Below are 143,684 nucleotides of genomic sequence, written 5' to 3'. Positions count from 1 at the left end.
TCCTCCCTCTCCGAGCTCCACCTGGACAGCAACAAGATCACCAAGGTGCAGGCGGACAACCTGAAGGGCCTCAAGAACCTGGCTAAGTAAAGATGTTTCAACACTTCTACTCAATGTTTCAAAAACTTTTTTGCTCTTGACGAGGACAAAGCATGCTTACAGTATTCTTCTTCACTGTATTTGATGAGTGGGTCAACACTTCATAAGTAGTCCTGTAGTGGGATATTGGGTCATCTCTAGACAACAGTGCCCTGCACACACACACACACACACACACACACACACACACACACACACACACACACACACACACACACACACACACACACACACACACACACACACACACACACACACCCTAGTATGTATTTCAAACCTCAGCAACAATCCTGGGTTAGTCACCAATTCAGTTATATAAGGAGTATTTGAATTGATGCGGTACTTCTTGGCGTTAATGCCACTAGTGTTTTTTGTACCACATCATCACATTCACTGGGGAGGTTAGACTGGAGCAGCATGTCCTAAACTCCCTGTCTGCCCTGTACTCTGCTGCTAGTACTGTCTCTCTCTCTCTCTCCGTGTCTCTCTCTGTGTCTCTCTGTGTGTCTCTGTCTCTCTCTCTCTCCGTGTCTCTCTCTGTGTCTCTCTGTGTGTCTCTGTCTCTCTCTCTGTCTCTCTCTCTCTCTGTGTGTCTCTGTCTCTCTCTGTGTCTCTCTCTGTGTCTCTCTCTGTGTCTCTCTGTGCCTCTCTGTTTGTCTCTGTCTCTCTCTATCTCTCTCTCTCTCTCTCTCTCTCTCTCTCTCTCTCTCTCTCTCTCTCTCTCTCTCTCTCTCTCTCTCTGCCTTCGTCATCACTCACTAGTCCACTCTGCTCAACTCTGAGTGAGTTCTGCAATTGTAGTCCACTGCTGTATTTGTGGAAAGTAGCCAGGGCTTGAGAAAGAGCTATACATCATTACCAGATCTAAACCAACCAGACAGACTCACTCAGAGAACCCAACTCCTGGTTCTCTCTCACTCCCTGTGGCTGTGCCTGTCAGAGCTCTCTCATTCTGTCACTCTCTCTCTGTCTCTCTCTCTCTGACTCTCATTGAGACATTGGGGGTGTTGATTTATCAAGGCATTATGTGTTTGAGAGTTTTAACAAAATGCATATGAAAGCAATGTTTCTGAAAATGAACAGCTGGGTTTATAAGATCACTGCTTCGAGGGTAGGAAAAGACTCATGCCAAAGTAGGGAGACTAATCAACAGAAATATACTCTCATGCAGTACAAGGCAGTTTATTTTGGAAGAGCTGCAGGATTCACTGAAAATATTATTTTAAATTTTCTGGATCGGCAACACGTTCGCTAGTGAGTATTTCATTTTGTCAACGAAATTGGTCCCTTGGCAAAAGTAGAACCTCTTTCTCATTTGCTAGTCTACATTCTGCCCATGGTTTTCATTGGCAGAAAACCAGTTTGTGTCTTTCCCATTGGATGTTTTCTTTCCTCTTTCTCTCATTTGTTTTTATACATTCTGTACGTTGACTTGTAGGGACAGCTCAGGGCTTCATGCCCTCTTATATCGCTCTTCTTCTGTACCTCTGTCTCATTGGCTCTTTTACACATCGTGTCTCTGTCCCATTGGCTCTGACACATTCTGTGTCTCTCCCCATTGGCTGGTTTGTCTCCTAGGCTGGGTCTAAGCTACAATGAGATCAGCCAGGTGGAGAACGGTTCTCTGGCCATGGTTCCTCACCTCAGAGAGCTTCACCTGGACAACAATGCCCTCACCACCGTGCCTGCAGGCCTGCCTGACCACAAGTACATCCAGGTGGGTTCCACCGGACACACAGGTGTCCCGTCACACCTGGGAGTATGGGTAGAGGCTTCATGTCCATGAATGTTCCACCTCACACAGGGTTTTCTCAGGAGGGTGTAACCATTACAGATCAATCTCATGATGATGATGAAATAAAATATAAATAAGTTGATTAACACAGAAATGACCTTTCTATATACGCAATGTTCATTTCCAGACATCCCTCCCTCTAACCACTCATTGTGGTTGATATGTTCCCAGGTGATCTACCTCCACAGCAACAAGATAGGGGTGGTGGGCACCCAGGACTTCTGCCCACCAGGCTACAATACCAAGAAGGCCATGTACTCTGGCATCAGCCTGTTCTCCAACCCCGTCCCTTACTGGGAGGTGCAGCCCATCACCTTCCGCTGTGTGTTCGACCGCTCCGCCATCCAGCTGGGCAACTACAGGAAGAAGTAGAGAAAAAGTAGTCCACCCCCAGAGAGAAAGAGAGAGAGAGAGAGAGAGAGAGTGTGTGTGTGTGTGTGTGTGTGTGTGTGTGTGTGTGTGTGTGTGTGTGTGTGTGTGTGTGTGTGTGTGTGTGTGTGTGTGTGTGTGTGTGTGTGTGTGTGTGTGTGTGTGTGTGTGTGTGTGTGTGTGTGTGTGTGTGTGAACCGCAGCCCCCCATCCACCCCACAACACTGATCGGCAACTTTATCCCCATTTTAAAACCATAGCGAACATCCAATACAGTTTTAACAGTTACAGTACTTAATGTTCTCATGAGCAAAGACAGAACAGTTACAAAACTCAGTACCAAACCTTCCATAGGTGGCTTAGTAATAACTCAAACCAGCTCTGTATGCAAACAGTTGATTTATAATAGTCCATGTGCCATTTGTACATTTCATATTCTACAACAGTAATCACTGGCATTATCCTGTAACAGGTCTTCCATACACAATAAACCGTCAGCTCATTAAATACTGTAACACTACCTCATGGTAGTTATCTGTCAAAAAGATCAACTTAAAGGGGATGTCACCCACTTTTCAACCTAATTTTCATTATCTCCATTACAATACCATCGTCACATGAAAACGTCACATTTCTATGTTTTGTAGAAAACAAATATGAAGTTAAAAAGATATACCCAATGACATCATCAAGAAAATACCATCATCCCTCTGGCTAGAAACTACCATCATCCCTCTGGCTAGAAACTACCATCATCCCTCTGGCTAGAAACTACCATCATCCCTCTGGCTAGAAACTACCATCATCCCTCTGGCTAGAAACTACCATCATCCCTCTGGCTAGAAACTACCATCATCCCTCTGGCTAGAAACTACCATCATCCCTCTGGCTAGAAACTACCATCATCCCTCTGGCTAGAAACTACCACCATCCCTCTGGCTAGAAACTACCACCATCCCTCTGGCTAGAAACTACCATCATCCCTCTGGCTAGAAACTACCATCATCCCTCTGGCTAGAAACTACCACCATCCCTCTGGCTAGAAACTACCATCATCCCTCTGGCTAGAAACTACCATCATCCCTCTGGCTAGAAACTACCATCATCCCTCTGGCTAGAAACTACCATCATCCCTCTGGCTAGAAACTACCATCATCCCTCTGGCTAGAAACTACCATCATCCCTCTGGCTAGAAACTACCATCATCCCTCTGGCTAGAAACTACCATCATCCCTCTGGCTAGAAACTACCACCATCCCTCTGGCTAGAAACTACCATCATCCCTCTGGCTAGAAACTACCATCATCCCTCTGGCTAGAAACTACCATCATCCCTCTGGCTAGAAACTACCATCATCCCTCTGGCTAGAAACTACCATCATCCCTCTGGCTAGAAACTCGTTGCAGGTTTTGAAAAGCACCGTTTTTTTTTGTTTTTTTTTACTTTTAAGCCTACCCTGTGATGTCACAGAGAAGCATTTTATTAGGACCTTTCTTCTTATCTTTTTAACCACAGATCATAGACAAAACAACGTGTCGTTTTCACACATGTAGACACTGATATGGTGCTGGAGATAATGAATATGAGGTTGAAAAGTGGCGGAATTGTCCTTTAACAGAAGTCTGTGCATTGGTTTCGAAGTGTGTGCCCTCAGATTGCATGACTGAAATGTTATTTTGTGTTTGAAAGAAACATTATGAAACACTACAAAATATTTTCAACAACAAAAAATATCTATGACCACTTTGAAAATATGTACACGATTAACCCTTTAATACCTCACACGTCAGCAGGTTGAGATTGGCCGAAAAATCTGAATTTGACCGGTGTAGATCTTTTGTGTGCAACAAGCCTTTACGTGCATAAATCTGTGACAATTACAGTAGGTAAGCTGACCTGCGGAGCGGGCAGCAAAGGGTTAACTCGTGTCTTAATACCATTAACACCAGCTAGGATACTAGAATGTACTAGAGTATATTACCTGTGTAGTAGCTAGCGTTCAAAGTGTACCTTTACAATATGTCGTACTATTTGAAAGAATTCCGATTTTCTTTCTTTCACATTGTAGTCGATTGCCATGTCTCCTGCTTGCTTCACTGTTGATTTAAAGTTTTGTAGTTTTTACTAAACGTTCTGACAGTTTAAAGATTTAAGATTTTACCGTAAAGCATTTATTTCTTCTTCTTCACATTCCATTCCCCCATCTGTCATGTAACATCAGCTCATACAACCAAGATGAAAATAGCTCTTAAAGATGTAGAATAAACAATATATACGTTCTGAAACAGAAGCCATGCCCAAAGATCTATACGCATGCTTTTCTTCTTTTGACTTGAAGCACGGTGGTGGTTTCTGGGATGCCATGCTAATGCCTGTTTTCTTTCTCTTCGTTTTACTTTGCCTTTCTTTTGTTCTTTTTTTTTAAGTCTGAAGAGAATTGGAGGCTGCAGGCGGACTGTCATGCCTTCAGTGCCCATGTTAGTGTGAATGTTTGTATGTATAGACGCTGTATATAAATGCTGTATAAAAAAAACTCTCATTGCTTAAAAGCACAAGCACTTACAGTAGTTCAGACTTAATATATCAACAATAAAGATGTTCCTCTCTTTTTTCTGAGCAGGGGCTCCGCCTAAGGTGTCCTGAACCAAATAAAAATACCAATTAAAAAGCAGCATTTTTCTGGGGGTGTCGCCAGCAGAGGTCATAACCCTTGGTATGTCCACGTTGTGTGTGTCGTTGTCATAGAGTTGGAAAGAGGGCCCACCTCCTATCTTTGACATTATTGCTTCTGTGATAGCATAGGTTTTGTGGCAAGTGTGCCCTCTTACCAACTCTATGTTCGGTGTGTGGAGGGCTCTACTTGCCCTGTCACTAGATGGAGCTGTAATATCTATGGAACAGTCAAACGACTATAGACTTCACAGTGATGGATGGAGTTTCCAGGTGAACAAGGTTGTGAGGAGGAACAGGTGAGACACCGGAGAAAGCAGGTGAGAAAGTATTCACACTGTAATATTCTACGGTCACACACCAAACACAGAGTACTGGAGAGACTCTTAGAACACTCTTAAAAGTTGAAAGGCCCTCATAACAAGTAAGCATAAGTGATTTTATGCAAAACAACAACTGTATCCATAAGGTGAAATATCAAGGCTTTAGGGGATTAATGGGCTATCAAGCCTGACTTGAATGGTGTATTTATAAGGGGCAATGTTTTCTGTAGTTGCCAGAACTATTGTTGTGCTGGCTCTCTGTTGTGGGGTTTTCAGAGAAGTTCAGGGAGGGGACTGGACATCTGAAACAAACAGGATCCAAGGTAAACAGTAAGAGTGAAGTAATGTATAATATTATATCAACAACAAGCTGAAGGCAACAGTAGTGTTAAAACTCACATCGCTTCAGTGAATATGAGCTACATTTCTGGATTTTATATTAAATATTTAAATGCGACAACCAATCAAGTAAAATGTAAATTGCCTATGGTTGTGGTTGAATAGTCTTGGGTATCAAGATACATCGTAAGTACTGTATATTGTTTAATAGCTGACAGATTTTGTAAGGACTGGGTGTCGGAGTGCGAAGTCAAGTGCAGGAAACAGCAAGTGCAATAACAAATGTTCTTTAATGAACACTGAGAAACTAGGCCACCCTTCTATACACTGGATGTTCTCATAAAACAACCCCAGACACGGGGGGGAACGAAAACAGTCCAGTTACAACGTAGATCGAAAACAAACACCACTCTTACCAACTAACAATCCCGCACAAAGAAACGGGCGGGCCGGCTGACTGATAAGCCCAACTAATTACAAACCTAATACAAAACAGGTGTAACCAATAAACACATAAGGAGGGGGAGAAAAGGATCAGTGGCAGCTAATAGGCCGGTGACGACGACCGCCGAGCGCCACCCGAACGGGAAGGAGAGCCTGCCTCGGTCGGAGTCGTGACAGATTTGATACGAGGCCAGTGACACCCAGATAACTGTGGTAAAAACATGTCTGCTCTATAGGGGATATCTTCAGTCTTTTTCATGAATCATACTCCCGCAACAGGCAGCATGCCCTGGACCTATGAACTATTGGAAGGTTGTGTTAACAACAAAGATAGGCACTTTAAAACAAGTTTGCTCCAATTGACTTTTTTTTTTTTAAACGTACGAAACCCGATATAGTATATTTACTGTAATAGTATTGATATCATCACGGTGTAAGATATGTCTGTAAAGCCTCCATGATTCCTTGCAGATTTGGGTCACTTACACACACTGAGATACCAGACAATACACATATTGCATATTGACAGGGAGATATTTATACAGCAGTGTTTCCCAAACCTCTCTGTGAGTACTCCCAACTGGTCAATTTATTTTCAAACCTAGATTAAAATCAGGTGTGCTCAGCCTGGCCTCAGAGCCATACGAAACATACTATACATATAGGCGAGTTGGTTGTTTAGCAACAAAACCAACGCGTGCGCAACTATGGGGCAAAATTTGATTGTTGACAACATGTCAATTATATTTAGTCTCCAAATGTTTATTGAAAACAAGTAAATTTGCACAATGAGCACTTGTTGTCTCTTAAATACATTGTTACAGTTGTTGGTTAGCTAGCTAGTGAATTTTAGCCATATTAGCATTGACATGAAATCAGTCAAAACACCTCAAAACAAGACGTGGTATCAAGAACAAGATGAAACTAGGTGAAATGAGCCACCTATGATTCCCCACATGGCATCTGTCATTTTTGCTAGCTTTCTGATCGTTCAGAATCATAACAAAGCACGACTTCCGACCACATCGATGTGTGTGCATCATTTTCGTGACATTGTCAGCCAACACGTCTATTTCTGAGCACCTCTAAGACATATGATATGTACTAATGGTCTAGTTACTTCAGACAGAAAGTATGGAGGTTGGTCGGGGAGGAAGGGTGGGCTTAAACCGCGACCGTCTAGCAAAAGGTTGCATGTTCAAGTCACGTCGGGGACAACTGTAGCATTTTAGCAGGATTGGGTATGTTACTTTCTAAATGTAATCCGTTAGTTACTAATTACTAGTCCAAAATTGTGAACAGGAATGTAACTTTTGGATTACCCAAACTCAGTCAAATAATCTGACTACTTTCAGTTTCTTTTGGATTACTTTTCCCTTAAGAAGCATTAGAAGAAGACAAAAAGGATCCATCAAATGCATTTGGTGTGTCATCATAGTAGTCTCTGACTTTCAAAGTATCTGGAATCCTATTACTGATTAGAATATTTTTGCTGGTAACGTAACTGATTACAGTTTGTCTGTAATCAAATGTCATGTAACTGACTACGTAATCAGTTACTCCCAAATGTTGCATTTTAGTTTAACCCTTCCCCTAACCCTTTTTCTAACCTTAACCCAATTCATCTCACCTGGAATATATCAGATGAGGGAATGGTACAGTATTCTGGTGCACCTCTTGTCACAATGGGGCATGTTATTTAGTGTGTAATATACAGTAATACTAAATGCTCTACAGAATGTTCTTCTTTAACAGAAGAAAAGGTAGGTGCCAAATGAGCCTATTCTACCAGAACACAAATTGCACTGTTCATCTAAAAACTGTCATTTCTAGAGAGATTTATGATTTTTATGACTTGCTGTATAATCAAACAAGGTCTTCAATTAAATAACTGTCCATAACATAAGGATTACCAGAGATTTGACTGGGCTGGAGTCCCAACCAGTAAGGTGATTGGTGGACGTTATAAGGAAGGTGGAGCATGTAGATCCATGACAGGAATGCATCAGTGTTGGAGCCTCTGGCAACGGCACACACACATCTGTTAGTCACACCACAGGGCCATGGGTCTCCTGCCCCTCTCTGTCGCCCCCATGTGGTGGGTATTGGCTTCTCTCCATCGCTCTTTCTTTCGACCCCCTCTGCACACACACACACGTGTGTGTGTGTGTGTGTGTGTGTGTGTGTGTGTGTGTGTGTGTGTGTGTGTGTGTGTGTGTGTGTGTGTGTGTGTGTGTGTGTGTGTGTGAGAGAGAGAGAGCGAGTGTGTGTGCATGTGTGTGTATACATAATGCACACCCGGGTTGGCAGGTACATGCATGTGTGTGTGTATGAGGGAGAGACAGGCAGGAGAAGGTGCATGCATGACAGTGTGAATGTCTATATCCATGTGCCCACGTGTCAGAGTGAAACCGTGTCAGAGTGAAACTACAGTATGTGTGAGTGAGACTACACTAGGTGTGAGTGAGACTACACTAGGTGTGAGTGAGACTACACTAGGTGTGAGTGAAACTACAGTATGTGTGAGTGAGACTACACTAGGTGTGAGTGAGACTACACTAGGTGTGAGTGAGACTACACTAGGTGTGACTGAGACTACACTAGGTGTGAGTGAAACTACACTAGGTGTGAGTGAGACTACACTAGGTGTGACTGAGACTACACTAGGTGTGAGTGAGACGACACTAGGTGTGACTGAGACTACACTAGATGTGACTGAGACTACACTAGGTGTAACTGAGACTACACTAGGTGTGACTGAGACTACAGTATGTGTGAGTGAGACTGTAGTATGTGTGAGTGAGACTACACTAGGTGTGAGAGAGACTGCAGTATGTATGTGAGTGAGCTTACAGTATGTGTGTGAATGAGACTACAGTATGTTTGAATGAGACAACAGTATGTGTGTGAGTGAGACTACTGTATGTGTGAGAGAGACTACACTAGGTGTGAGTGAGACTACAGTATGTGTGTGAGTGAGACTACATTATGTGTGAGTGAGTCTACACTAAGTGTGAGAGAGAGACTATAGTATGTGTGAGTGAGACTACACTAGGTGTGAGAGAGACTGCAGTATATGTGTGAGATAGACTGCAGTATGTGTGTGAGTGAGACTACAGTAGGTGTGTGAGTGAGACTACACTAGGTGTAAGAGAGACTGCAGTATGTGTGTGTGACTGAGACTACACTAGGTGTGACTGAGACTACAGTATGTGTGTGAGTGACGCTACAGTATGTGTGAGTGAGCCTACACTAGGTGTGACTGAGACTACAGTATGTGTGTGAGTGAGACTACAGTATGTGTGAGTGAGACTACAGTATGTGTGTCAGTGAGACTACAGTATGTATGTGAGTGAGACTACAGTATGTGTGTGAGTGAGACTACAGTATGTATGTGAGTGAGACTACAGTATGTGTGTGAGTGAGACTGCAGTATGTGTGTGAGTGAGACTACAGTATGTGTGTGAGTGAGACTACAGTATGTGTGTGAGTGAGACTATAGTATGTGTGTGAGTTAGACTGCAGTATGTGTGTGAGTGAGACTACAGTATGTGTGTGAGTGAGACTGCAGTATGTGTGTGAGTGAGCCTACAGTATGTGTGTGAGTGAGACTACAGTATGTGTGTGAGTGAGACTACAGTATGTGGGTGAGTGAGATTGCAGTATGTGTGAGTGAGACTACAGTATGTGTGTGAGTGAGACTACAGTATGTGTGTGAGTGAGATATGCCTTCCTGCCCTTGAGCAAAGCAGTAACCAGCAACAACAACTCCTCCCCGGGCTGCGATGACGTGGATTAAGGCAGCCCCCCCTGCACCTCCCTGATTCAGAGGGGTTGGGTTAAATGCAGAAGACACATATTGGTTGAATACGTTCAGTTGTATCTTTACTGACAATTTGAGCAACATTAACCTGATACCAGCACTCAATATTCATTAGCCTGTACAAACAGTATAGGTTTAAATGCATGTGTGCATGTTCTGTAGCTCCTATTAGAGTAGGGTTCAAACCAACCCTATCTTTGACTCTATGGTATAATATATATACTGTATATATATAGCATGGCTGTGTCAAATATATACAGTATATTCATGCTTAATACCCACCTGTGCTGGGCCAATCAAACAAAAAAACATCACAAATGGAGGGTGACATTATTGTCAAGCAAAAGAGCACAGATCTGTGCAGAAAATACCATAAAACAATCTCTGCATCATGATTATTTAAAGTAAGTTAACTGCATGTGATCCACTTGCGAGTGGCAGTATTTGGAACACACACTGAATAATGTGCCTTCCTGTCTATTTGAAATGTTATGGTATTTTGATCAGAACAGTGGTCTTTGCATGACAAACATGTTGCCTGGAATGAGCACAATATACAAAGCCATCAAACAGGCAGTGTCAATACAGGGCTAAAATCGAGTCATACTACACCGGCTCGGACGCTCGACAGATGTGGCAGGGCTTGCAAACTATCACGGATTACAAAAGGGAAACCCAGCCGTGAGATGCCCAGCAACGCGATCCTACCAGAGCTAAATGTTTTCAATGCTCGCAATCAACACTGAACCATGCATGAGAGCACCAGCTGTTCCAGAAGACTGTGTGATCTCGCTCTCCATAGCCGATGTGAGTAATACCTTTAAACAGGTTAACATTCACAAGGCCACTGGGCCAGATGGAATACCAGGATGCATACTCAGAGCATGCTCTGACCAGCTGGCAAGTGTCTTCACTGACATTTTCAATTTTCAAGTTTTAATGTCACGTGCACAAGTACAGTGAAATGCTTTTCTTGCAAGCTCTAAACCCAACAATCCAGTAAAAAGAACAAAAAATAAGAAATCACCTATCCTTGTCCCGGTCTGTAATATCAACTTGTTTCAAGCAGACTACCACAGACCACTATAGTCCCCGTGCCCAAGAACGCCAAAGTAACCTGCCTAAATTACTATCGCCCCGTAGTACTCATATCTATAGCCATGAAATGCTTTGAAAGTTTTTTTGTTTTTTTAGGTGGGTAAACAGCGTTTACTTGCGTTTACCCTCCACTAGGCCTACACCCCTGCCGGTAGCCTACCATCTCAGCCAAGGCAATTTTAAACACACAAACACACGCAGAATAGGTAGTCTACATTGAATATAATACATGAGTTCAATTAAAACATGTTTTACACCCTAGTTCATGAGTTGTCCATATTTAATGGGTTAAATGCTTGGAGTTTTCACAATCGTGTGACATAAAACACAACCTTTCTTTTTTTACATTAATGCCATTTATGACAGTGTTATTTGTCATTACTATCAAGAATCAAGGTAAGACCCAAGTGCAGACTGTGTGAAGTAACAATGTTTATTGTCACCCCCGGGGCAGGCAAACGACAGGTCAAGGCAGGCAGGGGTTGACAATCCAGAGTAGGAGCAAAGGTACAGGACGGCAGGCAGGTACAGGGTCAGGACAGGCAAGGGTCAAAAACCAGGAGGACGAGAAAAAGAGAGGCTGGGAAAAGACAGGAGCTGACAGGACGACCGCTGGTAAGCTTGACAAACAAGACCAACTGGTGACAGACAAACAGAAAACACAGGTATAAGTACACAGGGGATAATGGGGAAGATGGGCGACACCTGGAGGGGGGTGGAGACAATCACAAAGACAGGTGAAACAGATCAGGGCGTGACAATTACTAAGCATTTACCAATTGAATTAGAAAATGTAACTTAAACCCTGTACGAATCATGGATCTTGGAGATCTCGTAAAATGCACTGTAAGTCTAACTATGCCTACGTAACATTTAATGATGTTTCTCTGTGAAAACAGTTCTCATGGGCACACAAATCCACAATAATGTAGGACTATGCCATTGCAAAATGTAATGCTTCTAACCCAAAGAGTCAACTATAGGCCTACTGTCATTTACATATACTTGTTGGATGGATTGGATGCGCATTGGTGTCTAGCTGTAGGATAGTTGTCTAGTGGTATTGTCAATCATCATCAGCTGATCCAGGAAAGAAAACAAATATTGATAGAAAGTAATTAAAGCTGTATAAATGGTCTGGTACTTCTGGCCCCGGACGGCACGGAGAAGACCAGTACCCACGCGCGCCTGAAAAACAAAACAATGAGCGCTCTAAACAACTGACTGACAAAAACAAACAATGATAAATCAACAGATAAAACTAATGCACTGGAATAAAGGCTATTTTTAATCAGGGACGCATGGCAAATAAATGGCGAAAATTAGGAAGTACAAAGGAAAATCTATGCATGAAGAGTACTGCCACATATAAATAAATGGTTTAAACCATGACAGAGAGGTAGGGGTGTTCGTTTGAGTTGAAGATTTTCATATTTACCACTAAATTATTTAGAGAACCCCCCCCCAAAGTTCAAATGTTGTTGCATTTAGGGGAGCTAACATCTCATTCAGGGGAGCGGAGCCCCCCCTGGCCGCCCATAATTCACACGTTACTGGTACTCTCCGTATACAGCCATGTATTTTTACTAGTTGTTGTTATTCATTATTCACTGTATTTATTCCCTGTGTTACTATTTATATTTTATCTCATTTATCTTTATCTTTAACTCTGCATTTCATGTTAGTCGACACCTGAAGCTTGACAAATAAAATGTGATTTTGATTTGAAATCCAAGAAACCAAATGCTCTGTGCGTGTGTGTCTGTGTTTGTGCGGATACTCAAGTGTGTGTGTTGTATAAATGGGCTTAACTAGCTTAGTCTATCTTACATTAAGTGGATCTATTGGTTGCCCTTTTAATGCTTCGGTCAGCGCTGGTCAATGGTCCTGCTGCACATGTAGTACCTCATGCAGCGTGTGAGTGCCAAGATGAGGGGATGGGCTGATCTGGCCAGGGATGAGACAGTCTGTTATAAGACAAATTAAACACAGAGTGCGAACAAAAAGTGTGTGTGTGCGTGTGTGTGTGTGTGTGTGTGTGTGTGTGTGTGTGTGTGTGTGTGTGTGTGTGTGTGTGTGTGTGTGTGTGTGTGTGTGTGTGTGTGTGTGTGTGTGTGCGTGCGTGCGTGCGTGGGCCTGCATGACATCCCATTTTCTCCCTGTAGACATAAGGGGTGTGTGTACAGCTTGGGATGGCTCAAGAGGCGTGTGTGTGTGTTTGTGTCATCCAATGATAGCCATCCAATGATAGAATGGTTTAGCATGAGATCGTTATAAAAATCATGACCTGGTTAACAAGCTGTTGGTTTCCCAGGAACGTACCAGTGTATTTCCTGTAGTGGACATATCATTTTGTGTGTGTGTCTGTGTGTGTCTGTGCACGTGTGCGAGAGTGTGCGTGTGTGCTACATTCACATATGGAAGTGTTAAATCTGAAACGTCTGGAAAATTTGAGCATTCTAATAAACAGAACAGAATGGAAGTGTTACATATGGAATGTCTGGAGAATTTGAGCATTCTAATAAACAGAACAGAATGGAAGTGTTACATATGGAATGTCTGGAGAATTTGAGCATTCTAATAAACAGAACAGAATGGAAGTGTTACATATGGAATGTTTGGAGAATTTGAGCATTCTAATAAACAGAACAGAATGGAAGTGTTACATATGGAATGTTTGGAGAATTTGAGCATTCTAATAAACAGAACAGAATGGAAGTGTTACATATGGAATGTCTGGAGAATTTGAGCATTCTAATAAACAGAACAGAATGGAAGTGTTACATATGGAATGTTTGGAGAATTTGAGCATTCTAATAAACAGAACAGAATGGAGTTTGTTATTTCTGGATTGGCTGTATAAAGTTGTGATGCATTGTTTAACTGAGCTGACATAATGTTCTGTATACATGTTTAAATGGTTAATTGAAACCATATGCTGTACCTAATGGCTAGACATCAATAAACCTACAGAAATAGAGGGATTTAGCTCATTAGCTAAATAAGCTGGCTTAATACCAAATGGTATAAATACCTATTTCATTGTGTTGGAGCAGAGTCTTGCAGTTCATCTAAATGTATATATGTAATTAAGTAGTTGCTGAGAAAGCAAAAAGATACTTCCAACTTTTCCATCAATGAAACAGCCATCGTTTGACTTGTTTACATATATTGTAATAGTTCATTGGGAAGAACTGTGGGTTACTGGTTTGGGAAGAAAATGGGACTGAAACAGAGGTTGTATTCTGTACCGAAACAGCAGACATAACGTTCCAGTGCCATCCGTTAGAGACTTAGAACTTGGACAGTATTAACACCAGAAAAGGAAAAACCATGTTACTGAAATATAAATGGGGAAAATAGTCCTGAGAGCCAAGACCCATCATTTTCAAACCATTGGCTCAGTTCTGAGACGTGGGGAGGATGTGAGAGCATCAGGGTTGACGTCATCAAAGCGAACAGAGGAAGCAAGGTGACTGGGAAGAATATCTGTTTTCCAAACTTTTGAGGGTTTGAATAGGGGTGGGAGTCTTTCCAAAGGAACGTGCAGCAATAACAGGACTGAAACGTGAACACATCATCTTCAAGACATAAACACTCTGTACAGGGTGATGATGAGGTGGTAAACCAACCCACAAGGACAGGACAGGACAATGGAAAGCACTAAGAAACATCCCACTGGGCAAAAATGTCAATTCAATGTTGGTTCAACGTAATTTCATTGAAATGACCTGGAAACAACGTTAATTCAACCAGTGGGATTGCACTGTTTTCTGGGGGATTCATAACAGTATATTTCCACCTTTTGTCAATGTTTTGCCCTTCGAGAGAGGATTGAAACAATAAATTGTTGTGTACAATGCCAGAATGCCCCCTTTGAATGTTGTCAGCTAAGGGAACGTATTTGGATAAACGTAACACATTTAACCACTCAGCCCCAAAGTAGATCAGTATATGTAATGACTGTGTTTACTGACCGTTAACAGGTAATACATTCTTGACCCCTAATTAATCATGCTAATAGCATAGTGAGAATAAACAGCACCACCTCTTTAGGGGGTCTGTCTCCGGTTACTAAAATAGCAGTAGCAAGATGCAGAGAGGAGGTGGTAGAGGTGACTGTCTAATTAGGAGACCAGATCAACATGTAAATGTCATGTGTAAAGGCCACCACTAGTGCAGGGTGGAGAACATGGATTCAGATGTCTGAACTGGTATTCATGTCTACTACAGAATGTATCAAAGCTGCCTAACTGGATGCTCATTCCAAAATAAACATTCTGCATTACTTAGACCTGCAACAGGCGTGCATTCAATGAGTAATTAGCTCTTTCCATTGGTTTAATCCTAACCGTCCAGCTAACCGTGTAACTTTCCCTTCCTTCTAAGGTCAGCACGCCCCAAGTCCACTACAGTATCATCAAATCAAATCAAATCAAAAGTTATTGATCACATACACATGGTTAGCAGATGTTAATGCGAGTGTAGCGAAATGATTGTGCTTCTAGTTCCGACAGTGCAGTAATATCTATCAAGTAATCTAACAAATTCACAACAACTACCTTAAACAAACAAATGTGAAGAGATGGAATAAGAACATGTACATATAAATATATGGATGAACGATGGCCGTACGGCATAGGCAAGATGCAATAGATGGTATAAAATACACTATATACATATGAGATGAGTAACGTAGGATATGTAAAGATTATTAAAGGGGCATTACTTAAAGTGACTAGTGATACCTTTATTAAATCCATTTATTAAAGTGGTCAGTGATTTGAGTCTGTATGTTGGCAGCAGCCTCTCTATGTTAGTGATGGCTGTTTAACAGTCTGATGGCCTTGAGATAGAAGCTGTTTTTCAGTCTCTCGGTCCCAGCTTTGATGAACCTGTACTAACCTCGCCTTCTGTATGATAGCAGGGTGAACAGGCAGTGGCTTGGGTGGTTGTTGTCCTTGATGATCTTTTTGGCCTTCCTGTGACATTGGGTGCTGTAGGTGTCCTGATGGGCAGGGAGTTTGCCCGCGGTGATGCGTTGTGCAGACCACACTACCCTCTGGAGAGCCTTGCGGTTGAGGGCGGTGCAGTTGTCGTACCAGGCGGTGATACAGCCCGACAGGATGCTCTCAATTACGCATCTGTAAAAGTTTGTGAGGAATTTAGATGACAGGCCAAATTTCTTCAGCCTCCTGAGGTTGAAGAAATTTCTTCACCACGCTGTCTGTGTGGGTGGATCATTTCAGTTTGTCTGTGATGTGTACAGAACTTAAAACTTTCCACCTTCTCCACTACTGTCCAGTCGATGTGGATAGGGGGGTGCTCCCTCTGCTGTTTCCTGAAGTCCACGATCATCTCCTTTGTTTTGTTGACGTTGAGTGAGAGGTTATTTTCCTGACACCACCCTCCAAGGGCCCTCACCTCCTCCCTGTAGGCCGTCTCATCGTTGTTGGTAATCAAGCCTACCACTGTAGTGTCGTCTGCAAACTTGATGATTGAGTTGGAGGTGTGCATGGCCACGCAGTCATGAGTGAACAGGGAGTACAAGAGAGGACTGAGAACGCACCCTTGTAGGGCCCCAGTGTTGAGGATCAGCGGAATGGAGATGTTGTTTCCTACCTTCACCACCTGGGGGCGGCCCGTCAGAAAGTCCAGGGCCCAGTTGCACAGGGCGGGGTCAAGACCCAGGGTCTCAAACTTAATGTCGAGTTTGAAGGGTACTATGGTGTTGAATGCTGAGATGTAGTCAATGAACAGCATTCTTACATAGGTATTCCTCTTGTCCTGATGGGTTAAGGCAGTGTGCAGTGTGATGGCAATTGCATCGTCTGTGGACCTACTGGGGCGGTAAGAAAATTGGAGGGGATCTAGGGTAACAGGTAGGATGGTGGTGATAAGATCCTTGACTAGTCTCTCAAAGTACTTCATAGGGCCCATAATGCAATTCTTCAGGAAATGGGCGTGGCTTCACATCGTTTTCAGATTTGAAGAAAATGGCGGAAAATATGCAGCCGAAGTACAACGAGAGCTGATACAAATTCATTGCTTTCACTAATTATGACAAATGTTAAGAAAAGTTTGAGCAATGTAATAAAGTAATGACTTTTCAAATAAGTTACCTTACACGTTAAGTTGACTGACAATTTGTTAGCTACGCTGTCCTTACGAACCACATAGCATATCATTACAGCAGCCAGTATATTAACTATAGGCTATCTAACTACCCAGCATTTATTGACTTGATTATTCCAGTCATTCTTAGCTTTGCTAAATGGTATAGTCGTTGTGCGTTCTCAATGGACGTTCGGGTGCTTTCGTAAATTCGGTCTGGCTATCTACTCCGATTTCAGAGCACTCTCGTCTGAGTGTACTAGAGTGCAGAATAATGAATTTACGAGCACTCAACACCCCTTTGAAAATGGCCGGTGTCAGTAAACGTTGGCAAAACACCCATTGAAAATGGCCGGTGTCAAGTAAACGTCGGCAAAAAAAGCGTAATTAATTTGTTTCCAGATTGTGAAACGCTCTGAATTTACAAACGGACAATCTGACAACGCTCTGAATTTACAAGCACACTCTGGCACTCCACATTGAATTTAAGAACACACCTGAAGTTGTAAAATGTCTAACTAGTCATTTGTTATGCTAACTAGCTAGCAAGAGGTTACATAGCAACAGCATCAACTTCCGGTAGACAGGCGAAGAGCTCGTACGCTCAAATGAAAGCATACTGTTAGTTTATAGTATACTAAAATGAACTAATAGTATATAGTGTGTAGTATATACTCATGAAGTATGTAGTATACAGTATGTTAGTATGGAAATTCGAACACCGCTATGGTTTCCACTAGTAACCACAGCCACAAAGTCAAAATTGGCTATATCGTAGAAATATTTGAAAATAAAAATTACTTATTTGGTCTAATTTAAGGTTAGGGTTAGGTATAAGGTTATCAGTGTGGTTAAGGTTAGGTTTAAAATCACATTTTAAGAAGATATTTTTTGGAAATGGGTGGTGTTTATGATTTTGTGGCTGTGGTAACTAGTGGCGACTGAAAGACATGTGCGTGGAGACACACATGGGACTGTGACCAATTGGTATCCAGACAACAGACCTGCAGTGACGCAAGAGTTGAACATAAACAAAGAAAGGTGAAATTGGGAAACCATTACAGTGTCAGTCTTCTTCAGCAATTTCAACAAAATCTTCATGAAGAGCCATTGTCTTGAAACGTGTACTGTAGATGCAGTGCAGTCTGCAGATGGATAGTTGGATATGGAAGGAGATGAAGAGCACCTTGAAGTGTGTGAAGATAAATGGAGGGAGGAGGAGAAGGAGGGGGTCTGCGGGCACTTGAGTGATTTACAGTGGGGACCAGAGGAGGTTAGCGGGAGGAGCTATAGGAGGACTGGCTCATTGTAATGGCTGGAATGGAATGAATTGAACAGAGTCAAACATGTGGTTTCCATATATTTGATGTGTTTGATACGGGTTCAATGAGCCCGTCCTCCCATATCTCCTCCCACCAGCCTCCTCTGCTGGGGACACATGGAATTCATTGGACTCACATCTGCCTCACCTTACTTTCCTCTATTATGGTACCATGTGTTTACCATGAAGAGGCAGATTAGGTTAGGGATTAGGGGCTAGGCACTCTACACGGGCTCGGAAGAAAGCGGATGTTTACGGTTTTCAGGAATACGGTATTTTCAACCTAACTTCCGTTTCCCCTGAAAAAACGGATGTGGGGACTCAGGAGTCTTCGTTAGGTTAGGGGCTAGGGGTCAATTTGGGATTCAGTATACGCTGTTTTATAATCCTTTTCTGGTCCACTAAGACCTCGTCACTTTTTCCGAGACCCTATTTAAGGTTTCATGCTGCAGCATAATAATTGGCAGCTGGCTCTGGCTGCAGACAGATTTTTTCCACACACTTTCTTTACCATTCCAGGAACCTTTTGTTTTAACTTGTATCCACTTCGCTTTTTTGTTAGTAGGGGAAAGGAAGAAAGGGAGGTGGTTGTTTGGTGGAGAGGGAGGAAAAATGACAGATATATATGATGCCATGTGTCCTTTGTGAGGCTTCGCATCCTCATTCACGCACGAGGCGGACCTCGTATCCCAGACCGCACTGGTGCACCTGTGACTGGTTAGGCAGAGACCATAATTCTCAGATTCCATGCCTTAAAAACTCATGTAGATGCCATCGTCTTTGTATACTACAGTGTGACTTCAGTTTGGGCAGCTGCCTTCTGTCAATCTGGGACCACAGTCATCTGAAGAAGCAGAAGCTTTCCCACCCCTTTCCCTCGCTCTCTCTTTCTCTCACTCTCTTTATCTCCCCCTCCCTCTCCCTTTCTCCCTCGTTCTCCTCCCTCTCTCCAGAGACATCTGGCTTTTGAGCAACCACAGTCTTCTTACCTGCTGACCTTCCATCCCACACGCAGAGGGAGAGAGAGAGAGAGAGGAGAGAAAGGTAAGAGGAATGGACTCTTGTCATTTCCTGAAGGGTTCCTGCTCGGTTGTCCCTAGGTATTTGGTCTTTCCATGCTGGGATTGATAGCTATCCCAGTCCCAGCTAAACTCTGGGGGAGGATTGTGTGTGGTACAGGGTTAACTAGTTGTCACTTGACAAGGGAAAGGAGTGGAGAGATTTTTGTAAATTATCTGATGCTTTTCATGTTGCGTTGGACAATGTGTTGTTCTTATATTGCACCATGGCATGAATGCATTTATAAAATGAATACACTGTATTGATGCACAGTATTGTTAGTCAACGTCTTGTTAGTCAAAGGCATTAATGTGTTTGCATTTGCAGTACGGTATTATCATGTGATTACATGCCATACTTTAAATCAACACATTGAGTTAAATCATCTTAAAAGTGTCAATATGTTATGATGATATTTATTGCCTTTATTTGTTGACATTATAAAGTGTGTGTTCACTGAAAAACCTGCATTGTTGGTTCATAGATAGTTCTAAATATTTACAGTAGGGATCTGCCTCTTTTTTTAAAGAGATTTGCAGTTCACTGGTATTACCAGATTGCTGCATTAGGGTGATTCATGAATAGTTTTGGTCAATTGAGCTTTTTCAATAGATGTTTTTTCTCTCTCAGGGAACCCTAGTAGCCTGAGATGAATGTTTCTAACTTGGAATCTGTAACAAGTCTATTCTTAACCAGTTTATGTCGTCTATCATCCAATCGAAATATCATGTATTTAACTGTTCAAATAGAGTTTGTTCTCTGTAGATTTTAAAATCAAAGTACCACTCAGGATAATAGTAGGTAAGACTATGTATGAAATGTTCAAGATGTGGTAGACTTTTGCTAACTTTCTCCCCGTTTCACTTTATGTTTTTTTCTTTGTCTCCCTTTCTCCCTCTGTCTGTTTTCCTCTCCCCAGTACAGTTATGTTTCCCCTCCGTGTCCCCATCTTTGCCGTGCTGGTCAGCCTGACCGTGGGTCAGTACGATGACTACGACTACCAGCCGGCTTCCCAGTACGGCCCGTCCAGCGCCAACTGTGCCCAGGAATGCGAGTGCCCCATCAACTTCCCTACTGCCATGTACTGTGACTCCCGCAACCTTAAGTTTGTGCCCATTGTGCCCTCAGGCATCAAGTACCTGTACCTGCAGAACAACCTGATCGAGGAGATCAAGGCTGGGGTCTTCGACAACGTCACGGCTGAACTCCGTTGGCTGGTCTTGGACCATAACCAGATCACCAATGACAAGGTCGCCAAGGGAACCATCGACAAGCTGACCGGACTTCATAAGATCTTGTTCAGCTTCAACAAACTGACCGAAGCTGTGATCCCTCCCTCCAAGTCCTTGGACGAGCTGAAGATGATGAACAACCAGCTGTCCAAGTTCCCCGCAGGGAGTCTGGCCGGCATGCAGAACCTGACCTCGGTCCACCTCGAGAACAACGAGCTGACATCTAAAGCTCTTAACGGGGTCTTCAAGGGCCTCAACAAGCTGGTGGCCATAGACTTGACCAACAACAAGCTGAAGAAGCTTCCCTCAGGCATGCCCAGTTCGCTGGAGACCTTCTATGGCGATCACAATGACATCAGCAGCATCGCAGCCGGGGACCTCAAAGAGCTGCCCAAGCTGGCGTACCTGAGGTTGGCCTACAATCAGATGACGGATGCAGGGATTCCGGCGGGCGTGTTCAATGTGACGAGCCTGATCGAGCTGGATCTGTCCTACAACAAGCTGCAGTCCATCCCTGAGATCAACGAACAGCTGGAGCATCTCTATCTGCAGGTCAACGAAATCAACAGTGAGTGATTTTCTTTGTATTTCCTCTTTTTTTTTCATTCTCTTTCTCTTCTCTCTTTTTCTCTATTGTCTTTTCTCTCTTTCAACATTCTATTTCCGTTCTCTTTCTCTATTTCGACATTGCAATTACAAATAAATCTAAATCAGTCATATCCATCCTCAAGTCTTTACTGCCTCCAGCAAGTGTCAGGCAATCGGTGTAGGATGTGTACATACAGTAGGAAATGTTGAATCATGTATGAGTCAGTTCACCAAACCCCTTCCCTCCCTTCCAGAGTTCAACCTGGAGAATATTTGCAAGTTCTCTGGCCCTCTGAACTACTCCAGACTGAAGCACCTGCGTCTGGATGGGAACAACATCACACATGCCGACCTACCCCATGACTCCTCCAACTGCCTGCGCCAGGCCTCCGACATCATCTTCGACTAAGGACCCTCCCCTCATCCGCAAGTCTCCCTCTGTGACCCTCCCCCGGCACCACGACCCACCCTAAACTAATCCTTCAAACCCCAAGAGGCACAATGTGGTTATATTCCAATATCTACAATAGCATACTACTCAGAGTATATGCCCAATATGTTTCTTTATTCTAAGTGGAATGCTAGTGTGGATAATGAACCCGAAGCGACAGTGTTTGCAACAACCCTAAATATGTATCCTTCCCCCTACCGGCGAAATCGAGGTCACCTCTGTCAACTCATCGGTAGTCCTTTCTGTAAACACAGACTATGAAATAACAAACCAACAAAGGTTAGAAACCCCGGAGAGAACTTTTATTTTGCAGTGCATCATGGTATTCTCATGACAACCATAGGGTATTTCGTCCGTAACAAATGGCTGGCCCTGTACCAATAGTTTTATCCGAATTTGCTGCAAATCAAACAATCGGCCACAATATAATGTAATGGTGCCTCGTAAAAAGCACTTGAACTGTACTTGTTTCAAACAACAGGTGCCTTTTCTTGTGCAAAAGAGACAATATAGGAACATAGTGATTCCTGAATGAAGTGCTTTTAATGAAAAAGCAGCTCACACACTTCAAACATTCCAAAAGTAGTACTTGTTTTCAGACAAGTATATTGAGGAATATGGGAATAAATCTCACTTGCAAATAAATGCATTGCCCATTCCTCTATTGTATGTTTGTCATGATGTTTTTGAAAGGTTTCTTGTATTTAGTCAGTACACTCCCAGAATCATATTGCTGTGCAAAAGATCTGCAGGTAAGGAATAAAAGTATCTAAGAGAGCTGTGTTGTGTACTCTGGTGTAATGTCTACTGGGGAAATATTGAATAGTGGAACTCTTTTGGAACCAAATTAAAACTCATATGTCATGCCAAAAGCTGTGGCATATTACCCATCTTTCTGTATGAATGTTGGGGGGAAAGTTATTAATAATCCTAAGGCTTGACACTGAATAGCTCTGCTGAAGTAATTTACTGGTTTTTTTATTAGTTATTATGCAGTTAAATAAGAGTCAATCGCCCATTCATTGCAGATCACCGTTGTTATGCCGACATTTATAGAACATTTGCATTGCTTGCATGCATCTCATGGTAACTCTGTATGATAATAAAAGCTAGCATTTTAACTTTTTGTCTATTCATGGTTACCTTGTTTGCCATGTTTGATGTGTGCTTTTGCCCGCATAGCTTTATCAGAATAACAACAATTTGTTGTGATGCTAACTTTATCTTGCTCTGTTGTGGCAACGTTGGTGGAATGTCATGTGCTATTTGGGCAGAGTATATCCAAATTTATTTTCATTATGGCTTTTGACTCAGTAATCGCTGGTGAATTTACTGTGAGGACATAAAATACATTTGAATAAACTACATTTCCAATACTCATGTGTGGTAAATGTTTGTTTTAAACCTATAATACTCAGTCGTAAATTCAGCAGAATATTTTTTTAAATGACTACATTTACCATATACTGTTTCCTGAGGAAACAGACAGTAAATGTGTCTGCAGTATGACAACATTCACAAAACACGTGACACAAGAAGAATGGGATCTATCTAGTCTCTTACCCCCCAGGCCCTACACTGACACATGTATGTTGCTTCTTACTTTAAGCTTTCCTGAGTGGTTTGTGTTTTAGGGGTTAATGTGTTGTGTTTGGGCCTGCACCACGATGGTTGGCAACTCTCTTCCTGCAGGAAAGGGGTTTTCTCCCAGTGTCATGCTGTGTCTCTGCACATGAATATCAAGTTGAACATTCTGATCTGTTCCATATTCTCCTTGGATGGGTGGGAGGGGGGGTGGGTGGGTGGCTTTGGTGGATGGGTGGGAGGGGGGGTGGGTGGGTGGGTTTGGTGGATGGGTGGGTGGGAGGGGGGGTGGGTGGGTGGATGTAGTGCCAGTGCAGGCATGTAGGTATGTAGATCCTATGGTCCTGGAGGGCTGCAGGGATTGCAGGGTTTGACTGGAAACCAGAGCTGAAATGCTCAGTTGAGGTAGCTGTAACTATCCACACGGTTAGTTTTGATGTAATGAGGTGTGGTTAACAGGTTTTTAGTGTTCCTTACATGGTGATTTGACAGAAGGATGCCTGTAACTTAATCAACAGTAAGTAACGCCAAACAGGTCAAGCAGCCACTTGGGTGATGTTTGGCGGCCATTTTGTGCCAGAACACTCAGAGTCATTTGTGCAGTGTGCACCACCTCCAACACAGGATCATAACTAAAGTATGGCCCAGTGGTGATTTTCCATCAGAATGACATAAACACGTAAGCCAGTGCCTACGTGTTTCAACAGGTGTACACGTAGGCACTGGTTGTTTTTACAGATGGTTTTGCAGATGTTGACAACCTCTCTGAAGTGTCCAGGGTGGGTGGGACTGGGGGAGTCCATTTGGGATAGGGAGAGGGGATTTCAGGGAAGAGTTGATGAATGAGCAGAACCAGTGGACTAATGCGTTTCTCACATTGTACTAAGCTGTAATCCCATACACTCCTCATCTTTTTCAAAGACCAGACATGGCACATTCCTGGCACAGACAGTCCACAGAAAAATATACCGTCCAGAGTGAGGAACGTTGGACTCATTTGGTGAAGCAATTCTTCCAGTTCAAACGCTGAGGCTGAGAAATCCCGAAAGTGCCGGTGTTGCGGGAGGGATACTTTTAAATATTTACTCCCTCACGTGGAAATATGCATCTGTTGGTTTTCTTGTGTGGTTTTATAAGGAAGACATTTCTGTTTTAATGTGTAGTAGGAGTGAACTGTTAGCATGCTGCCTATGTAAAGTCGTATTTGGGATGGGATCTGTGCTGGGATCAGTGGTGTCGGCTAACTCGTGCATGCCTAATTAGAGCAGACACATTCTACAGGCTCCAGGTCAGCTAATTAGCTAAACGTCTTTAGCGAGTATCACTGAACGGGTTGCCAGACGCTCCATTTTTCCAGCCTGTTACTCGTAATAAGATCCTGCTGTTATAGTCAATCACACCTTGCAATTGCTCCTCTTGCACAAATAATATCGTTGAGAGGGCTATATTATATTTGACACAGTGGTTTTCTTTCACTGTAGGCTGAGTGCTACTCTGCCGGTGCTTCTATATGTCTAGTCACTCTAGAATATTCCTGGATATTCTTTGACCTAAACAAGAGACCTACCTCAAATGACGTCCTACAGAAATTTGAACCAATTGAAGCATGGGCTGCAGGATTTATAAAACCCCTAAATTATCTAGATGACACGCATCGTATTAGTCTTTACAATATTGCTCACGTCTTATTGTGTTTTTGCACAACCATTCTTACTGATCCCAAATCCAATATAATTTCCTCCTCTTCCTCCTCGCCATTCCTCCGTTGGAGAATAGCTTGGAGCTCTTGCTGCCGTGTCTAGACAATAAAGCCCTTCATAAAGTCATGGCCCGCACTTCCTCTTCCCTGCCTTTGGAAATGTTTCATGAAAGTTTAATCAGCTGCCTGGCCAGGACGTTCGGCTCAAAGGCCCATCCTAGGCACCTTCTCCAGCTGTTCTCACTCTGCTCTTTCTTTCCTCCTCTGGTAAATGTTTTTGTCTCCCCTCTCTCCCACCCTCCTTTCTCTATTTTCTCTGTCTGAATAGTCAATTCCTGGGATCATCAACTAGATTCAGCCATGGGACGATTTTTTTCTTGAGCGGATGGTCGAGGGGCTGGAATATAATTACAAATCATTTGTAGACTGCAAATTGATTGCAAGAAGCCCAAACAGATATAATATTTGACTAAAACGAAATCATTTTAAATCTTGCTTACATTTGTATACAATCCGTGTGTCTCTGTACTATGCATGAGAATACTTGGGAAGAGATTTCCTAAATTAAAATCACTGATTTCCTGGTGTTTTTATATTCTTATATCCAACAATGACAATAATTTTTGCTCAGAAAACTTTGGGGGCAAGTTTTCTCCCTACTCTCTTTCCCATATCCCTCTATTCTCTCGCCCCCTCAATTCTCCATCTCCCCGTTTCGTTCTCCCTCTCTCTCTCTCCACAGACAGCAGGATCCAGATGTTGGGTCCAGATGTCCCTGCTCTGCCCCTGTCCTCCCTGGGCCTGCCCTGTTTATCACACACACACACAGAGAGAGAGAGAGAGAGAGAGAGAGAGAGAGAGAGAGAGAGAGAGAGAGAGAGAGAGAGAGAGAGAGAGAGAGAGAGAGAGAGAGAGAGAGAGAGAGAGAGAGAGAGAGAGAGAGAGAGAGAGAGAGAGAGAGAGAGAGAGAGAGAGAGAGAGAGAGAGAGAGAGAGAGAGAGAGAGAGAGAGAGAGAGAGAGAGAGAGAGAGAGAGAGAGAGAGAGAGAGGGGAGAGAGAGAGAGAGAGAGAGAGAGAGAGAGAGAGAGAACAGAATACATAAACAGAGGGTCTGAAGGGATGAAGGGGGAGAGTAGAGAGAGAGGTAGAGTGCTGCAGTGTTAACCCTGTCAATGTTCTTTGTGTGTGTGCATGCATGTTGCTCTGTTTGTGTCACTAAGTGCCTGTGAGTGTCAGTACTCAGTAGCATTACATTCTTGGTTATCAAGGTGCCTGAACGATTCCCTAAGCTTCACTCAGTCCTGGACTGACACTATGATAAACATAACCTATGAAGAGGTCATGTGCATTGCTATGGCGATGATGATGTGGTACAGGCCGACGTTCCAGCTAAGGCCGGGACAATACCAGTATCACCATATTTTTTTCCATGACAAAAATTAAAACACAAAGCAGACCAAACTCTTTGGTCCTTTAAAAACCTGCTGTATGCTGGGCTGGTGACAAGTAGGCAATGAACACTCCTGAAAAGACAATCCCCACAAACCCATACCCCCACCATTACCCGCACACACACACACACCCACCCTCACCCACATCCTCACCCATACACCCCACCCTCACACACACCCTCACCCTCACCCCTACCCCCACCCTCACCCACACACACCCCCACCCTCACCCCTACCCCCACTCTTACCCCCCCACCCTCACCCTCACACACACCCTCTCTCTGCTCCACCAGTGGATGTCAAAGGTACAGCCTTGAGGAAATAATATTAAGAACAATACAGAATCTAATAGGGCTTTCTCTCTCTCTCCTCCTTGGTCGCAGGGAGCAACTGAGACTGTTAGAGCACTGTGGACCAGCACCAGAGAAGAGTACTGGAGGACCAGACGACCACTACTACCCCTGAGCCAAGCATCACCTGGCCATACACTACCAACAAACACCGTTTGGAGAAGCAGGTATTGTTTTTCCTGAAGAGAGGTGAAAGGCTAAAATGGGTGTGGATGGGTCATCCTTTTCGGTTCTTTTCTTTTGGGGGGCATTATTTACATCTGGAGAGACTGATATGAGAAGTATTTTGGTCTTTACCTTTGATCTTGGGCTGCGTGCCAGTTTCTGTTCCAAAAACGAACAATGCGTTCAAGTGATCAAGCTGTATTTTGTGCAGTTTGCTGCAGTCTTGCAGGTGGTGTGCCATTCAATTAGAATTAGAACAGGTTTTTGGCACAAGTGTACTCACAGATTGTTTCTTAGTTAAATGTCTCCCTTGAAAAGTATGTTTTGAAGTTTGTTAGTGGAAAGAAATAATGCAGTAACAGATTGATTATGATAGCAGTGGAAGAGTTTATAGAAATGTTTGTGGTCATACACACATCCTTAAAAACGTAGGTGCTGGGCTGAAGAATTCAACTTGAAAAGAACAGAGGCCTGCATAATGAATATGCTCCCAATTTACCACCTTTTACTGGCAACGGTTCAATCCAGCACTGAACTTTGTCAGGTCAAAAGCAGGTGGTAAATTGAGAGCATATTCAGTGTGCGGGCCTCTGTTCTTTTCAAGTGGAAGAGTTTATTCCATAATCAGTCTCTTGTAAATATCCATAGATACTATTGGAAAATCTGCAGAGATCAAAACGGCATCATGTTTGATATTCCAATGCCAGACATAGTTCTGCTTTCCAGAGCCGTGTAGTCTTATGTAGACACAGGGCTTGTTTAACACAGCTGTAACTGAGCTGAATGTCCTCTGATCAATGCTGGAGAGAAGTCCATTTCATTTCAGCGCAGTCATCAAGTAGAACTGAACCCAACTGAAGCCCGTTCAAACACAGTCCTTTAACTAATTAACATAGCTGGCTTTGACTGGAAACCTCACATTATCATACTCCTTCCCATGCTTCCTTTCAGATTGTCAAACAGGAAAGTGGCCAACATTTGTTTTCAATCCTGTTTTGTTCCATTCTGCAACACAGTGAGAAGCCCTGAGTCACAAGTTAATACAGTGAGATTATGAAAACTTGGTTGTCGCTTTGCCTATTAAATCAATAGTAATGTAGTTATACTAATGAAAATCCTAATTGGTGGATTCCCTTGTGGTCCATATCTGCAGTCTAATCTTTCATTTGATTAGAGACATCTGATTTCCATCAAGACAAGGTAAAAACATGACTGAAGTATTGCCAAGTTACTGTAGTTGGTTTGCAGTGCAGAACACTTCATTAATTGTTATTGTGTGTCGATTTCATGCACATTTCTCATGACCAGTTTTATTATATAGTTACTGCTGATGTGTAAGTGCCTCTAAAGAGAAACAGATGATTTTTTAAATTAAATGTAACCCTTATTTTATAATGTAAGTTGACTGAGAACACATTCTCATGTACAGCAACGACCTGGGGAATTGTTATAGGGGAGAGGAGGGGGGATGAATGAGCCAATTGGAAGCTGGGGATGATGTGTAGATGTGGAGCACAATGACCACACCTCTCTCCATCTTTATTGATATACCAGCTCTGCTAGACTGCTACCACTATAGAGTGGTGGGCGCATGCCAAGGGTGTCTTTTCAACAGCAAGGTGTTTTGTGATGGAGATGGAGGTCAAACAAACTGTAGACCGTTATCTGAGAGCATGTCAGATGAGATGCTGCATATGCCAAACCAGAAACTCACATATTTTTGTTATAAGTGGACACGACGTAAACAATATGCATCACTGATTTGCAACTTCTAGGTTTTGAAAACAGCTAAGTCTTTTTAGGAGTTTTCTATTTTTGAGTGAGAGCAACATGGTGTCTGTTCCCATTGAGGTAAAATAACCTGTGAGGAGATAGGCACCGTGATTGACGCACAGTCACTGTTCATTCATTTACCTTGCGTTTAACGCTTTGACCTTTTGTGTTGTCAGTTTAAATGTGTTCGGGATTTAAGGTAGCTAAATTCTCTTAAGGGGTTAGAGTGTTTCCATCTCTCTCATTGTGTTGAGGAGTGACTGTATTGTGCGCTAGCAGCTTGCCAGACACGAGACGATCCCTATTGGTCTCTCGTGGTACATCTTGGATCAAGGCTAGCTCCAACCTGGACAAGCCAATCAGATGGGATTATCCCAAGGTATTAGGTGGACCTATGGCAGCTTCAAAGGAAATGAGAATGAGCAAAACAAAATGACCTACCCACCCCAACTTAATTAGCTAGCCCAACCCCAATGCTAACTTTGCCAGCCCAGTCTACACCTTTTAAATCCCCTTATTTTCACTCTAACCCCACCCCATTAAGTCTCATGTCTGGACAGACCGATGTGTACTTAATTGTACTGGGTTTGATGTCTTTTAAGGTCAGAGTCTGATTGTGTCCGATTGTGCTAGAAGATTGTTGGGTGGGTCCGCATCAGAAAGGATTTAAACAAATCTGAATCATTAGCAAAAGTAAATGTGTTCCCGCAGTGTATAATTTGTTTGCAGTTCTCTGAATTCCAATTCAAAGAACTGTCAGAAAGAACACCAAGGACTGAAAGACATTGTCAAAGCCATACGTTATGAGTAGGATAATCCTATTGTCGTGAGTTGGCCCAAAAGAGGGCCATCAGCATATCCCTTATCATGCCAACACAAGGAGACACTGTGACCATATTTCTCCTGGGTTTTTATGGCCAAGTCACTATTATGAGGAACACATGGATTGCTATTGCACCATTCTGCACAGAAAAATGAGGAGACGTAGATTTGTTTCTTTCAAACAGAGTTGAGTTGTTCCATTCAGACATCGCTGCCTGATTAGCGCTAAGAACATTAGAGATCTCAGCAGGACATTTACCTGAAGGACATAAACAGAGAGATGGTGCCAAGTGTCAACTGTGGGAGAACGGGGAGTGGACAGAAGGGTTAGGGTGGTTTCATAGTGAGTATAGGCCCGTATTAGCCTGATTTTGAAGTGGGCCAAGTCTCAAGGCCTCAGCTACCACACCGCTGCAGGCTTAACAAGGAAAATGTCACCGCATGGATTATGACCTCTGATTACAGGCCTCTGATTGGCCGAGAGGAACTACAGTGTGACTGTCAATGAAGGGTTCCCACCAATTGAATGAAGACACCGATGGTACAAATACAGGGGAGGTGAGCGGTGTTTCTCTGAGTTTGGGACTGCAGTTGCTACCACATTTCTTGAGCAAGGCAGAAACAGGGCGCAAAGACAGACTTTGGAAAATCACTTGAACTCAAAGGTACGTGTGGTTCTAGGGGACGATTAAATTGGGTTTCCAGTTTTAGGAAAATTAGGTATAGATGGGACTTTGCTTGCAAACTAATGGTCACAAAGACAATGTGAGTTCAGTTTTGGGAGGTGACAGTTGAGGCACATTGAGTGGCTGGACCTTTATTTGGCGATTTTCTGCGTTCATTTGTACTATACTGTAGGCAATCTTGCACTGAAAAGCCAGAGCTTGTGAATGGCTTTGAGGCTTTGAACGAGTGAGGCTCTGGAGGGATTCCAGTTTTGGTCTTTACGGCAGTTTGCTTAACAGGAATTTCCCATTTGACAAATGTGATAAGTAAAAGTAACTTTTCCTGACCTTGGCCAAACTAAATACTAGCAGCTATAATTATGGTCAGGTGGAAAGTTTAACCCAACAGTTGGGTCTCTAAGGTTAGAGGCATGGACACATGGTGTTCCATAGATCTTTGGCCCCGTACAGTGAGATACGAGGTGCCAGGGGCCCCAGAACCAGGTGAGCGGGCCACGTCTTTGAAGTGGGCCCATCCATGGCATAACCAGGCCTGTTGAAAATGAGTTCCAGACCAATGTGTGGAGCACACACCAATAATTTAAACCAGCACCAGATGACAGTTGAGAGGAATCAAGCATTCTGGGACAGGATGGGTGGATGTGCTATTGCATAGTTTAGATGCCTCTGAGTTATTGTCTGCCTCTGTCAATCTCTTTGTCACTTTGGCTTCCTGTCTCACTATCATCCCCAGTTCCTCTTTTCTCCATGTTTTTCCTCTACTATGTAGGTTAATTCCACTTTCTCTGTCATGGTTGCGTGGAGAATGTAACTGCTTTTATACACATCTGTGTACTGTATGTATAAATGCTTATACGGCATTCCACGGCTAAGTGTGTTGGTGGTTATTTTAATTCATTACCAATGTTAGGTGTAACAGATTGTGCTTCATCCACAACAGAGTCAGGTGGATTTGGTTTGCTCTGTTTTACTCCTAAAGGAGCACCCAACCTCAGGCCAACCTCAACTGCCTCCTGCATGTGCCGATTTGACAGATTAGCATCCAATCAGAAGTATTCGTGTAAGGCCATTAGTTGACCTGGCAGTGCGTCCTGTCCTTAAGAAAGCTTATAATCTCCCATGGACCCAGTGGACAGCTGGCCTGACCACATGATGTGCCAACGCTCATTAACTTCATGTAAACTCGAATGCTAATGACCTTGCGTCAATGCAGGAGATTTGAAGCTAGCTACGGCTAGTTTGGGCTAGCCATTGATGGAAGGCCTGGCAGTTTTTTCAATAAGGGACTAAATTAATGAGACACCTGGAGTCGTTGTTGTTTACATGTGAATGAACTTAAGGCAGCTTGATGAACACTTGCACACTTAATGCACCATGTCCAAATAAGCTTATCTGTACTTGAAAGCACTTAATCTAAAATAAGGTGAGAGGAAACGAGACTCGCCTATAAAAAAACAGGATAGGTCACAATGAAGTGCTAACACCTAGTCCTCAAGCCGATCCATGTTGAGTTATCTTGGAACATGCAGAGATCATCATCTGTGTATTTGGGTCGGTGTGTTTGTTCAACCATGTTCTTGATCTTGTCTTCAGGGTTTGTGTCTGTGCCTGTATCTGTGTCTGTGTTTTGCATAAGAGTCAGTCTCATCTCATGTGTTTTCTCTCTCCTCTACCCCAGGCTGAGTGTTAAGATGGCGCTTCTCCTAGCCCTTTCCTCCGTCCTGCTTCTGGTCGGTCCCGCTCTGGCCCAGAGCCCGGACATGTCCTACGAAGACTATATGGCCCAGTTACAGGCCTGTCCCAAAGAGTGCCGCTGTCCGCCCAGCTTCCCCAACGCCGTCTACTGCGACAACAAGGCTCTGAAGCGCATCCCCACCATCCCCCCACACACCTGGTATCTGTACCTGCAGAACAACCTCATCGACGTAATGTCAACAGATGCTTTCCGCAACGCCACGCAGCTGCGCTGGATCAACCTCAACCGCAACCGCATCACCAGCGAGGGCATGGAGGAGGGTGCCCTGGCCGCCATGCTCCGCCTGGTCCACCTCTACATGGATGACAACCTGCTGAGCTCCGTCCCGGCCAACCTGCCCTCCAGCCTGGAGCAGCTGCGCCTCTCCCGCAACCGCATCTCCAAGATCCCCGCCGGGGTGTTCTCAGGTCTGGATCGGCTGACACTGCTGGAACTGCAGGGGAACAAGCTCCAGGATGACGCAGTGACCGAGGTGAGCCTCAAGGGCCTGAGCAACCTGGTCCAGATCAACCTGGCCAAGAACCAGCTTACCACCATGCCCCTGGGCCTCCCCATCACCATCACCCAGCTCTTCCTGGACAACAACGCCATTGAGAAGATCCCCGCTGACTACTTCAAGGGTCTACCCAAGGTGGCCTTCCTCAGGCTCAACCGCAACAAGCTGGGAAACGGCGGACTGCCCAAGAACGTGTTCAACATGTCCAGCATCCTGGACCTGCAGTTGTCCCATAACCAGCTAACTCAGGTTCCTATGATCCCCTCAGGCCTGGAACACCTCCACCTGGACCACAACCAGATTAAGAGTACGTTTTTGACACGGTTCTAGTTTCATTGATACATTGACTGACTGACTGGATGGTTAACTGATGATTGGTTTAAAATCCAGATAATTGTATTATTATAATCCGTGGAAAATGTCTTTGATGAGTTGTAGGACTGTTTTGCTAAGATGGTGTATTTGCAATTGCAGGTGTGAATGGATCTGATATCTGCCCTGTGTCGGCTGATGCTCTGGAGGGCTATGTCACTGAGACTGCTCCTAAACTCCGCTACCTCCGTCTCGATGGCAATGAGATCAAGCCACCAATACCCAGAGACCTTATGGTGTGCTTCCGTCTCCTCAGGTCCATCGTCATATAAGAAATACACTTCCACCAGCCAATCGCATTTAGCTATAGTCTCCCGGATCCAAGGGCAGATGATTACTAACGAATGGAAGTGACTATATGGATTTTTGATCTGTGGACTACTCATTTGCATACTTATGTTGAGAACCACATATTAGACGCCAGGGTTGGGGTCAAACCAAACTCGGTCAATTTAAGAATTAATGCAATTAATTGGTCAATAGAAAATAACGGGCCATTTTCAGTTGTTGAATTGAGTCTCCTGAATTGGTAGAATGGGAATGGAATTGACCTCAACCTTGTTGGGTGAAGGTCACCTGACGATCTGTAGATAGTGTGATTGGACTGCACTACTGTCTTTTGACCACTAGTTGTGCCTTATGTTAGTCCTATAGTCACAAGTGCTTAATGCAAAAGTGCAGTATGTCTGAGTGTGCTGCTTCAATACAGCACACATTGGTCTGAAAGTGGTAGAAAACCTTGAAATTGTGTTTTTCCAAAACTCTAAAAAAGACAATAATTTACTATGACAATGTGATTGGGACAAGATAAGAGGAATATTGTTTTAAACAGTATGTATTTAAGGCATGTTGAATCTTCTGATGACTCATTGTCCCCATTATTTTTCTTTGAATGGAAGATCATCTTTTGTGAATACCAAAATAATACTTTTTAAATATTTTATACTGCTCCTCTCTGACAGAATAACTTGAATTGATGATATCAGACTTGAAACCAAATTAAATGCTAATTATTTTTATTTTCAAGTTCTCTGTGAATATGAATATGTTGAGCTAACTTTAGACACATACTATTCCACACAAACATGCAACTGTGTGCTCTTTCACATTTAGCTAATTTATTTAATTGTCTGTTTTTCACTGAATTCACTGAATTCTTGATCACTGTCTCAAATGAGAAATTCAATTTTGTACTCAATGGGTCAATCTTTTTGCAGTCATCTTACATATTTCGGAAATGCCAAAGCAATTTTGGAATGCTTACATTTAGTTAAGAATATGTTAAGTTGTGAATTCCTTATACAGTCACATTTTTCTGGAAAAACATTAAACGAAGGAAGAAATATGTTACATTAATCACCTTCCCTTCTATAGACACACTCACAAACACACACACAGACAGACACACACAGACAGAGAGAGACTCAATCACACTAACAAACACACACACAGACAGAGAGAGACTCTATCACACTCACACAGAGACCTAGAAACCACACATTCTTTGAGTGCATATTTGCGGTAGTCTCTATGACTTACTGCTTAATAGTTGGAGCGCTAAGATCTCCCAGAATGCACTCCCATATGCACCAAGGAAGCAGTGCCAGAGGAAGACCAGAGAAAACACAGAGTCTCAAGCCGCTGGCCTGGTAATGATATCATGAAGGTGTTGTCACTTTATGGTCTCTCTCAGGACACATTTCCACCATTCTGCTATAGCCAATGTTTGGTGACCGATGGAATCGACAGTACAGTCAGAATACTATTCCTGCAGGAATACCACAACAATGGCGAACACAGTCAGTAATGCAACAACGTGCAAGAATTGACAGGGATTGTTATTGTGTGCCAGAAGCAAGCATTCCTCATGTCAGTTGTGATTAATCACTCTCGCTTCATATCGCCCTCTTCAGAACTTTCTCTCCCTCTCTAAATCTCTCTTTCCTTTTCATGGTTGGTGTTTTTAATTGATTGTAGCTTTATATTTTAGCTGGTAACAGTCACAGATTAAAATATGAATCAATTAACCACCATCATAAACCAATCCCTTCTCAGAATCATTCTGGGGTTAATAAAATCAGAACTCCACCTGACCATAGCTATACACTGAGTGTACAAAACATTACGAACAACTGCACTTCCCATGACATATACTGACCAGGTAAATCCAGGTGAAAACTATGATCTCTTATTGCTGTCACCTGTTAAATCCACTTCAATCAGTGTAGATGAAGGGGAGGAGACAGGTTAAAGAAGGATTTTCAAGCCTTGAGACAATTGAGACATGTATTGTGTATGTGTGCCATTTAAACGGGGTATGGTAGTAGGTGCCAGGCGCACCAGTTTGAGTGTGTCAAGAACTGGAATGCTGCTGGTCATTTTTACGCTCAACAGTTTCCTGTGTGTATCAAGAATGGTCCACCACTCAAAGGACATCCAGCCAACTTGACACAACTGTGGGAAGCATTGGAGTCAACATGGACCAGCATCCCTGTGGAATACTTTCAACACCCTGACAAATTGAGGCTGTTTTGAGGGCAAAAGGGGGTGAAACTCAATATTAGGAAGGTGTTCCTAATGTTTTGTACACTTAGTGTATGTCACCATTCCTGGTAGCAGGTGTAGCACGATTCCCAACGATTCCCAACGATTCTAAACGATTCCCAGCATTCCAGCATAGTTCAATTTCTCTCACTCAGCAAAAGCTCCAGTTATTTGGGGAGAAAGAAAGAGATAGGTTTGGGGGGTCGAGTGAAAATTGAGGCCAGAAAACCAGAAACGTACGATTAAACTGACACATGAAAGCTAGTAAGGTACTTCCAGTCTGTGTCTACTGCTCCGGCCTGGGTGGAAGTAGGAATATCAGGTCCTAGGTCAGTTTGTATTTCCCTCCTATCGGTTTAACATTAGGAATTAGAATTGAGTGAGTTGACCCTGGATCTGCATTTAATCTCAACCTCTGCCTGCATTGGGCCTTGACTGTGCTGTACAAAGACCTAACCACAGATACAGGATTTGATTTCCCAGTCCAAGTCTTGAACAATAGGAATTGAAGATAAAACTGACCTGTGGTTAGGAGGAAACGTAGCTGAGCGATACCAGTGTATGGAGAACTGAGGCCGTTCTCTTCCAGGCAGGGACTTCCTCTCAGCAGCGTGCTAACAGAGGCTCCTCACAGAGGCACCATTGTGTTCTGGGGCACCGTAGATTCCTCACCACACATGAAAGCCGCACATGCCAGAGTTTCACCTTATGAAAAGGAAGACAAATATTTCTGAGTCACACTGCAGGTCTAATTAAGCCACGCACCCCTCTAGAAAAATAAAGGCTACTCTTGTTAGGGATAAAGATATTTCGTCCATTTGGGTGCTTCTCTCTCTCTCTCTGTCCCTCTGTTTCTCTCTCTCTCTGTGTGTGTGTCTATCTGGTGTCTGTTGTTATAGCAGGTTCTCTCTGTGTGTGTGTGTGTGTGTGTGTGTGTGTGTGTGTGTGTGTGTGTGTGTGTGTGTGTGTGTGTGTGTGTGTGTGTGTGTGTGTGTGTGTGTGTGTGTGTGTGTGTGTGAAAAGTGTTCCTGGTACGGAGTGGGTGCACAGCCCAAGTCCGAGTGACCAAAAGCAATCCGCTCCCCTCCGATCGTTCTCAGTTCTACCTTCACACGCGCAAGGTAGGGCACACTGCTCTGGTCTGCCAGAGCACACACACCTATACACACCTACACACACCCACACATACACACCTATACACACCCACCCTCTCTCTTCCCGGCACCCTGAGCAACCTCTCACCATTGGCGAGGTCCCCTAGCCCTCAGCATCTCCATCACGGCTGAAGGGACCATTCAAGAAAGCAGGAGACAGAGGTAAGCCTTCTGGGTGCTATCTTCACTATGGGTTATGGGTTTTAGTATGCAGGATTTGCAAGGCACTCTAGCAAAATGAACCCCTCTAAAAAGTGCTGTTCACAGGGGTTTGTGCAGTGCATGGACACGTTGGCTAATTGCTGATAGAGGTTTTGATATTAGATTTTTTTTATTGCTTTGGGATTTGTACATATATTCTTGGTTTGGATGTCTAGTGTCTGATCATATCAAGTAATTCTATTTATTTATTGAGTGTTTCCCTATTTCTTGCTAAGTGCACAACCTGCTTGGTAATTGTGACCGTTCAGGTATGGGCGAGCAGGGGACTTCGAGGAGTAGAGACGGCACTTTTGACACGACACCAATTGGGACCTTAACATTTGATCCTATGTCAAATTTCATACTGAACAGAGCAGTGGCTGACATACTTTTTAGGGATGAAGTTAAGCACGTTCTTGATTGGATCCTTTAATTGGATTGTTAGCGCGTTGTATCAAGTGTTTTGATCCCTTCTAATAACCATTGGGGTTAAAGGGAAATTAGCACCCTGGATTGGAATCAGCAGGTTGAAGAGATTGGAGATATTATATTTGGCAATTGGTCTATTCATATTTTGATCTAGTAACACTGGGACAATTTTGCCTGAATTTCAATTTACAGTAATTGATTGTACTTTTGGCTCGTCAGTTTTGCACAAATTAGTCTCACTGCTAATTTTGTGTATGTAAGTCTGTCAAAAATAAATCAGCTTTGCTTCCAGCTATTGGGAAGAATAAGAAAAACTGTCAAATCACTGAATATCAGGAATGCCCAACGCAGAGCCAAGCAAAACACAGAGGCAGTCTGTAGGCTACACACACACTGTGTGCTGTGATGGCGTGTATAAAAGCAAGCCTCTGTCTTTAGTATAGTCCCTCTTTCACCGTTGCCATGCGTTGTCATGGTTTCATGACATTATGAAAACTGACAGATCCCAGACCTTCCTCTATGCACCAATAAAGAGTAGAAAGTGTGCTGTTATAAATAGCAGAGGTATAAAACCACATTTAGATGGCTCTCTACCTCATATCAACAAATAATGGATTTATGACTAAAATAAGCTGTTATTTTTTTATCAGCACTCATCCCAAAAATAGAGACTCAATGTTCTTTCTGAAAGATAGGTGTGTTAGGTGTGTGTGTCTCTGTGAGGGTGGTGTTTGTGTGAGTCAGTGTTTAAGTGTATGTGTGTGTCTGCAAGTGTGTGTGTGTGCGCATTGAATGAAGGTTTTCCTTGCAGTCGTAACTCAGTACCATCCTGTCCACAAACCTCGGTGGAATTTCGAGTGTGAGTGCTGAGACAGGCCGGGATGTGGACTCATAAAGAACCTCTGTGAAGGCCGAGGGGGCGAGTCAGCTCTTTCTCTCTCTCTCTCTCTCTCTCTCTCTCTCTCTCTCTCTCTCTCTCTCTCTCTCTCTCTCTCTCTCTCACAGTGATATTTTCCCTCACTCTCTCCAGCTAACCCTGAGGGCCAGTGACTCTCTCTCTTCCCTCGCTCTCCGTTTCCCTGCCGGCCTAAAGGACTCTCTCTCTCCTCTCGTTTTCCAGGGCCTTTTTTGACCGGCCTGTTTCAGTTCAGCCCAAAGTCAGGCCCTGTGTTGCTGTAGAGGCTGCGCTCACACGTTGCTGTCTGGTCCTTCTACACATTACAGAATGTAGCTGTCAATGATCTACTGAACATCATTTAGACTGGCCTTTTCTTTTTCTGGGCTCAGTATCAACTTCACAGCCAACAGTCAGTCTGGAATTGACTATTTTATTTTAGTGTCCAGAGATAGTCCTCTATAACCTACAGATGGTCGTGTCAGACATTGTTACTGTTTGTGTGGAGTGCGTGGGGAATTAAGTTTGAAGGCTAGCATCAAAGCTCTCGTCCAAGGAGAGAGAGAGAGAGAGAGAGAGAGAGAGAGAGAGAGAGAGAGAGAGAGAGAGAGAGAGAGAGAGAGAGAGAGAGAGAGAGAGAGAGAGAGAGAGAGAGAGAGAGAGAGAGAGAGAGAGAGAGAGAGAGAGAGAGAGAGAGAGAGAGAGAGAGAGAGAGAGAGAGAGAGAGAGAGAGAGAGAGAGAGAGAGAGAGAGAGAGAGAGAGAGAACACATGATAAATGATAAAGCACACATGATAAAGCACACATGATAAATGTTCACCACTTCAAGTGAACAAAAACTTCTTATGATAACATATTCAAAATGTTGTGACATTTTCTAGTAGGGAATAAAAAACAATAGTGATTCAGCAGTAAGACAAAATGCCCCAAAAATGAACAGGGGGAAACAACCCATATTTCCCAGCACCTTGTAAACCAATGTGTTGGGAAGATTCAGCAAAAAAACATGTTCCCACGACACCACTGAATATAATTGCAGGTACAGCAGCACTTACCAGATCAACTCTGACCCTTCACCTTTGATACACCACAGGCAGCCAATGATTAATACCAAGATGGCCACCACCTCTTACAACAGTGAGCTCCGGGCTTTAAGGAAGGAGGTTTCAGGGGAATTTGGGGAACTCATATTTAATCTATTTGGGCTGTCTGTACCTTGGCAATGAATATTGAGTTCCCTGACCTCAAAAGTGTGTTCTACCAATCAAACGTCCAAACCGGACCCACAGCACACCCCTCCGTTGGTAACGGAGTGATGCTGAGACTCTTTCAAATCTGTCATACAAAACCAATGACTGCAAAGTTAAACAAACCATATGCACAAGGACTGCTTTTAATGATTTCCACACAACAACAAAAAACCTTTACTCGAAGAACATTGCAGATGCAAAATTTGGTAACAATGACTGTTTGTGCTGTTGGTGCCGCCATTCTGTTACCAAAGTTCTTCAAGTAAATGTGTTTTCATAAAAAATTCTGTGGAAATTGTTATAAGTCATCCAATGAGTTGAATGGGTTGTTTAACTTTACAATTACTGGTTTTTGTTTGGCATACATTTTAGTCTCAGAATCACTCTGTTACCATGAAATTGCCCTGCAGATACTGTAACATGGGCAAACAAATCCTTTTCCTTTGGATATGATTGGTTTCCATGGCTATTAGAGCTGTATCTAATGCAGAGATGTGACTTTCCAATGTGTGTGTTGGCGCTTTATGAAATTCAAAGGCTTGCATATACAGTATATGCATTGTAGGAATGCCATGACATGTAGTGAAGACATAGCAACGACATTTGTGACTTCCTTTGTTGTCTCTGAAGATTGAGGATGGATGATACAGCCTTTGCCATACATACTACCGGTCAAAAGTTTTAGAACACCTACTCATTCAAAGGTTTTTCTTTATTTTTAGTATTTTCTACATTGTAGAATAATAGTGAAGACACCAAAACTATGAAATAACACGTATCGAATCATGTAGTAACCAAAAAAGTGTTAACAAATCAAAATATATTTTATTTTATCTTCAAATAGCCACCCTTTGCCTTGATGACAGCTTTGCGCACACTAAGCATTCTCTCAACCAGCTTCACCTGGATAGCTTTTCCAGCAGTCTTGAAGGAGATCCCACATATGCTGAGCACTTGTTGGCTGCTTTTCATTCACTCTGCGGTCTGACTCATCCCAAACCATCTCAATTTGGTTGAGTTTTGGGGATTGTGGAGGCCAGGTCATTTGATGCAGCACTACATCACTCTCCTTCTTGGTCAAATAGCCCTTACACAGCCTGGAGTGGTGTTGGGTCATTGTCTTGTTGAAAAACAAATTATTGTCCCACTAAGCCCAAACCAGATGGGATGGCATATTGCTGCAGAATGCTGTGGTAGCCATGCTGGTTAATTGTGCCTTGAATTCTAAATAAATCACAGACAGTGTCACCAGCAAAGCACCTCAACAACATAACACCTCCTCCTCCATGCTTTACGGTGGGAAATAAACATGCGGAGATCATCCGTTCACCCGCACTGCGTCTCACAAAGACACAGCGGTTGGAACCAAAAATCTCCAATTTGGACACCAGACCAAAGGACACATTTCCACTGGTCTAATGTCCATTGCTTGTGTTTCTTGGCCCAAGCAAGTCTCTTCTTATTATTGGTGTCATTTAGTAGGGGTTTCTTTGCAGCAATTAGACCATGAAGGCCTGATTCACGCAGTCTCCTCTGAACAGTTGATGTTGAGATGTGTCTGTTACTTGAACTCTGTGAAGCATTTATTTGGACTGCAATTTGTTCATTGGAGGCTGATAACTCTAATGAACTCATTCTCTGCAGCAGAGGTAACTCTGGGTCTTCAATTCCTGTGCTGGTCCTCATGAGAGCCAGTTTCATCACAGCGCTTGATGGTTTTTGCGACTACACTTGAAGAAACTTTCAAAGTTCTTGAAATGTTCCGTATTGACTGACCTTCATGTTTTAAAGTATTGATGGACTGTCATTTATCTTTGCTTATTTGAGCTGTTCTTGCCATAATATGGACTTGGTCTTTTACCAAATAGGGCTAACTTCTGTATATGCTCAAACGCATTAAGAAGAAATTCCACAAATTAACTTTTAAGAAGGCACACCTGTTAATTGAAATGCATTCCAGGTGACTACCTCATAAAGCTGGTTGAGAGAATGTCAAGAATGTGCAAAGCTGTCATCAAGGCAAAGGGTGGCTATTTGAAGAATCTCAAATATAAAATATATTTTGATTTGTTTAACACTTTTTGGGTTATTACATTATTCAATATGTGTTATTTCATAGTGGTGATGTCTTCACTATGATTCTACTATGTAGAACATCGTAAAAAGTAAAAAATTAAGAAAAACCCTTTAATGAGTAGGTGTTCAAAATTTGGACTGGTAGTGTAAATGCCCACTACTTTCTTATGGTTGGTTCATAAGATTATGCTAATGTTTGAATCTAAGCCTCAGTAAAAAAAATATAAAAATCCCTTTTCCTCAGTAAAATAAAATATACTGAAGGTTTAATCAATATGTCTTCTTTGTGTACTATGAACGCTTCATCAAATGTTTCTTTATCAGTGTTCAGGTTGGGTTCAGGGTTCATGATCTCACTCTCTGTGTTCAGTGCTTGGTTGACATATCTCTCGTGTCCTGTGTTTCCAGGTGGACTATGAGGATGTTGGCGAGCCTCATATTGGGACTCTTCGTCCTCAAAGCAGTGGTGGCCAACCCCAGATTTGCCCGGCAGGTGGGATTAGACTCGTACGACAGCTCCAACTATGATGTGGATCTAGAAAACTTGAATTTGGAGAATCGGGATGTCTATGATTATGAAGATGGACTGACTATTGATGAACCTCAGGTAAGATACTGGGGGGAAATTGGAGGGATGGGTGACAGAGATGCTGAGATTTGACCTCCGACCCCGTTTGAACATTCTAAGAATGTATCCCTCTATCCACACGTCCTTGAAGCAATCACTAATCGGTACAATAGATGAAAGAAACTAGCAGATTACTTACTATAGCTTACACTGACTCAGTTATGACAGGTCAGTGACAGAGGAAGGAATCTCACATCATAGACATCCTATGTTTTGAAGGTGAATGTATTACTTAGAATTTTGTAGATTGTACGTATCACAGTACTGTTTTGCCTTGGTTGATATTGCCTGCACTTTGCTAGCTCCATTTCCCGACTCAGACGTCAATGTCAAAGTGCCATGTAAATTGGTGGATAAAGCATTGACATTCTATCTTGTGGAAGATGGTGTGTTAATTCGTTGATGGGGACTTATTATGGCGCACACCCTATAGTATCCTGAGCCTCGATGATGGAATCTGCATTACTGAATCATTGGAAGAGTTCAATACCCAAGGACTTGGGACTATATGTTTTTATCTGCAAAATGTATCGTTTTGAGATCATTTGTATTTTCAAGTCCCAGATCTCAGAACTGTTTTGTGATGTCTTCCTCTTTCATGACTCAATAAGTATACAGTCACATACAATTATTTTTGATTGACAACCCAGCATTGTGTGATTGGATTGCATATTGAACTTTATAGCACCAAATGAACAGCTGTTTGCGCTGATAGAACTTTCAGATTTTTGTATTATATTGTAAATTTACTTGTGAAAGACCACTTAAAGAGCAACTCTTTGTGAATATAATTTTTTGGGACCAAAATGTCAGATAGAACCTCAAAAGTTTCCTGCTTATTAGTTTGAATGCTCATAGCTGACTGTAGTTTTCAACACTTGTGTCACGACTTCCGCCGAAGTCGGCCCTTCTCCTTGTTCGGGTGGTGTGCGGCGGTCGACGTCACCGGCTTTCTAGTCACCATCGATCCATTTTTCAGTTTCGTTTTGTTTTGTCTGTATTATACACACCTGGTTTCAATTCCCCCATCATGTTCCCTATTTAACCCTCTGGCTTTCATTTCTGTTTTGTCCGTGATTGTTTGTGCGTTAGTGGTTGTGGTTGATACGTGTATGTATCTGTTTATTTCCATTTGTGGAATTTTGCCTTAATTTTGAGTAAAACACTGTGGTTTCGCTCAACACCTGTGTCCTGCGTTTGACTCCGAATATTCTCCGCACACAACCCTGACAGAATCACGGACCAACTTCAAATGGAGTCAGCAGGCGCAGCCAGCCCTTCTCTCCCAGTAGAGGAGCAGGTTCAACAGCACGCGACCATGTTGCATAGTTTAGGGACAGCCATGGATCGCGTGCTGCAAACTATGGACAGATGGGAGAGAGGAGGTCTCCCAGTAAATCATACCTCAGCACCAATACCCGCACCTCAACCTACACCACCATCCATCCCTCCACCGGTCGGAACCAGTGGAATTCGGCTCTCGCTCCCAGGAGCGTATGACGGAACAGCAGCCGGGTGTCAGGGTTTCCTCCTACAGCTGGAGCTATACCTGGCATCTGTTCATCCGTCCCCTTCGGGACACAAGAGGGTGGGCGCCCTCATCTCCTGTCTGACTGGTAAAGCCCTGGAGTGGGCCAACGCCATCTGGGGAAGAGAGGGATCTACCCTGGATAACTATGATGACTTCTCTCGCCGCTTCCGGGCAGTCTTTGATCATCCACCTGAAGGGAGAGCGGCGGGAGAGCGATTGTTCCATCTAAGACAGGGGATGAGGAGCGCTCAAGATTTCGCCTTGGACTTCCGTACTCTGGCCGCTGGTGCGGGATGGAATGAGCGGGCCCTGATCGATCATTACAGGTGTAGTCTACGAGAGGACGTTCGTAGGGAGCTAGCCTGCAGGGACACCACTCTCAACCTGGACCAGCTGGTGGATTTATCTATCCGGCTGGATAACCTGTTGGCCACCCGCGGGCGTCTAGATCGGGGTCCGCCCATTCCATTACCCAGCTCCTTGGATCCAACCCCTATGGAGTTGGGAGGGGCTGCTAGGAGGGAGACCGGAGGGGGAACCACTCCATGTACCAACTGTGGACGCAGAGGGCACACTGCTGTCCGGTGCTGGGGTGTTTCTCCTGGAAGTCGAGGTAGCAGGCGGAGCACTGGTGGGTCGTCTCAGGTGAGTAGGCACATAACTCACCCAGAGCCTTCTGTTGCACACATGTGGTTATCTATAGAATTTCCTGAGTTTTCCCCACATCCCCAGCATAAGGCGCTAGTAGATTCAGGCGCAGCTGGGAACTTTATTGACCGCTCTTTGGCTCATAGCTTAGGGATCCCTATTATTCCGGTTGATGTTCCCTTCCCTGTACATGCCTTAGATAGTCGTCCTTTGGGGTCGGGGCTGGTTGGGGAGGTCACAGCGCCCATCGCTATGAGAACGCAGGGGGATCACGAGGAGAGAATTAGTCTCTTCCTGATCGACTCTCCTGCGTTTCCTGTTGTGTTGGGTCTTCCCTGGTTGGCCTCTCATGATCCGATTATTTCGTGGCAACAGAGGGCTCTCAAGGGATGGTCCTGTCAGTGTTCAGGGAGGTGTGTAGGTGTTTCCTTAGGTGCCACTACGGTGGAAAGTCCAAACCAGGTTTCCACCATGCACATTCCTCCCGAATATGCTGATTTGGCACTCGCCTTCTGTAAGAAGAAGGCGACTCAATTACCACCCCATCGACCGGGGGATTGTGTGATAGATCTCTTGGTAGACGTTACACTTCCCAGGAGTCACGTGTATCCTCTGTCACAGGAGGAGACGGTGGCTATGGAGACATATGTCACCGAATCTCTGGGACAGGGATACATTCGGCCTTCCATCTCACCTGTCTCCTCGAGTTTCTTTTTTGTGAAGAAGAAGGATGGAGGTTTGCGCCCGTGTATTGATTATCGCGGATTAAATAAGATCACGGTAAAATACAGTTACCCGCTACCACTTATAGCGAGTATGACCGAGTCATTACACGGGGCGCGCTTCTTCACAAAATTGGACCTCAGGAGCGCTTACAACCTGGTGCGTATCAAGGGGGGAGATGAGTGGAAGACAGCATTTAGCACCACTTCTGGGCATTATGAGTACCTCGTCATGCCGTACGGGTTAATGAATGCTCCATCAGTCTTCCAATCCTTTGTGGATGAGATCTTTAGGGACCTGCACGGTCAGGGTGTAGTGGTGTATATAGATGACATTCTAATATATTCCGCTACACGCGCCGAGCATGTGTCCCTAGTGCGCAGGGTGCTTGGTCGACTGTTGGAGCATGACCTGTACGTCAAGGCTGAGAAATGTCTGTTCTTCCAACAGTCCATCTCCTTCCTAGGGTACCGCTTTTCAGCGTCAGGGGTAGAGATGGAGAATGACCGCATTTCAGCCGTGCGTAATTGGCCGACTCCAACCACGGTAAAGGAAGTGCAGCGGTTTTTAGGGTTTGCCAACTACTACCGGAGATTTATCCGGGGTTTTGGTCAGGTAGCGGCTCCCATTACCTCACTGCTGAAGGGAGGACCGGTGCGACTGCAGTGGACAGCTGGGGCGGACAGGGCGTTTGGTCAGCTGAAGGCTCTGTTTACCTCAGCTCCCGTGCTGGCTCATCCTGATCCTTCCTTAGCATTCATAGTTGAGGTGGACGCGTCCGAGGCGGGGATAGGGGCTGTGCTGTCTCAGCGCTCGGGTACGCCACTAAAGCTCCGCCCCTGTGCATTCTTTTCGAAGAAGCTCAGCCCGGCGGAGCGAAACTATGATGTGGGGGACCGGGAGTTGCTGGCTGTTGTCATGGCTCTGAAAGCGTGGAGACATTGGCTTGAGGGGGCAAGACACCCTTTTCTCATTTGGACTGACCACCGCAATCTGGAGTACATCCGGGCGGCGAGGAGAATGAACCCTCGCCAGGCAAGGTGGGCCATGTTTTTCACCCGTTTTGATTTCACCCTTTCCTACAAACCAGGTTCCCAGAACGTTAAGGCAGACGCACTGTCCCGGCTGTATGATACAGAGGAGAGGTCCTCAGATCCCACTCCCATCATTCCAGCCTCTCGCCTGGTGGCACCGGTGGTATGGGAGGTGGACGCGGACATCGAACGGGCGTCACGTTCAGAGCCCATTCCACCTGACTGTCCAGCTGGGCGTATGTACGTTCCGTTTGATGTCCGCGATCGTTTGATCTGTTGGGCTCATACGTCACCCTCCTCTGGTCATCCTGGTATCGGTCGGACGGTGCGCTGCCTTGCTGGGAAGTACTGGTGGCCCACTTTAGCTAAGGACGTGCGGGTTTATGTGTCCTCCTGTTCGGTATGTGCACAGTGCAAGGCACCTAGACATCTGCCCAGAGGGAAATTACAACCCCTTCCCGTTCCACAGCGACCGTGGTCACACCTATCGGTCGATTTTGTGACGGATCTTCCCCCGTCGCAGGGTAACACCACGATCCTGGTCGTTGTGGATCGGTTTTCTAAGTCCTGCCGTCTCCTTCCTTTGCCCGGTCTCCCTACGGCTCTACAAACTGCGGAGGCTCTGTTCACCCACGTATTCCGGCACTACGGGGTGCCTGAGGATATAGTTTCTGATCGGGGTCCCCAATTTACGTCTAGAGTCTGGAGGGCGTTTATGGAACGCCTGGGGATCTCGGTCAGCCTTACCTCAGGTTTCCACCCCGAGAGCAACGGGCAGGTGGAAAGAGTCAACTAGGATGTGGGTAGGTTTCTGAGGTCCTATTGCCAGGACCGGCCGGGGGAGTGGGCAGCTTACATCCCCTGGGCGGAGATGGCCCAAAACTCCCTCCGCCACTCCTCTACCAACCTATCACCGTTTCAGTGTGTGCTAGGTTACCAGCCGGTCCTGGCACCATGGCATCAGAGCCAGATTGAGGCTCCTGCGGTGGATGAATGGTTTCGGCACTCAGAGGAGACTTGGAACGCTGCCCATGTGCGGTTACAACGGGCCATCAGGAGACAAAAGGCGAGTGCCGACCGCCACCGCAGTGAGGCCCCGGTGTATGCACCGGGGGATCGGGTCTGGCTCTCGACCCGAAACCTACCCCTTCACCTGCCCTGCCGGAAGCTGGGTCCGCGGTTTGTGGGGCCATTTAAAGTCCTGAGGAGACTGAACGAGGTTTGTTATAGGTTACAACTCCCCCCTGATTACCGTATTAATCCCTCGTTCCATGTGTCTCTCCTCAGGCCGGTGGTGGCTGGTCCGCTCCAGCAGTCTGAGGTGCGGGAGGTCCCTCCGCCCCCTCTTGACATCGAGGGGGTCCCGGCGTATATCGTAAGGGCCATCATGGATTCTAGACGTCGGGCGAGGGGCCTTCAGTACCTCGTGGAGTGGGAGGGGTACGGTCCGGAGGAGAGATGCTGGATACCGGTGGAGGACATTCTAGATCCGTCCATGTTACAAGAGTTTCACCGTCTCCACCCGGATCGCCCTGCACCTCGCCCTCCGGGTCGTCCCCGAGGCCGGTGTCGTCGCGCTGCTGGAGCCGCGCGTCAGGGGAGGGGTACTGTCACGACTTCCGCCGAAGTCGGCCCTTCTCCTTGTTCGGGTGGTGTTCGGCGGTCGACGTCACCGGCTTTCTAGTCACCATCGATCCATTTTTCAGTTCCGTTTTGTTTTGTCTGTATTATACACACCTGGTTTCAATTCCCCCATCATGTTCCCTATTTAACCCTCTGGCTTTCATTTCTGTTTTGTCCGTGATTGTTTGTGCGTTAGTGGTTGTGGTTGATACGTGTATGTATCTGTTTATTTCCATTTGTGGAATTTTGCCTTAATTTTGAGTAAAACACTGTGGTTTCGCTCAACACCTGTGTCCTGCGTTTGACTCCGAATATTCTCCGCACACAACCCTGACAACTTGTCACTTTGGCTATCACGCGGGACTAGGTGTGTGAGGAAGAATCAGGCGCAGAGAGCAGAGAGTTCCACAGGGAAAAGTGCACTTTAATACGGCACAAAAGCAAGCCCACAACACAGGGCGCGGAAATAAATGGACCACCCAAAACACAGGGTACCAGGTCTAGAACACGAACACACCTAAATAACGCACACACGTAACACAAGAATAATCCCGCACAAAACAAGGGCGGGTAAACGTACTTTAAATAAGGAAGCCCATCAAGCACACAAATAGACACAGGTGCAACTAATAAGACAAAACAAACAGACAACGAAAAAGGGATCGGTGGCGGCTAGTAGGCCGGTGACGATGACCGCCGAGCACCGCCCGAACAGGCAGGGGAGCCAACTTCGGCTGAAGTCGTGACATTGGCCCAATTCCATGTATCCCTTTCCTCCCCCTTCTCTCCAAACTGCACTCGTTCACTCTCCTTCAAGGATTGATTGGCACTGATGGATAGTACTGTATGCATGGACTGAAACTAGGGAGTCTTGAACATTTTTGAGAGACATCTAATTAACTCTTCTATGAAGAGCAATGGTTGAAGGGAGAAGTTGAGTTTTGAGTTGGGTGAGATTAGAGGTTCCATGCTTCTCAACTCTGATTATTAGATTACATCTAGGGCTATTACAGCCGTGTAGCATTCGGAGTCAAATACTGCAATTGCTGTGTCTGTAGACATGACTTGATGGGCTCAGTGAACATTTTTCCTTAGCTACAATCAAATCAAATCAAATGTATTTATATAGCCCTTCTTACATCAGCTGATATCTCAAAGTGCTGTACAGAAACCCAGCCTAAAACCCCAAACAGCAAGCAATGCAGGTGTAGAAGCACGGCGGCTAGGAAAAACTCCCTAGAAAGGCCAAAACCAAGGAAGAAACCTAGAGAGGAACCAGGCTATGAGGGGTGGCCAGTCCTCTTCTGGCTGTGCCGGGTGGAGATTATAACAGAACATGGCCAATATGTTCAAATGTTCATAAATGACCAGTTGAAACTGGAGCAGCAGCACGGCCAGGTGGACTGGGGACAGCAAGGAGTCATCATGCCAGGTAGTCCTGAGGCATGGTCCTAGGGCTCAGGTCCTCTGAGAGAGAGAAAGAAAGAGAGAAAGAGAGAGTTAGAGAGAGCATACTTAAATTCACACAGGACACCGGATAAGACAGGAGAAGTACTCCAGATATAACAGATTGACCCTAGCCCCCCGACACATAAACTACTGCAGCATAAATACTGGAGGCTGAGACAGGAGGGGTCAGGAGACACTGTGGGGGGGCTGGGGGGGGGGGGGGGGGGGGGTAGGGGGGGGGGTTTAGATTGAAATGTATGCATTGAGCAATACAGCTGTATCATATCCGGCCGTGATTGGGAGTCCCATAGGGCGGCGCACAATTGGCCCAGCGTCGTCCGGGTTTGGCCGGGGTAGGCCGTCATTGTTAATAAGAATTTGTTCTTAACTGACTTGCCTAGTTAAATAAATGTTAAATAAAAATAAAATAAATAAATACAGCTGCAGGGTTCGAGCCTTTCAACTCACATGCATACAATGTATTCATAAAGGGCTGGGGAAGGGATACAGTTAGGATAGGAATGTAGCTAGATTAGACATGGAACTAGTATGGCAAGTATGGGTCAAAGTAAATGAGGGGCGTTGCTGTTTGTGAGTGGCGTTGCTGTTTGTGAGAGGTGTTAGTACCTTCTACAGTAGCCTGTAGATACTGATGGCCTATGTGGCAAAGGATATTATAGCCCTTGTTGTTAAGTTCATTTCTAACCCATATTTGGCCCAGGTCTGACATCGGCATGCTAAAATGGGCCAAACTGCTCTGTGCTAGCCAGAACCCAAAGGGTTTCAAGTGGGCCAGAGGGTTCTGTCGGACATTAAACAATCTGAACAATAAAAGCACCCAAATGAGTACAAAATGGCGGAAAGAGGAGAGTGAGCAGAGAGAGCGCTGTCCATGCCAGAAGTAGCCTTCAACGGCCCAAGTTGGATGTGATGCAACTAGTCTGCAATGCCGGTTTGGACAGAGAACACTAAAACAGCCCATTTCAGCCAATGTTCCTGTTTATTTTCTTTTGTAACAAAGACACGATGCCAAAACGATGTCAGGCTGGCATGAGGCTAAACAGCGGGATCAGATTTTCGACTAGTTCCCCTTGAGCCAAACCATTTAAACTGAACCCGATGTGGTATGCCACCATCCAAGTCAGTCCCACAATCCAATGCACATTTGGCTATTATGACATGAGGGATCTGTGTACAAAACAATGTTGTAGTCTTTCATTAGTCTGCTGGTGTATCAATGTGCAATCTCAGAGAATGTTCTAATGGCTCAGTTTGATGGAGGAAGGTGATGTTAATGCATTGTGTGTGTGTGTGTGTGTGTGTGTGTGTGTGTGTGTGTGTGTGTGTGTGTGTGTGTGTGTGTGTGTGTGTGTGTGTGTGTGTGTGTGTGTGTGTGTGTGTGTGTGTGTGTGTGTGTGTGTGTGTGTGTGTGTGTGTGTATTGTTTTGGATAATCACATCTGTTAAATTACCAAATTTAATTTCTAGCAATTACAGCTAATTACATCTCATTTACATTGTCCAAATTCAAACTCTTCTTCTCAGTATAAACAGGACAGAGGGAGTATAGTGCATGTAATCCAAAAGCCTTGGAATGATTCAGGGTAAAGAGAAACTGATACAGTAGAAAACAAACCCTTGACAATAGTGTAGATAGAAGACAGGAAAAACTCCAGCAGTTCCCTTCAGACCTTCTCTTCAGTGGTGTGTGTGCTGGGGAAAATATATTCTAGATCGCTCTCACATGATTAACATTTTCAGTGAGATTATAGAATATTTGTTAGTGTGTGGCAGCGCTTACCCTTGATACAGTAGGCTACTGAAGCGTGAGAGGGCAGATTTAGGAATAAGGATGTAGAGTGGGAAAGGGGATCATGCAGACTGGAAGGAGTCCTCCCTCACCAAGTCAGAGGAGACTCAATGATGATCTCTGCTTTCTCTTTCCAGCTCTCTGTTGCCTTTCTTTATTCTGCAGCTCCTCTAACCCTAACCCTAAGAAGCGTCAAACCTTTCTCCTGTAAACTGTAATCCAAGGCCAGAGTTACTGATCTGGTGCATTTAAAGCTCTTTGCAGACACTTCTAGAACAGGAGCTGACTTGGTTTAGAGCACTGTAAAGTATGTGTCTGTTGTGAATAGGTCACAGGTCACATTGCATCAGCAACATGCGAATAGAAGCTTGTAATGCTCTCTTTGGTCTATTTAAATGGTACCTCTAAGCAGCTTCAGAATAGCAGCTTTAGAGACGGTGCTAGGGGCCACTCCTGGAAAACAAGTGAAGTTATGTAGTAAAAATCCGTAGCTTTATTCTGTTTATATCTGATTGTTATTAGCCTGTAGTGGTGTCCTTAAAGATGTTAATACCAGACCTGGGTCAAATACAGCCAGGTATGGAAAATACTTTCAAATACTTGAGCTGCACTTCATTTAGTTTTTCCGTTACAATATAACAAATAGAATAGTCCCAAAAGTTCAAATTTCAAGTTAAATCAAGCTCATCTCAAATTTTACTTTTTAAATATTTTAGCGGTCTGATCTATACTGCAATTCCACGTAAGATCCAGAAGTAATTTTTTTAAATACAATCATTGCATATGCATTTTATTTATTATATCATAAAACATGACAACTTTGCCATTGTTTCGGCTATTTCTCAAATTAAAGTCTGTGCTGTTGCTTTGAAAACAAACAGACGTGTACCTCTGATCGCTCAGGTGACCTATGACCTTGTGATTGGCAGTTGCTGCACATGGACAGGGATTAGTGTTTTCATCAACTTATAGGTCACGCATGCTGAACCCTGGTCATCTGGGCACCACAAGTCCCTATTAGCCCACTTAGCTAAACCCTAAACGTGAGCCCAGGGAGCTAAGCAAGTGTTTAAGTCCTTCATCACGTGTAACTAGGTCACCAAGCTTTATAGCAGAAAGCCTTTCAATGGACAACATATTGTAAACAAGCGCTCTGCAAAATGTTTTGATCTTACCTAGATATTGTATTTCTTACCATTAGAATGCATTAACTTGATGTCTTACCAAGGTAAATTATTTTAGTGCACTGGCAGGATTGAAACAAGTCTGAATTATCTTGTATTTCCTGGGGAAGCAAAATCAACCAAAAAAGTAAATGCATTTTCTGGGTGAGTGAGAGAAACTCAAAACAAGTCATGTTTACTTCCTTATCTCAATACAACAGAAAAATCTACGTAAGATTGACATGTTTTGCAGTGTGGCTGCAATGTATCTTGTGTTATCATGAAGACATCATTGAGCGAAGTTGGCCTTTGTAGAGAGGGGCAGTGGGCCCTGAAAAAGACACACAGAACATTACACAAAGGCAGATGGAACGTATGTATACAGATGTACATGTGTGTACAGTCCCATATGCCTGCCATTGAACCCATACAGTGCGTTCGGAAAGTAATCAGACCCCTTGACTTTTTCCACATTTTGTTATGTTATGGCCTTATTCTAAAATGGATTAAATAGTTTTTCCCTCATGAATCTACACACAATACCCCATAATGACAAAGCAAAAACAGGTTTTTATAATTTTTTGCTAACTTATTAAAAATATATAATTATCACATTTAGATAAGTATTCAGACCCTTTACTCAATACTTTGTTGAAGCACCTTTGTCAGTGATTACAGCCTCGGGTCTTCTTGGGTATGACGCTACAAGCTTGGCACACCTGTATTTGGGGAGTTTCTCCCATTCTTCTCTGAAGATCGTCTCAAGCTCTGTCAGGTTGGATGGGGAGCGTTGCTGCACAGCTATTTTTAGGTCTCTCCAGAGATGTTCGATCGGGTTCAGGTCCGGGCTTTAGCTGGGCCACTCAAGGACATTCAGAGACTTGTTCCGAAGCCACTCCCGCGTTGTCTTGGCTGTGTGCTTAGGGTTGTTGTCCTGTTGGAAGGTGAAACCATGCGTCTGTCTGAGGTCCTGAGCGCTCTGGAGCAGGTTGTCATCAAGGATCTCTCTGTACTTTTCTCCATTCATCTTTCCCTCAATCCTGACTAGTCTCCCAGTCACTGACACTGAAAAACATCCCCACAGCATGATGCTGCCACCACCATGCTTCAACGTAGGGATGGTGCCAGGTTTCCTCCAGTATTGACGCTTGGCATTCAGGCCAAATAGTTCATTCTTGGTTTCATCAGACCAGAGAATGTTGTTTCTCATGGTCTGAGAGTCTTCAGGTCCCTTTTGACAAACTCCAAGAGGGCTGTCATGTACCTTTTACTGAGAAGTGGCTTCCGTCTGGCCACTACCATAAAGGCCTGATTGGTGATTGGTGGTTGTTCTCCCATCTCCACAGAGGAACTCTGGAGTTCTGTCAGAGTGACCATCGGATTCTTAGTCACCTCCCTGACCAAGGCCCTTCTCCCCCGATTGCTCAGTTTGGCCAGCTCTAGGAAGAGTCTTGGTGGTTCCAAACTTCTCCCATTTAAGAATGATGGAGGCCACTGTATTCTTGGGGACCTTCAATGCTGCAGACATTTTTTGGTACCCTTCCCCAGATCTGTGCCGTGACACAATCCTGTCTCGGAGCTCTATGGACAATTCCTTCGACATCATGGCTTGGTTTTTGCTATGACATGCACTGTCAACTGTGGGACCTTATATAGACAGGTGTGTGCCTTTCCAAATCATGTCCAATCAATTGAATTTACCACACGTGGACTCCAATCAAATTGTAGAAACATCTCAAAGGATGATCAATGGAAACAGGATGCTCCTGAGCTCAATTTCGAGTCTCATAGCAAAGGGTCTGAATACTTATGTAAATAAGGTATTTTCAGATTTTTTTTAAATATACATTTGCTAAAAATTCCACACCCCCCAAAAAAAATTCATTATGGGGTATTGTGTATAGATAGATGAGAATTTTTTTAGAATAGGGCTGTAACGTAACAAAATGTGAAACAACGGAAGGGGTACGAATACTTCCCGAATGCACTGTATTTGTTTAAAATTCTTGTTTATATGTCAAGAAGCACTTTCCAACATACCACTTCACTCCTATGTGCATGGAGTACCAATACACATATTCTAAAGTGATTCATTCCATTTGCCGGTTTTGGGTTCCATTGTATATCTTCTTGGTCCTAAACAAGCCTGATATTGTCTGACAACTAGAAGACTCCTAGACAAACCCATTTAGCCGCTTCCTGCACATTGTTTTAACTTACTGGTTTTATCTGTGAAAATAAACTACATCCAAATGGGTGATCATATGTGGTATACACTCTGACAATGACCTAACATATAAACCATTCTGTGAGGCTAGGACTTTGTGGTAAATGGGATTCCTTGGTTGGTTTTGTGACGTGTTTTAGGGTGTCACAGCTTGGTTTGGAAGAGTGATGGTATTATGCAAAGATCTCTCTAGAGTTGTGAAGTTTCTAAAGAGATGCATTGGTGAGATAGACCAGAAAATAATGTTTGTGAGTGAGCAAGAGTGATCTGTATGCCTCAAATCAGCTCCTCTATTTCACATTATGGAACTTCAAAACTCTCTCTCTGCACATTTTGTATTTCCACGTTGTTTCCCAGAGTTGTTTTTTTTTTGGGGTAGCCAAGCTTTCGCCTCTCATTTCCCCCGAGTTTGGATGTTTGCTTTTTGGGGGAGGAGGAGGGGCATCAGCAGCAAGCAAACTAACTCTGTGCAAGACTACTCAAAGGCCTACCTTGTTGTCTCGTAAACTCTGCCACTGCCAAACTCTCAAGACGTGCATTTTCAATTTCATAGCCGTTCTACGTGGCTACGTTTACAAACGTCCCCATTTTACTGTACATGCCTTTCCTTGCATATAAATGTGTATCTACTTTTAGGAATTTCATTATACAGCAACATACACTTTGTGGTAAGTTGCCTTTAGGTAAGTCTCAGGCTACCTCAGGTTAGGAATCTGCCTGACTTGGAATGTAAGTCGATGGACAGCTTCTCTCAACATTGGTGGAGTGAAATTGGTGGAGTGAAATATGCATTTTTGCAGCTACCATGTGTCTCTTGGTTCCACAAGGACCATTCCCTCTTTTGGAAGATAGAATCAGCCCATGGGTGTAAGAGAGTCAATTACCTTTTGCACATTGTGGGGTTTTAGCGCCCCTGTGTGGCTAATAATAGAACTGCATGGAATTACTATGGTGGTTTGCTGAATAGCAAGGACAATGAAGGCAGGTACCCCTTGAAGTGTCTATCACATTCTTAACATTAGTTGAGAGTAGATATTTCTTTATTGTCTGATTTTCAGATATTTGCTTTACGTGCAAGAAAATGCACTGTGGTCAGGTGACATAGGCCAGACATAACATCAAACAAACAAACAAGAATGACAGTTCTTACCCCTCCCTTCCACATTACATAACATAGGAACATGTAGCTGTGTTGTAAGTTTTGCATTATGTTCATCAGTTTAGGAGGTGAGATGTATGGCTTAAAGCACAGTAGATAGATGCAGTTGCAGTTGATATCATAACTGGTATTAAAACAATGAGTACGTGGTGCTTTGCTGTGAGGCACTATCAGAACATACTATGGGGGCCCTCTTACAGCCAAAGACCGCCTCTGGAAAGTCTGCCATTAGGATTTTAAAATGTCCTCTTGGCATTGCATATTTCGGACATCTGTTTGTTCAATTTCAGCCGAAATGCTTTGACATTCTGACACACACACACTCCTCATTGGGTTCTGAGGAGTGTGAGAACATGGAGAGGTGAAAGGTCAACAGGATAAGATGTGACTGAGTTTAGGAGATTTTCTTTAGATGTAGGACTACCATGTAGTGTGACTGTTTATTTGCTTTCTAAACAAACCAAACACCTGCTGTGGTCATCATTCCACATGAAACACACAAACTGCTCATAAATGGCATAATTCCTCTTTACAATTTGTCATAGTCAATTTCAACTGGGTCAGGTTTGACATGTTTCCAACATTTTCACACTGTAGCCTTTCTAACTTCTCCATTTGCAACGGATTCTTCCATTTTTCGGTTTGTATGTACTGTCTGAATGTGACCCCTATGAGTATATCCTGTCACTTGACCCAGGAATTAATTGTCACAGAGCATCCTACCAAGACACCACTGCCATAGGTAAGCCTACTGTGCAGGTTATGCAGTCCCCAAGTTGAAGACCCACAAGAGTCAGTTAAAGGGGAAGCTCGGTATTTTACAAGTTGTCGAATGGTTCGTCACACAGAAAAGGTCTTTACATGTATCTTTTTTAAACATGGATTATGGTTTCCCCTGGTCCATAGACTACTTTTAGGGTGAGGAAGTGTCTTACATTAAATTGTAAAATACTGAACTTCCCCTTTAATGAAAATTATGTTTAATTTTTAGAGGACGTTCCTATTGTATAGTGGCGAAAAGTTGGTTTGTGTCACACCTGTGATGTTTGAACTGATGCTCACTATCCTGTTAATTTTTGACCAAACATTTTACAGTTATGTTTACAAACCAACAGACCATGGAGAATGTGGTAACAGTGAGAAATCTGTAATAAAATATCTATAAAACAGGGTGAGAATAGTCTTGTTTACTTGGTTGGTAGGTGGAGTTTCCCCACTAAAAACACTTTCTGTTGTGCCTTTACCCAGATTGCACTTGTATTCTTCTCTCATCTCAGTTTGTGGTCCGAAATTTGTATTTGTATCCACATTTTCCAATTCCTGGCTGGGATTTTTGGGGGGAGGACAACCCTTGAGGGTCTTCCTCAAATCAATATTCATGTCCTCAATGTTTTTTCAACATTCACCTGTAGATATGAAGCAATACACCAAGTCTTCCACTACTTGGCCATTACCAGTGTTATGATCATTTAGGAGGTTTATCATGACTGAGTCATCTGCATACACAATGATGTGTCTCCGTTCCTGGTTGCTTCTCCAGTCATCTGTATATAAATGGTAGAGGTGAAACAGCATAGCAGGTGCCCCTGTTAAGCTACACCTGTGAATGACTGATACTATAACTGTCTCTGGATCTTCTATTCTCTCTGAACGGTAGAAGTCAGGATGTCCAGAAGTCCTCATGTCCCTGGTCCTTTTCCTGGGCACTCTTTAGCTACTCGTGTTGTATCCAAATATTTCATTCTTGTTTGGTCGCTGTTAAGCTTTATTGCCTTTATTACCAGCATGGTCATACATAACGTTGTCCTGTGACATAAATTTGGTACTGATGAGATGATTACTGATATTGAACTCAAAATCAGTACTTCACACTCTGCACGGCTGGACCAAAAGACGTAGAGCTTCCAGTCCATGAGCGACAGTTGGCTTTTGAAGCCTCCTGCTACTCGGTAAGTGAGGCTACTGCTCTCTGGTAATCTCTGGCGCTCACTGGCGCCCTCTGGCGGTCTCTGGTGGTCTCTGGCGCTCTCTGGTGGTCTCTGGCGCTCTCTGGCGCTCTCTGGTGGTCTCTGGCACTCTCTGGTGGTCTCTGGCTCTCTCTGGCGCTCTCTGGCGCTCTCTGGTGGTCTCTGGCGCTCTCTGGCGCTCTCTGGTGGTCTCTGGTGGTCTCTGGCGCTCTCTGGTGGTCTTTGGTGGTCTCTGGTGGTCTCTGGTGGTCTTTGGTGGTCTCTGGTGGTCTTTGGTGGTCTCTGGCGCTCTCTGGTGGTCTCTGGCGCTCTCTGGTGGTCTCTGGTGGTCTCTGGCGCTCTCTGGTGGTCTCTGGTGGTCTCTGGCGCTCTCTGGTGGTCTCTGGTGGTCTCTGGCGCTCTCTGGTGGTCTCTGGCGCTCTCTGGTGGTCTCTGGTGGTCTCTGGCGCTCTCTGGTGGTCTCTGGTGGTCTCTGGCGCTCTCTGGTGGTCTCTGGCGCTCTCAGGCTCTCTCTGGCGGTCTCTGGCTCTCTCTTGTGGTCTCTGGCGCTCTCTGGTAGTCTCTGGCGCTCTCTGGCGCTCTCTGGTGGTCTCTGGCGCTCTCTGGTGGTCTCTGGTGGTCTCTGGCGCTCTCTGGCGGTCTCTGGCTCTCTCTTGTGGTCTCTGGCGCTCTCTGGTGGTCTCTGGCGCTCTCTGGCGCTCTCTGGTGGTCTCTGGCGCTCTCTGGTGTTCTCTGGCGCTCACTGGCGCCCTCTGGCGGTCTCTGGTGGTCTCTGGCACTCTCTGGTGGTCTCTGGCTCTCTCTGGCGCTCTCTGGTGGTCTCTGGTGGTCTCTGGCGCTCTCTGGTGGTCTTTGGTGGTCTCTGGTGGTCTCTGGTGGTCTTTGGTGGTCTCTGGTGGTCTTTGGTGGTCTCTGGCGCTCTCTGGTGGTCTCTGGTGGTCTCTGGCGCTCTCTGGTGGTCTCTGGTGGTCTCTGGCGCTCTCTGGTGGTCTCTGGTGGTCTCTGGCGCTCTCTGGTGGTCTCTGGCGCTCTCTGGTGGTCTCTGGTAGTCTCTGGCGCTCTCTGGTGGTCTCTGGTGGTCTCTGGCGCTCTCTGGTGGTCTCTGGCGCTCTCAGGCTCTCTCTGGCGGTCTCTGGCTCTCTCTTGTGGTCTCTGGCGCTCTCTGGTAGTCTCTGGCGCTCTCTGGTGGTCTCTGGCGCTCTCTGGTGGTCTCTGGTGGTCTCTGGCGCTCTCTGGCGGTCTCTGGCTCTCTCTTGTGGTCTCTGGCGCTCTCTGGTGGTCTCTGGCGCTCTCTGGCGCTCTCTGGTGGTCTCTGGCGCTCTCTGGTGTTCTCTGGCGCTCTCTGGTGGCGCACCTCCTGCATTAGCATTGACTCCCTCTGTCACTGTCTTTCCCACAGATAGAGATTGGCACACTGGCCCCACCAGATTACAACTACCCTGGCCCTGGGGGCCCTGCATCACTGGAGGAGGAAGAGGAGGACGAGTTGCCCCTAAGACCCCAGCTCATCCCCCAAGGCTCAGGGGGGTCTGGGGTACTCATGGGCCCCGACGCACAGGGAGGTCTGTATACACACATACACACACTCACAGCACATACACCGTGTCACCTCACACTATGAACCCATACACACAGGGAGGGTGTATATTAGTTATACACACCCACAGCACATCCACTCTGTCACCTCACACTATGAGCCCATACACACAGGGAGATGAAGGTATGTGTCCAGTACTGACAGTGATACATAACACACAACCTTTCCTCTTAACGCCTACCCATGCAAATCGACCCCTTTTTACAATCATCCTTCATCATTTCCAAATGCATGAGTTCCATTTAACTGTCTGACATTAGTTAAATGTGTGGTACTCAACCATAAATCTCATTAACTTTTTGTAATGTCACCTAATCATCATTGTAAACATGACTCACTAGCCCTAAACTGAATCATGGTCCACTGTGCTCTAACCTGTCTCTTCTAACACCTAATCTTGTCTCTAACAAGAGGAGGAGCTGCGCCTGAGTCCCATTGACATTCTTCATATCTCCGGGGACTTTGGGGGTTCCGCGGGTTCTGGAGGTTCCGGTGGCTCTGGGGTTTCCGGAGGTTCTGGGAGTTCCGGAGACCTTTTGGCTTCCGGTTCTGGGGACCTTTTGGTTTCTGGAGGCTCAGGGGGTTCCAGGGAAATTAGTTCAGCAGGTTCTGGGGATCTTGGTTCTGGGGGTTCCAGGGTCCTTGGTTCCGGAGACTCTGTGGGTTCCGGGGACCTTGGATCCGGAGGCTCTGTGGGTTCCGGGGACCTTGGTTCTGGACGCTCTGGGGGTTCTGGGGACCTTGGTTCTGGAGGCTCTGGGGATCTTGGTTCTGGAGGCTCTGGGGGTTCCGGGGATATTGGTTCCCGGGGCTCTGGAGGTTCCGGCACCCTCATAGGCTCATGGGGTTCCGGGGTCATATTGGGTTCCAGTGCTGAGGGTTGCGGAGGTTCTGGAGGTTCCGGGGACTCAGGAATAATAATTATATCTGGAGGTCAGTACCTATACTTATACAGACTACACTGTATAAGTATACAGATAGTTGGTTGGGCCTATAGTGGCCTTGTGAACCTAGTACAGTTCCAAGCACTGATTGATACACTAAGACTATATGGGATTTCATTGCATTTCTAAATTTGCCTTTTCATTTAACTGCTTTGTGCTGGTTAAATGTGGATTGATAATGCTTTCTTGTGACTTGCTACTTGTCGTCATTGTAAACCCTGTGTAATTGTTTGTCACTTACAGTATCATTGTCATTGTAAACATCACTCATTGTCCTACCATTGTCATTGTAAACGTCACTCATTGTCCTACCATTGTCATTGCATTACTTACCATAAGTTCCTAATCATTGTCAACATAACCCACTGTCGAACCATGTTTGAGAATGATTGATTGATTGTCTGATTGAATGATTGTTGATTGACAGTCCATCCCATCCCATGAGAAGCACTAACCTGTCTCCTAACCCCTCCCCTTGGCTCTAATAAGAGGAGGAGCTGCACCTCATTCCTGACACTACCCCCCAGGAGGCATCGGGTGCTTCTGGGGAGTCTGGGGCCTCTGGCACCTCATTGGCCTCAGGGTCTGGAGGCTCCTACTCTGGTGGGTCAGAGGTCACATTAATCCCTGACCCTGAAGGTAAGTACCAACAAATAAAGAAATAATAAGAAAACAGATCTCTATGGTATCAACCCATTGTATCATATGTGTAAGGATAACAGGGGTAAAGGTCCCGAAAACTTTGAGCAGAAAGCATGCTCTGCTGCCATGTCCATATTTGGACAGGAGAAGGTGACCAAATAATCTGGTCAAGAGATGCTTTTCAAAGGAGTTGTGGTTGACAAGTATGAATCTCCAATTCCAGCTAAGAACACTGTTCCAATATACCTACAGTTAAAGTCGGAAGTTTACATACACCTTAGCCAAATACATTTAAACTCAGTTTTTCACAATTCCTGACATTTAATCCTAGTAAAAATTCCCTGTTTTAGGTGAGTTAAGATCACCACTTTATTTTAAGAATGTGAAATGTCAGAATAATAGTAGAAATGTATTTATTTCAGCTTTTATTTCTTTCATCACATTCCCAGTGGGTCAGAAGTTTACTTACACTCAATTAGTATTTGGTAGCATTGCCTTTCAATTGTTTAACTTGGGTCAAATGTTTTGCGTAGCCTTCCACGAGCTTCCCACAATAAGTTGGGTGAATTTTGGCCCATTCCTCCTGACAAAGCTGGTGTAACGGAGTCAGGTTTTTAGGCCTCCTTGCTCGCACAAGCTTTTTCAGTTCTGCCCACAAATTTTCTATAGGATTGAGGTCAGGGCTTTGTGATGGCCACTCCAATACCTTGACTTTGTTGTCCTTAAGCCATTTTGCCACAACTTTGAAGGTATGCTTAGGGTCATTGTCCATTTGGAAGACCCATTTGCGACCAAGCTTTAACTTCCTGACTGATGTCTTGACATGTTGCTTCAATATATCCACATCATTTTCCTTCTCATGATGCCATATATTTTGTGAAGTGCACCAGTCCCTCCTTCAGCAAAGCACCCCCACAACATGATGCTGCCACCCCCGTGCAGAGCCTCCCTCTTTTTCCTCCAAACATAACGATGGTCATTATGGCCAAACAGTTATATTTTTGTTTCCTCAGATCAGAGGACATTTCTCCAAAAAGTATGATCTTTGTCCCCATGTGCAGTTGCAAACTGTAGTCTGGCTTTTTTTATGGCGGTTTTGGAGCAGTGGCTTCTTCCTTACTGAGCGGCCTTTCAGGTTATGTTCGATATAGGACTCGTTTTACTGTGGATATAGATACTTTTGTACCTGTTTCCTTCAGCATCTTCACAAGGTCCTTTGCTGTTGTTCTGGGATTGATTTGCACTTTTCGCACCAAAGTGCGTTCATCTCTAGGAGACAGAAAGCATCTCCTTCCTGAGCAGCTGCGTGGTCCCATGGTGTTTATACTTGCCTACTTTTGTTTGTAGAGATGAACGTGGTACCTTCAGGCGATTGGAAATTGCTCCAAATGATGAACCAGACTTGTGGAGGTCTACAATTGTTTTTCTGATGTCTTGGCTGATTTATAATTGATTTTCCCATGATGTCAAGCAAAGAGGCACTGAGTTTGAAGGTAGGCCTTAAAATACATCCACAGGTACACCTCCAATTGACTCAAATTATGTCAACTAGCCTATCAGAAGCTTCTAAAACCATGATATAATTTTCTGGAATTTTCCAAGCTGTTTAAAGGCACAGTCAACTTAGTGTATGTAAACTTCTGACCCACTGGAATTGAGATACAGTGAAATAATCTGTCTGTAAACAATTGTTGGAAAAATGAATTGTGTCATGCACAAAGTAGATGTCCTAACCAACTTGCCAAAATAATAGTTTGTTAATTAACAAGAAATTTGTGGAGCGGTTGAAAAACAAGTTTTAATGACTCCAACCTTAGTGTATGTAAACTTCCGACTTCAACTGTATTTATATTAAACATATACCAACATAACATCATTTGATTAACTCTCACAATCCATTCCCAAGATTCCATTTAACTATTACCTAATTTAATCAGTTAAATGTGTCATAAACAACGACAACAACATAACTCCCTTGCTATTTGTGACTTCACCGTGGCAAACAGCACTTGTTGTCGTGTCACTGTCCATGCTGTTTCCAACCTGTCTCTTTAACACCTCATCTCTATCTCTAACAAGAGGAGGAACTGCTCCTGACTACTCCGAAAACCCCTCAGGAGTCTGGAGGTACAGTAGGCTCAGGGGGCTCTGGGTTGCCAGAGGTTGACTTGGACATTAAAGGTCAGTATCCAGCACAAACTCTAACTATTCAATCAAAACCTGTAACCAGGCTTCTGGGGTTATAGGGTCTATTCTACTTCACTATACAGTATATGGGGTCTATCACATTCCCATATTGAAACCTATTTTCTCATATCTTTATACGAGTTGTCTCTTTCATTTCACCCCAGAAACCCTGGTTTTGATTGAATGGGGTTATTGAATCGTATGTGCATCCTGTTAAAACTGATCACAAACTGTGTTGAAGCCATATGTATCTGTAATGTCCGTTACACAACTTATGTCTTGTCCTTACCTGTCACAAACACTATCATGTGTCTGTCTGTATCATGTGTTTACTATCAAGTTGCTCTACGATATGAGTCTGTAACATCTGTTATCGTCATCTTCTCCTAACGTCTGTGTTATAACCTGTCCCGAACACCATTTACACAATATGTCTAACATTGGTAATGCACTACACCTCAACCATAGCACCTCAGCAACAACCCTCATAATGTGCACACCTTTGTCACATCAAAAGCTGCGTCCAATCCAGACTTGACAACATTTCTTGATGCAAGAGGTAAAACAAACAAATCATATCAACACTGAGTACACGTCTCCACCATTCTACAAACCCATTGTTACTGCATCGAAGGCTGGTGGCCTAAACTTCATCACACAACATCTCAGACCTATCAACTGTTCTCTCAAATGTATCGCCTACCTCCATCTTTCTTCCTTGTCCTGTCTGTCTGTCCCAGGTATGCCTACCTGCCTGCTGTGCACCTGTCTGGGTGGTTCTGTCTACTGTGATGATGTGAAGCTGACCAGCGTGCCGCCTCTCCCCAAAGAGACCACTCACTTCTACGCCCGCTACAACCACATCACCAAGATCAACAAGGGCGACTTCGCTCAGATGAGTAGGTGTCACATGTTAAAGGCACAGCCCGTGAGATTTCCTGCTGTTTCAATTAATGAAACCACGTGGAACAGTCTGAGTACTTTACCGTCTCTCTCTTACAGACAAGCTGAAGAGGATCGACTTGACCGCCAACGAGATTGCATCCATCGCTGATGATGCGTTCTCCGGCCTGCCCGTGCTGGAGGAGCTGGTGCTCCGTGAGAACGGAGTGTCACAGCTGCCTGCCCTTCCACCCGTGATGACCCTCATCGACGCCAGCCACAACAACATTGGCGCCACAGGCATCCACAAAGAGGCTTTCAAGGTATGTAGGTCTGACAAGGATCACAAACAATGTATTTGCTTTTTCCCAGCATTATCACATTTGATTCCCCTATTGGACTAATCACCAAGCCCTTGATGAGTTGAATCAGGTGTGAGTGCTGGGATGAAACAAAAACAGGGATGTATGGAGAGACTGTCTGGCATAAAGGACTCCACTCTAAATGTAAACAATGTGTTTTGTTTAGGACATGACGGGTCTGCTGTACCTGTACCTAACAGACAACCACATCGACCACATCCCTGTGCCCCTACCGGACAGCCTGCGCTCTCTGCACCTACAGGTACCTGCACTCCTGCCTCATTACTGCCCTCTTGTGGGTGATCTGGGAACTATAGGATTACCTCCATACTGTACACTGGTGGTGACTAGAGGGGTTTTTGCTCAACTGACAACAGTATCCCCTCTATCTGCAAGCTGTTTCAAAACATTCTGGCCAATTCTCTGCCATCAGTCTCAGTTATTAGGGCAAATTGTTGTATATATAAACTATACTTTTCTCCAGCACTGTGTCAGACCTGTGCAGAATCTCACACAAGCATTAGTTCGTTGTTTTAAGGCCCATAGATGAATGTGTTGTTTGGCAGTGTTTTCTTAGACTTCCAATGCCTTGTTTTCCAGCGCAACAACATTCAGATGATACACGAGGACACGTTCTGCAACCTGAAAGACTTCAACTACATCAGGAACGCACTGGAGGACATTCGCCTGGACGGCAACCCCATCAACCTCAGCAGGACCCCACAGGCCTATGTGTGTCTGCCCCGCGTCCCCATCGGAGCCCACATCTAACCACACACTGATCAATACACACACATCTTTACACAGCTCAACTCAACATCTACGAGACATATGTACATACCATACACACACTTACCTACTGGACAGATCCTAAAAGTTGTCCAGTCTCAGTTCAATTGCAATCTGCACATACAGTAAACACCGGAACACAGTATCTACCTTCCCTAATTTAAGTCTGATCAGTTGTTGATCGCATACATAACACACAGTGAGCGAGATGGTGTGTATCTCTCATTCCTACACACACAAATACACACCAGATAACTTTTTGTCAAAAGCCAAACTGTTCAGCAACATGAAGCAAACAAAAAAGACAATGAAAATGTGACATTTTATTGATCCAACAATCAAACATTGTCTCATGTCTGTTCATGACTGGCAATGACAACCAGTAATATTGTTTAAATATGTTTTTGTAAAGGAAAAAAAATTATATTACAGAAATCTAACACTATTTTTAAAAAACAATTATACTAGCATAAACGAATTGAAGCTTACTGGAACGCTAAATTGAATATCAATGCAATAAAAGAAGCAATTAAACAAGCATTTGTAAAGTCTGTACTGTAATATAAAAATATATTCTGAAGTCACTTTTTTTTTACATGAACTGCAATATTTGGCATATTACATTTCAAAGTTCTTGTTATGACCACAATAGCCTATAATAAAGACCAAGACTATTGTATGACTGGGGGGGTGGGGGGGGGGTTAATAAGAACAGTGCTTTGTATGGAAATACCACAATTGAATAAAGTTGTTTTGATGACCTCAATGGCTTAACATTTTAATTGAGAATTGACCGGTAAGGTGTGTAACTGCAAACTGATTTTGAAATTAACTGATTGAGTACAACTGTTTAGGCAGTTAATGTTCAAATACTTCGAGCCCAGATAACAATAGGCATACAGGTATCTCTGAACAGCAATACAAAAAGGATTTGTCATTGAAAACTTTGTACATTCATAGAAAATAAAACCAATACAAATGATATCCAATTACTTTCCAATTGAATAGTCTAGTCTAGTGTAAACAAACATGAAGTTGTTCTTCACATACGTTCAACCAACTTTTCAAACATCTTGAGGAATCTCTCGGTTCTTTCCAACGACCCAACCACCCTCTGTCCTCCTGTTTTACAGCTTTGTCCTTCCGCACCGTTCTCCTCCGCTGCTCTACCCTCCGCCAGTAGAACTCTGTCTCTGTCCACAGCCAGCCTGTCTCTGGCCACCTGCGCTTTCTCCTTCTCTATCAGCCCCCTCTCCCTCTCCACCGCTGCCTTCTCCCTCTCCAGTTGGGCACGCTCCCGGTCCAGGTTGGCCATCTCTCGTTCCAGCCCTGCTTGCTCTCTCTCCAGCGCCATCCGCTCTCTCCCCATCACCTCTCGCTCGCCCTCCAATGCCGCCCGTTCGGTCTCCAGGGTCGCCCTCTCTGTGTCCATCTCATCCAGGTCGCAGTGCATCCCCATCACCCCTATTCCGCCTATCATGGATCTCTTCCTGGGCCGGGCGTCAGGGAGAAAATCACTGTCGCTAGTGCCCGGGGGGAGTGGGCCGATGATGGGGGCTGAGCCTGCCAGACGCCCTTCCATTGCGTCACTCATCAGATCGTACCAACGCCAACTGTGGGGGAACACCTGCACCCCTGGGGGAGGGTACTTCAGCTCCTGTCCCCAAAAGAAGGATAAACAGTATTAGTAGGTAGTCAGATAATGAAGGATTTGATGAATAGTTGAGTAGACGTTAGGCTTGGACAAAGTAGTAGGCACAGGATGTCTCTAGGGCAGGGTTATTTAGAACTTTACAAGGATGCCTATTAAAAGGGTCAATTTCAAGGTTTCCATCCTGAGGTACACCGCATGGCCAAAAGTATGTGGACACCTCTTCATATTAGCAGATTCTGCCATTTCAGCCACACCTGTTGCTGACATGTGTTTAAAATCAAGCACACAGCCATGCAATTTCCATAGACAAACATTGGTAGTAGAATGGACTTACTGAAGAGCTTTGTGACCTTCAACGTGTCACTGTCATAGGATGCCACCTTTCCAACAGGTCAGTTCATCAAATTTCTGCCCTGGTCAACTGTAAGTGCTGCTACTGTGAAATGGAAACATCTAGGAGCAACAACGGCTAAGTCGCGAAGTGGTAGGCCACACAAGCTCACAGAACAGGACCGTCGAGTGCTGAAAAACGTATCATGTAAAAATAGCCTATCCTCAGTTGTGACGCTCACTACAGAGTTCCAAAATGCCCCTGGAAGCAATGTCAGCACAAGAACTGTTTGTCGGGAGTTTCATGAAATGGGTTTCCATGGCCGTGCAGCCGGACACTAGCCTAAGATCACCATGCGCAATGTCAAGCATCGACTGGAGTTGTGTAAAGCTTGCAGCCACTGAACTCTGGAGCAGTGGAAATGCATTCTCTGGAGAGATTAATCCCGCTTCACCATCTGGCAGGCAGACGGACAGGTTTGGCAGATGCCAGGAGAACGCATCCTGCCCCAATGCATAGTTCCAACTATAAAGTTTGGTGGAGCAGGAATAATGGTCTGGGGCTGTTTCTTATGGTTCGGGCTTGGCCCCTTAGTTCCAGTGGCCCCCAATTCTGTGCTTCCAGGTTTGTGGCAACAGTTTAGGGAAGGCCCTTTCCTGTTTCAGCATGACAATGCCCCCATGCACAAAGCAAGGTCCATACAGAAATCGTTTGTTGAGATCAGTGTGGAAGAACTTGACTGGCCTGCACAGAGCCCTGACCTCAACCCCCTCGAACACCTTTGGGATGAATTGGAATGCAGACTGCGAGCCAGGCCTAATCGGCCAACATCAGTGCCCACCCTCACTAATGCTCGTGGCTGAATTGAAGCAAGTCCCCACAGCAATGTTCCAACATCTAGTGAAGTGCCTTCCCAGAAGAGTGGAGGCTGTTATAGCAGCAAAGGGGGACCAACTCCATATTAATGCCCATGATTTTGGAATGAGATGTTTGACAAGCAGGTGTCCACATACTTTTGGATATGTAGTGTATGTAGGATGCAATTGCTACCTTGTATCTCTTCTTCAGATTTTCCCATTTTTTCATTGCCTGACTGGCAGTCATCTTTCCCTGCAAGCCCATGTGTTTGAGGATAGCCCTGCAACAAAAAAGGTACACAAACAATGATAATTTCGATTTCAAAACACACATTGACTCGTCTCAATGACAGGTAAAATGAAAAAACGTATTTAACAAAACGTGTACTGGGAGGATCTCGGGTAGGTATCTGAAGTATCTCTCACCTCCAGGCCAGTCGAGAGGCATTTCTCCTCCCCGTAAACATGTAGCGATTTGATACGCGCAATTTCACAAAGTCCATTGTTTCATATTCAGACACTGAAATAAATAAATATTTGTTTTAAATCACTACAATCACAATGTAATTGAAATTAAATAACATTCACATTTTGACTAATGTTGGACAAATGTGGATCGCACCGTCTGATGCCAATGCACGCATCTGCTCGAACAAGTATTCGAGACAAGGCGCCATGATGTCCCCTTTGTAGGTAACGTTAGCTAGCTTTCTTGCTAATTAGCTCGGAGTTCCTTACTTCATTTGTAGTCCGAAATAAACATATAAAGAATAAATTGACTACTTACATTTGTATGTGTATTCTGAATTCACTTTCTTTTTACTTTTCTTTTTTGCATTATTAGAGTATAGCGGTAGCGTGTGTTCGATGTTTTCCATTGTAGCATCCATGTTAGCTAGCACTGCGAAGGGACCACAACGGAGTGCACTTCGTCTCTTCCGCCCTTCGTCTCTTCTTCTTCTTGTTGGTTTCCGGCCGCAGACTAGTCGCATCTAGGCATATTGCTTCCACCCACAGTCAGACTATGCACACGCACCACATACTACCATTCCTCACCTCACATTCGCAAGTACCACTGCCTACATCTGCCACTGCCTACGTTTTATACTGCCACTGCCTACGTTTTATTACTAAAGCTGTAAGATATGCAGCGGGTCACTGTCTAGCTAGCGGCTCAGGTACATATTTAGGACGAATTTTGTGTTATCCACATATCAAATCAAACTGTATTTGTCACATGCGCCGAATACAATAAGGGATCATAGCTTCAACCTGGTCAGTCTATGTCATGGAAAGAGCAGGTGTTCCTAATGTTTTGTATACACACAGAGATACAGACAAACAAATGCTTGACCTGCAGATGAGTATGAGGGGGGTGTTTCTGTAGAAAAGCCAACGATAAAGGCTTGCACTCCTTTTTTTATTCCTGTTACGCTGTTGCTGGTAGGTGCACTTGATTCAGAACCCCTGTGGACCAGGTAAGCAAAGTGTTCCCAATTTGAACCATTTGTCTGAAAACACAAACTCCCCCTACCTGGCGGACCGGAAGATCTGTGGCTAGTCCGGTGGCCATTTGATTAATTGTTCAGAAGTCTTATGGCTTGGGGGTAGAAGCTGTTAAGGAGCCTTTTGGTGCTAGACTTGGCGCTCCGGTACCGCTTGCCGTGCGGTAGCAGAGAAAACAGTCTATGACTTGGGTGACTGGAGTCGCTGACAATTTTATGGGCTTTCCTCTGACACCGCCTATTATATTGGTCATGGATTGCAGGAAACTTGGCCCCAGGGATGTAATGGGCCATACGCACTACCCTCTGTAGAGCCTTACGTCAGATGCCGAGCAGTTGCCATACCAGGCCTTGTTCAATGCAACCGGGCAAGATGCTCTAGATGGTGCAGCTGTAGAACATTTTGAGGATCTGGGGACCCATGCCAAATCTTTTCAGTCTCCTGGGGGGGAAAAGGTTTTGTCATGCCCTCTTCACTTATCCACTGTTCACAGAAATCATTGTAGGATGCTTGAAGTAATCATTTTCCAAAATCATTTGCCACCCAAGTATTGTATTCGAATTCAAATATAATATAATAGAAACAAAATTGTTCTGTAATTCTACTAATTAGGTTACTCATCCATAGGGCTATTAGGCCAATCAAAGTAACCAAACTAGGATTTGTTTAGTTCCCAGATAAGGGCTTTTCACATTGTCCGTTGTCATTGTTATTATACTATAAAGGGGAAATCAGATTTTCAACATTGTAATGCCATTTTTTATTATTATTACATAAAATATATGCAACTAACTGTTCACCAACAGGTTTCTGTGCCAGTCAACCACACAACCAATAAAAAAAGCATACCGACTTCGGGCGCTCCAATATCATGGTTTGCATTTTAGACACCACGATAAATGACTATGTCAACAGAAAATAGAAATTATTGCAAAACACAAAATGCGGTTCTCCCTACTTCCACTTGCGCTGCAGCTGAAATTAATGAGTAGCCAAGTGTTTTGATAGCCCTGAATTTTTATCATTATTAGCAGGTCGTCGTGTCAACTTTAATATCGAGGAATATTTCACGTTCTCTGGTCATAGGAACAGCATGAATTTGTGCATGACTGAGGCAGATGCGGTGCGCCTCGACTTTCGCCATCAGGCGGAAGACGGTGTCCCCTCTCTGGTCAGTCTCACCCTTTTGTACTTTAACTATTTACACATCTTTACAACACTATATATAGACATAATATGAGATTTGAAATGTCTTTATTCTTTTGGAACTTCTGTGAGTATAATGTTTACTGTACATTTTCATTGTTTATTTCACTTCTGTTTATTATCTACTTCACTTGCAATGTTAACATGTGTTTATCATGCCAATAAAGCCCTTGAATTGAATTGAATTTAACATTGAGAGCAGGAACCGTGAGAGGCCGACCCTCTGCTGCTCTCTCCCTTCACTGAGACAATGCCTTGTTCAAAACACCTGGAAACGCCCGACTTCAGTGCGTTCAAGACAACTGGGAACTCTGAAAAAACTCGACCCCACTAGGGAAAATCATTTTGAATGGTCATCTAACTCGGAATTCTCGGGTATCTTTCTAGAGCTCCGACTTTCCGACCTGAAGATCACTGACATCATAATTTGACCTCGTTTTTTTCCCAGTTCCCAGTTGTCTTGAAAGCACCATGACCATCAGGTGCAGGTACCATAAGTCCAGTAAAATAAAAAGCTAATTATTTCAATGCATGGTCCTCAGTGCCTCAGAAGTGCTACACCAACTGATCTATATTGTTTTCAAATTCAAACAACCACCTATCGATGCGCCAACGACCAACAAAAAGAAAAGAGAAGAATAAAAAGACAAAAACAAAGAAAAACAACAAGACAACAATGCAGAACAAAAAACATCCAGGACAACAATATTCAACACCACAAGGCCAACGGTGTGTGTTTGTGTGCATGTGTGGTACTATTTACGTGTGTGTGCGTGTGTGTGTGTTTACGTGTGTGTATGTGTGCGTTTAAGTGTGTGTGTATGTTTGTGTTGAGTTCGAGTGCTTGCGTGGCATCAGCCTCAGGCAGATGTAATAATGTTTGTTTGTTTTTTTACTTTATTTTTTATTTTTTACCTTTGACTTTCATATTCGACTGATCTATTTGGTCTGAGAAATACAATATTGTCAGGCCAGGCATATAGCCAATATGCTGTGATAATGCATTAGGCCTACTGCCCAAACATCATTCCTACAGAACTGTTTTTATTAGGTTAACGTTACATTGTTTAAGTCATGTTGAAAACATCTGAGTGGTAGATCTGCTTGCTTTTTGACTGTGAAAGTGATCTTGACTCAGAAAAGATTGGTGACCACTGATTTGGGGTTTCTATAGCTAGGTTTCCAACCAATTGACAGTTTTCCATGCCAATATTCTAAAATCTGCAGAAATACAATATAGGCATTTTCCCATCAGAGTTGTTTCCATCAAATTGACATGTCGCAGATTAAAATCTGTGTGTAATACTTAAATTCCCATATACCGAATAAAAAATACAAGTTAAATGGGTTTCCATTTCTATTTTCAACTCTAGGCCAACTGATGGTTTTGTCACAAAAAAAATGGTGCGTAGGTATAACAATAGTGCCCACTCTGATATTGGCAGGTGCACTCTAGTCAACAGTTTGTAGACTCAGTGTGGGTATAGTCTACTACATGATGAGATTATTATGGACCAAAATGTGAGAATGATTTTAATTGTCAAATGACAGCCAAGCTTCGATCATCATGTCGACAAAATAAGACCATCAATATTTATTCAAAGGAGCATCTGGGCCGGCAAGTAGCCTAGTGGTTAGAGCGCTGTGCTTGTAATCCAAGAAGTTGCTAGACCGAATCCCCGGGCTGACAATGTAAAAATCTGTCATTCTACCCCTGAACAAGGCAGCTAACCCACTGTTCCTAGGCCGTCATTGTAAATAAGAATTAGTTCTTAACTGACTTGCCTAGTTAAATTTGAAAACTTCAAGCTAATCACAGTGCACTTTCACCACCCTGTGAAGTTCATCATCATTTATTTCATCTTTAGCCTAATAAACTGAATGTCGTGACATTTTTTATCTAACATAATTTACTCACATGAAATGGTTGGATGAAAACCTGGTTAATGTCAAGCCATTGTAAGGATGTTGGAATGATATTTTGGAGGAATGTGTGCATGCATACAGAAGAATGTTGAAGTAGCCTAATCAGATGAAAACATTGATTGGTTGTGTTTATGCCACATATGAAAAGGTAATACATTTTAAAAGTTCAAATATAAATATTTAGGCTATATTGAAGGTTCTAGGTGCGCGAGGAATAGCCCATTGGATTGGAGAGGAGGCAGGGCATGCTTTAAGCTTTCCTTGATAACTGAGCCTGCCGGAGCATGTGTGGCAGCATTATAATAGGATGACTTGGGAGAAGGATGATCTGCAACAGACAGTCATCTCAGTATATTCCCATGTATCTCATCTGGTGGAGCATAACGCTTGCACCATAGTTGTGTGTTTGATTGACACGGGGTACCAGTACGAAAAAAAATAATTAAAATGTATGCACTCACTCCTATGAGTCGCTCTGGATAAGAGAGTCGGCTAAACAATGAAAATGAGTATCAGAAGTAAAAATACAGTCAGTCTAGCCTGCTACCGTGTCTTTCTACACGTTATAAACTGTCAAGAGTAGACTCACAACGGATCCAAATGGAATGAAACATTCAAATCACAGGGCTTTTGAGCCGTTATTCAAATGACATTTTCACTGCAGACTAGAGTATAATGTTGTACTCACATGAAAACAATAATGCAATGATTCATTGCTTGTGTTGTGTTGTTGTCACGCCCTGGCCTTAGTTATCTTTGTTTTCTTTATTATTTTAGTTAGGTCAGGGTGTGACATGGGGAATGTCTGTGTTTTTGTAGTGTCTAGGGGTGTTGTATGTGTATGGGGCAGTGTCTAGTGTAGTTGTCTAGGTAAGTCTATGGTTGCCTGAAGGGTTCTCAATCAGAGACAGCTGTCATTCATTGTCTCTCATTGTCTCTAATGCCATAGGCATTAGGTTAATGTGGGTAATTGTCTATGTTGAACGTTTGTTGCTTGTCTATGCACTTACGTCGTTAGCTTCACGGTCGTTTGTTGTTTTGTTTAGTTTGTATTCAGTGTTCGTTTCGTGTTTTTCCCTTCTCTAAATAAAAAGAGAATGTATTTTGCACACGCTGCGCCTTGGTCCTCTCTCTCACCCATAGACGATCGTGACAGTTGTGTTGTGTTGTGTTGTGTTGTAGGCTAGTCTAGGTAAGATAATTGTATTGTCCCTAAACAAGATCAATAGGGGAGCTTTTTGAGCTGTGTGTCTTATGTCTTTCATGAGATGCACCTGGCCTCTCCGTTCCATATCAGCTATACCTATTTGTTCTCGTGGATTCCTATTGAAAATTATTGCAACTTTTAATGCTTTTATGTGTGATATGATTTCTAGTTAGCCTATTGCAGATTTGGACAAACTATCCACCTACCACTATTGTCACTATGAATGGTGGATCGAGGGCAGAATAGACAGTTAGACTGGTAGAATATATTGACCTGTGCTATAGTTAAGCAATAATGCCCAAAGGGGTGTGGTATATGGCCAATATACCAGGGCTAAGGGCTGTTCTTATGCACGACTGTTCTTGTGCACTATGCAATGCTGAGTGCCTCGAAACAGCACTTAGTCGTGGTATATGGGCCATATACCACAAACCCCTGAGGTGCCTTATTGCTATTATAAACTGATTACCAACATAATTAGAAGAGTAAAAAGTAATGTTTTGTAATACCTATGGTATATGGTCTGATATACAACTGCTTTCAGCCAATCAGCATTCAGTGCTCGAACCACCGAGTTTATAATTAAGCAATAAGGCCTGAGGGGGTGTGGCACAGTATATGGCCAATGGCAAGGGGCTGTTCTTATGCACAATGTAACATGGAGTGCCTGGATACAGCCCTTAGCCGTGGTATATTGGCCATATACCACAAACCCTGAGGTGCCTTATTTCTATTATAAACTGTTTACTAGCATCATTAGAAGAGTAAAACATAATGTTTTGTCATACTGTACCTGTGGTATATTGTCTGATATAACACAGCTTTCAGCCAATCAGCATTCAGGGCTCGAACAACCCAGTTTATAATTAAGCAATCATTTAAAAAATATATATATATTTCACCTTTATTTAACCAAGTACATCAGTTGAGAACAAGTTCTCATTTACAACTGCGACCTGGCCAAGATAAAGCAAAGCACTGTGACACAAACAACACAGAGTTACACATGGAATAAACAAAGGTACAGTCAATAACACAATAGAAAAGTCTATATACAGTGTGTGCAAATTAAGTAAGTTTAGGGAGATAAGGCAATAAATAGGCGATAGTGGCGAAATAATTACAATTTAGCAAATAAACACTGGAATGATAGATGTGCAGAAGATGAATGTGCAAGTAGAGATACTGGGGTGCAAAGGAGAAGAAGAAAAAATAACAATATGGGGATGAGGTAGTTGGGTGGGCTATTTACAGATGGGCTATATACAGGTGCAATGATCTGTAAGCTGCTCAGACAGCTGATACTTAAAATTAGTGAGGGAGATATGAGTCTCTAGCTTCAGTGATTTTTGCAATTTGTTCCAGTCATTGGCAGCAGAGAACTGGAAGGAAAGGCGGCCAAACGAGGAATTGACTTTGGGGGTGACCAGTGAAATATACCTGCTGGAGCGTGTGCTACGGGTGGATGCTGCTATGGTGACCAGTGAGCTGAGATAAGGCGGGGCTTTACCTAGCAAAGACTTGTAGATGACCTGGAGCCAGTGGGTTTGGCGACGAATATGAAGCGAGGGCCAGCCAACGAGAGTATACAGGTCGCAGTGGTGGGTAGTATATGGGGCTTTGGTGACAAAACACACAAGCGGGTATGGTATATGGCATACCACAGCTAAGGGCTGTTCTAAGGCACCACGCAAGCGGAGTGCCTGGACACAGCCCTTAACCGTGGTATATTGGCCATATACCACAAACCCCCAAGGTGCCTTATGTCACGTTCTGACCATAGTTCTTTTGTGTTTTCTTTGTTTTAGTGTTGGTCAGGACGTGAGCTGAGTGGGCATTCTATGTTGTGTGTCTAATAGTCATTGTCTCTGATTGGGAACCATATTTAGGTAGCCTGTTTTGTGTTGGGGTTTGTGGGTGGTTGTCTTCTGTCTTTGTGTCTATGCACCAGATAGGACTGTTTCGGTTTTTCACATTTGTTGTTTTCATATTTGTAGTGTTCACGTTTATTGTCTTAATTAAAGTCATGATGAACACTAACCACGCTGCGCTTTGGTCCGATCCCTGCTACACCTCCTCTTCAGACGAAGAGGAGGAAATCTGCCGTTACACCTTATTGCTATTATAAACTGGTTACCAACCTAATTAGTGCAGGAAAAACAAATGTTTTGTCGTAAATATGGTATATGGTCTGATATGTCAGCCAATCAGCATTCAGGGTTCAAACCACCCAGTTTATAATTAAAGTTAGTGCAAGGAAAAGGTAGTGCATAAGGGAAGTACCAAAACACTGTTTATAGGGGAGGCGCATGCAAGCAGATGGGGACATTGGCTAGGATGGAAGAATTATATAGTAAAAAATGCAAAAAAGAGTGAATGTAAACCTAGGAAAAAACACACTACCATCCCCTGTGCCCAATAAAAAACACACAACCCTCCCCAAAGCAAAATAAAAAAGTTTTCCCACGTAAATTTCCCAAGTAAAACCCCTCCCACGTAAATTTCGATCTGTCCCTAATGTAAAACTAGCTTCGCTGGCGTGCGGGCTATTCAATGGAAAACGAAAGCTATTACTGTTCTTCTCATGGCGTCCAGCAGCGTAAATGGTAAGACGCATTAAATATGAACTGATTAGATTATTTTCTTACAATGTTTTATTTTTGTTTTATTCCCTTCCCTTTATGTTTCATATCAAGCGGTATGGTGCGTGAATTGTTGTTGTTTCGTGTCAGACAGACGGCTTTGATTCAATAGGTTCTAGCCAACTTGACAACACGTTAAAGTTCATTTAGGCGTTTTATATAAAACTCACGTTTCTATGTCTACTTTGTTCTCAGGTATAGTCTTTATTGTAAAGTTACTATAATAGTAGGATTTTGTTTCTAGGAAATTCTAACATGCTTTCACTTTCATTTCTGTAATTCATAACAATGTCCTATAATGCTCAGGATAGACAAACTGGTAGACTAAAAACAAGGAAGCCGTGCCTATACGCAGCTACACTACATGACCAAAAGTATGTGGACATCTGCTCGTAGTACATCTCATTCCAAAATCATGGGCATTACTATGGAGTTGGTCCCCCCTTTGCTGCTATAACATCATCAACTCTTCTGGGAAGGCTTTCCACTTGATGTTGGAACATTGCTGCGGGGACTTGCTTGCATTCAGCCACAAGAGCATTAGTAAGGTCGGGCACTGATGTTGGGCAAGTAGGCCTGGCTCGCAGTTGGCATTCCAATTCATCCCAAAGGTGTTTGATGGGGTTGAGATCAGGGCTTTGTGCAGGCCAGTCAAGTTCTTCCACACCGATCTCAACAAACCATTTCTGTATGGACTTCACTTTGTGCATGGGGGCATTGTCATGCTGTAACAGGAAAGGGACTTCCCCGTTGCCACAAAGTTGGATGCACAGAATTGTCTAGAATGTCATTGTAAGCTGTAGTGTTGAGATTTTCCTTCACTGGAACTAAGGGGTCTAACCCAAACCATGAAAAACAGCCCCAGACCATTATTCCTCCTCCACCAAACTTTAAAGTTGGCGCAGTGCATTTGGGCAGGTAGCGTTCTCCTGGCATCTGCCAATAAGATGAAGAGTTCAAAAGAGTCTGAAGTTGAGGACCCATGGGACATAAAAGGCATAGTGTGGAATATATATATATATATTTTTTTTTCACCTTTATTTAACCAGGTAAGCTAGTTGAGAACAAGTTCTCATTTACAACTGCAACCTGGCCAAGATAAAGCAAAGCATTGCGACACAAACAACAACACAGAGTTACATATGGAATAAACAAGCGTACAGTCAATAACACAATAGAAAAAAAGAAAGTCTATATACAGAGTGTGCAAATGGTGTGAGGAGGTAGGCAATAAATAGGCCATAGTAGCGAAGTAATTACAATTTAGCAGATTAACACTGGAGTGATAAATTAGCAGATGATGATGTGCAAGTAGAGATACTGGTGTGCAAAAGAGCAGAAAAGTTTTTAAAAAACAATATGGGGATGAGGTAGGTAGATTGGGTGGGCTATTTACAGATGGACTATGTACAGCTGCAGCGATCGGTTAGCTGCTCAGTCGGTTAGCTGCTCAGTGTTCCAGTCACTGGCAGCAGAGAACTGGAAGGAAAGGCGGCCAAAGCAGGTGTTGGCTTTGGGGATGACCAGTGAGATATACCTGCTGGAGCGTGTGCTACAGGTGGGTGTTGTTATCGTAACCAGTCAGCTGAGATAAGGTGGAGCTTTACCTAGCATAGACTTATAGATGACCTGGAGCCAGTGGGTCTGGCGACGAATATGTAGCGAGGGACAGCCGACTAGAGCATACATGTCGCAGTGGTGGGTGGTATAAGAGGCTTTGGTAACAAAACGAATGGCACTGTGATAGAATGCATCCAGTTTTCTGAGTAGAGTATTGGAAGCTATTTTGTAGATGACATCGCCGAAGTCGAGGATCGGTAGGATAGTCAGTTTTACAAGGGTAAGTTTGGCGGCGTGAGTGAAGGAGGCTTTGTTTGCGAAATAGAAAGCTGATTGTAGATTTGATTTTGGATTGGAGATGGGTAGTGATGTTAGTCGGGTGGGCGGGTGCGGGCAGCGAACGGTTGAAAAGCATGCATTTGGTTTTATTAGCGTTTAAGAGCAGTTGGAGGCCACGGAAGGAGTGTTGTATGGCATTGAAGCTCTTTGGAGGTTAGTTAACACAGTGTCCAAAGAAGGGCCAGATGTATACAGAATGGTGTCATCTGCGTAGAGGTGGATCAGGGAATCACCCGCAGCAAGAGCGACATCATTGATATATACAAAGAAAAGAGTCGGCCCAAGAATTGAACCCTGTGGTACTCCCATAGAGACTGCCAGAGGTCCAGACAACAGGCACCCTGATTTGACACAGTGAACTCTGTCTACGAAGTAGTTAGTGAACCAGGCGAGGCAGTCATTTGAGAAACCAAGGCTATTGAGTCTGCCGATAAGAATACGGTGATTGACAGAGTCGAAAGCCTTGGCCAGGTCGATGAAGACGGCTGCACAGTACTGTCTTTTATCGATGGTGGTGATGATATCGTTTAGTACCTTGAGCGTAGCTGAGGTGCACCCGTGACCAGCTCAGAAACCGTATTGCACAGCAGAGAAGGTACGGTGGGATTCGAAATGGTCAGTGATCTGTTTATTAACTTGGCTTTCGAAGACTTTAGAGAGGCAGGGCAGGATGGATATAGGTCTATAACAGTTTGGGTCTAGAGTGTCACCCCCTTTGAAGAGGGGGATGACCGCAGCAGCTTTCCAATCTTTAGGGATCTCGAACGATACGAAAGAGAGGTTGAACAGACTGGTAATAGGGGTTGCAACATTGGCGGCGGATAGTTTTAGAAAGAGAGGGTCCAGATTGTCTAACCCAGCTGACTTGTACGGGTCCAGGTTTTGCAGCTCTTTCAGAACATCTGCAATCTGGATTTGGATGAAGGAAAAGCTGGGGACGCTCGGGCAAGTAGCTGCGGGGGGGCGGAGCTGTTGGCCGGGGCTGGGGTAGCCAGGAGGAAAATAAGGTATAGCTAAAGGGGTGGTTGGCCATAGAATAAACATAAAATTGGGTACTGGTGTGCTTCTGCACCCATTTTAGGTTGTGTCAGGGTGGCGGCGGTGGCGGTTGTGTCAGGGTGGCAGGGTGGCGGCGTGGCGGCAGGGTAGCCTAGTGGTTAGAGCGTTGGGCTAGTAACCGAAAGGTTGCAAGTTCAAATCCCCGAGCTGACAAGGTACAAATCTGTCGTTCTGCCCCTGAACAAGGCAGTTAACCCACTGTTCCTAGGCCGTCATTGAAAATAAGAATTTGTTCTTAACTGACTTGCCTAGTTAAATAAAGGTTAAATGTAAGTCGCTCTGGATAAGAGCGTCTGCTAAATGACTTAAATGTAAATGTAAATGTAAAATGTGTCACAAATATCTGGCTCTCCAATGTCCAGTCATATTATTATTATTTTTTTTATTAACAACAATTTTAACAATATACAAACATATCTTTAAAAAACTATTTCACCAAATAACACAGAAACTTTATACACAAGGGAAGACACATTTAAACAAAAATACACAAGGCTTCACAGGCATTTAGGGTTCCGTTTGCTTTACAGTATTTCAGATTACACGGCATTTTCAAAAAAAATGCCGTAAAATAAAGTTCAATTAAAAAATTAAGAGTTTTCTTTTGCCGACTTGCATTTATGTTAATAATTTTTACCATATATAATGAAAATATGCATTATTTATACTTTGTTTTGATTTAAATCATGAAACAAAAGTAAAACATCTTTACCATCAAGATGAACCCTAGCACCGGTTGATCTAAAAAATAAAAGTTGTACATCCATCCAAAAGATCAAATACATTAAAATAATAAATTACTTATAGTTTGACAAAACACACACTTTTTATCAAAATACATTTGAAATATTGTCAGTACTGTCATGCCGCTAGCCCTTTCAGTGAATTGGCTATTAGAGATGTGAACAAACCCCCCTCTCCTGTTAGGAGGGGAGGTTGGGGCAGTTTTACAACTTTTAGGAGGGGACAATGGTTTTGGGTTCTGTTTCCCAAAACCATTGTTACTAAAGTTGCACTTGAAAATGCTTGTTACTTACCAAATGCCTCAGACTACTCGTAACACAGCTTAGTGCATCGTTAGAGGTGTTTTTCCCTACCGCATCACTTCATACACAGAAGATCTCTGCTAAACATAGAATCAAGATACTTCTCTGTCTATGACTTCCGATAACTTCAGAACTAAGTTGACTTCAAGTACAAAGTTGCCAATGTCTTTGCAATTGTTACAAACAAGCGAAGGATACAAATATGCTTCACATGAAAACTGAGATGACTGCATGAAAAGATAAATAGTCTACAGTATAGTGATGTTTAGTTTGCGAATGATTCATTATTTTTGAACAACTATTTTTACTGACTCGAGAGTCGTGATTTGTTTTTCTGAGTGAGTCGTTCGTTTGACCTGCTATTGCTGGCTTCAATGAGTTCTACAGCAGGAGTAATTGCAGATCGCTTTTAGGGGCGTTTTCTGATATCGGCGTTTCTTGATATCAAGTTACACCCATTGATGCTCGCCATTGGTCTGTGTGTCACGTTCCTGACCTGTTTTCCTTTTTCTTGTATTTATTTAGTTGGTCAGGGCGTGAGTTGGGTGGGTTTGTCTATGTTTGATTTTCTATGTTGGGATGTTTGTGTTCGGCCGGGTATGATTCTCAATCAGAGACAGCTGTCAATCGTTGTCCCTGATTGAGAATCATACTTAGGCAGCCTGGGTTTCACGTGTGTTTTTGTGGGTGTTTGTATCTCGTGTCAGTGTTCGTGCCACACGGGACTGTTTTCGGTTTGGTTACGTTTGTTGTTTTGTGTCTTGAAGTGTTCTGTTTTACTTTCATTAAATAATGAACACTAACCACTCTGCGTGTTGGTCCGATCCATGCTCCTCCTCGTCTGAGGAGGAGAACGACTATGACAGCCGTAACACTGTGGCCCTTTCTTTCACATCGGGGACAACAGATGTTGACAACTGTTGCATTGTAGCTAAGCCTAACCCAAACTCTTTTCCTAACCTTAACCTCATTCACCTAACCTGCCACATTAATTATCCTAACCTGCCACGTTAGTTATCCTAACCTGCTATGTAAACAAATCATCTGTGTCAAGAAACAATCAAATCAAATTTGTCACATCCGAATACAACAGGTGTAGACCTTACCGTGAAATGCTTACTTACAAGCCCTTAATCAACAATGCAGTTCAAGAAATAGAGGTAAGAAAATATTTACTTAATACAAAAAGTAACACAATAAAATGACATAACAATAACGAGACTATATACAGGGGGAACCGGTACCAAGTCATTGCGCGGGGGTACAGGTTAGTTGAGGTCATTTGTACATGTAGGTAGGGGTAAAATTACTAGGCATAGATAATAAACAGCAAGTAGCAGCAGTGTAAAAACAAGGGGGGGGGGTAACGCCAACGGGCATTACCTGATATCAAGGAACGACCACATCAAGAAAAGCCTTGAATTGCGGTCTGCAATTACACCATGACCTCAACTAACCTGTACCCCCGGTCAGCGGCTCCAGAGACGTTCTCCGACCACAAACTGTCTGCCATATGCTGTCTGTCATATGCTCGCAGGAAAATAGATCAGAAACATAGAGAACAAAAAATACATGTTTGGAACTGATAATTGATCACATGGTGCTAGAATGACTGAAATTCATTGATTATTGAATGTTGTAGTGGACACAGCTTTGTAAAAGCAAAACAAACACAGCCTCGGCTCGACAAACTCAAACTCGTGAACAAATCGTTTGGGGGGCTGCAGTTTGCAACTGTGCTTATCACCTTGCCTGGCTACACAATCTAGTCCAGTTGCGGCCACAACTAGACCTCTATTCAAATGTATCAAGAAATAATCATATTTGTATGCTTAGCAATCAACAAATGTACATTGTTTAAAGCACAAGTCTCAGTCACAAATGTGACAAATATGGCTAGGTTGTAGATTCGAAGGAACATTAAAATAAGGGAAAACTTCGGTGCTGGTTTTAGGCTGGCAGTAACCACTACAGAATTTCCGTCAAAACAATGATGAGGCTGTATTCCAGATTAAGGGGGTTTATTGAAGACACACACACACACACACACACACACACACACACACACACACACACACACACACACACACACACACACACACACACACACACACACACACACACACACACCACTATTAGTTCTAAGTTCCAACCCAGTAATAACTATAGAGTGGTTCTACAAGGGTAGAAAAGAAAGGACATATTATAATACACTATTATTTAAAAGGGGTAAGGCTATACACAGATACAACTTGACTTATCTGAATGATAATGCAATAGCAGGATAAAGCTGCAGTCTTTATGTAACGGATGTGAAATGGCTAGCTAGTTAGCGGTGGTGCTCGCTGATAGCGTTTCAATCGGTTACGTCACTCGCTTTGAGACCTTGAAGTAGTGGTTCCCCTTCTCTGCAAGGGCCGTGGCTTTTGTGGAGCGATGGGTAACGATGCTTCGTGGGTGACCGTTGTTGATGTGTGCAGAGGGTCCCTGGTTCGCGCCCGGGTCGGGGCGAGGGGACGGTCTGAAGTTATACTGTTACATTTACTGCTACATAATACAGATCTAATATGCTCACATTGACTGAAGTATAATGTGGCCCGAGAGTACACATGAGAAAACTGTGTCACTAAACCAAGCTTTTTATTAAAATAGGCAACTCAGTTAAGAACAAATTCTTATTTACAATGACAGCCTACCCCGGCCAAACCCGGACCAACCCTATGGGACTCCCAATCACGGCCGGATGTGATACAGCCTGAATTCGAACCAGGGTGTCTGTAGTGACACCTCAAGCACTGAGATGCACTACCTTAGACCGCTTAGACCTTAGACCGCTGCCCAAGTTAATAGTGGACAGAGCGAGGGTGCTCATTAACCAGTTTAAACATGCTATACATGGTCATTAAGCTGCTGCAATATATATTATATATATTATATAGGCTGTACAATATAAGGACTATGCATAGAATGGAACTACTTTAACAAAGCTATTACCATTTTACAAGCAGGGTTGGGGAGTAATGGATTACATGTAATCCGTTACATGTAAGGGATTACCAAAAACGGTAACTATAATCCTTTATGTTACCAGCGAAAATATTGTAATCAGATTACAGATACTTTTCAAAACTAGATGATAACTTCGAGCATTACTTTTAAATTCAGAAAGGATATTTGCGGGAAAAAATCGGATACTTATCTGTTTTCTCAATGACATTCAAAAAAAAGCACAAATTTAAGTTTGTTCCACCTGAGCGAGTCTGATCACAAGTCAGAGACCACTATGATGACACACCAAATGTGTTTGACGGATTGCGGGAAAAGAGCAAGAATAGGCTTTTGTAGGCTACAGTCCAAGCTATGTCTTCCAGTTGTGCGACTGCTGTCGGCATCCAAAGATTATCCAGCTTGAATAAACGCTAGGAGGTAAGGATGACAGCAGTGGTGTAGTCTACGGCAATACGGATATCACTTATTATTGATATCTACACAGCGTATTGATGTGACTCACACTGCTGCGCTCTCATTTAAAAACTGTAATATCTTATGCTTCACGGAGTTGTGGCTGAACGACAACACTATCAACATACAGCTGGCTGGTTATACGCTGTACCGGCAGGATAGAACAGTGGCGTATTGTAAGACAAGGGACGGCGGACTATGTATTTTTGTAAATAACAGCTGGGGCACGATATCTAAGGAAGTCTCGAGCTATTGCTTGCCTGAGGTAGAGTATCTCATGATAAGCTGTAGACCACACTATCTGTATGTCAAGGCTGTGGGTAACTGGTGAAAGGAGTCAGGCGCAGGAGAGCTGAGATGCGTGGACATGGTACTTAATTCAAGACAACACCAGTACAAACACAATACTATGGTGCTGGAAAAATACCGGTAGCATGAATTAAACGGGCGTAACAACAAAACCCGGCAACAATAATACCAGCCGTCAGAATACAGCCTAACAATTAAACAAACACGCACACAAACATGGGGGAAACCAGAGGGTTAAATAATGAACATGTAATGGGGGGAATTGAAACCAGGTGTGTAGAAAACAAAGACAAAACAAATGGAAAATGAAAAGTGGATCGGTGATGGCTAGAAGGCCGGTGACGTCGACCGCCGAACGCCGCCCGAACAAGGTGAGGGACCGACTTCGGCGGAAGTCGTGACAATGTATTTTTCGTAGCTGTTTACATACCACCACAGTCAGAAACTGGCACTAAGACAGCATTGAATGAGCTGTATTCAGCCATAAGCAAACAAGAAAGCGCTCACCCAGAGGCGGCACTCCTAATAGCCGGGGACTTTAATGCAGGAAAACTTAAATCCGTTTCACCAAGTTTCTATCAGCATTTTAAACGTTTTAAACGTGCAACATTTTAAACGTGCAACCAGAAGTTTTTCCCACAGGGGGCCAGTACAAAAAAAGTATGAATGTATGTACTTGTAAGTCGCTCTGGATAAGAGCGTCTGCTAAATGACTTAAATGTAAATGTAAATGTAGAAGGGAAAAAACACTGGACCACCTTTACTCCACATACAGAGACGCATACAAAGCTCTCCCTTGCCCTCCATTTGGCAAATCTGACCATAATTCTATCCTCCTGATTCCTGCTTACGAGCAAAAATTAAAGCAGGAAGCACCAGTGACTAGAACAATAAAAAAGTGGTCAGAGGAAGCAGATGCTATGCTACAGGACTGTTTTGCTAGCACAGACTTGAATATGTTCCGATTCCTCCGATGGCATTGAGGAGTACACCACATCAGTCATTGGCTTCATCAATAAGTGCATCGATGACGTCTTCCCCACAGTGACCGTACGTACATACCCCAACCAGAAGCCATGGATTACAGGCAACATCCGCATTGAGCTAAAGGGTTGAGCTGCCGCTTTCAAGAAGCGGGACTCTAACCCAGAAGCTTATAAGAAATCCCGCTATGCCCTCCGATGAACCATCAAACAGGCAAAGCATCAATACAGGACTAAGATCGAATCGTACTACACTGGCTCTGACGCTCGTCGGATGTGGCAGGGCTTGCAAACCATTACAGACTACAAAGGGAAGCACAGCCGAGAGCTGCCCAGTGACATGAGCCTACCAGACGAGCTAAACTACTTCTATGCTCGCTTCGAGGCAAATAACATTGAAACATGCATGAGAGCACTAGCTGTTCCGGAAGACTGTGTGATCACGCTCTCCGCAGCCGATGTTAGTAAGACCTTTAAACAGGTCAACATTCACAATACCGCAGGGCCAGACGGATTACCAGGACGTGTACTGCGAGCATGCGCTGACCAACTGGAAAGTGTCTTCACTGACATTTTCAACCTCTCCCTGTCCGAGTCTGTAATACCAACATGTTTTAAGCAGACCACCATAGTGCCTGTGCCCAAGAACACTAAGGTAACCTGCCTAAATGACTACCGACCCGTAGGACTCACGTCTGTAGCCATGAAGTGCTTTGAAAGGCTGGTCATGGCTCACATCAACACCATTATCCCAGAAACCCTAGACCCCACTCCAATTTGCATACCGCCCCAACAGATCTGCAGATGATACAATCTGTATTGCACTCCACACTGCCCTTTCCCACATGGACAAAAAGAACACCTATGTGAGAATGCTATTCATTGACTACAGCTCAGCTTTCAACACCATAGTGCCCTCAAAGCTCATCAATAAGCTAAGGACCCTGGGACTAAACACCTTTCTCTGCAACTGGATCCTGGACTTCCTGACGGGCCGACCCCAGGTGGTAAGGGTAGGTAACAACACATCCGCCACGCTGATCTTCAACACAGGGGCCCCTCAGGGGTGCGTGCTCAGTCCCCTCCTGTACTCCCTGTTCACGACTCCAACATCATCATTAAGTTTGCCGATGACACAACAGTGTCTGATCACCGACAATGACGAGACAGCCTATACGGAGGAGGTCAGAGACCTGGCAGTGTGGTGCCAGGACAACAACCTCTCCCTCAACGTGATCAAGTTTAAAGGAGATGATTGTGGACTACAGGAAATAGAGGACCGAGCACGCCCCCATTCTCATCAATGGAGCTGCAGTGGAGCAGGTTGAGAGCTTCAAGTTCCTTGGTGTCCACATCACCAACAAACTAACGTGGTCCAAGCACACCAAGACAGTCATGAAAAGGGCACGACAAAACCTATTCCCCCTCAGAAGACTGAAAAGTTTTGGCATGGGTCCTCAGATCCTCAAAAGGTTCTACACCTGCAACATCGAGAGCATCCTGACTGGTTGCATCACTGCCTAGTATGGCAACTGTTCGGCCTCCGACCGCAAGGCACTACAGAGGGTAGTGCGAACGGACCAGTACATCACTGGGGCCAATCTTCCTGCCATCCAGGACCTCTATACCATGCAGTGTCAGAGGAAGGCCCTAAAAATTGTCAAAGACTCCAGCCACCCTTGTCATAGACTGTTCTCTCTGCTACCGCACGGCAAGAGGTACCGGAGCGCCAAGTCTAGGTCCAAGAGGCTTCTAAAAATGTTCTACCCCCAAGCCATAATACTTCTGAACATCTAATCAAATGGCTACCCAGACTATTTGCATTGCCGCCCCTCCCCTTCTTTTACACTCTTGCTACTCTCTGTTGTTATCATCTATGTATATTCACTTTAATAACTCTACCTACATGTACATATTACCTCAACTGAACGGTGCCCCAGCACATTGATTCTGTACCGTACCCCCATGTATATGGTCTCGCTATTGTTATTTTACTGCTGCTCTTTAATTACTTGTTACTTTTATTTCTTATTCTTATCCGTGTTCTTTTATTTTTTAAACTGCATTGTTGGTTAGGGGCTCGTAAGTAAGCATTTCACTGTAAGGTCTACAGCTGTTGTATTCGGCGCATGTGACTAATAACATTTGATTTGAGTAGAGTAGAGCTGGCTAACAAGTCCTTAGTTTTGGGGTCATGCTCATTTAAATCAATTTGGCTAATCTATACTTTTATATTTCCAAGTCCTATTCTTGAAGATCAAGGGGTGTAACATTTATTAGAATGACTGTAATTCTGATATACTTTGGTTTTTAATGTATAGATATCATTTAATCGTATTATTATATGTAGTAGAAAGCGATGGGTTAGAAGAAGCCTACGTAACCAACCCATAAAGTAAAATGTAACATCCATATATGGCCAGTTATGTAAACTTTGATATTGATTTATCCTGCAATATATGTAATTCAATTGGTAACATACATTTTGTCTTCTTCTAATGCCTAGCCTGGCTAACTGGCTAGTAAGCTAGTAATGACAATGCACATAATTATCTTACAGAGTTCTCCCCCCGACAGCATGTAACATACAATGAGTATATAAAACATTAGGAACACCTTCCTAATATTAAGTTGGATGCCTTTTTGTCCTCGGAACAGCCTCAATTCGTCGGGGCATGGACTCTACAAGGTGTCAAAAGCGTTCCACAGGGATGCTGGCCCATGTGACTTCAATGCTTCCCACAGTTGTGTCAAGTTGGCTGGATGTCCTTTGGGTGGTGGCGTGAAAAACTCAGCAGCGTTGCAGTTCTTAACAGACTCAAACCGGTGCGCTTGGCACCTACTACCATACCCTGTTCAAAGGCACACATACACAATCCATGTCTCAATCGTCTCAAGGCTTAAAACTCATTCTTTAACCTGTCTCCTCCCCTTCATCTACACTAATTGAAGTGGATTTAAAGATGCACTATGCCGAAATTGCTCCGCCTTTTACTGGTTGCTAAAATTAGAATAGTTTATGTGACTAAACAAGGAAGTATAGTGTAGAGAACCATTGTACCATCTAAACCACTGTGAAATATATTTTCCATGACCCAAAATATTGTATTTTCAGCTGTTTGAAGCTGGTGTACAAAACCGAAAGTTTAAAAAAAAAAACATAGGAACGGGAAGCATAGAAATAGTGCACATAGAACAGATCTACCGCTTCTTAGACTTGCTTTCAATGCAAATGACAGAACAATAACACACATTTCTATGTGAATTTGGTCGGGTCCCCAAAAAAGTTACATATTGTAGCTTTAACAGGTGACATCAATAAGAAATCACAGCTTTCACCTGGATTCACCTGGACAGTTTATGTCATGGAAAAGGCAGGTTTTCCTAGTGTTTTGTACACTCAGTGTACATCACATTGAAAATATTCACTCATATTATGCACACACAAATATGGCTGAAACATTGAGCAACTTGTCTTCTGAGAATTCACAAATTGTCCACTTGTCTTCACCGCAACTCACTGGCTGGAATCTATTGACGGTACCATTACTGGTACTGAAATCTATAGTATGGGGAGGAGAGTTGTTAGATTTCAGGCTAAGTCATGTTGCAATTCTCCTAATTTCCACAAGGGGCCTACATTTTACATGTAGCTCCTATTTTTGTGGTTTACTTTTAACAATGGAAAATTATTTATTTGTATGATGTGCCTTTCTGATTTATATTATACAGAAAATATTACAAAGTAATGCATATAAAATAACAAAACTGGTACCAATTAACACTGCAATGTAATTTACAATAACCTACTGTATTCAGTATTTACAGTTTGTTACTGTTGATTATACATTTATTTACCGTGACAATTACAGGATTTTTTTTACAGTGTACAAAACACAATTTGATATCACACTGGTCCAATATCACACTGTATTCACAGCTTCTCTTCTATTTCCTATTGTTCTATTCTATTCTATTGTATTTCTATTCTATTTTCCCTGTCCAGACCCAAGTCAAGGGAACAGCTACCAGGAGAACTTCAGCTGCTCTGAGAGTAACTCTGAGAGCAGTGCTACAGAAGAGGAATCAGACAGTGATGCAGCAGGACCCAGTCAGAGGCACACTCCATCTACCTCAGCCCAGTGTCAGCAGGTCAGTATATCAAGCATCCTATTTTTTTGTCGTTTCGATCTGGGGCTCAAATGAAACCTTTTACGTAAAAAATAAATAAAATAGCCTGTACAAATGAACTGTTCAACTTTACAAACGGCACCCCATATAATTCCTTCTAAAAAGAAAAGTGTGAACAATATGATATCATATAATATGGTAATTTAGCGGATGGTTTTACCCTAACCCTTATTCTAACATATATTAAATAGTTTTTTTTTCCTCAATCTACAAACAATACCCATAATGACAAAGCAAAAACAGGTTTTTAGACATTTTTGCAAATGTATAAAACATTTCAAATATGAAATATGACATCTACGTAAGTATTCAGATCCTTTACTCAGTAGTTTGTTGAAGAACGTTTGGCAGCGATTACAGCATTGAGTCTTCTTGGGTATGGCGCTACAAGCTTGGCACACCTATATCTGGGGAGTTTCTCCCATTATTTTCTGCAGATCGTCTCAAGCTCTGTCAGGTTGGATGGGGAGCGTTGCTGCACAGCTATTTCAGGTCTCTCCAGAGATGTTCGATCGGCTTCAAGTCCGGGCTCTGGCTGGGTCGCTCAATGACATTGAGACTTGTCCCGAAGACACTCCTGTGTTGTCTTGGCTGTGTGCTTAGGGTCGTTGTCCTGTTGGAAGGTGAACCTTCGCCCCAGTCTGAGGTCCTGAGCACTCTGGAGCAGGTTTTCATCAAGGATCTCTCTGTACTTTGCTCCATTCATCTTTGCCTCGACCCTGACTAGTCTCACAGTCCCTGCCACTGAAAAAGATCCCCACAGCATGATGCTGCCACCACCATGGTTCACCGTAGGGATGGTGCCAGGCTTTCTCCAGATGTGGCGCTTGGCATTCAGGCCAAATAGTTCAATCTTGTTTTCATCAGACCATAGAAACTTGTTTCTCTTAGTCTGAGAGTCTTTAGATGCCTTTTGGCAAACTCCCAGCGGGCTGTCATGTGCCTTTTACTGAGGAGTGGCTTCCGTCTGGCCACTCTACCATAAAGGCCTGATTGGTGGAATGCTGCAGAGATGGTTGTCCTTCTGTAAGGTTCTCTTATCTTTTTCCTGACCAAGGCCGTTCTCCCCCGATTGCTCAGTTTGGCCAAGCCGGCCAGCTCTAGGAAGAGTCTTGGTGGTTACAAACTTCTTACATTTAAGAATAATGGAGGCCACTGTGTTCTTGTGGATCTTCAATGTTGCAGAAATATTTTGTTACACTTCCCCAGATCTGTGCCTCGACACAATCCTTTCTCTGAGCTCTATGGACAATTCCTTTGACCTCATGGCTTGGTTTTTGCTCTGACATGCACTGTCAAATGTGGGACTTTATATAGACAGGTATGTGCCTTTACAAATCATGTCCAATCAATTGAATTTGCCACAGGTGGACTCCAATCAAGTTGTAGAAACATCTTAAGGATGATCAATGGAAACAGGATGCACCTGAGCTCAATTTCAAGTCTTATAGCAAAGGGTCTGAATACTTATGTAAATAAGGTATTTGTTAAATGCGGAAGACACATTTCAATTGAATACATTCGGTTGGACAACTGACGAGGTATCCCCCTTTCCCTTATTTCAGTTTTTTATTTTTAATACGTTTGCAAACATTTCTACAAACCTGTTTTCACTTTGTCATTATGAGATATTGTGTGTAGATCGCTGTTTTGTTTCAATTCAATTTTATAATAAGGCTATAATGTAACAAAATCAAGGGGTCTAAATACTTTCCGAAGGCACTGTATATTCTGTGTAATTCATGCGCTCATATCTATTTCAGTTTGGTTGATTATATTATATTTGATCAGGATCAGGAAGAGCCTTGCCGGTACTACAACAGCGGTTGCTGCCGGGATGGGAAAAGATGCCACTACCGACACATCTGCAAATATGCCTTGAGAGGCAACTGTCGCTATGGAGCCAAGTGTCACCTCAAGCACCCCAGCTCCTCCTCTGACAGGGATGGAGGTGGTGGGAGGAGGGACAGAAGGAGGTCTTCATCTGGAGGGAGAGGAGGAGGTGGGAGAGAAAGGAGGAGGTCTTCATCTGGAGGGAAAGGAGGAGATGGGAGAGAAAGGAGGAGGTCTTCATCTGGAGGGAAAGGAGGAGGTGGGAGAGAAAGGAGGAGGTCTTCATCTGGAGGGAGAGGAGGAGACCGGGCCAGGGAAAGGTCTTCATCTAGAGGTGAGACATGTACTAGGCTGTAATAAGGTCAGGGAGGGAGGGAGGGAGAGGAGGAGACCGGGCCAGGGAAAGGTCTTTATCTAGAGGTGAGACATGTACTAGGCTGTAATAAGGTCAGGGAGGGAGGGAGAGGAGGAGACCGGGCCAGGGAAAGGTCTTCATCTAGAGGTGAGACATGTACTAGGCTGTAATAAGGTCAGGGAGGGAAGGAGAGGAGGAGACCGGGCCAGGGAAAGGTCTTCATCTAGAGGTGAGACATGTACTAGGCTGTAATAAGGTCAGGGAGGGAGGGAGGGAGAGGAGGAGACCGGGCCAGGGAAAGGTCTTCATCTAGAGGTGAGACATGTACTAGGCTGTAATAAGGTCAGGGAGGGAGGGAGAGGAGGAGACCGGGCCAGGGAAAGGTCTTCATCTAGAGGTGAGACATGTACTAGGCTGTAATAAGGTCAGGGAGGGAGGGAGAGGAGGAGACCGGGCCAGGGAAAGGTCTTCATCTAGAGGTGAGACATGTACTAGGCTGTAATAAGGTCAGGGAGGGAGGGAGAGGAGGCGACCGGGCCAGGGAAAGGTCTTTATCTAGAGGTGAGACATGTACTAGGCTGTAATAAGGTCAGGGAGGGAGGGAGAGGAGGAGACCGGGCCAGGGAAAGGTCTTCATCTAGAGGTGAGACATGTACTAGGCTGTAATAAGGTCAGGGAGGGAGGGAGGGAGAGGAGGAGACCGGGCCAGGGAAAGGTCTTCATCTAGAGGTGAGACATGTACTAGGCTGTAATAAGGTCAGGGAGGGAGGGAGAGGAGGAGACCGGGCCAGGGAAAGGTCTTCATCTAGAGGTGAGACATGTACTAGGCTGTAATAAGGTCAGGGAGGGAGGGAGAGGAGGAGACCGGGCCAGGGAAAGGTCTTCATCTAGAGGTGAGACATGTACTAGGCTGTAATAAGGTCAGGGAGGGAGGGAGAGGAGGCGACCGGGCCAGGGAAAGGTCTTCATCTAGAGGTGAGACATGTACTAGGCTGTAATAAGGTCAGGGAGGGAGGGAGAGGAGGAGACCGGGCCAGGGAAAGGTCTTCATCTAGAGGTGAGACATGTACTAGGCTGTAATAAGGTCAGGGAGGGAAGGAGAGGAGGAGACCGGGCCAGGGAAAGGTCTTCATCTAGAGGTGAGACATGTACTAGGCTGTAAAAAGGTCAGGGAGGGAGGGAGGGAGTCAACAAGTTTGCTTCAATTCAATCCATAAATCTTGAAACGTTTAGAAATGTTAATTGACCAAGACTGAAAATGGACAATGGCCTAATCAAGCTAATATGTTTGTGTTTGTGACCATGAACAGAGATATTTATGTATGCAATGAATGAGCGTGTTGGGGGCGTAATTTACCTGTTTTCATTTTGTGACTCCCTGTCAGGGGCTCAGCGTGACTTTAGCGGGCCCTACAAATGGCAGTTGGAAGATGGACATGGCTGGAAGGACATAGCCAACGATCACATTCTGGAGGCACAGTACTCCCAACCCAACAATAAGGGCATCAATATCTACAACACCCCCTACGGGTAAGGAGAGGAAGTACACCTGATGGTGTTAGTTTAGTTCAGAGCCAGATAGGCCTACATACATTGTCTTTATATATATATATATGCTACCATTCAAAAGTTTAGAGCCACTTAGAAATGTCCATGTTTTTGAAAGAAAAGCACATTTTTTGTCCATTAAAATAACATCAAATTGATCAGAAATACAGTGTAGACATTGTTAATGTTGTAAATGACTATTGTAGCTGGAAACGGCTGATTTTTGTATTGAATATCTATATAGGCAAACAGGTCCATTATCAGCAACCATCACTCCTGTGTTCCAATGGCACGTTGTGTTAGCTAATCCAAGTTTATCATTTTAAAAGGCTAATTGATCATTAGAAAACTATTTTGCAATTATGTTAGGACAGCTGAAAACTGTTGTTCTGATTACTTAATATTGTGTCTCTCTCTCTCTCTCTCTCTCTCTCTCTCTCTCTCTCTCTCTCTCTCTGTCTCTCTGTCTCTCTGTCTCTCTGTCTCTCTGTCTCTCTGTCTCTCTGTCTCTGTGTGTGTGTGTGTAGAGCAGTGAGTATTGATTTCAAGGCGATGAGAGTCCGCGGTAAGAAGAATCTGAGGGTGAGGCGTTTGGATGGTCAGCAGACAGAGTGGATCTGGTTCTACTCAACTAGCAAAGGCTGGATCAAGTATGGAGAAAAGGTACAGCAAAACACCATGCAACAACCCCAAGTGTACCGTTGTCTTTAGAAGCTGAACTTAGGAACATGCCAAGGTTGAGGTCAATTCCATTTCAATTCAGTCAATTCAGGAAGTAAACTGAACCATGGAAACCTCTTCTGGAACTCTGGAATCCTCTACTCTAGTCTTAATTCAGCTTAGAAACATCATATCATATGACATGTAATGCTATTGAGAGAAAAAACGTGTCACAGAAACCATTGTTGAGTGACGGGAAGAGTGTTTGTTTTTTCTCTCAGGATTCCAAGGGAAACCCAGGCCCCATCCAGAGTTCTGAGATCGAGCAGAAATTCCAACGCAACCGTAACGGTTGTCTTACATTCAACATCGGCTCCGATACCTTCGAGATCCGATTCAGACGTGAGTGAGACTGAAAGAAACCTTAGACAAACACTTATATTGACATTAAAACTTTAATGTCAAATCAATCAAATCACACTTTATTTGTCACATGCGCCAAATACAACTGGTATAGACTTTACCGTGAAATACTTACCTAAGAGCCCTTTCCCAACAATGCAGAGTTAAAAAGTAAGAAACATTTGCTAAAGAAAAAAAGGAAATAGTAACACAATAAAATAACAACAATGCGGCTATACAGTATATACAGTTGAAGTAGGAAGTTTACATACACCTTAGCCAAATACATTTAAATTCAGTTTTTCACAATTCCTGACATTTAATCCTAGTAATAATTCCCTGTCTTAGGTCAGTTAGGATCCCCACTTTATTTTAAGAATGTGAAATGTCAGAATAATAGTTGAGAGAATTATTTATTTCAGCTTTTATTTCTTTCATCACATTCCCAGTGGGTCAGAAGTTTACATACACTCAATTAGTATTTGGTAGCATTGCCTCTAAATTGTTTAACTTGGGTCAAACGTTTCGGGTAGCCTTCCACAAGCTTCCCACAATAAGTTGGGTGAATTTTGGCCCATTCCTCCTGACAGAGCTGGTGTAACTGAGTCAGGTTTTTAGGCCTCCTTGCTCGCACAAGCTTTTTCAGTTCTGCCCACAAACTTTCTATAGGATTGAGGTCAGGGCTTTGTGATGGCCACTCCAATAACTTGACTTTGTTGTCCTTAAACCATTTTGCCACAACTTTGGAAGTGTTCTTGGGGTCATTGTCCATTTGGAAGACCCATTTGCAACCAAGCTTTAACTTCCTGACTGATGTCTTGAGATGTTGCTTCAATATATCCACATAATTTCCCTGCCTCATGATGCCATCTATTTTATGAAATACACCAGTCCCTCCTTCAGCAAAGCACCCCCACAACATGATGCTGCCACCCCCGTGCTTCACGGTTGGGATGGTGTTCTTCGGCTTGCAAGCATCCCCCTTTTTCCTCCAAACATAACGATGGTCATTATGGCCAAACAGTTCTATTTTTGTTTCAACTGACCAGAGGACATTTCTCCAAAAAGTATGATCTTTGTCCCCATGTGCAGTTTCAAACCGTAGTCTGGCTTTTTTATTGTCACGATCGTCAAAGGTAGAGAGTGAGGACCAAGGCGCAGCGCGTGAAAAGAACATCTTCTTTTATTTAGAAGAGAACAAACACAAAATGAAACCACTTTAACAAACTAACAAAATAACAAAACTGACGAACGTGAAGCTAAGAATGAACTAGTGCATACATGCAACATAGAACATCGACATAGACACAGCGACAATCACCCACAAACAAACAGTGAGAACAACCTACCTTAATATGACTCTCAATCAGAGGAAATGCCAAACACCTGCCTCTAATTGTCTAATTGAGAGCCATACCAGGCAACCCTTTAACCCAACATAGAAACACAACACATAGAAATGCCCACCCAGCTCACGCCCTGACCAATAAACACATACAAAACAAGAGAAAACAGGTCAGGAACGTGACATTTATGCCGGTTTTGGAGCAGTGGCTTCTTTCTTACTGAGCGGCCTTTCAGGTTATGTTGATATAGGACTCGTTTTACTGTGGATGTAGATACTTTAGTACCTGTTTCCTCCAGCATCTTCACAAGGTCCTTTGCTGTTGTTCTGGGATTGATTTGCACTTTTCGCACAAAAGTACGTTCATCTCTAGGAGACAGAACGCGCCTCCTTCCTGAGCAGTATGACGGCTGTGTGGTCCCATGGTACTTTTGTTTGTACAGATGAACGTGATACCTTCAGGCGTTTGGAAATTGCTCCTAAGGATGAACCAGACTTGTGAAGGTCTACAATTATTTTTCTGATGTCTTGGCTGATTTATTTTGATTTTCCCATGATGTCAAGCAAAGAGGCACTGAGTTTGAAGGTAGGCTTTGAAATACATTCACAGGTACACCTGCAATTGACTCAAATTATGTCAATTAGCCTATCAGAAGCTTCTAAAGCCATGACATTATTTTCTGGAATTTTCCAAGCTGTTTAAAGGCACAGTCAACTAAATGTATGTAAACTTCTGACCCACTGGAATTGCGATACAGTGAATTTTAAGTTAAATATTCTGTCTGTAAACAATTGTTGGAAAAATTAATTGTGTCATGCACAAAGTAGATGTCCTAACCGACTTGCCAAAATAATAGTTTGTTAACAAAACATTTGTGGAGCGGTTGAAAAACAAGTTTTAATGACTCCAACCTTAGTGTATGTAAACTTCCGACTTGTACTGGGCCGTACGCGCTAATGGATCCATGTCCTTCACTGGTCGTTGCCAAGCAGTTGCCAGTCTGTGACTCACTCATGTCTGTGACTCACTCAAAACAGAAAGACTCAACGTAACTGGGAAAGTGAACGTATGTGAATAAACATTTTCTGTGTTGTTTATTAGTTTCTCTGTTCATGATGTGTGTGTGTGTGTGTTTGTCAGAAATGAGACAGGTGAACGGCAAGAGGAAGAGGAAAGTTGTCCGTCGTCCACAGTACCAACCACCTCAAAGCGGAAATCTGTAAGTTCAAACACAATCGAACAGATTGCCCCTTTAGGAGAAGACATCTACTGTGCCATAGACAAAACCCTCATTATTTGAATGTGCTGATTTGAATGTCTTGATATTTTACTTGAGACAAACGAACCGGTCTCTCTGATTTGAACAGAATTGGTCGAGTGACGTCTGCTTTCCAGAGAGTGAAGATGTCCCCAGCGGGCCAGAGTGAATCTCCAGAGTGGCAGTTTGGGGGGAAAAGTGGGCGATGGCACACCTTCAAAGACAGTGCTGACATTGAAGACCAGTACCAGCAGGACTTCAATGGATCCATGTCCTTCACTGTCAACGGACAGACCTACAAGCTGGACTTTTCAGGTAGGAGGCCTCAAGACGTGTGTAGCCTTGCAGAAGATGTGTAACTCATGTTAGAGGAGAGAGAACTTCAGTGGGATCTCTTTTGAAGGTCATCATTCTTATAGTAGGTCTTAATCAATTAGATTTTCTAGAAAAGGAATGACAATATGTATTTAGGCCTTGTCTGAAGCATTCTCTAAATGTCTCTGTCTTTTGCAGCCATGAAGCAAACCAACCAGTCTACAAGGGTGACGCGCAACATCAGGCGTGTCTAGAGAGCATGAGGAACAACTCAACACTCCAACATCATCATTGCTGTTTATTTTAGGGGACGTAGAATTGTTGGGTTGCTATTGTTTACATGCAAGAACCTGCCATTAGATCACGAACGAGAAATACATGCCTATTGCAGAAAAGGACTACAGATAATGGATATACTCCTGTATACACTGTGTATGAAACAACATGCACAATAACAAACTGTTTACCTTTTTCTGTGTGTTTATTTTTTTTGCCCCGCAAAAGCAAAGTGCAGTATCTGCAAATTTGGTAAAAAACATTTGATCTGTTGTAATGGCCTGGTGTAATATGTGATAATAAGGCATTTAGTTTCCTGACAAGAACAACCCAGTCAATCAGAATATATCATGAAGTACCAAAAATTGCTGTATGTCTGTGTAACGGATGTGGAATGGCTAGCTAGTTAGCGGTGGTGCGCGCTAATAGCCTTTCAATCGGTGACGTCACTTGCTCTGAGACCTTGAAGTAGTGTTGCCCCTTGCTCTGCAAGGGCCGTGGCTTTTGTGGAGCGATGGGTAACGATGCTTCGTGGGTGACTTTTTGATGTGTGTAGAGGGTCCCTGGGTCGGGGCGAGGGGACGGACTAAAGTTAAACTGTTACATCTGGACAGAAAAAGACTTTGAAGTCAGATTTTGCTGTTAATTATTTTAATCAGATATTGCACTTTGCCTTTGTAGGGTATGCATATATGAGGAATGCTGTAGCAGACTGCCATGATCAAGTAACTGGGACATTTAGTTAGTTGTGTGCATGATGTTGAAATGTAGGTCATACATTTTTATCTCAGGTGTTGTTCGAAAAGACCGGAATATTCAAAGCCCTCATTAAATAAGTCTTAATATTTTAATTTAATCATTTATTTGAATCAAGGGTCATAGCCAGTTATATATATACACATCATTGGTCATCTAGCTTGTGTTCATTTCTAACATGGTTGTTCAGAATAAACAGCCCACTGACTGCCTTGTACTTTACCCCTAGATGAGTTACATTTTTATTGCTGCAATAAATTCTCAGAAGAACTGTGAGTAAACAAATTCTGTTACGAACAGTTGAACAGTTTGACTTTTAGCAATGATGAATTGATTAGGTTTTATGAAAATCAATGCAATACAATCTACAGTAATGTGGTAGTAACAATGTTGGAATAACACTGCGTTAAAATGTTCCTATAAAGGGGCCTGACGCTTGTCCTTGGTACCTCAATATGATTGAAAGCTTAAACTGCCGTATTGTTACTGTACACACTGAATAAAGACAAAAACAGTATATGTTTCCATGTAATAAGGTTTTGATTAAAAGCTGAATAAAATCTGAAATGTTTGAATGCTTTTATTTTGTGTTCTGGTAGTTTGCACGATTGTTCTTGGTTCTACTAACTCTGCGTTTCACCAACCCTTTGTTCATCTTTATTTATCTTTCTCCAATCTGAAAGGGTATGTTTTATGCGAAACAGAGCCGCGCCCGTCATGCTCAAGAAATGAAAGTGAAAGCAATACAAAAGAAAGTCTTGACTGATGTGTAAAGACGAATGAAACTTCCACTCTATATTTTCAACTAAAAGTAAGACGTTTTTTTATATACAAGCATTTGACTATTATATTTATATTTAAATAACTAGCCTTTCAAATAACATTTCTATACATGATTTAATACCCATTTAATCTTTTGGGAGTTTTTTTGTACTAAAGCAAGCAAGTCGGCTCGTCATTGCCTAGATTATTTTTTACTTTGTTATAATGATTACGTTGAATAAATCTGTTATTTACAGTGTCATTACGTTGAATATCTGTTATTTACAGTGTCATTACGTTGAATATCTGTTATTTACAGTGTCATTACGTGGGTTTGGCAATAGTTATCTGGTAAGTTTACGAGCATTACAGGTCAACATTTCTCAGTTGCATTATTGTTTGCATAGGCTATTGTCAATAACACACCAACAAAACACTTTATTATCAAATGCCTAATGCTGATGTCACAGCTGACTACTTGAGCAATAAATCTGCCATAGCAGAAAATCAAGTATTTAACAATGAATAAGAGCCCATAGACCTGCCGGTATATCATTCTGTAGATGTACATTATTTATAGTAAATAGTTTCAGACTTGTTTATTACCGGTCTAATCCTTATTGAAGGAATATGATGAGGAGGAGGAGGAGGAAGAGGAGGAGGAAGAGAACTATGAACAGAGCACATCTAGTCAGTCTGCCTCAGGTAAATTAAAAGGAAAGAACTACAGAAACTGACCTTAGATCAGTGCAAAGGGGGCAACTTCAACAGATGATGCACACTTGCTATAGCTATTCCTATTTCGACAGCCAGGGGGAGCCACTTTGAGTGGCAGCTGTATAAAGGACAGAGATGGCTTAGTATTGGCAATGACCATGTGATCGAGACCCACTACTGCCAGCCTGGGGCCAAAGGAATGAACATCTACCCATCACACATGGGGTCAGTATACAGTAGACGTTTAGTAGCAATTTCTATTATACAAGCTGCATCCCAATAGTCTTGAATAGTGTTCATTCCTTGTACCTTTCCTTGATAGATAATATTGGTTCAAGGAGATAAACAGGAGAGGAAGCATTTTTAGAGAATTAAGACTCAAACCTAGGATCTGATTATGTATTTGTTATATGTTATACAATAGTTCAGTAACCTAAGTTCTGACTGTTTTTGAACAAACAGGTGGATTGTGTATGTAGCCTTTCTGCTCTGTGTATTCTAGGCAGGTCTATATAGATTTTGATCAGATTGAGGCTCAAAATGCTGCCATGGGTGTACGGCGACTCACGTTCCTACCTCAGGGTCAAAGTGAAGACATCGGGTGGTATTTCAAAGACATTCTGAAATGGCGTGAATACGGTTCTTTGGTGAGTGAATTTGAAAGTTCCCAAATAGTCTTATAATACAACGTTTTAAATTGTTATTAAATAAAACTGAAATTCTCCCTGCATATTTCATTTCTCTCTCTCTTTCGGCCCCCCCCTCTCCCGACCCCAGGGTCCAGGTCAGGGCTCGTCCTCAGTCAGTAGTGGTGATGTGGAACGACAGTACATCCTCAGACCTCAGGGGACCTTCCACTTCACTGTGGGGAGCAACAGCTACACGTTAGACTTCACAGGTAGACTCCACACAGTGCCGTATTCATTAGGTCATGCTGTAGCAAAACGTTTCGAAACGTGCAGCGGAAAAACAACAAAACAAGTGTTTCTTATTATAAATTAATATAATCCCTCCCAATTATGTACTATTTTACCCCTTATCCCACCACATACAGTGTGATGTGACAGAGCAAGTAGCTAGTAGCATAAAGAGGGAACACCAGGGTTGAGATCTGGCATTTGGGGTTTGATTCAACCCATAGCGTGGAAGATCTGCGCTTTAGCACGATTGACATTTAAAGGCAATGTTACCACGTTTGCGGAGACTGCATTCACGTAAACGCTGCATATTTTGGCTCAATTGTAAATGACCTTTAAATGTCAACTGCGCTACAAGGCAGGTCTTCTGCACTATGGATTGAATTGATCAGTTGCTACATCACTTTTTTAACTTAATGATATGTACCTATTGACTCTTGAAGAATATAACTTATAAATGCCTCATGAGCTTAGTTCAACTGTCATACCCCATCAGAACCTAGAATACAAGCTTGTTTTACTCCAGTGTTTGTAAATATAAACAAACATTTATTAGCCTCTCAACATGGTTAAAACTATACTTTTGATATCATGGATGGTCAGTCCTTGCAATCATAGCTCTATGAATTTGAGATTGATTACATTTCTCCAGCTTCCTCCCTTACCGTTTTACCAAAACAGGGGCATTAAGAATGATTTGTTATTGTTTCAACTGCTGATTGCCGCTTTAAGCTTCTTTTTTGTTGTTGTAGAGCAATCGACAATACTTTGCATATCCTGCCAGACAGCATTTTCCTATACAATACAAAGGTTTTTCTTAGCATATGTATGTCTTCTTCAGCTATGACACAGACCAATTCAGCCACCCGGGTACAGAGAAAAGTCCGGCGGCGTCCAAAGTTCAACTCCATCGTCTCAGGGAATGGCAGGTATGAGGTTTTCATCCACAACCTTATTCCATTTAGACCCCTGGCCTCTTCCCCTAGGATAGGGCCTACGGTGAACAGCAGGTATTTTGGCCCCTAGGATAGGGCCTACGGTGAACAGCAGGTATTTTGGCCCCTAGGATAGGGCCTACGGTGAACAGCAGGTATTTTGGCCCCTAGGATAGGGCCTACGGTGAACAGCAGGTATTTTGGCCCCTAGGATAGGGCCTACGGTGAACAGCAGGTATTTTGGCCCCTAGGATAGGGCCTACGGTGAACAGCAGGTATTTTGGCCCCTAGGATAGGGCCTACGGTGAACAGCAGGTATTTTGACCCCTAGCCTCTTTCCCTAGGATAGGGCCTACGGTGAACAGCAGGTATTTTGGCCCCTAGCCTCTTCCCCTAGGGCCTACGGTGAACAGCAGGTATTTTGGCCCCTAGCCTCTTTCCCTAGGATAGGGCCTACGGTGAACAGCAGGTATTTTGGCCCCTAGCCTCTTCCCCTAGGGCCTACGGTGAACAGCAGGTATTTTGGCCCCTAGCCTCTTTCCCTAGGATAGGGCCTACGGTGAACAGCAGGTATTTTGGCCCCTAGCCTCTTCCCCTAGGACCTACGATGAACAGCAGGTATTTTGACCCCTAGCCTCTTCCCCTAGGGCCTACGATGAACAGCAGGTATTTTGGCCCCTAGGATAGGACCTACGATGAACAGCAGGTATTTTGGCCCCTAGCCTCTTCCCCTAGGACCTACGATGAAGAGCATTTATTATGCTGCCTCATCTATATACACCGTTAGGCGCCTGCCTCATTAATTTAACCTGTGTGATGGTTGTGTTGCCAAAGTTATTTGAATGGGTAAGTTCCAGGTCAACTTCATTGCATTCGTTGTATTGCATCATCGACTACCACTCAGGCAGCTGTATTATATGATGTGTTTAGCTGATTATTTAAACCCATCCAGGCGTTGTGAGATCTGGCCGCCGTCTGCAATGTAGTCAGCCTGGAATGCAGACTTTCTGTATACAAACTGGCATATAGGAATCTTGTAGGTGTTATTCAATAGAAATCTTCATCAAATCTATACAGAAAAAGTTACAAACACCCAAACAAAATAGCCACAATATAATAATAGCATTAAATATACATTATTTATAACAAAAAATTCCAGCTTCTCTAGTGTGATTGAGTTGAGGTCAAAGGGGAAACCAGTGTCAAGATAACTTTACATACTTTCCTGACATATGCAAGTGTGATCATCTATAGTTTCACACCTAGTTTCTTGTCACAGCAACACTGAAGTGTAAATTCACTATGTTTTTGCAGCTTATCCATTGCCCAATCAGCCCCCACCGTAATTGCCTCACCACCTCCCTCTGCTGGCTACACCTGGGAATTCATGGGCGAGGAGGGAGTGTGGATAGAATACCAGACTCCAGTGAGTGGGACATTATTTTATTCCTTGAACCCTTGCAAATAGCACACTTCATGACATATTGTATTTTGTATATGCCCTCATTAAGGTGAGAAAGGGGGAGGGAGACAGTCATGGTATAGCAGCACATAATGTGGCTTTTTCCAGGGTTGCTCACTTGAGAGTGCTGGGATTGAGAGACGCTACCAGAAGAACCCTAAGGGACAGATACGCTTCAAAGCTGGGAGATATTCCTACACCCTCGACTTCTCAGGTCAGACTGACTTAAATACTGGTGTACCATAACGTGACCTGTCTAGGAACACTCCTGGAGTTTTCTGTGTCTCTTCCAGGCATGTGTCAGACCAACGTTCGCATCGGGACCAAAAGAATTGTGAGGAGAACTCAATGTGAAGCTCAACAAACAAGCAGGTATGGACAATACAGGCTGGGAACCTAGAGCAAGGAGTTTTACTGACCAAAGTCTTGTCCCTATAGGTTATGGCCAATAGTTTTTCCTGGTCTGGTCATGTAGTCAGGAAGAAGTGCTGGTCATTAGTCAAGGCCTTTCTGACCTGCTAGAGAGAACCCATGTGTAACAACTGTACAATGTGACAAATAATGAAAACTATGTCTAATTCCCGTCCTCCTCTCACAGTGGAGGAATGGGTTTACAGTCCCGTTGGCAGTTTCAAGACGTGGACGGAAGCTGGAAAGACTTTGCCAAAGTAAGATGAACCGTTTTACTGCTCGCTCTAATCAGACTCCATAAGAGTAGTCTTCATATTACTACATTAAAGACACATGACCAAGCAGCGTGTGTGTCGACTTAATCCTGTAGAGAAGCGGCACTTGCAGTGTATCCAGCCAGGACATTGAAGCCCAGTACCAGCAGAACCCAAATGGAACTATGAACTTCACTACCAGGAGATTCAGCTATCAACTGAACTTCTCAGGTAAATATGTAATCTTCACAGAACAAGTGCCTATAGCAGGGGTGTCAAACTCCTTCCCTGGAGGGCCTGGTGTCTGCTGGTTTTTCCTTGTAATTAAGACCTAAACCACCAGGTGAGGGGAGTTCCTTACTAAACAATGACCTTCATTCATCAGTCAAGTACAAGGGAGGATCGAAAACCCGCCGAGACTCGGCCCTCCATGGAATGAGTTTGACAAGTGCCTAACGGGTAAAGGATAGCGGTTGGTTGAAGGTTGAGGAATAGTTTAATTGATTTGATGAATCCAAACTCCAAACCAAGCGTTTCCTGTGTTGGAGAACATTAGTCATGACCTAACAGTTGTTTGATTTGTCTTTCGCAGCCCTGACCCAAAGAAACCTGTCCACTCAGACCACCCGATCTGTTCGACGCCTGAACTAATCACTGCCCACGACACTGTCCTCTGTCAGGGGCGAAGTGCAATACCCTGGCAGTGGAGGCTGGTGGGAGAAGCTATAGGAGGACAGGCTCATTGTAATGGCTGGAATGGAATAAATGGAACGGTATCAAACACAAACTCATGGAAACGTTTGGAATGGAATAAAAGAAACAGAGTCAATGAGCCCGTCCTCCTATAGCTTCTCGCACCAGCCTCCACTGTACCCTGGGTGCATCTCAATTGTCTAAAGTGGCTTCCTCTCAACTCCACTCCATTTCTTCATGTGCACAGTGAAGACGAAGTCACTGTCCGGCACTGAGACGGAACCCCTTCCATTCCACTTCCTCCTAAAAATGAAACTTGTTTACATATGTATTCATGGATTTCCTGTTATTTTCTCAACATTGTGCATATACTTAAAAACCAATACTATTATTAGAAAAGTAGCTTCTGACAATCTGCACAATACTGCCACTGGTACAAAAGGAAGAAGCCTTTTGAGCATGTTCTAGCATGTACATTTTCATTGTCTTTAGTTTGAATAAAGGTGATTTTCAAGTATCTACTGATTGAGGCCATCTTATTCCAGAACTCAAAGTTACTCTTCAAATCTCAGACTCAAATACACTGACATCATAGAGAATATTAGATTGTGTATTTTCATATATATATGTACAGATTTTCATTGAACCACCTCAGACAACACCACACAATACATAGTTGATAGAGGCCACACTACACATATGACAGCAGTAGTATTCAAAGGATCAGAACTCTTGTAGAAGAATAGGCTTTTGTCCTCGTGTCCAAACGCACGAGTCACAACGACAGGAAACGCGATCCAGTTCTCGACCTCAAAAAGGCTTCCGTCGTCATAGTTACAATCACATGAACATTGCAGCTACCTTTCGTGAAAGATGGACATCAGAGAGGTCTTTGCCCAATCACGACAGACCTCCATCACTTGTGTCCAATAGAAAGAGGTTAACAACCCAGAAGGACCACCTTTTTGTTATACACTAGCCCATGACATTATCATTGTGCCAACTCAGTGACAGCTCACCTAGTCACGGTTTACAGTAGGCATACATTTATTTTTTTAAATCCAACAAAGACCTGTGAATATAAGTTAGCATGTGTTCAGTTAACAAAACCTACGTCCCCCAGTCTGCAAACAGCATTCAGTGAGGATTCACACAACGGGGTTGGTCTCAAAAGTCTACAATGGCGTCCTTTTCTCATCTCCGTCCTTCACCTGCACTAGTCTGCAACAGGTGGATAGGTGAGATGACACTCTCCTGTCACATTTGGCCCATAGGGCTTTCACCTATCCTGGGATTTCAGATCAGTGCAGATGAAGGGAAGAAGATATGCAAAGGGGACGAGGAAAGGAGACTACTTTTGACTATTGAGATGTAGCCCCAGACTTAGTTCCACCGCCAAGGATTATTACTGCACACAGCACTCCTCTAAGGCCTCTCATTCATCATCACAAGAGCACAACAATCCAAGGGCCCCTTTAAGAGCTCTCCCATTTTAAATCGATTTATTTATCAACAATTTAGGACAGGTCCCCTTTAATGAAAAAGTGCTCAACTCATATATATATATATATATATATATATGAGTTTTTTAAATAAAAACTGCATTTGATATGTCCAACGATTAACTTAAAATGCACGGACTGCTTGCTTTGTTGAAAGCAGCCTGGTTTGATGCATGGAATAAAACAATTACTAAATTCACCACATTTCAACAGGATCACAATCGTTTGTGGTGTCCCATCTTGGTCAGGCCAGTAACATGATGGAAGGGAACACATTGATGAAGTCAGAGGGGGTATTACAAAACAGGAACATACCGGGCAAACTAACTAAATGAATTATGATTGTGCTGACATTTCAATATGCACACATTTGTGTGTACTACTTCACATTCCTTCACAATTCCCAGTATATATCGACCAATCACTCACTTACAGCAAACCATTCAGTACATATGCAGGTGAGTTACTTCAATTAAGAAGGTAGCCGTATGTAACGTCACCCTCACAGCACACACAGGATTCTGTGTGGATAACAATCCCTAACCAGACTAATTGCCTAAACACAATCAACCCCTCCCTTTTCAAACTGTTGGTGAATTGGATTTCGTCTCAGAAAATACCCTTTCTTTAGGTCAGATGTAGAAATTGCAGAAGTGCTAGTAACATTTCACCACAACCACTATAACATCTGCTAAACTGTGTACGCAACCAATAAACTTCGATTAGATTTTCACTTCCATCCCGTTTCATTTTGATTAATTTATACTGTAAGAATCTTGACACATCACTGTTGAATCCTTATCCATCATCTCATTCTAGGCAGAGAACAGAAAGCATAGGTACTAAAAATCCCAAAATGGACTGGGGTGTTACTGCGGAGACCGTTTCCATGGAGACTTGGCCTTTCCGCCCGTGCGGTTTAGCCGGCGATTCTACAGCTCTTCTGGATTGTCGTCCTCAAAGCAACAGGACCCCACTAAAAAGAACCACGCTGATATGATAAAGCAGGCTGCTGAGGTGGGCAGCATGAATAACATGTGTTGGCGCTGGGCTAAAAAGGAATGGACTGAGAAAGACTGGTCTCCATGCCACTGCTCATCCTAGCACATAGAACAGGGATTATGGAGAAGATATGCATTCTAGAATAAACCTTTCACCCCAAAGTGTCTCAGGAAAGAAACGATATGAAACCCCCACAAACATTACTGAGAGCAGAACACAACGTAAGTGTCTTTTTCCCCTCTCTCTCTCTCTCTCTCTCTAGTCAAGAAGATTTGGAATCCGCGTACAGATTGAAAAGCTGAGTCTTCAGTGTTCAGTCCGATGGGAGCATAGAAGAACCACACTGCAACCCAAACCACAGAAGATTAAAATACAAATAGCAACAAATATCAAGTGGATTTCATTATCGTTTTCACAGTCGGTCCAAAAAGTGGATTTTTCATTCTTCTTGTTTGCAGTTCAAAAGTCCAACTCCCCTTTCATCAGTCTGTCGTCATTAAAGAGGGGAAAGTTGTTCTCAGCCAAATAGGTCTTTCAGGTCGTTGTTGACAGACGAACTGTGTCTAAGCCCACCACCCGCGTTCATTCCGGGAGCGGAAGTGGGCTGAGAGAAGTTCTGCGGGCTGAAGAAAGGGTTGGCCTGCATCCCGAACCCGCTGGTCACCCCTCCCATGGCTAATGGCGTGCCCTGCATCGGGGCAGTCTGACTGGGCTGGGCTGAACCAAACTGATTAAGCCAGGGGGTGGCGGTGGTCTCAGGGGTGGGCTTGGGAGGAGCCATTTGGTTGAGGCTGACTTTGGGCTTGTTGGAAGTGAATAAGGAGTCCAAGGCAGACATGTCAGGGGTGTTGGTACTCCCTTGGTTGTGGGTCAGGGCACCAAAGTTAGGGGTGCTGGTGGTGGTGGCCATCCCTCCGTAGAGGCCGGGGCCGGGGGGCCGCATGCCCAGACCCCCTGTCTGGAAGCCCATAGTTGGGTTGTAGCCGTTGCTGACCAGAGAGCCCATGGGGGTTGTGGAGGGGTAGGCTGAGATGGTGCTGCCCTGGATGAGGGCTGGTCTGGGGGGAGAGGTGAGGGACAGGCTGCCCAGGGATGTCATATTGTTCAGCAGGCAGCTGGTCAGGTCCTTGGCCTGCCAAACACATCAGGTCAAATCAGCTTATCATCTCAATGACAAATAGGTGGCAGGTTTGAAGTGGAAACTAAAGTACATCACTCTAAAACATCAAACTAATAAATGATACAGATATATTGTGATTGTTCTATATGAGGACATCAAAACGTGTAACCATGGATGGCTACCAAGTAAGGAACTATACATTTTCACATGAGTATGTGTGTGTCTACTACCTGGGTAGAAGGAGTAGCTGGTTTGATACTCTGGGGGGCTAGTGCTGGCTGGTTTCTTAGTTTGGCTGCCTGTTCCTGCTCCTTGGCTAAACGCTGCTTCTCCTCCAGAGTCAAAGACATCTATAGAGAGAGAGGGAGAGAGAGGAGGGACAGAGCGAGAGAGGAGAGGGACAGAGCGAGAGACAGGGGGGAAGGGAGAAAGAACAGAAAACGTTAATAATAATCCCTTATCCCTGAAATATACACTAGCAGCTATACAAGGTTAGGCTAGATAAGATGGGTTTGGTAACATTCAATCACAAAAAGAGAGTCAAACAGAACATGCACCACCCAAGCTAATTTAACAGGAACGTTAACAGACTTCCACTGCAATACGTTTGCTCCGGTCTGTGCCTACTGAATAAGATGCAGAGTACGTACTCTGTTGAGTTGGGGAGCTGATGCCGAGTTTCCGTTCGCTTTCCCATTAACCCCTGCACTCCTAGAACTCCCTCCAAAGACATCATCAATCTGGAAAAAGACAACGGTTTCAATAAGCCATAACACTAACCCATGGCAACATGCATTTTTATTATACATTTGGCCTTTTACGTGTATGAAATCACACACATCAAGCCTTCATTAAATCAATCCTTCATGCATTTGCCTCATCTGGACAATCGCCTCTCCCCTCTTTGTCAAGGAAATTACCTCTTACCTGGTTGCCAGGGCTGGGGGTGCGCGTAGTCTCTTCCGATTGGTTGGTCTGACTGGTATTAATATTCATACTCCTGAGGACAGACAGAATAGCTCAAACTATTTCATTCAGGGGAATTTGGCTCGCACAAATATAAAACATTACTCAACCCTCATCTTTCTAATCAGATTCTGAACATTAACTTGCATCACATCTTTCCTGAGTCATTGTTGACTAATAAAAGGAGAAGTAGGAAGATAGTAAATACAGAAAGAACAGAAGTCTAAAACATTAGTGTGTAGAGCCCTGTGAGTGTGCATAAAGAATAAAATACAAATGTCTGACCATCTCTATGCATACTCACAGGGCTCTACACACTACCCCCACTGACACTCCAACACACATACACAAATCTACCTCTATCAATCCAGTATCCCTACTGGAACTGACCCTGTATATAGTAACCTTACCCCTATACATATCTACCTCTATCAATCCAGTATCCCTACTGGAACTGACCCTGTATATAGTAACCTTACCCCTATACATATCTACCTCTATCAATCCAGTATCCCTACTGGAACCGACCCTGTATATAGTAACCTTACCCCTATACATATCTACCTCTATCAATCCAGTATCCCTACTGGAACCGACCCTGTATATAGTAACCTTACCCCTATACATATCTACCTCTATCAATCCAGTATCCCTACTGGAACTGACCCTGTATATAGTAACCTTACCCCTATACATATCTACCTCTATCAATCCAGTATCCCTACTGGAACCGACCCTGTATATAGTAACCTTACCCCTATACATATCTACCTCTATCAATCCAGTATCCCTACTGGAACTGACCCTGTATATAGTAACCTTACCCCTATACATATCTACCTCTATCAATCCAGTATCCCTACTGGAACCGACCCTGTATATAGTAACCTTACCCCTATACATATCTACCTCTATCAATCCAGTATCCCTACTGGAACTGACCCTGTATATAGTAACCTTACCCCTATACATATCTACCTCTATCAATCCAGTATCCCTACTGGAACCGACCCTGTATATAGTAACCTTACCCCTATACATATCTACCTCTATCAATCCAGTATCCCTACTGGAACCGACCCTGTATATAGTAACCTTACCCCTATACATATCTACCTCTATCAATCCAGTATCCCTACTGGAACCGACCCTGTATATAGTAACCTTACCCCTATACATATCTACCTCTATCAATCCAGTATCCCTACTGGAACCGACCCTGTATATAGTAACCTTACCCCTATACATATCTACCTCTATCAATCCAGTATCCCTACTGGAACCGACCCTGTATATAGTACGCATACTTACTTTATCGTGTTGTTCTTATTTTTAATATCTCAAGCGTTATTGTTCTACCTTGTTATTTTTAGTAAAACATTGTTATTGATTACTGCATTGTTGGGGTTCGAGCTGCAAGAAAGACATTTCACTGTACTGGTGCACCTGACATTACAACGTCAGAGGAAGACAAGAGGGAGAGAATGATCTGACTGATACCTCTGCTGTTCCTGCATGCTGTGTAGCTGCTCCAGTTTGGTCTTGTGTTCTGCCTCCATACGAGTCAGCATGTCTTTGATCACAGCCATGAAGGAGTTAAACTGAAACACACAGAGAGAGGGTGGGAATACAACCTCTGTGTGTGTGTGTGTGTGTGTGTGTGTGTGTGTGTGTGTGTGTGCTCTACCTACCTGGTTGAGGTTGAGGTTGTTGTCTATACTGAGCGAGACTAGGTGAGGCAGACTCTTGGCAGCTAGGTGCTCTTTGGGGATGCCCAGTTTCTTATGGGAGAAGGTACACTTGTAGATCCCTATGGGAGGAAACAACCATTCCACAATAGATCAGAACCACAACAATCAACAGAAAAAGCAGCAATACTGTTAAAGCGATAGATCATGTTTTTAAGTGTTAGCCTATTTCAATTTGTCATTTTATCCTAGGTGAGTTGATTAATTTTATCCTAGGAGAATTGATTAATTTTATCCTAGGAGATTCTAAAATGAGATAGAACTCTTCAACAGTACTAATCATTTTTCTGTTGAGATTTTTTCTTAGTTTTCTTTTTTTCAAACAATCCCTAGGACTATCATCTAGATTCTTAGACGTTCTAGATGTTCCGTTACCTAGAACCCCCATGAGTACGGCTGGTTCTCTGGAGGGGATCTGTTGCAGGAAGGGAAGGATCTCGTCAATGACGTACCATTTGTCCAGGTACTCCAGAATCTTCCCCAGGCACACCAGGGAGTTCACCCTCACCTACACACACAGGTCAAACATGCGCACACACAATCAGAATATTTCTGTCACCTGTCAAACAACAACCATGTGCATTTGATCAACAGAGAGAGAGCGAGACCGCGAGAGACCGACAGACAAAGAAAGAGAGAGAGTCAAATGAAAGCGAGAGACTGACTGCAAGTGAGGAGGTCTGTAGACAGGCAGACTTGATGCGGGGGATGAGTGCGTTCTTCATGGAGGGATACTCGATCAGGTTGGCGAAGGTAGGGATTATGTTCAAACACAGCTCCTGGGGGGGGGGGCACACAAATATATGGCACAGCATTGCTGATGACTTAACGGCAGGGGTTTCCATAGAATCACATATAGCCTAGAACTCTCGAATGGACATTGGGATCATAGCAACTGCAAAATATTGTCTGTCTCGGTCAGTATTATAGAATCTCTATGGAGGTTCCCATGTCCCAGGTTCCCATATGAGCAGGGTCAGGTTTTTCTTATCCTCTCAATGGGTCAGGTTTTTCTTATCCTCTCAATGGTTAGTTTAGGATTTGGGGACAGGCAATGGGATTCTAGAGCTGTGGTTAGGGGCAACTTGTACCACAATTAGTGTTTAGACGTTAACACTGCAATTATCCTCCTAAACTTTACTTCCTTCACTATATCACTCATTTAGATAGGTAAATAGAGATGTCTGTCTTTTACAATGTACAGTACCTGGCAAACAAATTACGCATTAAATCAAGGCAGTGTATTTTTAACGGGCAGAAAATGTATGGCAACGGACGACAGTATGCTAATTTACACTTACCTTAAATTACACTCAAACTAAACCTAACTTTAACCTCAATCCTAAACCTGATTTCATTAGTATTGCACTTCTCTTTCTGCCGGGGGAATAAACCCTTTGTAAAGTCATGATGTGCTTGTCCCTGGTACCTGTATCTGGATGGAGGGGGCCTCCAGGGCTCTGTAGACCATGGGCAGAACGCTGTTCTTAATGTCCTCCGGTGGGGTCTTGGTCAGCAGCAGGTCCATCTTTTGCAGGAAGATCAGCAGGATCTGAGAGACACAGAGGGTTAAACGCAGTTCATCCAGGCTTAATGATGGGAGAGTGACAGATAAAAAGAGAGAGATGGGTAACTACCAGTGAAATGAAACTAGGAATAAAGTGAGCTCTTTTTTTAAGCATTAGTGTCACACACACACACACAGTCTTAGCAACTACGCTTAGCAAAGACCACTCACCATATTGCTTGCCTGAAGGCGTGGAAAGGAGAAGAGAGAGAAACAGTATGATCTATACAGCCCTGTCACCAGCTAAAGCATATAGCATCCTCTAGTCTGTTATCTAACCATGCCATCCCTGTAACACACATCAAGAAAACATAGAAGGTAGGCCTGAAAATTGGGTATGGGGATACACTATATGTGTGTGTCCTTTGCATCCGTCCGTCTGTGTGTGTGTGTGTGTGTGTGTGTGTGTGTGTGTGTGTGTGTGTGTGTGTGTGTGTGTGTGTGTGTGTGTGTGTGTACCTGGACAGGCTCCTGCTGCTTGAACACAGGGCTGAGGTCCGGCAGGATGAGTCTGACGTACTCGTCCTTGGTACACTCCTCTGCGATCAGTAGCACGTTGGGCAGAACGAACGGCACCATGTCTGGGTTCACGAACTCTGAGGTGAGGGCTGGGAGGATACGATACACCACCACTCTCTGGGGTGTAGAGGAAGAGACAGGACGCAAAGGGGTTAGGAATAGTGGCTTTAATCAGAATCATTTTTATTAAGTCACCTTTGAGCACATATTTGCAAAATGGCCAATCCCAATTTGACTGGATTATTGAAGACCACGCTCCAAACTACCTGTCCACTGAGCATGAAGCATTCTACTGTAGGAATGTACAACTAGGACACTAAAATGACCTGTAAGAGCAACACACACACACACACACACACACACACACAGTCAACACTAACCTTGGGTAGCTTGGGCAAGACCTTGGGCAGGTTTTTGTAGAACTGGGACTTCTGCAGGTTGTCCCTCTGGAAGAGGGAGTCAAAGTAGGCCAGCGTCACCGCCCCCACGTCATCAAAGAAGGGGATCTGAAGCACCCAGACACAGAGAAGGGATTATTCAACTGAACTGGGTGGTATGTCATAAAGCAGGATCAATGACTTCATCTTGCTTAAATTCTCTGAAATAACGTTTTAGGAAGACGATCTTGAAAACGGGCATTCAACCAACGACACATATTCAACCGACGACACACATTCAAGTTTAGTTTTATTAATGAATCAGAAAATCTAAATCTATTTATCAGTTAACTGACTTGGTGAGCCTGTTTTAATATGTAAAGGTCTTGTGTATCCTGTTGTATTAGTGACATAAGGTCATAGTTGGTGACACGGGGGGTGATCTGACCTTGGTCATCTGGTCAGCATCAGGCCGGACGTTGGGCGTGACACTCAGCAGCATCTTGACGTGCTCCCTCACCTCCTCAGGAATCTTATTCAACATGGTGGGGCTCAGTCTGCTGAGCTATGGACAGACGGGGGGGGGGGGGGGGGGGGGGAGAGAGATCTACCAATTCAAAAAGTATGGAATCAATGAAGCATTACAAATATTGCAGTGCACTTTGGCATTAATATCGCTCTGTCCTTTTCTCCCCAAAATGCTAAATAAGACGTGATGCATTCTAACTAAGGTCTGCTGCCTGAATGAGGTCCTTGGGTGCTGTCGCTCCAGAGAACTCTAACTTTATGAAGAGGGCCAGCACTCACAACTTTGATGTATATTTTTTACTAGCAATCACGTGGACATGTTCTGGCCATCAAGCCTTCATCTCACTCCCCGCCCCCTCACCTGGTCCAGCTGTCGGCTGAAGCTCTTGAAGATGTCGTGCTTGTTGACCTGGAACACGGGCTTGCCCTCGTTGAAGACGGCGTGCATCACCACGCCCAGCGAGTACATGTCCGAGGCGGCGTCGCAGCTCACCGACAGGATGTACTCGGGGGCCAGATACTCTGGGTTGGGCAGGCAAAGCGGCGGCAGGTTGGGCTCCCACTCCTTACAGGAATACTTGAGCTGGGGGAAGGAGGGAGGGAGGTGGAGATAGGTATGTAAGGATATATACAGATACACACAGAGGAAGAGATACATACAGGTGCACACAGGCAGATGCGCTGAGCGTCTCACCTCGGCATCGGAGGGGTTGGTGGAGGAGATGCTGAAGTCAAAGCCCATGATCTTCCAGGCTCCGCTCTTGTTGAGGATGACGTTCTCCAGACACAGGTTCCCATGGACCATCTTCACCCCGCTGTGTAGGAATGACAAGCCCTCCGAGATCTGAGGGAGGGACATGTGAAGGAGGGAGAGAGAGGGAGGGAGAAGAGAGAGAGATGAGAGTAGTCACAGGGAGAGGATAACAAAATAGAAAGAGAGTGAAAAAGAGAAAGGAAAAGAAAGAGGCATGAAGCAGATAAAGATAGGAGAGGTAAGACAGTGAGCAGAGAAACAGAAAGACAATCTGTGATATTAACTAAAGACTTGGGGATCAGTAAAGTACAGTCTGATTACTTCATCTCATCTCACGTGTCCCAGGCATTTAAGAAGACGTACAAAAAAAAACATTCACGCCATAACACACAAATTCAAGCTGTACTTGACAGAGGGTTTTTTTCCAACCCAGAACAATTATGTAGCATTGACATTTCACAGAATTCCTCCGTAAAAGGGGCAATCTGCAGTTCAAACAATAAAGCGCAACTCCGCCAATGTTTTGGTAAAAAGCCGAAGGGTGGGGCTGGAAAATGTTTACCACTCCCAAATTCCTAGACAGAGCTATGGATATAAGAACTGACCATCCATTACATCAACATTATAGTTTTAACCATGTTTTAAGGCTAGTGTTTGTTTACAATAACAAACAAATTAGTAAAACAAGCTTTGGGTTCTGATGGGGTACGACAGTTGAACTTAGCTCATGAGGCATTTATAAGTTATATTCTTCAAGAATCAATGGGTACATATAATTGATTTATAAGTAAAAATTGTATGTAGCAATCGCAGATTGCACCTTTAAATAGCTGTGTGACTTGGCAGGGGAGTGCAATCTAATCAATTATCCCCAAAAATATGCCTGGGACAATTTAATAAGCCGAAAGAGAGGTGTGGTTAGTTCAATTGGGTTTGAAACATACATCTGCCAAGCAATATACATAGCAACAAGACGTGAGTGTGTGTGTTCATTTCAGACTACGTGTGTGTATGTGCACAATTGCATGTGTGTGTATTGGGTCTCACCTGCAACAGGCCATACTTGGTCTCCACGTCGTACAGCTTGTAGTCCTTGATGTCTGTGGGCACGGGGCTGGGCAGGTTGTCCCACTGACCCAGCACATTGGACAGACTGGCAAACACTGGCTCTGTACAGAACGCCAGGCAGTCCCTGAAGGAGGGAGGGAGAGAGGAAACAGTGTCAATTATTACAAACAAACAACGGTGAAGAAAGAAGGAGTCTGTTAAAAATGACAGAGAAAAGAGAAGAGGAACAGTAAGATAAAGAACAAAAGAAACGGGGGATGATGGTGAACTAGAGGAAGGATTGAGTAATAAAAAGGTAGAGAAAGAGGTAGTGTGTGTGAGAGAGAGAGAAGGAAAGAAATGTAGTGTGTGAGAGCGAGAGCGAGTGTGAGAGATACCAATTAGGATCTGGCTAAAAATACATGAATCAGTTACAGAACCCATTGCCCTTTTTTGTGAGGTCTGGGGTCCGCTCACAAACCAAGAATTCACAAAATGGGACAAACACTAAATTTAGACTCTGTGTACAACGTAAAACACAAAATAATGCATGCAGAGCAGAATTAGGCCAATTCCCTCTACTTATCAAAATCCAGAAAAGAGCCATTCAATTCTACAACCACCTAAAAGGAAGAGATTACCAAACCTTCCATAACAAAGCCATCATCTACAGAGAGATGCACATGGAGAAGAGTCCCCTAAGGAAGCTGGTCCTGGGGCTCTGTTCACAAACACAAACAGACCCCATAGTCCCAGGACAGCAACACAATTAGACCCAACCAAATCATGAGAAAACAAAAAGAGAATTACTTGAACAGAGCAAACTAGAATGCTATTTGTCCCTAAACAGAGAGTACACAGTGGCAGAATACCACAAACTTAAGGAAAGCTTTGACTATGTACAGACTCAGTGAGCATTCCAATAAAGCCCTTTGAATTGAAATAGAGCGAGAGTAGGACAGAGAGAGACTGAGTGAGTACCGCTTGTTCCACTTTCTCTGGCAGGTGTATGTATTATTCAGTGCCAAGTCTATAGAGCTAGGCCCAAAACTTTTCATCATATCTTGCTGCATGTGTGTATGCGTCCTCTGTCGTGTGTATTTATCATTTTTTTGCATGGGTGTGTATGCATGACGTGTGTGTGTGTGTGTAAAGGCTCCTAGCAAAACTCGGCTAGGCGAAATGAACATCTGTGCTCACATACTCCCTTAAAATACCCTCACTTGAAAAACTAGAAAAAAGTGGCAATATTACTGTTTGTCCCTCTTGAGACACCGTAGCAGCTAGTACACATACTTAAAATAGTCTGAATTAATCTAAGATAACTCAAGGTCTTTAATTATAATTTTGACATTTTTGCAGACGTCTTAGTCTCGCAATTTTACATCTAACCAAGTTATTTGGAGGAGTATTTCTCAAGTGAAAGAATTTGCATGAAAACGCTTAGTCTGTCGTTGAATGACTACAAACACATCATTGAAGAATCCCTACTGTTGACCAATCACAGACGAAGGGGCGTAAACTTCAAACTAGGAGAAGCCTCAAGAAAAAAATGGTGTGCTCGATCAGCCCCAAAAAATCCTGCAGAACACCAAAACAAACAAAAATATCACAAAATGTAGTCAGAATATACGCGCAAACTGTTTGAACTGGGAAGCAGACGGTAAGCTTAACCCACCTCGACTCTTCCAGTGGATGCTGGACAGTGAGCAGACGAGGGTGACGCAGTCTGGTGAGCTGCTGCACACCTCTCTTCAGAGACTCAATGATCTGGTCCTTGTCAAACTTCTGATACTTATCCACCATCTTCTTATCAAACACAAACACAGCCACCTCCTGGAAGAAGAAACAATAAGACAGGAATTACCATCTGCATCAGGACAAACACTGACAGTTTGTGTCAGTTGGAGATGGTAAAATGAGTCCCATCTATCCTTTGAACAAATTGTGGAAAACAAATGTGTAAGTTCTCAGGCTGCCCAAGGACTGGGTTGGGAGACATTGTTCTAGTTAAGTATAGAACTGTCCATGAAGCCCCCAGGCAGCCTCACCTGTTTGGTTGACTTCTTGGTTCCGTTGTAGATCCTCCAGCACATGCCGGGCCCGCCGCTGGCGATGTGGCGGCCCACTTCAAATTCACGCGTCACCGGGTTTCCCATGACGGCGCTGGTCATGTCGGCCGTCACCTTAGTGACAGTGCTCTTGAGCTTGTTCAGCATGGACTCCATGGTGACTCAGCCTGACCTTTGACCCCTGGGGGGGAAGAGAGACAAAGAGGTCACAGAGGGTACAACTATACGGTATTCTGAAAAAAAGGCTTAACACACACACCCCTTTCGTATGGAGAAAAAAAACTTAGTCTATTAGCAGCACACATTGACAGCTTGCCACCGAGAGCAAAATCACAAAATGTTGCACATTAAAGTGTCCTGTGATAGCTGTAGACAGAGCTATCAATGTCTCTGACGTGTACCACACACACACAGTACTACAGAGTACACACAGTGGGCAAGTGTGATTACACAAACACAAATCTCCTAAATCAGTGACTTAGAAGTGAGAGAGACAGATCCGAACAGGAGTCAATATCTCTGTATTATTAGTATGCATTGTCTGCACTCGCGTCTGACAAATTCCGACAAGCGCTGTCCAAACCCCGACACGACAACAATAGAATCAGAGTGAATTAACACATTCAGATATAATATCCTATTAGCATATCAAGCAGTGGGTTACGTCTCAAATGGCACCCTATTCCCCATTTAGTGCACTAGGCCCTGGACAAAAGTAGTGCACTATATAGGGAATAGGGTGCCATTTGGGACACATACTGGAGATGTGGGTTCGCACGCCAAACAAACTAGTGAGGAAGCCATTGACCCCATGTTTAATTATAAACCTTATTGAGTCACTGTCTGAAGCCTCTATCTGTCCTGTCAGTCTCCTGCAGGCAGGGTATAATGTCATTGCTCTCCTCAACACCTGGGCTTGGTGCTGATGTTGTTGCCAACAGCCATAATTGAGTCAGTGGACAGTGCTGGACATGGACAGAGCCAAGGGCTTTAATCTTGAGCAGGGAGAAAACCAACCAGCCCATAAAACCCATTACTTAATCAGCCTCTTTCCCACTGTGTGTGAGTAACTTTCTGTCTCTCATTACTGCCTAATCCATCATGTCCCAAACACTGTGGAACACACACTAGAAAAAAGCAATTATTCACACATCGGTCACCATAACAATGAACTGCAAATTCTGTCCCAAACTAAATGTGTGGACTAGGGCTACGCCACTGCTTATAACTAACTAGAAGTTAAATATAACTACAAGAAATGTAAGATGTATGAAATAAATGATATCCAGGTCAGGGCTCCTGCTATGCATTTTGTTTTCTAACTTGCTATCTAAGTGGCTAGATGTCAAGATCAAGCTTCTTGGTTACAGCAGAGACATCCTGAATCAAGATTGATGTTGCCTAAAAAGTATCAAAGTCTACGTCTGTCTGCTGTGAAAAGATTTACACAATATTATTCCTGAATGCAGTTGTGTCATTTCAATAAAGAGTATTTCAATTTCCAGAATCTCGGCTTACTGTGCTATTGAGATCCTCACATTGATGACAGATATTGAAATAAAGCTGAATGAATGTATGAATTAGACCAAAATATGTCTGCCAGCTTGGAGACCTAACTACTGTATATCCTAAGCGAAATGCAATGTTGGAATATGATATATCCAAAGTACCTCTTTCTCTCTGGATATTGTATAAGTTAGGCTACATTTAACACTTCACTTCAATATGGACCTTATGATCATAAAATTGTTATAAATTTAGCTACTTGTTATTTCCAACTGGAAATGTGAACGTGCCAATCACAGCGACTCTCCCCTCGTCACCTCACCGTCTGTGTAGCTAACTAAGTAGCCAGATCACGTGACTCTGGTAGGGTAGCTGAACAAACACAAGCAGCTAGGTAACGTTAGCTGACTTCTAGGATAGGCTATCCATACCAGTGAGTCTGCCGACGGCCAGTTCAGCAATTGCGGAAGGAACGCGGTTGTGCTACGATTATCTTCCAGCTAGCTAACGTGTTGGCGAAACCAATACCTGTCCTGTTTGTTTAACCGGTTTTTGTTAATGTGGCTACCCAATTAGCTAGCCGCATAACCTGACATGGATAGATAGCTAGTTAGCTATCGCATAGCAGTAGACTAGGTAGGAAGCTAATTAGAGAGACGTCACTTTTGACGTTTGTTGAAATGCAGTGTTGCGTTTCTGGGACTGAATCTAACTGTATCATGCTTACCTGTGTCACGAAGGGAATGTCAGTGGTTTTATGATTCCAAGTACTGTTTAAATTGAAAAACAGCTTTCAGTGATGACTGTGGTACACAGCCTCCATCTCTTCCAGTCCAAATTTCTGGTTGACGACTTTGCTACGCTAGCTTGCTACTTACTGTAAACGTCACTTCCGGCTACTCTATCAGATAAGTGCCCTTTCTGTTCATTTAGGAGCACTTTTCTCATGATTATACCAGACAAGCGATTATACTCTTCTGTATAGTGTTTGAATATTTCATACATATCTATATGTCCAATGGTTGCTCAAATGAGAACTTCCAATGATGTTTATTGAAAGTCTTATTGTACTGTATTTAATAGTTGTTGTTTTTTCAACAAAGTGCATTTCAAAACAATTCAACTCATTAAATATAAAACCTGAATCGGCAACGTGACAGATCATGTGTACTATTCTGTTGATTAAGATATGTAAAGCTCAAAACTAGGCAGCAACTTGCAGTACAGAAAATGCTCTAGAATTTAAAACAAAGTACCAATGACGCAACAACTTAATTAACAATGTAACTCACAAAAAGTAACCCGGGTGTATTCACTAGGAACCAGAGAAAAACGGAAACAAACAGGGACCCATTTGAATTTGTCCAACAGAAACTCATTTTTGTTGCACAACTTTTTCCTAGGGTGTGCAACTAATGAATACACCCCTGGATTGTATGATTTACACTCAATTCAATAAGTTAATTCATTCAACCTTCAAGTTATGCTAAAAACATGGCACTTATTTGAGAAGAAGCATTCATTTGTAAGACCTCCAACAAACTACAAAAGTAAAAACTTTTGGCTGCATTTGAAACTTTCCACCTTAAATTTACCAACTTATGATTAAAATTGCAAACCCATGCAATCAAAGCCTATTACAATCCAATAGAATAGTTAGTGTCAACTATGTGATTAACAGATATGAAATAGCTTCTTGACAGCAGTGGGAAACAGTTCCACAAATAACTAAATGAATACCATTTCAAATAATTCAGTTTGTCCCCAACAGAAAATGTACAGATATAAAAGTAGTGTTACATTTACCAGCATTATTCCCTTACCAGTTATAAGATGCAGTCAACAAAATCCAAAACAATACATCATTTGTTAAGACTGTCAACACAATAAGTGTGTTAAATTTCATTTAAGGTATAGAAATAAAGAGATTCCTGTTCAAGCTTAATATCCAGCGTAAACTTCTATTTACAGTACCTAAATAAAATCTACCTGAGAAAACTAGATACTTGATACCAAAACCAGCCCTGAATAAATTCAGTTAGATCCTATGCCTGTTAGTTTTAGATAAATGTTTCACCAACATTACACATTCCCCTCTGTGTCGATTTCAACAAAATCAAAAGATTTTCCTGACAGGCATCAGCTACGGAAAGCAGAGAATGCTCTCATTCACCAGAACTAAACCCTTGAGGCACCTGGGTAAGTGCATCTCTCCTTGTTAGAACAAAACAATTGCTACTGTCATACCACTAACATACTATGGCCTACAAACTAGTGCAAATGCATTCCTGAAGCCGGAGTCATAAGAACACTTGAAAAGCAAAGCCTCGTAAGAGTAACATCACTAAAAGATAACACTAACTAGGCCTACATCAAATCAAAATAGTAATTTCATCCCATGTAAAGCGCAAACAGTCCTGATAATCACCTGGCAAAAACTTACTGTATATCCTGTCTTGGAACAAAACTATTGCCAGCACTGTGGAAAATGTTGGCATAACGAAGAACAAACGCGCTTGTTAAGGCGACAAGGATCCCTACTGCCCAATTCCAAAATCAACCCCTAGGCCCACCCTCTATGCAGTATGCCCTTGTGTAGACCAGGGGCATGTTCAGCAGGATTGAACGTTCAGATAATAAATACACTATGTAGATCAAACATGACTCTGACATGTAGAATAAGGAATCACATCGGCTCATTTCAATCTGTAACGTTCAAGAACATTTAGCAACTGAACATGGCCCTGGAATGACCTTACCCTCTGATTGGTAAGTGGAACACTTATACCTGGAATTGCTTATAACTAATCCAATCCTTCCAAATCTACAAATGCATGGCGGGGGTAAGGTTTGATTTTGGATTGGGTCTACCACCACTCATTACATTCCCTTTCCCCCCGTAGAAAATGGAGGAGAAGTGCTGGAGGAAGACTATGGGATGGTGCTTCTGGAACTCCTTGACCAGCCGCCTCCTCTCCTTGACAGACAGGGCCTTGCTCAGGCTGATGTCCCTGATCAGCTGCTTTAGGCTCTCCAGGGTATGATCCTCATACTGCTGCAGCGACACCTGCTGGCAGAATGTAAACACTGCAACACAGGATGAGGAGAAGGGGGTCAATACAGGGGTGTATTTATTAGGGAACGCATCACGGAAAAATGTGCTTCTCATTGGTAGTTCCTGCCCGTTTCAGTCGGTTTTATTTCATTTCGTGCCTAGTGAACACGACACTGATGGTGGTTTATTTCATTACTGAAGATTAGGGATGACTCACTATTTTATGTAGTACTGTATGATAATAGCATAAGCACAAAAAGGCATATACTGTAGATCACCAAGTCCTAAAATTATGTATCAAGTGGGGCTGAATGTACTCAAGTTGGATTGAACTCACTCGCAATGTCGGATCTCTTCCTTGCTGCAGAATTTGCAGCGTTCTCCTCACAGCATCAATCAGCGATGTGGGGGTCTATTTCCATTATGGACAGAGAAGGGTTGATAAAATGTCATTTTATTCACATAAACAAATGATATACATGCTGCATTTAATGTATCAGGCAATGTCAGAAATACGCCAAACCAATTGAAACTACCGTTGGGAGTACCGCCTCCCTACCGTTGGAGTACCGCCTCCCTACCGTTGGAGTACCGCCTCCCTACCGTTGGAGTACCGCCTCCCTACCGTTGGAGTACCGCCTCCCTACCGTTGGAGTACCGCCTCCCTACCGTTGGAGTACAGATTACACTCTTCAGAATAGGGTGCAGTATTAAGTCTTCAGATGCCTGACTTTAAAAAGGAACGGTGCCCAAATCCTGATTTTAAAGCCTCCCTCTGTAGCTACTATTTCCGTTCAACAATGCGGCCCTAAACTTGTTTATTTTGGTATCGGAGGACTGTCAGAAGAGGGCCAGGAAAGAGGATCAGGGATTTCATGTGCCTACCTTAAAGAGCTGAGTGTGGTTGTCCATCAGAAACAGCAGCAGCCTCTCGCTCTGGGTACGAGATAGCTCTTTAGTCTGCACGACGGCCTTCAGAAACATCCTGCTGACCAGGGCCCTGTTGTCTGTCTGGACATATTGAGTGGTCCGTCACACAGTGGACCACCAGTGTTACCACTTTGGCTGAAGCAAAAACCTACACCGACAGCCGCCATCCCAGGGTATGATTGGCCCACCACTGATGTATATAGTATTTATCATTGGGCCCTGACCCATTATTTGAGAAACAATGGTTTTCAAATGGTGTGTGTGTGGAGTGGGATTACCTGTTTGTTCAGACGGCATGCATCCGGATGGGCTGCTGCGGCCATGAAGGCCAGGAGCCTCCTCAGCTCATCTCTCCAGCAGATGCAGACACAGCTGATAGGCCCTGACAGAATCATCCACCTTCCCACAGTCTGAGAACACACACACACAGGAAGAGGAAAGATAAGAGGGTGGGAGTGTATGTCAAAGAGACATGTACAGACACAGGACTCTAACATGATGAAAACACTATATCACACACTAACACACAACACCCCACCATAATTCCTCAAACAGCCAGTCTCACCCAGCAGGTCCAGTATGGCCGTGTGGATGTCCAGGTAGCATCCGGTGAGCAGCGGGGACCTCTCCTGGCCTCCATAGTGCTTGGCCATGGTGTCAAACAGCAGTTTCTTCTGGCCGCTCAGCCTCTCTTCCCCTCTGTGGTACTGCCCTGCTGGAGGAGGTGCTCCCCCGCCAACACGATCAGCTGGTCAGGGAAGAGCTCCAGGCAGTCAGCGGCTGCCACCAGCCATGCGTCCAGCCTACAGTGTCACAGGGAGAGGATGCCAACTTCAGTGCCTTCTTTTAATGTCAAAAGAGCTTAAATATAATTTAATGGGAGGTTGTTAATGTTTTGACCAGGGGTTGGAACCAACATTTTAAAAAATGTGTTCCGTTACAGGTAAAAAGTTCTGAAACGGTTCATATAGTTCCTTTTCATTCAGTGAAATCAACAGTTTTTACAAAATATCTCATTCATTTACTCAACACATTAGCATTGATAGAGATGCTTTCTATGGAAGCGTAAGCTAGTTCTTTACATGTTGATTGGTCAGATATTTCAGTCGCATCTCACGCCTGCACTATTAACGGTGGGGGGAGAAAGAGAGACAAGCTTGGCTTGAAGCGCTGAACATCATGACATGAACTGGAATGTGTTTAGGCTATTACTAGCATTATAACTTCATACCAAATTATATACTAGATATCAAGAATATTTTTGGAACAAAAAAAACATTATTAACCCATTCTAAAGATTTGAAAATAATGTTTCTGTTCCGGAACAGAAGATCACTTTCATTCCCAGTTCAGTTTCCGTTCCTCAAATTACTTTTTCAGTGTTCTGTTCCATAAACCGGTTCCAATCCCTGGTTTTGACCAACAAAATAATGCTTACAATTCCTAGTATCTTTTCCATTAAATCATATGGCGGCTGGTTAGGTACTAACTCAGGAAGGTTGAGGGTCTGGGGCAGCTCACGGTCCAGGCAGGTGTTGGAGATGACCAGGTCCTGGTGGTGGCTCTGCAGCAGCTGCAGGGCGGCAGCCTGGGGGTGGGGCTGGGCCCCCCGGGTCGGAGTCGCCAGGATGCAGTCCAGCACGGGTAGCTCCACCGTCTGCAGCAATGTCTGCTGCTTCCACACCTCCTCCACCACTGAGGACAGAGGAGAAGGGAGAGAGGGAGGAGAGAGGTGGGTAGAATGACAAGCAAGAGTGGGAAATAAAAAAATAAGTGAGAAAATGGGAGGACGAGACAAAGGGAGGGGGGAAAGAGGGATACAAAGAATGGAAAAAAAAGAGGAAAAAATAAAAGTACATTAACTTTTCCAATATAGTAATTTCCAACATGGCCAGGTGGAGACAGCCAGGCTTTGTCATCTCACCTGTCTTTGAAAGGAAGATGGTGGTGGGGACTTTGGTAATGGCCTTAGGGAGGGAGGGCTGCAGGTTGATGGACTTCAGCAGCCTCTCTACCCTCCGGTCTGAGGGGCCCAGCGCCAGGGGGTTGGAGATGGACCTCAGCTCACTCAAGTCTGCAGAGAGAGAGCAGTGATGATGTAGTGAGGTATAGTAAAACCGTGTGTGAGAAAGAAAAAGAAAGAATGTGTGTGCATGTTTGTGACTCAGACAAACCTAGAGCCTTTCTTCCTCTTCCCCACTAAGTCCTCGGGGGCCATGTTCTCTGTGTCCCCATCCTTCCCAGCCTTAATGGCTGAGCCGGGCAGCGAGCTGCAGTCCTGGAAACGGTAGAGGCTGCAGCCCGTGTCCTCGAAAAGTGGCCTCCTTGTCCTGGCGGAACAGCTTGGTCCCCACCGCCTCAAACACCTTGGCCTCCATGAGCGCCTGGCAGAGCCTGGCGGCCTTGAGACGTGACACCTCGCTGGCACAGAAGAAGACGTTCTGCATCAGGTAGCTGAGCACAGCGTCTACAGCATCCGAGCCCGTTAAACATTCTGGGTGGACACGCAGGAGGCGTCGCCGTCGTCGCACCTCCACCTGTCTGCAGTGCCTGGATGATGTTGTGCCACAGCTGTGTAGCGTGGAAGTGCCCAGAGAATCCTATGTGATGAAATATTCAGGTAGTAGACTCAGACATATTTCATCAACAGTATGCTGTTGGCTCCTGTCAGGTCAGATTTTTGAGGGGGGTTGTTGATTTTTGTGGGATGTCGCCACGCCGTGTGTGATGACGTCACCTTCCTGAATCTATTTAGTTAGCTAACGTTACCCTTCACTCCAATATTAATAACAAGCCTCTAGTATGGTTGTTTAACTTCAGTATACTCAGTTGTGTAAAATATAAGGGTTGTGGCCATAAGCCATAAAACATAACATGTAGCTAGCTAAATTGAAAGCTTGTTACGGTTTATAACCTAAGGATTTTCATGTCAATTTCTCACCTGGTTGAACATTTTCACGAAGGCTCCGTGTTTGACTGTTCAAACGTCTAAACCTCGGAGTTAAATCACCCGCCATCGTGACAAAGGATGTGACGTAGCTTCTTCTTCGATGAGGTTTAACGGCGGTTGGCATCCAATAAATGTTGCATTACCGCCACCAACTAGACAAGGGTATAAATCCCTTATACTTTGAGTGGTTAAAGGGGAAAAATACATTTTAAAAAACAAACCCTGCCATCTAACCCTACACACCCTACACAACCCACCACCTTATTCAAACCTATCTGGTCCTACCTCAGGCCAATGGCCTGGGAGGATGGGACACCACCACTCAAAACACCCTGTAACTGGTCAAATCTCGTACACCTAAATACTTCTCTGTAGCTGTCACCACAACCTCTTTTTTCTGTGACTTACGCTCCATCTCTGCAGTTCATCGGTCCATTGATGAGCGCTAAAAAGCCAGTCTTACTGAAACATATATCACTCAATGACCTATCCCTCTGATGGCACAGATCTACTACTCACACAAATCCTCTCAGGACCCCCCCCCCCCCCTTGACCCATCTTCCTCAACGCTACTCTAACCTTGGTAACCTCAACCTGCCTCTCATCAGACACTTCTGATCCCCAGCCCCATAGGCACCCATACAATTAGCACAGACCACTTCTTTCCCCAATACAACACATTACTTTGTTTCATGTCCTTTTGCATACTTCTCACACCTAGGAACCTCACACCTATGCACTGCTGCCACATGCCCATAAGCTTGACACATGTAACAACGTAATGGATTCGGCACCAAAGCTCGTACGGGATAATTGAAATTTCCTAACATCACTTTGTCAGGCAAATACTTAACATCAAAACTCAAAAGAACAGACAATGACTCTTCTGTTTTACCATTCACACCACCATGTTTGCATCACACCAAACGACAAGCATCACAAACACCGGGAATCTTTCCCTTCAGCTGGTCCACTTTCACATTTACTGCTAGCCCAGTAGTCACTCCTTTCAATGGTGCCCTTTTCTTGAGAGCAAAACAAGTCACAGCTCTCGTCCCTATTAGCGTGAAGCGCCCGCTCCCTCTGACCGGCAGAAACAAACAATTATCACAAGACCACTTCAGGTTACCTTCACCGATTCCACTGCACCCAACTTTGTTTTCACCCACTCTGAAACCACATATGGATCAGCAAAAAGGCAGGGGTCCACTTTCTCAAAAAATGGCACTCCTACCGTCAGACTAATCTTTATCCTGACCATCGGTGCAAACTCCGAGAACTTCATTGCACATGCCACCTCCGATAATTCTCCCTTATTCACTTCCATTTCACACCCGAATTGATCACGCCACACCTCGCCACAACCACCAAACGGTACCAAACGTACTTCAAAGGTTGTTAAAGAACGGTGCGCACCATTTTGGGAAAATGTGTCATACAGTACAAACCATCACGCAACGTAGCAACTGTTGAGGCAAACTGAACACACCCCAGGTTATTAGACAACATAAAATGCAGACATGTCTTTTCACCTGACCCGGTCCCCTCTCTGAAAGGTAGGTATTAGGGATTTTGATAAGGCATTTCACTCAGTCACTCACTGATCTCTACACCTGGATGGTATATGGAGACAGTGTGATACAATTCTTCATCTTCTCCTGCCTGGCATTGTGGATACCAAGGTAAGTTTGATAACTTGGGCATGTAATAGTGCAGCCTTAGCCTGGTCTATTATATTTTAATATTATAATCTAAAATGCTATACAGTGTGATTTGGAAAAAGTGCACTAGTTCATTGCCATGCATAGTTATCCACCATTTTACTTCTTCAGTGTGGTTTATTGGCGGTCGGCATCCATCGTTATGGTGCATTACCGACACCTACTGTACTGGAGTGTGGGCCAGAGACCGGGAGAAACTAAATCCTACCTGCCAGCCATGTTGCTCTTAAAAAAATATAAAATATTTGAGTTTATATATAATGACGTTCTACTCAATATACTCTTTAAACTAATTTCCTGTATCCCCTTCTCCCTCATACTAGAGCTCAGCCTCTCTCTTTCCCTTTGATATTGCCCACTGTGTAGCAATATATGCTCCACGGTCTCTGTTTCCTGGCAATAATCACACTTTCCTGTTGGAAGCTTTCCCATCATATTTAAGGTATTTTTCAACTGGCTGTGTCCCACCCTTAATCTTGTAAAAATAGCCTCCTCTCTTTGATCCCTTCCTGCCGGCCTCCCCGACTCCTTTGTACTTTAAATAATTGCCTGCCCTTAGTATCTCTATTCCTCTGCTCCTGCCATCTCTGCACCATCACTGTCCATATCAGGCTTTTTGCCTCTGCCTTGCTCATTGGAACTACAACCTCAACATCCCCACTACTAAGTGCTTGTTTAGCCTCCACATGGGCTGGGACCCAAGTAAATCTTATCTGTATACTAATTTGTCTAATCCTGCAATGGGTTTGTAGCACCTCATAAAGCAGGTCTTGTCTGCTACGTGAGCTAAAGGACTCGAGATTCATCAACTCTGCACATGAATCAGAGCAAATAACTACTCTGTCTGGCTTGACTTCCTCCACCCACTGCAAGACCAACAGTATGGCCATCCGCTCCGCCGTATATACAGCCAGATGATCTGTAATACGTGTACTGACTGCCAACCCACATTCCTGCACTACAAATGCTGACCCAGTATGTCCTGTCCTTGGATCTTTTGAACCATCTGTGTAAATGGCTACAAAATCCTGATACACAGTATCCAGACGTCTCTTAAACATAATGTCTTTCTGTAGTCTCTCCAACACTTCTAGATCAACTACTGGAGGCGGGAGTAGCCATGGTGAATTTACAGGAATAGCTACCGTTGGGCTAAACTCCCTTCCATACAGTCCCATCTCCTTCGCCTGGGTATTGCCCACCCACCCAAAGCTTGTGTTCTGTCTTCACTCATGTTCCCAGCATGCCTGTAAAATCCCTTTCGCAGGATGAGACACCATGTCCCTGTAGGTTGATCCAATAATTAATTGCCATCTGCTGTCTCCTAATCTGCAATGGCATATCCCCCCCAGCTCCACCTGTAGTTCAGACACTGGGGAGGTCCGAAACACCACACTACATATTCTGAGTCCTTGCCCCTGTACGATATAGCCTTTGCAATGAGGTCCGGCCTGCTGAACCATACGCTACACTGCCATAGTCTATTACAGATCGGATCAACGCAACATGCATGGTCCTCAATGAGGAACGCCCAGCCCCCCACTCCTTCCCCGTCAGACAGCGCATCACATTTAGCACCTTCTTACACATTTCCACCATTCTCTCAACATGTTCTGCTCAGGTCAGTCAAAGTATACACGAAGGAACCTGAAGGCCCCCACTCTCTCCAAGTTTCTTCTGTCACGATCGTCGTATGAGTGAGACCAAGGCGCAGCGTGGTATGCGTACATTCTCTTTTAATGAATGAAACACTTAACAAAAACAACAAAATCAACGGACGAAACATGAAGCTATAGCAATAGTGCAGACAGGCAACTAAACATAGACAAGATCCCACGCCAGAAAGTGGGAAAAAAGGGCTGCCTAAATATGATCTCCAATCAGAGACAACGATAAACAGCTGTCTCTGATTGGGAACCATATCAGGCCAACATAGACATACAAAAACCCCTAGACCTACAAAAACCCTGGACATACAAAAACCCTAGACATACAAAAAATGTGAGTACCCACCCTAGTCACACCCTGACCTAACCAAAATATACAGAAAACAGAGATATCTAAGGTCAGGGCGTGACATCTCCTAATATAACCTCAAGCATACCTCATCTCCCACCTTCCTCCTGGTAAAGAACAGTGAGTTCTCTACAGAGAACCTGAATCCCCACATTAATGCCATCGCTCTACCTCATCAATTGCTTCCTGTACATTCCTGACTATGTATGGCACATTTCTTCCATAAGGCCCCATCATCTGCAAATAACGACCTCCCAATATCTGTCCTTACCTGAGAGTAAACATAATTGATCATGATTGAGAACAACAGAGGACCAATCACGCTCCCCTGTGGTGTACCGTTATCCACCATGTAGCTGCCTGAGAGACTTCCCCACCCTCACCTGGATAAACCATCCAAACAGGAAATATTTTATCCAGTTGTACGTTCTTCCTCCTACCCCCATAATATCAAGCTTGATTAACAACCCCTCCTTCCAAATCATATCATACGCCTTCTCCACATCAAACAAAGACAGCTACAACTGTCTCCTTGTTCCCCTGAGCCTTCCTGACCTCTGCTTCTAAGAGGAGCACTGGGTCCATAGTTCCCCTACCCTTCCTGAACCCACTCTGATGTGGCGAAACTAGCCCCCTGCACTCCAGGAAGAAAGTTAGCCTCTTCGTAATCTTACATACATGTGATGTTAAAGCTATTGGCCGATAGCTTGTTGACCTCATTGTGTCCTTCCCTGGCTTGTTTACACTACTGCCTCCTTCCAGCTGCCTGGTAGTTTCCCCTCCTCCCACACTCTGTTGTATAACACCGACACCTTATCCAGTGCCTCATCACAAAGATGGGCCAACATAGCATAGCACACCTCATCTTTCCCAGGTGAAGTTAACCCAGCCTTATATACTGCCTTATCTATTGCCCTTTTCACCTCTGCCATGGTAAATGGTGCATTCAACGCATCATTTACATCCTCCCTCCTATCCAGCACTCCAGGATGCTCTTCTCTCGTTCTCTCTCCCTCTCCTCTGACAAATTTGCAGAGCTATGCACTTCGACAAATACTTTGGCCATCATCTTTGCCTTCTCATCTGTTACTGCCACATCCTTCCCACTCGTCCATACTGGATAATCCCACTCACTCATCCTCTTAATCATCTCCCACACTTCTCCCACGGGTGTCGCCCTTCCAATGGTGTCACAGAACCGACGCCAACATGACGGATAGTTCTCCTCACCAGGGCCTGCTTATACTGAATCAGATGTTGGAAGTTATGAGTCCTTTTCAGTACTCTAAATGCCCTGTTCCAACTCCTCACCATTGCCCCACAATCCTCCGTCCACCATGGGACTGCTTTCCTCCTCCCTGAACTCTTAGGTATAGCCTCAGTAGCTGCCCCCACTAACACTTCTCACCCAGTTATTCATACTATCCACTTCCTCTCATATCCACCTGAGCCATCACCTGTTCACTCAGCTCCTGAAACTGAGCCCACCTTGCCCTTCCAAACACCCACCTGCCTACTCCATCCACTGACACCTCCTCCCTCTGGCCTACTGTGCATACTATGGGGTAATGATCACTCCCTACTGAACTCCCCACACTCACAGATTCCCGCCATCACACTAGGCAGACTCTTTCCCTGTGGCTACATCAATTCTGGCCCCTCGGCCATCATTCAGGCACACCAGATCTTTCCTTTCTATCAGACCCCCCCCCCCCACTCATGTTATCACCCATTTAATCCACTGTTTCCCTGCTTGATGAGTCCAGCTGCTTGACACCACCTTATACTTTTCCCCTCTGTGCCATGTCCTTACAGAACACCAACAAGCTCCCGTCTCTTAACACTTTAGCATGGACAACTTCCCCAATCAACTCTTTTATCACAGCAGTCAACCTTATCGGACTCATTGCCCCAACTTCCCCTCCCTCCCTAAACTTCAGAATCACTTTAATGCGCCTCCTCACCTCCATGCTCCCCTCGACTTATCTTGCCCTTCCTCGGCACTCTCTACCTCTGAACTGCTGCTAGGAAGCTATGTTGCTCTCCTCAAACATCCTTTTCTGCCTCCTCTCTGTCTCCATAGACCTTTCTCTCCCCTTCAAACCATTACTCCCTTTATCTCCCGCTTCATTTCTCTTTCTTACTCCTAAATGTATTTGTACCACTATGCTCCATGCTTGCTTCACTTGTCTCCATCACTATCTACCATCTTTGACCCAGTGCCGAACCACCCACACAGCGAGAACAGTTTGATTGTTTGTTGACCAACGATTGATCGCTAGCCACAGCTTCCAGCCTCTCCCTCACTTCTGTCATCTAGGTCCTCGGACCCCTTGACCCTTTTTACTTGCCGTAGTTAGGCTATAGCGCAGACAGAGGGGCCTCCACCATTTAAGGTGTGCCTGACCTTAATGGTTTGCTACCAAGTTGATTGCTCAGGTTGCAGCCAGGTGTGGTGAGTTAGATAATTGGCCTGCTGCTCACCCATGCATTCAGCCTCCCTAATTACTATAAGTAGAAACTCTAATCATGTTCTATTTGATGCTGCTCTGTCTTTTAAACTAACGTGTACTTGACTAAATATGGTCATTTAAACTAATAAATGTAATTAACTTAAATAATGTTTTCCATAGTATTACCTGGTCTAATTAACAAAGTAAAGTTCAGCTAATTAAATGTACATTCTCATTGGTTAATCATTACGGGTGGCGTTTAGAAGCAAAGGTAGAAGTTGTTATAGACCCCCCTCGGCCCCCAGTTGTGCCCTGGACACCATATGTGAATTGATCGCCCCCCATCTATCTTCAGAGTTCGTACTGTTAGTTGACCTAAACTGGGACATGCTTAACACCCCGGCCATCCTACAATCTAAGCTAGATGCCCTCAATCTCACACAAATCATCAAGGAACCTACCAGGTACAACCATAAATCCGTAACCATGGGCACCCTCTTAGATATCATCCTGACCAATCTGCACTCTAAATACATCTCTGCTGTCTTCAACCAGGATCTCAGCGATCACTGCCTGCGTGCGCACTGGATCCGAGGTCAAACGACCACCCCTCATCACTGTCAAACGCTCCCTAAAACACTTCAGCGAGCAGGCCTTTCTAATCGACCTGGCCCGGGTATCCTGGAAGGATATTGACCTCATCCCGTCAGTAGAGGATGCCTGGTTGCTCTTCAAAAGTGCTTTCCTCTCCATCTTAAATAAGCATGCCCCGTTCAAAAAATTTAGAACTAAGAACAGATATAGCCCTTGGTTCACCTCAGACTTGACTGCCATTGACCAGCATAAAAACATCCTGTGGCGTTCTGCATTAGCATTGAATAGCCCCCTTGATATGCAACTTTTCAGGGAAGTCATAAACCAATATACTCAGTCAGTTAGGAAAGCTAAGGCTATCTTTTTCAAACAGAAATTTGCTTCTTGTAGCACTAATTCCAAAAAGTTTTGGGACACTGTAAAGTCCATGGAGAATAAGAGCACCTCCTCCCAGCTGCCCACTGCCCTGAGGATAGGAAACACTGTCACCACCGATAAATCTACGATAATCGATCATTTCAATAAGCATTTTTCCACGGCTGGCCACGCTTTCCAACTGGCTACCCCTACCCTGGCCAACATCTCAGCACCCCCTGAAGCAACTTGCCCAAAACCCCCTGCTTCTCCTTCACCCAAATCCAGACAGCTGATGTTCTGAAAGAACTGCAAAATCTGGATCCCTTCAAATCAGCTGGGCTAGACAATCTGGACCCTCTCTTTCTAAAATTATCCGCCGGAATTGTTGCCACCCCTATTACTAGCCTATTCAACCTCTCTTTCATATCGTCTGAGATCCCCAAAGATTGGAAAGCTGCCGCGGTCATCCCCCTCTTCAAAGGGGGAAACACTGTAGACTCAAACTGTTATAGACCTATATCCATCCTGCCCTGTCATTCTAAAATCTTCGAAAGCCAAGTTAATAAAACAGATCACCAACCATTTCGAATCCCACCGTACATTCTCCACTATGCAATCTGGTTTCCGAGCTAGTCATGGGTGCACCTCAGCCACGCACAAGGTCCTAAACGATATCATAACCGCCATCAATAAAAGACAGTACTGTGCAGCCGTCTTCATCGACCTGGCCAAGGCTTCCGACTCTGTCAATCATAGCATTCTTATCGGCAGACTCAATAGCCTTGGCTTCTCAAATGACTACCTCGCCTGGTTCACCAACTACTTCTCAGATAGAGTTCAGTGTGTCAAATCGGAGCGCCTGTTGTCCGGACCTCTGGCAGTCTCTATGGGGGTGCCACAGGGTTCAGTTCTCGGGCCGACTCTTTTCTCTGTATATATATCAATGATGTCACTCTTGCTGCTGGTAATTCTCTGATCCGCATCTACGCAGACGACGTCATTCTGTATACATCTGACCCTTCTGACACTGTGTTAACAAACCTCCAAACGAGCTTCATCGCCATACAACACTTCTTCCGTGGCCTCCAACTGCTTTTAAATGCTAGTAAAACTAAGTGCATGCTCTTCAACCGATTGCTGCCCGTACCCTCCTGCCCGACTAGCATCACTACTCTGGACGGTTCGGACCTAGAATATGTGGACGACTACAAATACCTAGGTGTCTGGTTAGACTGTAAACTCTCCTCACAGACTCACATTAAGCATCTTCAATCCAAAATTAAATCTAGAATCGGCTTCCTATTTCGCAACAAAGCCTCCTTCACTCATGTCGCCAAACATACCTTAGTAAAACTGACTATCCTACCGATCCTTGACTTCAGTGATGTCATTTACAAAATAGCCCCCAACACTCTACTCAGACTACATCCAGTTTGCTATCACAGTGCCATTCGTTTTGTCACCAAAGCCCCATATACTACCCACCACTGCGACCTGTATGCTCTCATTGGCTGGCCCTCACTACATATCTGTCGCCAAACCCACTGGCTCCAGGTCATCTATCAGTCTTAGGTAAAGACCCGCCTTATCTCAGCTCACTGGTCACCATAGCAACACCCACCCGTAGTACGCGCTCCAGCAGGTATATTGCACTGGTCATCCCCAAAGCCAATACTTCCTTTGGCCGCTTTTCCTTCCAGTTCTCTGCTGCCAATGACTGGAACGAATTGCAAAAATCTCTAAAGCTGGAGTCTTATATCTCCCTCTCTAACTTTAAGCATCAGCTGTCTGAGCAGCTTACTGATCACTGTACCTGTACACAGCCAATCTGTAAATAGCACACCCGACTACCTCATCCCCATATTATTACTTAACCTCTTGCTCTTTTGGACCCCAGTATCTCTACTTGCACATCATCATCTGCACATCTATCACTCCAGTATTAATGCTGAATTCTAATTATTTTCACCTCTAGGGCCTATTTATTGCCTACCTCCCTACTCTTCTACATTTGCACACACTGTACATAGATTTTTAAATTTGTATTCTCTTTTATTGTTATTGACTGTACGTTTATGTGTAACTCTGTGTTGTTGTTTTTGACGCACTGCTTTGCTTTATCTTGGCCAGGTCGCAGTTGTAAATGAGAACTTGTTCTCAACTGGCCTACCTGGTTAAATAAAGGTCCAATAAAAAAAGTGCTGTACTTTTCCTCAGCTCAGGTTCGATTTTTTTCTCTCACCACCCTGTACAGTAGGTGGAGACAATGCACCTTTTGAGTGTAGTCTGCCAACAAACCTTGAAGAAGCAGCAGCAGCAGCTCGGGGTTGACACTTGCTCCATGTAACAGTTTGTTTTTTTGTGTCCTGTTTGTTCAGGCAGTTCTTGCGAGCTGTCCCGGTGGACTCTCTTTAGTCCCCGTAGGAGTAATGCTTGATATGGATTTGATGTGATAACGTGGTTTGGTATTGTCTAAGACCTTGTTGTTCCTTGTATGAGATATTGCTGAACCTATACTTGCCGTATTCACAGGATAACACAAGTGGACTTTATTCAAAAAGATGGGGGGGAAATGAAAACTATTGCCTTTCATTTATTTGAAAATATATACACAGAGGACAATGTTATAAGTATTTACAAAAAATGTAACCAGAAACTTGAACAATCCAGACTTATCACACACAGTTACTCCCAACAATGCCCTCAGGCCAATCTACAAATGTACAATGTACTGTTTACGTAGCTCTACGTATTGTGCACATGGTTTGCTGTGCTGGGGTATTCAACTCTTACCCTGCGAAGTCCAGAGCCTGCTGGTTTTCTGTTCTACTTGATAAGTAATTGCACCCACCTGGTGTCCCAGGTCTAAATCAGTCCCTGAATAGAAGGGAACAATGAAAGAGTGCAGTGGAACTGGCTTCGAGGTCCAGAGTTGCGTTTCAGGGTTGTAGTGTACGTCATCATATAGGACAGGGGTGTCAAACTCATTCCACGGAGGGCCTAGTGTCTGCAGGTTTTTGGTTTTTCCTTTCAATAAAGCCCTAGACAACCAGGTGTGGGGAGTTCCTAACTAATTAGTGATGTTAATTCATCAATCAAGTACAAGGGAGGAGCGAAAACCCGCAGACACTCGGCCCTCCGTGGAATGAGTTTGACACCTGTGATATAGGACAACCAGAGAGTCCACATCAGGGGTGTCAAACTCATTCCACGGAGGGCCGAGTGTCTGTGGGTTTTTGGTTTTTCCTTTCAATTAAGACCGAGACAACCAGGTGAGGGGAATTCCGTACTAATTAGTGACCTTAATTAATCAATGAAGTACAAGGGAGGAGCGAAAACCTATAGACACTGGACCTTCTGTGGAATGAGGTTGACACATGGTCAACATGTATGCTAAATTAATCAACAGCACTGAATGTTGGTATGTTTCACTAGTGATGCATTTTGCATTCCTTGTGTATTTTGTTCCCTGGATTCCATGGTGTATTGTCATTTTATAAGATGGCTATTGTTGATATTCTAGAGTGGATTTGATTGGTCTCTTTTCTCTTTCAAAGGGTCAAGGTATGTCCACTCCGGCTTCCCAGGGTGTTCTACGGCCTGTTCTGATAATGACATTCTTACTGGGCTTATCCTTCATGTACTACAAACCCCAGATCAAGTTCCTCTCATGCCCTATCAACCAGGCATCCCATGCGGGAAAGGCTCGCTGTCCTCCTTACACTCAAGTACGTAGGGCAAGGAACCAGATTGTGAACCAAACACACCATGCCCAGCCAACCATTCAGGATGAATATCATTTTGATTTGGCCACTTGATCACCCATTTGACATAGACTCTTGTGCCTACTTTAACATCAAAGGCTGTCACCTAACAGTGGATAAAACCTTTCCAGCAAGGCGCACGGTGTCATATTCCACTGTAGAGACATCCATGGAGACCTGAAGAACATGCCCCAAGAGCAACGTCCATGGTTCCAGAAATGGGTGTGGTGGAATGGAGAATCACCAGCTAACACAAACAGGATCCCTGGTGTTGACTACTTGTTCAATTTGACTGCGAGTTATCGACTGGATTCTGATATCAAGGTTCCATATGGGTCGCTTGTCGAGGTAACCAGTGAGGATAAAATCTTTGAGCTGCCCAAGAAGGACAAATTAGTCTGCTGGATAGTGAGCAACTGGAACCCAAACTACAAGAGGGTACAGGTGTTCAACGAGCTCAGTAGGCATGTCAAAGTAGAGGCCTCTGGGAGACATTTTAGTAGATACCTAGAAAACGAAGACTAAAAGACGCTGTCCAGCTGTAAATTCTACCTGGCATTTGAAAACTCCATCTACAAAGACTATGCTACAGAGAAGCTGTTCAACGCTATGAAGTTGGGAGCAGTGCCCGTTGTTCTAGGTCCATCCAGGGACAACTACGAGCAATTTATCCCAAGGGACTCTTTCATCCATGTGGATGATTTCTCCTCTACAGAGGAGCTGGCAAAGAAGCTTCTCTTTCTCGGCCAGAACGAGGAAGAATACATGAGGTACTTCACCTGGCGAAAGAACTTTAAAGTTCAACAAGGCTATTTTGGACTTGAGCACGCCTGTCGCTCATGTGATTACATTAGAAGAAATAAAGGATACAAAACTTTCCATAATCTAAATAAATGGTTTTGGGGCTAAGTGACCCATTTGTAGTGGTTGACAATGTGGCTGTGTGAAGAGTATTGTATGCTGGGCAACCAGGGGTGGAATAGTTTAGTTTCGTTCCACCTATTTGGTACCATTTGAGAAGTGTAACGGTATAAAACTGAGCATGTTTTTTCTTTTCACCACAAAACACTAGAAAATTTCCAAGAAGAGCAGAACCAGTTCACCTACTTTTACACGATGATTTGACTAATAATGTTCAAAGCTTCTTTTAAGAAAGATTTTTCATCAGGAATAGTTTTTCACCATATTCAAACGAGTGTTCAGTTCACGTAACAAGGTAGAGCTTAAAATTAGGGATAAATGAATCACTAATCACAAATGTAACTCTTCAGAAATGACTGTCAATGCAACAAAATAACTAAGGCTTTAAAATGATGGGGAAAACTTGGAGAAATGTTGGGGTTAAGAGGGTTCAAATCTCCCTAGAAATCTGAGTGCACGGAGGGACATGTCAAAATGCTACATTTTAGCACTTTAAGTCTTTATTTATATAAAAAAATCTGAATTCTCCATGTGGTCTATATTAAAGGGCACTTCATTTAATATAACAGGGTTTTAAAATGCAATACTGGTGCACAATTTCTACTTAAAATATTGAAGGGATGGACAAGACACTCTTTCTTGAAATGAAACAACCCTTTAGAATATTAGGAGCCCTAGTAGCTGTTGCACGTGCAACAGCCACTCTTTCTGGGGTGCACACAAACCATACAATACACGACAGAGAAAAGAGGGGGGAACGTGTAATATGACTTGTTACCTAATAATGTAAAATGTTACCCACATTAACATCACGTAATGTTTTTTTTTAATAAACCTTCATTTAACTAGGCAAGTCAGTTAAGAACAAATTCTTATTTACAATGACGGCCAATGAAAATAGTTGTAAGACCTTCAAGATATGTCATGTACGAAATACTGTCTGATTATTAAAAACCAAGGTCTGGAATTAGTGTGCATTGAGTATTGTAGAATGCTTGTAAAAACATATACATTTTACTGAGTTACAGTGAATATAAGGAAATCAGTCAATTTGAAAAAAGCCCCTAATCTATGGATTCATATGACTGGGAATACAGATACCTTTAAAAAAAACGGTAGGAGCGTGGATCAGAAAACTAGTCGGTGTCTGGTGTGACCACCATTTGCCTCACGCAGCACGACACATCTACTTCACATAGAGTTCATCAGGCTGTTGATTGTTGCCTGTGGATGTCGTCCCACTCCTTCAATGGCTTCGCGAAGTTGCTGGATATTGGCGAGAACTGGAACACGTCGATCCAGAGCATCTCAAACATGCTAAATGGGTGACATGTCTGAGTATGCAGGCCATGGAAGGACCGAGACATTTTCAGCTTCCAGGAATTGTGTACAGATCGTTGCAACATGATGCCATGCATTATCATGCTGAAACATGAGCTGATGGGGGCGGATGAATGGCACAACAATGGGCCTCAGGATCTCGTGCCGGTACCTCTGTGTATTAAAATTGCCATTGATAAAATGCAACCGTGTTTGTTGTCTGTAGCTTATGCCTGCCCATACCAGAACCGCACCGCCACCATGGGACACTCTGTTCACAACGTTGACATCAGCAAACTTTTTGGGATCTTTTATTTCAGCTCATAAAACACGTGACCAACACTTTACATGTAGCATTTATATTTTTGTAAACAAACAATTTAATCAATTTTAGAATAAGGCGGTAACGTTAAAAAAATGTGGAAAAATTCAAGTGGTCTGAATACTTTCAGAATGCACTGTAGATCATTGTCAAGGTCAGACCAAAGCTATAGGCTAAATAATATCTAAATCTGGCTATGAGCCTCACGCCCATGAGCTTTTTTGTTCTGTGAGAACAAATTGCAACACATCAGACCACAGACAGATACTGAATGCAGACAGATATATTCTGACAGGAAGCAGGGCCACAACCACAAGACAATGAAAACTTCACACAGGCTTCCTATAGGCTTGGCATTTGTTGTATAAAAGGCTGGCGGATTAATTATTTAATAATTCTTTGATATTGAATGTTTTATTTTGAAAAGCTTTAGTTGAAAAAGTAAAGTGTACCTGTTCATTCATTTGAAATGCAATTGAATACAGGTCCACAAATCATTTTGCTTTCAGTGATGAGTCATGATTCACTTGGCCACATCTACCTAGTTCCTTTAGCAGCATTGCTAGACTAGTCTAGCCCACAAACTTACATTGTTTCTGCTAGACTAAACCAGAAGCAGAATGTTACCAAAAAATGTGGGAAACATTTGTTGACCTACTGCTTATCGACCTACGGCTTGACTGTCCAACACACATTCCCTCAACACTCACTCATTGTCACTTGAAGAGCTTTTTTTAAGGTAGAGAAAATGATTAATTTCATTATGGTGATAGACAAATTATATTAAATATTGGGTTATCAAATGTAGTAAATTACAGTAGAGGTGTTGTTCTTGTTATGTTCAGTTTCAGTGTTGGTTTTATAACATACTTGGTGGAACTAGTTTAGAGAATAAGAGACTAACCCACTGAGCACAGACGTCAATTCAACATCTATTCCACGTTGAAACAACATCATTGAAATGACGTGGAAACAATGTTGATTTAACCAGTGTGCTCAGTGGGAATGCTCTTTTGTTACACATAATCTCACAATTACATTTTTAAAAATCCAAAGTTATTTAAAATACTTCATTCTTATCATGTAATGTTTTGTATTTTTGATCTTCTAAAATCAGGTTCTCTTAGTGGGCATAACCATGGATGAGTCAGACAAATTGAAACAGGTAAGGTCACTTGGGAATAAAAATAATAAAATACTTTTCTTCTTCTTGTTATATCAGGTTAAGATCTCGTCAAACCAGTTTTAACCATAGGGCTATGACCACGGAGTTGATGGTGTGTCTAGCTTTAGGCAGGTTCACAATCCAATGTAAAATTTGCATAGGTTGTTTTTCAAATGGAAAGTGAACTAGAAAGTTACTTCGATATGTCCACACAACTGGCATAGAAATGATATACAACTCAAAACAATGAACTTGGAATACAACAGGGGTAATAACTTACAGTACAACAAATAATAGCAGAATAACACACACTACATGAAAGGTACTGTACAAGACCAAAGAATTTAAAGTCGTATTGATGCTGGCACAAAACTGTTGATTTGTCAGGTAAAATGACCTGTTGATGGTGTTGATGCAAATCCAACAATTGAATTGCTCCCTCTTGTATTATATACAGTGTCTCTGACAGCTTTCAACGATAATAAAAAAGTATTAGAAATCATTAGAGAGAATAAACTGTGCTCCAAGTTCACTTTTTGAATGTGCAGTTAGGTCTAAATAACTATGATAAAAGTACACTCATACTTTGATAAACTTCCTGACCGCATTAGACAACCAGGTGAAGAGGAAACATAAATATCAGCCACACCTTTTTACCTAACCTGTCGTCTCTGAGAGTAGCTCGGCACAAGGCGTTTTGAGGCGTCACTCAGTCACTCACTGATCTCTACACCTGGATGGTATACGTAGACAGTGTGATACAATACTTCCTCTTCTCCTGGCATTGTGGATACCAAGGTAAGTTTGATAACTTGGCTCGGAGGAGGAACTATTCATTATAATAGAAGTAATGACAATGTTTTGACTGGTTATGTATAACTGTTACTCTAAATAAGAGCATTGTGGGTAATCATAAAAATCATACGGAATCTTGTACTTCACATTAATAAACTATTTGTTATGTTAATTTGTTATTTTATTTTAGTATTCGTTGATTAAAGATGACTTTGCCATATTATGATATAGTATAATAAGTGACCAGAGATATTTTTGTGACAAGGCTAAGGAATAGGTAGTTAATGAGGCATGAGTCCTAGTTAATGATTGGTAGGATTTTAGAACTTGATATGAGTTTTATGTGATAACATGGTTGAATAGGTTGGGCTTGTCCAAGGGATTGTTGGTTATTGTCTGAGACATATTGCTGAAAGTGCACTTGGTGTATTCACAGGGTTGCACAAGTGTACTTTGCAACTGTGTTTGTTGTCTGTAGCTTATGCCTGCCAATACCAGAACCGCACCGCCACCATGGGACACTGTTCACAACGTTGACATCAGCAAACTTTTTGGGATCTTTTATTTCAGCTCATAAAACATGTGACCAACACTTTACATGTAGCATTTATATTTTTGTAAACAAACAATTTAATCAATTTTAGAATAAGGCGGTAACGTTAAAAAAATGTGGAAAAATTCAAGGGGTCTGAATACTTTCAGAATGCACTGTAGATCATTGTCAAGGTCAGACCAAAGCTATAGGCTAAATAATATCTAAATCTGGCTATGAGCCTCACCCCCATGAGCTTTTTTGTTCTGTGAGAACAAATTGCAACACATCAGACCACAGACAGATACTGAATGCAGACAGATACATTCTGACAGGAAGCAGGGCCACAACCACAAGACAATGAAAACTTCACACAGGCTTCCTATAGGCTTGGCATTTGTTGTATAAAAGGCTGGCAGATCAATTATTTAATAATTCTTTGATATTGAATGTTTTATTTTGAAAAGCTTTAGTTGAAAAAGTAAAGTGTACCTGTTCATTCATTTGAAATGCAATTGAATACAGGTCCACAAATCATTTTGCTTTCAGTGATGAGTCATGATTCACTTGGCCACATCTACCTAGTTCCTTTAGCAGCATTGCTAGACTAGTCTAGCCCACAAACTTACATTGTTTCTGCTAGACTAAACCAGAAGCAGAATGTTACCAAAAAATGTGGGAAACATTTGTTGACCTACTGCTTATCGACCTACTGCTTATCGACCTACTGCTTGACTGTCCAACACACATTCCCTCAACACTCACTCATTGTCACTTGAAGAGCTTTTTTTAAGGTAGAGAAAATGATTAATTTCATTATGGTGATAGACAAATTATATTAAATATTGGGTTATCAAATGTAGTAAATTACAGTAGAGGTGTTGTTCTTGTTATGTTCAGTTTCAGTGTTGGTTTTATAACATACTTGGTGGAACTAGTTTAGAGAATAAGAGACTAACCCACTGAGCACAGACGTCAATTCAACATCTATTCCACGTTGAAACAACATCATTGAAATGACGTGGAAACAATGTTGATTTAACCAGTGTGCTCAGTGGGAATGCTCTTTTGTTACACATAATCTCACAATTACATTTTTAAAAATCCAAAGTTATTTAAAATACTTCATTCTTATCATGTAATGTTTTGTATTTTTGATCTTCTAAAATCAGGTTATCTTAGTGGGCATAACCATGGATGAGTCAGACAAATTGAAACAGGTAAGGTCACTTGGGAATAAAAATAATAAAATACTTTTCTTCTTCTTGTTATATCAGGTTAATATCTCGTCAAACCAGTTTTAACCATAGGGCTATGACCACGGAGTTGATGGTGTGTCTAGCTTTAGGCAGGTTCACAATCCAATGTAAAATTTGCATAGGTTGTTTTTCAAATGGAAAGTGAACTAGAAAGTTACTTCGATATGTCCACACAACTGGCATAGAAATGATATACAACTCAAAACAATGAACTTGGAATACAACAGGGGTAATAACTTACAGTACAACAAATAATAGCAGAATAACACACACTACATGAAAGGTACTGTACAAGACCAAAGAATTTAAAGTCGTATTGATGCTGGCACAAAACTGTTGATTTGTCAGGTAAAATGACCTGTTGATGGTGATGATGCAAATCCAACAATTGAATTGCTCCCTCTTGTATTATATACAGTGTCTCTGACAGCTTTCAACGATAATAAAAAAGTATTAGAAATCATTAGAGAGAATAAACTGTGCTCCAAGTTCACTTTTTGAATGTGCAGTTAGGTCTAAATAACTATGATAAAAGTACACTCATACTTTGATAAACTTCCTGACCGCATTAGACAACCAGGTGAAGAGGAAACATAAATATCAGCCACACCTTTTTACCTAACCTGTCGTCTCTGAGAGTAGCTCGGCACAAGGCGTTTTGAGGCGTCACTCAGTCACTCACTGATCTCTACACCTGGATGGTATACGTAGACAGTGTGATACAATACTTCATCTTCTCCTGGCATTGTGGATACCAAGGTAAGTTTGATAACTTGGCTCGGAGGAGGAACTATTCATTATAATAGAAGTAATGACAATGTTTTGACTGGTTATGTATAACTGTTACTCTAA

At 43.5% G+C, this 143,684-nt stretch overlaps 8 protein-coding genes and 2 pseudogenes across 11 annotated transcripts in view; 7 read left to right on the top strand and 3 right to left on the bottom strand.

Annotated features, from left to right (window-relative positions):
- The window catches only part of LOC120050089 (decorin-like), a 49,038-nt gene extending 45,997 nt beyond the window's left edge, over positions 1-3,041 (top strand). Inside the window, exons 5-7 of one of the 2 annotated variants that reach the window (XM_038996730.1) lie at positions 1-86; positions 1,678-1,816; positions 2,066-3,041. The exon at positions 1-86 is cut by the window's left edge and continues 8 nt beyond it. In XM_038996730.1, the coding sequence (XP_038852658.1) occupies positions 1-86; positions 1,678-1,816; positions 2,066-2,266 (426 nt within the window). In that variant the 3' untranslated portion in view covers positions 2,267-3,041. The remainder of the gene's footprint in view (positions 87-1,677; positions 1,817-2,065) is intronic. The other variant, XM_038996729.1, reaches the window with a different exon arrangement.
- A 16,191-nt stretch (positions 3,042-19,232) lies between these two features.
- LOC120049413 (lumican-like) lies at positions 19,233-23,101 on the top strand. Its single transcript, XM_038995682.1, has 3 exons — positions 19,233-19,439; positions 20,374-21,254; positions 21,529-23,101. The coding sequence occupies exons 2-3, from the start codon at positions 20,381-20,383 to the stop codon at positions 21,681-21,683; spliced, it is 1,029 nt and encodes a 342-aa protein (XP_038851610.1). The 5' UTR covers positions 19,233-19,439; positions 20,374-20,380; the 3' UTR covers positions 21,684-23,101.
- An 8,845-nt stretch (positions 23,102-31,946) lies between these two features.
- Positions 31,947-33,151, top strand: LOC120049151 (keratocan-like). The gene is made up of 2 exons (XM_038995380.1): positions 31,947-32,814; positions 32,982-33,151. Exons 1-2 carry the CDS (start codon positions 31,947-31,949, stop codon positions 33,149-33,151), a joined length of 1,038 nt encoding a protein of 345 aa, XP_038851308.1.
- An 8,698-nt stretch (positions 33,152-41,849) lies between these two features.
- Positions 41,850-64,824, top strand: LOC120049412 (aspartate, glycine, lysine and serine-rich protein-like). Its single transcript, XM_038995681.1, has 9 exons — positions 41,850-42,035; positions 58,789-58,951; positions 59,398-59,919; positions 60,420-60,569; positions 62,652-62,753; positions 63,500-63,658; positions 63,762-63,964; positions 64,170-64,265; positions 64,604-64,824. The coding sequence occupies exons 1-9, from the start codon at positions 41,850-41,852 to the stop codon at positions 64,772-64,774; spliced, it is 1,752 nt and encodes a 583-aa protein (XP_038851609.1). The 3' UTR covers positions 64,775-64,824.
- A 271-nt stretch (positions 64,825-65,095) lies between these two features.
- Positions 65,096-68,584, bottom strand: LOC120049411. The gene is made up of 4 exons (XM_038995680.1): positions 68,422-68,584; positions 68,061-68,154; positions 67,828-67,915; positions 65,096-66,449 (listed from the first exon to the last, which is right to left on the bottom strand). Exons 1-4 carry the CDS (start codon positions 68,522-68,524, stop codon positions 65,835-65,837), a joined length of 900 nt encoding a protein of 299 aa, XP_038851608.1. The 5' UTR covers positions 68,525-68,584; the 3' UTR covers positions 65,096-65,834.
- Positions 68,585-76,005: 7,421 nt separating this feature from the next.
- Positions 76,006-98,390, top strand: si:ch211-244b2.4 (uncharacterized protein LOC541512 homolog). The gene is made up of 10 exons (XM_038995379.1): positions 76,006-76,085; positions 88,886-89,031; positions 90,862-91,072; positions 92,184-92,315; positions 92,644-92,788; positions 93,334-93,469; positions 93,748-93,868; positions 96,355-96,433; positions 96,582-96,787; positions 96,986-98,390. The coding sequence occupies exons 1-10, from the start codon at positions 76,064-76,066 to the stop codon at positions 97,039-97,041; spliced, it is 1,254 nt and encodes a 417-aa protein (XP_038851307.1). The 5' UTR covers positions 76,006-76,063; the 3' UTR covers positions 97,042-98,390.
- Positions 98,391-98,557: 167 nt separating this feature from the next.
- On the top strand, positions 98,558-104,481 carry si:ch211-244b2.3 (uncharacterized protein LOC557230 homolog). Of its 3 annotated transcripts, XM_038996726.1 has the most exons (12): positions 98,558-98,630; positions 98,901-98,932; positions 99,391-99,523; positions 99,801-99,945; positions 100,076-100,196; positions 101,057-101,144; positions 102,465-102,576; positions 102,721-102,826; positions 102,906-102,984; positions 103,211-103,280; positions 103,394-103,508; positions 103,870-104,481. In XM_038996726.1, exons 3-12 carry the CDS (start codon positions 99,498-99,500, stop codon positions 103,926-103,928), a joined length of 921 nt encoding a protein of 306 aa, XP_038852654.1. In that variant the 5' UTR covers positions 98,558-98,630; positions 98,901-98,932; positions 99,391-99,497; the 3' UTR covers positions 103,929-104,481. The 3 variants fall into 3 exon arrangements, with proteins under 3 accessions (XP_038852654.1, XP_038852656.1, XP_038852655.1); XM_038996728.1 differs by lacking the exon at positions 98,901-98,932; XM_038996727.1 differs by lacking the exons at positions 98,558-98,630; positions 98,901-98,932 and adding an exon at positions 98,954-99,286.
- An 83-nt stretch (positions 104,482-104,564) lies between these two features.
- Positions 104,565-119,550, bottom strand: LOC120050087 (SCY1-like protein 2). Its single transcript, XM_038996725.1, has 18 exons — positions 119,406-119,550; positions 117,152-117,353; positions 116,779-116,936; positions 115,101-115,245; positions 113,994-114,143; positions 113,661-113,882; positions 113,220-113,336; positions 112,775-112,900; positions 112,335-112,511; positions 111,738-111,860; positions 110,974-111,087; positions 110,684-110,816; positions 110,252-110,370; positions 110,061-110,161; positions 108,522-108,594; positions 108,245-108,334; positions 107,825-107,944; positions 104,565-107,606 (listed from the first exon to the last, which is right to left on the bottom strand). Exons 2-18 carry the CDS (start codon positions 117,326-117,328, stop codon positions 106,992-106,994), a joined length of 2,760 nt encoding a protein of 919 aa, XP_038852653.1. The 5' UTR covers positions 117,329-117,353; positions 119,406-119,550; the 3' UTR covers positions 104,565-106,991.
- A 1,952-nt stretch (positions 119,551-121,502) lies between these two features.
- On the bottom strand, positions 121,503-125,680 carry LOC120049149 (annotated as a pseudogene).
- A 10,863-nt stretch (positions 125,681-136,543) lies between these two features.
- LOC120049148 lies at positions 136,544-137,427 on the top strand (annotated as a pseudogene).
- Positions 137,428-143,684: the final 6,257 nt, after the last annotated feature.

This window comes from Salvelinus namaycush, chromosome 6 (assembly GCF_016432855.1).
Source record: "Salvelinus namaycush isolate Seneca chromosome 6, SaNama_1.0, whole genome shotgun sequence".
Lineage (NCBI taxonomy): Eukaryota > Metazoa > Chordata > Actinopteri > Salmoniformes > Salmonidae > Salvelinus > Salvelinus namaycush.
The sequence above is the reverse complement of the archived record's forward strand: the minus strand, read 5'-3'. Positions and strand labels throughout refer to the sequence as shown.

What these genes read in the sequence shown, in the direction of transcription:
- si:ch211-244b2.4 (XM_038995379.1), top strand. Translation starts at nt 76,064, where the DNA reads ATGGCGTCCAGCAGCGTAAATG. An exon ending in ATCTGGAGGGAGAGGAGGAG is followed by an intron (nt 91,073 to 92,183) that starts GTGGGAGAGAAA and finishes TAATAAGGTCAG; the next exon opens with GGAGGGAGGGAGAGGAGGCG. An exon ending in CTTCGAGATCCGATTCAGAC is followed by an intron (nt 93,869 to 96,354) that starts GTGAGTGAGACT and finishes TGTGTTTGTCAG; the next exon opens with AAATGAGACAGGTGAACGGC.
- LOC120049151 (XM_038995380.1), top strand. Translation starts at nt 31,947, where the DNA reads ATGGCGCTTCTCCTAGCCCTTTCCTCCGTCCTGCTTCTGGTCGGTCCC. An exon ending in GGACCACAACCAGATTAAGA is followed by an intron (nt 32,815 to 32,981) that starts GTACGTTTTTGA and finishes TTGCAATTGCAG; the next exon opens with GTGTGAATGGATCTGATATC.
- LOC120049413 (XM_038995682.1), top strand. Translation starts at nt 20,381, where the DNA reads ATGTTTCCCCTCCGTGTCCCCATCTTTGCCGTGCTGGTCAGCCTGACC. An exon ending in GCAGGTCAACGAAATCAACA is followed by an intron (nt 21,255 to 21,528) that starts GTGAGTGATTTT and finishes CCTCCCTTCCAG; the next exon opens with AGTTCAACCTGGAGAATATT.
- si:ch211-244b2.3 (XM_038996728.1), top strand. Translation starts at nt 99,498, where the DNA reads ATGAACATCTACCCATCACACATGGG. An exon ending in ATCTACCCATCACACATGGG is followed by an intron (nt 99,524 to 99,800) that starts GTCAGTATACAG and finishes TGTGTATTCTAG; the next exon opens with GCAGGTCTATATAGATTTTG. An exon ending in CTACACCCTCGACTTCTCAG is followed by an intron (nt 102,827 to 102,905) that starts GTCAGACTGACT and finishes TGTCTCTTCCAG; the next exon opens with GCATGTGTCAGACCAACGTT.
- LOC120049411 (XM_038995680.1), bottom strand. Translation starts at nt 68,524, where the DNA reads ATGGATGCTACAATGGAAAACATCGAACACACGCTACCGCTATACTCT. An exon ending in GCCTCTCGACTGGCCTGGAG is followed by an intron (nt 67,916 to 68,060) that starts GTGAGAGATACT and finishes TTTTTGTTGCAG; the next exon opens with GGCTATCCTCAAACACATGG. An exon ending in ATCTGAAGAAGAGATACAAG is followed by an intron (nt 66,450 to 67,827) that starts GTAGCAATTGCA and finishes TTTTGGGGACAG; the next exon opens with GAGCTGAAGTACCCTCCCCC.
- LOC120049412 (XM_038995681.1), top strand. Translation starts at nt 41,850, where the DNA reads ATGTTGGCGAGCCTCATATTGGGACTCTTCGTCCTCAAAGCAGTGGTG. An exon ending in GGGCCCCGACGCACAGGGAG is followed by an intron (nt 58,952 to 59,397) that starts GTCTGTATACAC and finishes GTCTCTAACAAG; the next exon opens with AGGAGGAGCTGCGCCTGAGT. An exon ending in AATAATAATTATATCTGGAG is followed by an intron (nt 59,920 to 60,419) that starts GTCAGTACCTAT and finishes GGCTCTAATAAG; the next exon opens with AGGAGGAGCTGCACCTCATT.
- LOC120050087 (XM_038996725.1), bottom strand. Translation starts at nt 117,328, where the DNA reads ATGGAGTCCATGCTGAACAAGCTCAAGAGCACTGTCACTAAGGTGACG. An exon ending in AGCATGCAGGAACAGCAGAG is followed by an intron (nt 108,595 to 110,060) that starts GTATCAGTCAGA and finishes GTCTGTCCTCAG; the next exon opens with GAGTATGAATATTAATACCA. An exon ending in CAGCTACTCCTTCTACCCAG is followed by an intron (nt 107,607 to 107,824) that starts GTAGTAGACACA and finishes TGTGTTTGGCAG; the next exon opens with GCCAAGGACCTGACCAGCTG.